Source organism: Amblyomma mixtum, chromosome 3, assembly GCF_055824585.1.
Source record: "Amblyomma mixtum isolate Tamu chromosome 3, ASM5582458v1, whole genome shotgun sequence".
In the NCBI taxonomy this organism is placed as follows: domain Eukaryota; kingdom Metazoa; phylum Arthropoda; class Arachnida; order Ixodida; family Ixodidae; genus Amblyomma; species Amblyomma mixtum.
The window spans coordinates 93633215-93776818 of NC_143014.1; the positions used below are offsets into that span (position 1 = coordinate 93633215).

General features: G+C 50.0%; 3 protein-coding genes across 11 annotated transcripts; 1 reads left to right on the plus strand and 2 right to left on the minus strand.

Moving 5' to 3' along the window:
• Positions 1–42382: 42382 nt before the first annotated feature.
• Positions 42383–48588, minus strand: LOC149350977 (uncharacterized). Its single transcript, XM_089575584.1, has 3 exons — positions 48540–48588; positions 42824–43389; positions 42383–42414 (listed from the first exon to the last, which is right to left on the minus strand). The coding sequence occupies exons 2-3, from the start codon at positions 43386–43388 to the stop codon at positions 42383–42385; spliced, it is 597 nt and encodes a 198-aa protein (XP_089431710.1). The 5' UTR covers position 43389; positions 48540–48588.
• A 24726-nt stretch (positions 48589–73314) lies between these two features.
• LOC149350978 (uncharacterized) lies at positions 73315–112491 on the plus strand. Of its 2 annotated transcripts, none has more exons than XM_089576956.1 (6): positions 73315–73658; positions 93077–93247; positions 94923–95018; positions 98072–98161; positions 108163–108319; positions 112280–112491. In XM_089576956.1, exons 1-6 carry the CDS (start codon positions 73563–73565, stop codon positions 112348–112350), a joined length of 681 nt encoding a protein of 226 aa, XP_089433082.1. In that variant the 5' UTR covers positions 73315–73562; the 3' UTR covers positions 112351–112491. The 2 variants fall into 2 exon arrangements, with proteins under 2 accessions (XP_089433082.1, XP_089433083.1); XM_089576957.1 differs by lacking the exon at positions 73315–73658 and adding an exon at positions 88978–89111.
• Positions 112492–120390: 7899 nt separating this feature from the next.
• LOC149350979 (ileal sodium/bile acid cotransporter-like) lies at positions 120391–130694 on the minus strand. Of its 8 annotated transcripts, none has more exons than XM_089580158.1 (5): positions 129984–130694; positions 125353–125524; positions 124491–125074; positions 122662–122712; positions 120391–122082 (listed from the first exon to the last, which is right to left on the minus strand). In XM_089580158.1, exons 1-4 carry the CDS (start codon positions 130494–130496, stop codon positions 122698–122700), a joined length of 1284 nt encoding a protein of 427 aa, XP_089436284.1. In that variant the 5' UTR covers positions 130497–130694; the 3' UTR covers positions 120391–122082; positions 122662–122697. The 8 variants fall into 8 exon arrangements, 7 of the variants coding, with proteins under 7 accessions (XP_089436284.1, XP_089436279.1, XP_089436282.1 ...); XM_089580153.1 differs by having other exon boundaries at positions 124382–125074; XR_016290479.1 differs by having other exon boundaries at positions 122662–125074.
• Between the last annotated feature and the right edge of the window lie 12910 nt (positions 130695–143604).

The following is a 143604-nucleotide window of genomic DNA, read 5'->3' on the forward strand; positions in this document are numbered from 1 at the left end:
GGCGGTATGCAGAGTAGCTCTCGACTGCTCTAAACTGCTGTAAACAACGGCAAAATCGTCGCGCTTGGATCGTTTTCAATGGTATGCAGTGCCGCATACCGACCGTAATTTCATATAGGTGGCTTTTGACTTCTGAATTGTTATTTGAAGGCAAGTACCGCGATTGTGGCGCGCTTGGAGTGTATTTCGTCTGTAGAGCGCACGGGATTTTGCATGACCTCTGTTGTCGAGTGCAAATACACGTCGGAAATTTGCTTTGGCCCCAAAACGACGAACACAATTCGCAAAGGAACCGAATGCCCAAGGTAAATGGAGCAACGGCTCTGCCTGGTTTGTTTTGAATGTTTAGGTTAAATGTTGACGGTTTGTTAGAGTGCCGCGGGCCTCTCGCATTTTTTTTATCTGTCTCCTTCGCCGAGGAAGACTGTGCCGTGTCTTTTCTGGCGCGGGACGAGCTCATAATGAGATTTTTCGTACGCACCCAAGCAACCACAGATATCCGTCGGACGTACGAGCTAGATCCGAACGTCCTTTGCCGAGATCGGACGTCCATCGGACGTACGAACACAATCCGATTTCGGATGTCCGTATTCGTACATACGCCGGACGTACGGACAGTGTCCACTTTTGTACATCCGCATGAGAGACGAGGTGTACGTCCGAAGGATGTAAGGCCGAGTATTTTCCCAGGCCATGAGTATGGACGTTTTTTATTTCACAGAAAATTCGCGTCTTTCGTGTATGTATACTGTTTTATTTGCATCAGTTGGAGGGCTTGACGCTAAGATGTTTGTAAATTGGTGCGATTCCACTCCTTCCTGCAGTGCAAGAGCCGCCAACGAGCTTTTATCGAAGAGAAGCAGGTGTTGCAGAATTTTGCAAGAACTCAATAACTAGTTTTATATTTATAAAACTTCTCCAAATTAGTGGAGTTGTGCGACATGTCCACCGTTTTGCTAGCAAAACTTGCCATTGAAACCACTCGTAAGTATCATCAAAACTCCCGTGCATTCTGCTATCACCATCATCATAGATGTCAGTTCGCGGTCAGTCCAATCCAATCCATCAGTACGGCTCCGTAGCGCTGTTTTGATTTGTCGCGTAGTGTTGTCGCGCAGAGCTTTATAGCTCTGTTATTATAATGTGTGGCTTTGTTCGGTCTGTGGACGAAAGTAGTATGTAACTAAGCAATTCGAAAGATACGGGAAGCTCCTGAAGCTCTTCTGGAACACCGGAATCCCGTACTGCGTCGACCTTGGTTTAAAGAAGGCTTAGTGCACATGTGATTGCCTACGAAGGTATGTATCCAGTACACTTCTTGGAACTTGCTTCTAGGACAATGCAGCATGCATGCTCATATGAAATTCGTTCACAGGACAGTGGGAGCAGTAAGCGCGAGGAGATGGCTTCCACAAGTGTGTGCTGTTCTCACACTTTCGGGAGCCCTCGACTCGCGCGGCTAATTCCCACTCCTCTTCAAAGTTGCGGGACGGAGTATTTTCGCATCTTGTTAATATTTAAGGCATCGCTAGGTTCTCTGTGCCTATATAAAGAGTGACAACGCGCGAAAGGCAGACCATAGGAAGCACGTGTAGTTCGCAGTGGTTCGCAACGGAAGCTTTGCGGCTTTCTGTGCGCAGTCGCGTACAGTGCTGCGCAGGTTAGTGCGCTAAGGCCCATAAGAATAAATAAAGAACATATACATTGTCAAATATGGTGTGGAAAGTGAGAGCAGTTATTGCCTTATACTTATTGAGAGAGAGAAAGAGGGAAAGGCAGGGATGCCTTTCCCTAAGTGCATTGTCTGTTATACTTGCAGCATTAAACACTTCTATTAATTGGTTCCAATGTTTTTACTTGGGCTGCTGCATTGTGCCATTTGTTTTACATGACTGATGTTTGCCGCGTTCTTTTTATTTCAGAAATACTGTGGGTGGGAAGATTATGGATGTGTGTCCCAAGCTTGCCACATTTGAAGAGTCACATTTACGAAATTTTCCGAATATAACCCATTGCTCTGCTGATGTATCATCAACCACAATAAAATATGCCTGCTATGCATCAAACTGTTTTTTGTTTTATTGCATCGCGCGGAGTGAAAAAAGCACGCATGCACCATATATGCGAATATTCGAGAAAGATCCGCCAATGGACGTACTCAACTGGACGTCCGTCGGCCGGCGAACCGTATACCTTTGGCCACCTTTCGGACGGCCGACGGACGTCTACCGGCTGTTTGCGGATGTTCAGCGGACGTACAGAACATCCGAAACAGACCTCTGTCGGCCGTCCGAAGGATATCGGTGGTTGCTTGGGCAGCAACGCTCAGAGCATCACGAACGAGTGAAACAAGGTGGAGGCAGAAATGCATGAAACGGCATGTACCGCTCGAGAAACCTCCGTTTCATGTCAAGCATTGTGCGCATTAAATTGTGGCTGCTTGGTTGGTTGTTGTGGTGGGTTTTTGTTCTTATTTGTGTTTGCGTTGTTTTTTTTTAGGTTTATGACTGCTCTGCTCCTTTGCTGATATATTTTTTATTCCACTGTTTGGTTTCAAAACCCATTTACGAGAAGCTAGTTCAGCAAGTACTTTATACGCACGGGATAAGAAGGGTCCTGCGATTACATGTATGCTGTCTTGTTTTCATGCCGATTTCCTGCCACTGACAGTGTTCAGAGCGATAATGCGCTGTTGCGCGGATGTTCATTTCAACAGTCTTACCTTTAATTACGGCATGCATTAGTTCTGAAAAACGTAATAAAAACGCATTTAAGCAAGAACACCTACATCCTTTATAAGTAGCACCAATTAGTACTCTGTTAAGCAGATTGAGGCAATGGCGTTAAGAAAGCCGAATGCCGTGAAAATGTAAACGGCAGCAAGTTTGGCTTGGTTTATTCGGGTTTAACGTCGCAAAGCGACTCAGGCTATGAGGGACGCCGTAGTGAAGAGCTCCGGAAATTTCGACCACCTGGGGTTCTTTAACGTGCACTGACAACGCACAGCACACGGGGCTCTAGAATTTCGGCTCCATCGAAATTCAGCCGCCGCGGCCGGGATCGAATCCGCGTCTTTCGGGTCAGCTGCCGAGGGCCGAACTACTGAGTCACCGCGACGGGGCTAAACGGTAGCAAGGTTAATTCGCTTGGTGTCATCCGCCTTTAAAGAGAGTTCCGAGAGCGAGAGATTTTCGTTCACACGCTTTGCAGTACACAGTTGTCGCGAACTGTGCATATGTACCACTTCCCACGTTTACTCACAAATGATGCAAAATGCCTCATCCTTTTGGAGCTTTGGCTTGCATCAACGCACGAAGGTTGCTTCGCGGTGCACGAGAGCGCGAGTGACTCTTTGTCGCATGCAGCTCCTTGCATTAAGTGTCTTGATCCCACAGCTCAAGCAATTTGAAATCAGATTCGAAAGCAGAAGTTCAAAACCGAAACTCCGAGAGCGTTCAGTCAGTTTACACGTGAATATGTTCACAATCGTCCAATATTAAAAGAAATGGCCACAATCAGTATGCTAAAGATTACAAAAAGTGTTTAAAACATTGAAAATACGTGTAAGAATGACATAGAGTTATTTTCTCTACAGCAGTTTTTCGAATTCAAGTTCAAACTTCACCCATCCTTGACTTTGCGAGAAAAAACTGTGCTGGCCACAATAACGTGTTGTAAGATGGCTTCCAAGATGGCGACTTACATGCGTGCATGGAGGAAGAAAAACTAGGAGGGAGCATGACGTCACAATCTTGAAGCCTAGTCATAAAAAATATAATGGAAAGCATCATGGGAAATAGGCCCTCACGTGACAAGACAGTGGTAGCTCTTAGCCGGAATTCGGTTTCGGTTTCGCTCTCTCGCTGTACGAGCAACTGCGCGACCATCTGCTGGCGTTCACTGACGGCTCCGTGGTGAGCGCAACTCGCTCGCCGCAGCGGCCACCATCCCCGAGCGACGCGTGCGCTGACTGCGGCGCAGTGGAGACATCGGAGCACATGCTCCTTCGTTGTGCCGCTTCTGGAGTGCCGCGTCGAGAGATTCTCGCGGCCTGCAGGGCGCTGGGAATCATCCCGGACACTCTCGAAGCGCTCCTGTGGCCGCGCGGCACTGCGCGCACCCGTGATATTCTAGCCTCTATACCCGTGACAGAACAGTGGTGAGCCTCTGTGCGTTCATCGAGCAGGCGGGCTTGACTTTCCGCTCGCTCTTCGCCAGGTAGTGTACGCGTGACACGAACGCTCCGTGGGTTCTACCTCGGACGGTATACGCGGCCGGGCGCCCCACCCCGGCCGCTAGTGCAGTGTGCCGCGCGCGCGATTAGTCCGAGACAGGACGCTACGAGCGCGCGGCTATGTATACATACATACAGTTTACTTCTTTTTGTAAGTGATTGTGCGCAGTGGCCGGGAGACCCCGCGCAGGGGCAGACGTAATGCCGCCAGCACTCTCTCTCGACAGCGAGAGAGAGATAAATACTTCACTGCTGCATTGAACCGCCTATGTGCGCGAGCGTATTCGGCACGACTTGTGCCTCGAGAATAGCGGAGAACGGCGGGCCCATGAGCGGGCCGAAGTCCGCCTGCCCGAGAAACAGAATCTTGCGCAGCGCGCCGGAGCGCTCGTTCAACACGTCCGTCCGCCGTGAGCGCTCTGGAAGCCGCTGCGCCCTTTTTTAGAGGCTCGTTTCTTCGCCTACTCTCGAGTTCTCCACTTATAGCATGCGCTGAAATAAACGCTCCGTATGTGCGTATAACGACGAAAGGAATTCCTCTCCATTCTCTTTATGAACCACAGTTGAACAGTGACGAGGTCGCGGCCGCACCCTTTGATGAAAAGTTTACCTGCAGTTTTCTACAGTGCACTCAAGAACTGAAGAGTGTAATCAACAGAAGTGTTGAGACGCGGACTCGAGCTCGGTACGCATTCCGCCAAAGCAACACAGGCGCTGCGCTTCTGCGCTACTTCGGAGCACGGACGTTCACTAAAAAGCACCGCTGGCTGGTAGTCTGGTAACTGTGGAGGAGGGCCTATTTCCCATGAGTCAGTGCGCAAAAGCATAGAGTTTCTTACTACTACCTAGAGGGAAAGCTGGCAGCCCGTCTATGGGAGTTTGCATGGCGACCCCTCGAGACCACTTCAGCCACCATGGGCGCTCTAAGCATCATGGGGCGGTGAGCTACTTGTTGCGGAACTGCAACTTTTGGCCAAAAAATAATAGAAAAATAAAAGCTGTTTGATAACTACAAACGTCCTAACATTCAATATCTTGTCTAATGATTGCAACAAGCGAGCAAAAAAGCATTTAAGTGCAAAGTTTGCCCAAAATAAGAGACGACTCGCTCTCCTATTGGCCAAGTAATGAACACTATAAAAACTAATATTTCGTAATTAACAGGCGCACATTTAAAAGTAAATATGTTTTAAAAAAAAATGTTGTTGCTTAGATACTTTAAGATGTTTTTTAATGGCATTTCAAAAGAGTAAAACCTTTTTTTTGGCGTCGTGTGTCGTCACGTTTTCACTACTATGGCTTTTGCACACTGCGGTCGCGCGAAAGTCGTCTGCGCACACACGAACAAGTTTTTGAAATGAAACGTCTTAGTAGTACCACTCTGTGTTGCCGAAAAACTACGACTGTCCTGCAACAAGTAGCTCACCGCCCCATGATGCTTTGAGCGTCCATGGTGGCTGAAGGGCAGCGCCGCCAGCTTTCCCTCTAGGTAATAGTAAGAAACTCTATGCGCAAAAGGGCCCTCGGCAGCGGCGTCAGAGGAGGATGGCTTGCAGAGGCTGAGCGCACTCTCTCCTAGTTTTTTTTACCTCCATGCATGCGTGGACCGCTTTGCTAGCTCAGCTTTACCCCCCTGCACTGATCTCCACTAGGTGGCTGGATGCCGCATTCCCGCTTTCCGAGACGAGCGCCAGTGAAGCCACCGGAAGTTGGACGGCTTGTCCCGGAAGTCGGGTGTCTGCTGTGTATTTCAATGCAAAAAGCCGCGTCTTTCGCCCTTTCGTTCTCAGTTTTTTGCGCCATTCTCGTGTAACATCTGCTGTTATATGAAAGTAACAAGCAAGCTGAACACGAGAAATATTACCTTTGTGTGCCGAACCCTGTGATTTCTGGGAAACAGAAGAAAACAGGCATGCAGGTCTCACCCTGCCGCGGCAAAGGAGTACGCGCATTAAACACTATATACTTGTCTGGTTCTTGTCTTCCGAGCGTAAAGGAGAAGTACTGGAATGACGATGAGGCTAGGTCATCTTAAAACCGAATTTTCGTTAAGCAAAGAAAAGGCACAGCGCGAGAGGAACGACTGACAAGAAAGACGAATGCTGCAGTGCGCGTGAGATGCGCTGTTATAGAAATCAACTACACCAAGCACCACGAATAAAAGCCCATTCAGGCTTAACTTGCTACAATACGAAACAGCACATGACACGCTCCGTCGAAATAGCAGTACAATACCTTTTGGAGGCGCTAATATGTGAACCAACCGAACACCGTCAACACCTCACCAGATGGTAGCCTAGCCCTCGCTCCGGTTCGGTCTAAACATAATTCGGTAAAATGGTCACTGAAAAGTCGGTTGCCTGGTGAAGGTTTCCACCTATTTTTTCTTAAATTTATCCCCATTGATAGCATAATTTGGGCTTGAGTGCGGGAACGTGCAACACAGTAAAGAGCAAAGTTGGCAAGAGACGACAGAGCTGAGCAGACGAGGCTTCATACTTGCTGTGTGTTGCGACGTCCTGTCGTCTGCTAGGGTCGTACCATTGCAATGCAATGGACCCTTACTTTTGAAACGTCTTTCACGAAAACTTGGCTGGTCTCCTCGCTCAGTTGACGGCGCAACAGGTAGGCACTGTCGTAGAAAAATACGAGAACGGCGAAAAGACGAAATGCTAAGTGGGAAAACAAAACTGAAACTGAAAACCGTGCTAAGCTCCGATTTCGTGCACTGCCAAAGGCTGACTTCCGGGACAAGGCCACTTACTTCTGGTGGCTTCACTTTCGGGCGCTCAATGCGCCATCCAGCCCCCTAGTGGAGATCAGTGGGAGACACAGGCGAAGCAGCTCTATGGGCGAAGCCATAGAGTTTCTTACTATTACCTAGAGGGAAAGCTGCACCCCGTCTATGGGAGTTTGCATGGAGCTCCCTCAAGACCGCTTCAGTATAGCTTCAGCCATCATGGGCTTGGGAGCTACCGACTACAACTTTTGGCCAAAAAATAACGACAAAAAAAACGCTGTTCGATAATAAAGAATGCCCTAACATTTAATATCCTGTCTACTGATTGCAACAAGTGAGCAGAAAAGCATGTAAATGCAAAGTTTGCCCAAAATAAGAGATGGCTAGCTCTCCTATTCATAGAGTTTCTTACTATTGAGGGAAAGCTGGCGGCGCTACAGTGAACTAGAATATTAAAATATTCTAGTTCACTGTAACGGCGCTGCACTTCAGCCACCATGGACGCTCGAAGCATCATGGGGCGGTGAGCTACTTGTTGCGAGACAGTAGTAGTTTTTTCAGGAACACGGAGTGAGTTACTTAGACGTTTCATTCCGAAAACGCTGTTCGTGTGTGCGCAGACAACTTTCGCGCGAACGCAGTGTGCAAAAGCGAAAACGCGACGACACATGACGCCAATGAAAGGTTTCACTTTTCCGAAATGCCATTAAAAACCTCTTAAAGTATCTAAGCAACAACATTTTTTTAAAACATATTTGCTTTTAAAAATGCGCCTGTTAATTACGAAATATTAGTTTTTGTAGTGTTCCTTACTTGGCCAATAGGAAAGCTAGCCATCTCTTATTTTCGGCAAACTTTGCATTTACATGCTTTTCTGCTCGTTTGTTGCAATTTATACTCCGTTTCATACATAGCTGTCAACGCTGCCAAAGGTACGAAAGTAGTCCGCTGCAAAAAACAAGCAAAATGTATCCGTCCGCCTCGCGTCGTGGCTGAGTGGTACGAAGCGCGCGCCTATGAGTTCATTTTACAAGATGCCAAGGTTCGACTCCCGGCTTGGCTGGTTTTTTTTTTCATTTCTTTTTTTATTTTTATTAAAATCATCATTAGGTAGAAAGTCGAAACTGTCAAACTCTAATACCTACCTTGAAAAACACAGCGCTCTTTACTTGCTTCGAAGGGAAAAGGCAGTGTAGTCTATTGGCGACGGACGTGATGGCGAAGTGCTTTTCTCGGGCAATGAGCGACTTTTTAGCATGCGGCACACAAGGTGATCTTATTCCAGTAGAGATACCTTCTTTCTTGAACCTCGCAACTGTCCGAGGGCTCACCCCGGTCACTTCGCCCACAGTTTCGAGAACTTCACGCGCAGTCTTCTCCGGGAAGCGCTTCCTTACGCTACAGTAAACGTTGACAATCACCTGCTTGCAGTCTCTCGAAATTTTCGGAGGCTTCAGCTTGGAGAATATGCGAGCAGGAGATGTCTTTAAAGCCGCAGTGGGCGAAGAAAACAAGCGAGTAGGAGATAGCGGTGCCATTTTCGCATACTCGGAAACCCAAAGACGAAAGCAGACGACATCGCCGGCCGGCCTAGCTGCGAAAACCTGATACAGGAGGAGCCGAAAAAAAACCCAGAAAACTAAGGCACTCTGTTTTGAAGAACATTAAAGAAAAAGCAATCTTTTTGCAAAATAAAACACCATTATCATTATACTGCAATATTAACCAACAATAACTTTAATATTGAGTTCATTACTCTTTTCACTTTCGACGCACTACATTACGATGCGGACGAGGAGCGCGAACAGGCGCCGTAGCCTTGGCTGCGTTCATAGAGTTTCTTACTATTACCTAGAGGGAAAGCTGGCAAGCCGTCTATGGGAGTTTGCATGGAGACCCCACGTGACCACCTCAGCCACCATGGGCGCTCAAATTAAGCATCATGGGGCGGTGAGTTACTTGTTGCGGAACTGCAACTTTTGGCCAAAAAATAATAGAAAAATAAAGCTGTTTGATAACTACAAACGTCCTAACATTCAATATCTTGTCTAATGATTACAACAACCGAGCAGAAAAGCATTTAAGTGCAAAGTTTGCCTAAAATAAGAGATGACTAGCTTTCCTATTGGCCAAGTGATGAACACAAAAAAAACTAATATTTCGTAATTAACAGGCGCACTTTTAAAAGTAAATATGTTTTAAAAAAAAATGTTGTTGTTTAGATACTTTAAGAGGTTTTTTTAATGGCATTTCGGATGAGTAAAACCTTTTATTGGCGTCGTGTGTCGTCGCGTTTTCACTACTATGGCTTTTGCACACTGCGTTCGCGCGAAAGTCGTCTGCGCACAGACGAACTACGTTTTCGGCATGAAACGCCGTAGTACTGCCACTATGTGTTCCCGAAAAACTACGACTGTGCCGCAACAAGTAGCTCACCGCCCCATGATGCTTTGAGCGTCCATGGTGGCTGAAGTGCAGCGCCGCCAGCTTTCCCTCTAGGTAGTAGTAAGAAACTCTATGGCTGCGTTGACAGCTATGTATGAAACGGAGTATACAGACAGGATATTGAATGTTAGGACATTCGTAGTTATCGAACAGGTTTATTTTTCTATTATTTTTTGGCCAAAAGTTGAAGTTCTGCAGTTGGTAGCTCACCGCCCCATGATGCTTTGAGCGCCCATGGTGGCTGAAGTGGTCTCGAGGGGCCTCCATGCAAACTCCCATAGACGGGTTGTCAGCTTTCCCTCTAGGTAATAGTAAGAAACTCTATGCTCCTATGGGTGAGGTGCGTTTCCGCAGTCAACGCAAAGAGTCATGGGAAAATCGTCTGCTAGCTACTTCCGCTTCCAAATTGTTCAACTGATTGCATGTTTCGCCCTATTCACCGCGTAAGTTGAAATCGTTTATGCGATAAATAACTCTTGGTACTAGTCACTGATTGCACTGAAGCATCGAAAGAGAAATTCATCTTCGCCTCATGCGCAGTCTGCAAGTTGATTCGCCTTGTAGCCTGCCGCAGTTGTGATTTTAGGGTGACGAAAGGAGCCTGGTACCTAACGCACTTTTCGCTCTAATATATGGTACGTTGCGCAGCGCAGGGCTAATCACACATGCGATTGAAGTAACTTGGTGACCTTGACCTCATGCAACGTATTTCCAACGGATCACTGAAAGCAGTAAGTACTCGATAAAATATTTCTGCTCCAGAACACGCGGGCAAGCCATTTCATTTTATTCACGCAGCTCCGTACAACACAGCGTGGCATATATAATCTAGCGCCTCTACTCTCCTTTGCGGCGTGTTCCTGCGTGTTCTCACATGAAATGCCACCTGCACTGCACCTGGAATAACAAAAAGGCGACAAGGCGATTTCTTACTGCACCATGCGATGTGCTGAGACGCGCGCCGCGCGCAGTGGCATATATGGGTCGTCTGCTAGCACACTGGCGGCTCTAAACGCTGTCAGGAAAATACGAGCATCGTCTAATCAGCTGCACAGATTGCAGTTTATCAGAGTGCGGCAAAAAACGGCTGTACACTGAATTATGCGCTAAACATGTCGAAACGCACACGAAATCATCTTCAGCGCATATGCACAACAGACATTGGCTATACGGCGGCCGGCATATATCAACCATGAAAAAATCCGCTTACCTCTCTAGATTGTCCATTTCAGTGTTCAGGTCATGCAGATACGTAGTACGGGCTTCTCTTTCGATGCTTCAGTGCAATCAGTGACTTGTACCAAGAGTTATTTATCGCATAAACGATGTCAACATATGCGGTGAACAGGGCGAAACATGCAATCAGTTGAGCAATTTGGAACCGAAAGTAGCTAGCAGACGATTTTCCCATGACTCTTTGCGTTGACTGCGAAAACACACCTCACCCATTGGCCAAGTATTGAACACTACAAAAACTAATATTTTGTGCTTAATAGGCGCACTTCTAAAAGGAAACATGTTTAAAAAAATGTTGTTGCTTAAACATCGTAAGAGATTTTTAATGGCATTCCCAAAAAAAGAAACCTTTTATTGGTGTCGTGTGCTGTTGCGGTTTCGCTACTATGGCTTTTGCACACTGTGCTCGCGACAAAGTCGTCTGCGCACACCATGGCGCACACGAACAACATGCGTTTGCGGATGGAAGATTCTTAGTGGTGCCACTCTATGCTGACGAAAAAATCCACCTGTTCTGCACACGCAGGAAGGAAAATTTAGAGGAGAGGCCATCAAGTGACATTTTTTGAAGCCGGAAACGAGCTCGGCGCCGTGTTGTCCGGGCGCGCTCTTGTTTACAAACATTTCTGCGCGCTCGTTTCAAACCCAGAGAAAGAGCTGGCCCAAAGAGACTCCAGTGCGAGTGGCGCTTGGTTTCTGACCGTTGTTCGTGTACATCGGAAATATTAGTACGAGACATTCGGCTGCTTACTCGAGACATTCGGCGGTTCGGAAACGGCGGTGAAATTGTCGACGCCGCCATCGCGTTGACGTTCGTATTGTATTTTATCAATAATAGCGCGAACTGCGCGCGGCGATTACAGCTGCGAAAAAAGTAATATGCTACAATTTAAAAATTATTAACTTACTTTTTGTGCCACAGCAAGCAGACTACTAAGTATAAAAAGAGACGATACAAACATGCGTCAGTTTCGCATACTCCGCATGAGGGTCAGCCATGGCGGCAGTGGTTGTGCGCACGGCGTGAGCGATTTCTCATCGTGTTCCGTGGGAACGTTGTGCTTGAAGAACCTCGACATAGAATTAATTATTCGCTTACTATTGCAGGCGAGATTGTTCAACAGTTCTTTCCTTGATGGAGCTGAAGGAAGACAGTTTGCTTGCTTTTACGGCGAAGTGGACCCGTCAGTACGAATTAGGACTACAAGTCGTTTTCACCGGCTTGAATCGTGACCTTTCCTGCTGCGTACTCAGTCTCAGTTTACTCATTGAGGTGTATTTTATGCTATTTTTGCGTTCGTAATGAAAAAATTCTAACGAATTTATCGGCACGTTATATTTTTACGCTCACTCGATTGGCTGTTTTGCGAAACTCGCTGTGTATTTAAACAACGGCTGGTGATGTATGCAACTGGCCTCTACTACCGAAATGTGGGCATGCGCTCGGATGGTGTGCCGAAGTGCGTGTGGAAGCACACTCCGCTCAGCACGACTGCATTTTAGTGCTCCAAGGGCAACCTTTGACGCTTCATAGACTTGCGTCGGTAAAAATGGCGTAATTTACTGGGCTTGTTTGTTGTGGTTGCTGTGCTATTCTCTTGTCACCTGTAAAAGTGAACAATTATGCTTTCTTTTGCAGCAACCCTGACTTATTGGGCTCGGCAGAAGAGTATTGATGTCACCGCAGCTGTAAACCTGACGATTATGCTCAACGAGAAGATTCAAGATTCAGTGAAAGCGCCGAGCGCAATAAAACACTGACGCACTCAGAAGTCATCTGCAGTGTTTTGGGCTCCCGTGCTGGCCATACACTCGCTTTCTCAACTGTATTTGAGCTAGTTGGAGTGCTTGGACGTCCCGACGACTCCACAGGGAAGTCTGTGGCTGGGATGCAGTAGGTCTCCGTTCCATCTAGAATTGTAACAGGTGTCAGCTGCTTCTCGTATTGCAACTGGTTCCAGTCGCAACTGGTTTAAGGAACCAATTTCCAGTTGCAACAACTGGAAATGTGTCCTTTAAAACAGTTAGAAATTTTCACCTGGGTATTGATCTATGTATATAGTCATATTCTCTTTATATAGACGTCTAAACTACGTAGACTGGGCGTACTTACATGTTCACAAATATCGGATATTTTCTTTATTTTATAATTTCCGCTAACTATGCTGTAATCATCTCTTGTATTATTGATTTATCGAGGGTCCCGGTACATTCTTGGACTTTGGGACCCTCGTCTGTACATTTATGATCTTGTGTATACTTTTTTGGATCAATAAACCATTATTACACCATTTCAAATGTCGAGCTTGATGTCTGCAGTACGTACTTATAACGTGGACTGGACCCCATTTTTCATGTTGTAGGTACGTAGATTTTTCGTAAACGGCACTAAAATGGATGTCTGGTGGAGGTGTCTATGTCCAGCGTAAATATCTCGCTGATGTCTATGTGAAGTTTTATGGTTTACTGGGTATGCTTGCATAAAAGTGTCCCACATACTGTCCACACTTAATCGCGCTCTTTGGTAGATAGCACAAACCTGTCAGTTTTATGCTGAATAAGTGCACGTGACTGCTTTCGGCTGAATCGTGAATCATGCTGCCGTGCATCCATGTTCTCGCCCCACCTTAGTGTTCAACCTGCCTTTTAATGCTGCTCTTGATGCTGAATGTTGCAATCTGCTTCCATTGCGTACGTTTGGGAAGCTGGCTGTGTCAACAGTGCCTTCTGCTGCAGCAGTGAGAATAAGAAAAATTATGCAGTATTTTGTTGTTGGTCTTAAATACTACACTAAGGTATTTGTTTGCGCTAGTCGGTACATTGTTAAAACTGAAGGCACATCGCACGAAAGACAGGACTAAGGTAGGGACAAACACAGCGCTGTGTTTGTCCCTACCTTAGTCCTGTCTTTCGTGCGCTGTGCCTTCAGTTTTAAATACTATACTTATCTTCATAGCAGCGCTGGATTAAGGGGAGGTCTAAGGGGGCTGCAGCCCAGGGCCTCCTCACCTCGGACAGCAAGAGAAGGGGCCCACTTATTCTAACTTGCTTAGTATATAGAACCGCGGGCAATGGAACTTTGAGCGACACGTATGAAGTGAGAAAACCAGAACGAGATTGGCCCCCATCTTATGTAACTTCGCTTAGCCTAATCAGTTGGCGAGAGCTTGTCGAGCTGCAAAAACAGGAATCCCCCCCCCCGACTCCGGAGGGGGGCCTCCTTTCTTACGAAGCGATATATGCGTTTGTGTACGGATTACGGAAGGGTTTTCGTGGTTTTCTGTCAATCCCCTCGTCCAGTGGCGTCTGAATGTGTAGTGTGTTTGAGAATCCTGGCGTAGGCATAAGAGGTGGGACTCCTGCCTCCCCACCAAGAATTCTGCTGAGACTGCTTTCGTAATCCGCTAAAAATTCACTAATTAATTTTTAAACCCACACATATATCCGATGTAAAAAATACTTGCTTTGCGTCCTCTGCATGGCTTACAAATATAAGGAAATGCAACGCCTTAGTATCACAAGTATGCAGGGTAAGCAAAAACGAAACTAGAATGTGCAGCGAAATTTGAAGGGGCGTCAACTTATGCGAGTATCATATACAGACTGTTGAGAAAATAAATGCGCTCAGTAGAATTCGTCTCTCAGCCACACGGGCGGATTGTTCGAGTTTATTTATTTCGTATTTTTCTTTTTTCTTGGGATTGGTTTTCTAGAGCCAGGTCAAATTTAATTTTTGAGGAAATAAAAGGCGCAGTAACAGCCTCACTTCTAGGTGGACACCTGAACTGTGTCTTGAGGGGAGGGAGGAAGGTGTGAATGAAATGAGAGAAATAGATGCCGTTGGTTTATTGGTTTATGGGGGTTTAATGTCCCAGAGCAACTCAGGCTATGAGAGACGCCTTAGCGAAGGGCTCCGGAAATTTCGACCACCTGGAGTTCTTTACCGTGCACTTACTTCGCACAGTACCCAGGCCTCGATTTCGCATCCATCGAAATTCGACCGCCGTGGCCGGGATTGAACCCGCATCTTTCGCATCAGCAGCCGAGCGCCATAACCACTGATCCATTGCGGCAGCAAAAAAAAGGTGCCGTTGTGGAGCACTCAGGAATAATTTAGACTATCTGGGGACCTTTATCGTGCTCTGAAATCGCAGAGCACACGGGCGCCCTTTTGCATTTCGCCTCCATCAAAACGCGGCCGCCGTGCGGCTGGGTTTGAATCCGGGTAGTCGGCTCAGCGCCGAGCACGTGCACTGATTCAGGACTTAAATTCTGCTATTAAGGCGGAAGCCTTTAATGCCTCGTCGTTGTAAGCAGGAGCTGTCGACAGAAATGTCACGCTTTTCAATTGGTCGAAACGGTCGTGACGTCACGGTGCGCGAATTTCAGACGGGGACAATTGTACTTTGGCTACTAACCATGCAACCAATTAAAGCGATCGTACAGTGATGCTCCAAGTAAGTTTGACTGAGTTTAGTTAATTGCTTACTTAGCCAATTACTCTAATTAACCTTTCTAGTCAGACCAGATAAATAAATAAAACCGAGTAAGAAATTGGCCGGGCTTGGGAATCGAACCCCGGTCTCCAGAGTGCGAGTCGAGCACGCTACCACTACACCATGCCAGCTCGATGGTTTGGAATGAAAAAAGGTGCGTTTTGTGAATACGGTGTCTTCGTTCACTCCCATCTTCCTCCCTTCCCTTACGGCGAGGTTTAGGTGTCCACCGAGATCTCTTTCTTCAAAGATCAATTTACCAACGAGCAAGGCGTATTTGTCCGCGTTTCAAATTGGTCCAAATTGTCGTGACGTCACGCGCGAATTTTGACGGGTGTCCACCGAAATATGTGAGACAGTTAATGCGTAATTTCCTTTCCTCAAATACAATTTTCATTTTCTTCATTACGGCCCCTCTTTCTTCTTTCACTCACACTTCCTCCCTTCCTGTACGGTGCGGCTCAGGTGTCCACCGAGATGACAGAGAATTACAGCCCCATTTCCTTTCCTCAAAAAGCGTTGCGTTCAAAGGGCAACGCATCGCGCCGAACGAATGGTGGCGTTCCTTGGAGTCCGTGGCAGCGCTACAACACGCTGTCGCGTTCCACTCCTAAAGGCGAAGCTTAAGCGTCATTAATTGGCAGTTAATTAATGCACCAACAAAATGTACAGTGAACAATCGCGTAGCAGAATGCAGCTCTCAAGCTTTCGCCTTTCACCACTTTAGCCGCTAAAGTTCTTCGTAATATTCAATTCTACCCTATGAGGGTAGTAGTAAACGTTCGTCGTGTAATCAGATTAATTTTAATAACTTTTAATAATACCCTCTCAGGGCACTAATTAATGTGTGTTTCTATTTCCTAGTCGCTGCTGGCAGTCGGAGCACCCAGCTTAACTGTTGGAAGCTAGCTCAGCCTGCTTTTCTTTAATGCGTTAGCATTGAAACAGTGCTACTAACAAAAACCCGTCTGTCGGGTTGTGTACGGTGTCATTGAAAGAGGAGAGTAGGCGGCGCGCGCAGCGCACTGCAATGCAGCCCCGCAAGTTGTCAGTAGGTTCACGTGGCTCTTCCGTGGCATTCGGCGCTCGGCCACAGGTGTACACGTGTCGCGCGTTCCAAGAGTCGCGTTCTGTTTTGTGCGCTGTAAATCTAATGCTACTGCATTACTGTTGCATGAATCCTATTGATCGCACTTCGTTCTTTTTAATTATGTGAAATTACAATGAAACATGGGATACATTCCAGTAATGTAGCAGGGGGCAGGAGGGTCAGTGGAGGGAAAGGGAGAGGGGGCCTACATTCGATTTAGCCCAGGGCCCCCATTTTCCTTAATCCGGCCCTGCTTCATAGCATGTTTTCATGTGGCTGGCCATGCAAGGAATGCTTTCTCATACAGCTGTGAGGATGGGCAAACATACTAAAAAGTTTGAGTTCTTGACCCTTAACGCAAAAGGTAGTAAGTATCATAACGTGTTTTAATGGTGGCCGTGCCAGCAATGACTTTTGATTCACAACTCCAAGAGCCACTCATAGAGGTGACAGAAACGGAGAGGGCCAAAGTGCATATATAGTAGACGGCAGGGGAGGATTTATTGGAGGGGGGGAGTGTCGCCCCCCTCCAAAAGACTGAAATTTCCCATAGTATAATCATTCTGAACACCTTTTTCTCAATGAAAAAAGTCCAGGAAATACATGTTTAAAATGTGACTGCCCCCTATCATAAATCCACCCTTTGTAGCATCGCAACATAGCATATTTCACATCTACAGATCTAGTATTATGCATAATATATATTACCGTAGCTTTTCAGACTTCTAGAAGTTTAGGAGTACCCAGTGGCTGCAGTATAAGTTTCACTGTGTTGTGCATCATTTCAATGCTGTGTTTCATATGTTTAATGTGCAGAGCTGCAGCTGTACGCACCGCTTTTCTCTACTTGGTGAAATACTAGCTTGTAATGTCACTGCATAGTAGCACACTTTACTTGTGATCGACAAAGCAGACAATAAAAGTCGATCTATTGTACGCAATGAATGCATCGAATTATTTTTCTTCAACATAACCACAGGCAGCAATGAATGTGAGCGCACATAAGGATCCTAATTTCACTAATCACCTTTTACCACAAATAACACTATCACAGGACGTGGGCACAATAAACACATGTGAGAAAAGGCCTCCAAATTCAGTTACAGCTTCGCCTTTTTTTGCACTTCTTGACCAAGACATTAGCTAGAAAAGCAGTTGCAGAACCTGCTACGGGAAACCGGTCTACTATTAGCGCGAAACCAAAAACACAGACTTGGCCACGATATGAACGAATACACTTGAGCCCGGCACGTCCCAGAGGCAAATAACTCGCCAGACGCTTCAAACGTTACACCCTTCAAACGGGCATGTAACAAAGTTTCTGTATACTAAGAGCAAAGCGAGCGCAGCTGCTTCCTTTACAATATCGCTCTCCGCCCATGTCATGCCCCCCCCCCCCCCCCCGCCGCTCACACAAGCGCAATCGCCGAAAAACGAAAGTGACAGTTATACCAAAACCAGTGACAATCGCTGGTGCGTTGCAAGAACACGCATAGGTAGCAGAGGTTTCACTGCCGATGGAAACGGGAACGCGAGTCTAAACGAACAGTGCGAATGCTCCTCAGTGAGCAGCGGCGGCAGTGCTGCCAACCCTAGAGATTTTTCCCCAAATCTAGAGAATTTGGACGTCATTCAGGGGAAAAAAGATTTTTTGTTTAATCAAGGAAAATTTCATTTGCTCGGAGAGTTCTTTTAAAGCGAAAAGCTTCACTGGGCTAGTCAACTCAGAGTCTCGCGTGTGCTCCGTCGTTAGAAAAAGCCACAGCTGCGCATGCGCAAACCATGTGACGTCACAGGAGAGGCGCAGGTGGTCGGAGCAACACCACGGTCGGAGCCGCCGCTTCCCCTCTCTCGTTCGGGGCCCGCCGCTGCCCTTCCCTCCTCCTACCCCGGAGCGACGACGATGGCGGAGAGGGGTGGGGGGGGGGGGGGTACCCCCGTTATCGCGTGTGCGGGCAGGCCTCTTTCCCGCCCCTCTCGGTTTTGTCGGCCGCGCAGGCCGCGCGCACGGGACACAGAGAGAACGGAGAGTGGAGACGAGACGTCGGAGACACTGGACGCGACACCAACGGCACCGTATTCACTACACGCGCGGCTCCTCCTCCGCCTCGCCTCAGCTTTTCGCTTCGAGATATCCAGGCTTAACCTTACCTAGGCCACAGCCAATTTTTTTTCTCTCTCAGATTTGGAAGACAGTACAAGCTTTTCGTTGTTTTTTCTCTACAACTGACGGAGGCCCGCACAACACCGCCGCGCCCTCGAGTAAAACCTGTTTCACATGGAAGTGAAAACTCTTTGTTGCTGCGGAGCAAAGGCGGCTCCAGCAGTCAGAGCGACGATGTACCAACAAGTTACAAGTTTTTCGCCGCGCTGCGCTGCTCAATTTTGCAGACGCTTGCATGCATGTGAACCAACCTTTACACGGACGCAGTCGGACGTGTATGGTCCCTGACGTGGCCAGTGGCACCCACTGCTGTGATCTGGCGCGTCACTCCCTTCCCTCAACACTCGCGCCCCTTCCTCACGCTGTATTTGGAGCTCGCTGCACGACGTGAAATTCCTATTTAGTAAGCATACCTGCATGTTCATTTTGATATCTAGAACAGAACAAGAGCGCCATTTTTTTTAGAGGAGCGCCGTGTTGGAAGTCTTAGCTAGTCTAACTAGGGGAACAATTCCCAGTTCACCCGCCGCGGTGGCTCAGTGGTTATGGCGCTCGGTTGCTGACCCGAAAGACGAGGCTTCGATCCCGGCCTCGGCGGTCGAATTTCGATGGAGACGAAATTCTAGAGGCCCAACTGCGCGATGTGAGTACACGTTAAAGAACCCCAGGTGGTCGAAATTTCCGGAGCCTTTCACTAGTTCATCCCTCATAGACTGGGTCGCTTTGGAACGTTAGACCCTTCAAAATCATAAACCATAATTCCCAGTTCCACGACGACGAACAAAGCGAGTTGAGGTCACATGGGGCATACAAAAGCTGTGACAATCACTGCTTCATTGTTTTAATTGACTCAAACTGTTACGTCAGCCACCCTCTAGAGCAATCGCAGCAAATGAACAAGCAGCTTTTATATCGCAGTTTCCGTGCACTTCTCAAGCGACCTCCAGGCATTTTGTACATGGTACCCTTCGGCTGAAGTTTAAACCGACACAACATGAGGGAAAAAAATTCAGTTAATTCCACATACCGACGCATGTTTACTAATATCTTGCGTACAGTGAAAAAAAAAAAACCCTACACGATATAGAGCGTTTAATTTGTAATTTCCAAAGAGCGCTACGTTTTACCTTGTAGCTTCATTTAGAAATTCTTCATTTCAGATCCTTCATTTCAAATTTCCAGTTAATTTGCTTACCAACGTCTGGTAATAGGGTAGCTGCATGATAAAACTTGCTACTGAACTACGCATAAATATACATTTTTTTGGTAATTGAACACTATTTTTTGTATCTAGGGAAATCTAGGGTGTTTTTGGTTGCAAATCGGGGGAGAAGCGGCTCTGGAGGTTGGCAGCACTGAGCGGCGGTGTCCCGACAGCTCCGAGCAGTGACACAGTAGACGAAATGCCCGTGCGATCGCGGTCGCCGAGCACGTTGAAATCCATGCACGCAACAACACTGAATTTCACTTTGAGATATGAGTGAACGGCGCCAACGTCAGCCTGTCAGCACGACCAAAAACAAACTCGAGAGGAAAGTACGCCGCACCGCAAATGCTACGCCATGGCCGTCTGCTGTCGCCCGCTTTGTAAAAATTCAGGGGGTCACTTTGTTGACCTAAAATGCGGTGAGGCGAAAGCCTTAAGCGCAGTGTTGCTGCTTGTGTCACTGATGTGTGGTTAAGACGTTAAGCTTCGCCTGTAAGAGTGGAACGCGACAGCGTCTTGCAACGCTGCCAGGGAGACCACAGAACGCCACCGCCCATTTGGCTCTACACCTTGCTCGACGGTAAATTGGTGTTTGAGGAAAGGAAATGTATCTGTTTCGCATATCTCGGTGGACACCTGAACCTCGCCGTAAGGGAAGGGAGGAAGATGGGGTGAACGAACACACCGTATTCACTAGACGCGCCTTTGTTCGTTCCAAACCATCGAGCTGGCATGGCGGAGTGGTTAGCGTGATCGTCTCGCATTCCGGAGACCCTGGTTCGATTCCCCAACTCGACCAATTTCCTACTCGGTTTTATTGATTTATCTGGTCCTACTAGAACAGTTAATTAGGCTAATTGGTTAATTAACTAATTAATTAAACTCAGTCCCGCTTACTTGGAGCATCACTATACCATCCCTTTAATTGGTCGCATGGTTACTAGCCAAAGCACAATTGGGCCCGTTTGGAATTCGCGCGCAGTGACGTCACGACCGTTTTGACAAATCCGAAACGCGGACACATTTGCTAACACGTCTTGGTCACGGCAGTATGAGGCATTAAAGGCTTTCGCCTTAATAACAACTGCGACGCCGTTGCTAAGCCGTCCGGACATGATGGCCTCCCGTTCGAGAAAAAACCACGTGACTTCCTCCACATTTTTCACCCAGGGTGTTGTGTGGAAAGGGCCTCTCCTGAGTTTTTTCCTTCATCAGAAATACGGCAGGCAGCGATACTGCATCATAACAATCTCGTTTCATACGTCCGCACACAAGTCAATTCCAAGAAGCACTACGCTCACGGATTGGGATAACTTTAGAAAACTTAGAGAAGATACCGCTCCCACCAACATCGAAAACTTAAGACAGTTGGGTAGAGCAGCTTAAATATGACGTGCGCAAGACGACCAAGGAGGTGGAAGCGACGGAAGATCAGCCGACGGCTGACTCCAAGCTTCTACATCTCTGGAAAGCGCACAAAAGCATCCTCAATAGATGACAAAAACAAAAACACAACAGGGCACTTAAGCTAAAGGCAGCCAAACTACAGAGGCAGATCGAAGCACATACATCCGACTTATCTAGGCAACAATGGGGCCAGATATGCGACAGCCTAAATGGTCAGTTAGGCAACAAAAGGGCCTGGCTCCTCTTAAGGCACCTCTTAGATCCCACTCAAACAAAATCTACTACCAGATCTCACATGAGTGAAATCATACACGGATTCCCCGGAACAGATGCAGAGCTTCTAGACGAACTTCGAAAGAGATACCTGAACACGTCTAAAAGCGACGCCCTTAACCGCTACACGGGTGCTCCCAACGAGGAGCTGGACAGAGACATAACGGACGCGGAGACATGGGCTGCAATCGGTCACCTTCGCACAACATCAGCCGCGGGACCGGACGGAGTCACGAATAAGATGCTGCGAAATCTAGATCGTAAATCTCTCTCGGCAGTTACCGATTTAATGAATGGATATTGGCGCAAAGGAGAACTTCCTCAGTCCTGGAAACACGCGATAGTAACGTTTATTCCTAAACCCAACAAGAAGCTCAGCATTGACAACCTCAGACCCATATCCCTTACATCGTGCTTAGCCAAACTCATGGAGCATGTGATCTTGAGCCGATTGCGAGGCTATGCTGAGGATAATGACTTATTACCCAGTACTATGGTAGGTTTCAGGAGCCACCTATCAACCCAAGACGTCATGCTCCAGTTGTATAACGACGTCATAGATCCTCCGGATAAAACCGGCACCAAAGCCGTTCTTAGACTTGACTTAGAAAAGGCCTTCGACTACGTGTCGCATAGAGCAATTCTAAGAGGCCTCTCGAGCATAAATTTAGGTGCCAGAACCTACAAGTATGTCAGTTCTTTCCTATCGGGAAGAACGGCAGAACTCTTAATCGGGGGAATCAGGTCGGATAGGATAGAACTGGGAGATAGAGGAACGCCGCAAGGCTCCGTCCTGTCACCCTTTCTCTTCAACATATCACTCATATCGCTGCCTAGCAAGTTAAACGCCATAGAGGACTTACGTCATACACTCTATGCGGACGACGTTACCCTATGGGTGGCGAATGGCTCCGATGCTCACATAGAAGAAACTCTTCAGAAAGCAGTACAAGTAGTCCAGGGGCATGCGGGTAGCATAGGACTCAAATGTTCTCAACCCAAGTCTGAACTCTTTCTAATCAGACATAAGAAACAGAGAAAACACCATAGAGGTGAACCTTCAAGGTCTGCCGATAAAGGAGGTCGAAACCATTCGAGTACTAGGTCTGTTCATTCAAAATAATCGCAAGAGCAACATTACAGTCACTCGTCTGGAAACAACGGTCAACCAGATAGCAGGCTCATTCGAAGAATCACTGCTAAGAAGAGAGGTATGAAGGAGGCCGACATCTGTCGCCTTATACATGCATTCGTCATTAGCAGATTCACCTACTCTCTACCATACCTCAAACTATTTAAGGTGGACATCGACAGATTAAACAGGTTACTCAGACAGGCATATAAAGCTGGTCTAGGGCTTCCTAGAACCACATCCACAGACAGATTTTTATCCTTGGGTATACACAACACTGCAGAAGAACTCATCACTGCACACAAGGCGATGCACACCCAAAGACTGGCCAACACTACAGCGGGAAGGGAGATTCTAGATCGGATAGGCGTAGACGCTGAACCCATGTCTAACCGACCGGGCCCTCTACTACGAGGAGTGCGCGACAAACTAGTCATCAAACCGCTCCCCAAAAATATGCTACCGGGCTTCCACGATGGCAGACGACGAGCCAGAGCGCGGGCTCTGCATAGAAAGTACCTCAATCATCCTGGAGCAGTATACACCGATGCAGCCGTTATAATTTCAGCCAAGGGGCCTTCGCTACCTGCGCATCCAAATTCATATCAGGAAGAAGCGAGTGCATCTCTGCGGCCTCAGTCACGGTCAAGTACGCGGATCAAGCAGAAGAAGCGGCCATAGCCTTGGCCATAGCAAATACTGATGCTGACATCACTCTCAGTGATTCAAAGACTGCCATACGCAACTTCTCGCGTGGTAGAATATCCCTAACTGCTCGAAACATCCTCACAAATATTACAGTGCAACGAAAAATAGAACTGGTATGGACTCCTGCCCATTCAGGGAACCCAGGGAACGAAGCAGCCCACCAACACGCTCGAGGTTTTGTCGGCCGAGCGGTGCGCTCTCGTCCAGGGGGATCCGAGATGGAGGCAGTGATTTCGTACCACAAAATCACCCAATTCTACAAACTCTCTAGAAGAATCTATCCTCCCCCGCACAAGTCACTCTCCAAACACCAAGAGGTGGCTTGGAGAAGACTTCAAGCCCATTCTTACCCGAACCCGTACATTTACGCCCACATCTAACCCGATCTCATAGACCCCACCTGCAAACACTGCGGTAGCACTGCCACCCTCGATCATATGCTTTGGGAGTGCCCGGAGGATCCTCCTCCGGAAGCTCTCATAGAAGCTCCCTCACTAGACGCCTGGGAAGAAGTGATGCGCAGCTCGGACCCCGCCGTCCAGGCAGGAGCCATCGAGCGCGCCGAAGAGGTCGCCGCCAGCTATCAGCTGACGGCCACCTGGCCCTTCGGCTAAGCGTACAGGAACCCTTCTTTTCCGACAATAAAGTTTTCTCTCTCTCTCTTTCCTCCATGCTGGCGGCGCGGCCCTTCAGCCACCTCCATGCCTTCAGCCATGCAATTAGCCACCTTGGACGCTCAAAGCATCATGGGTCGGCAGCTGTCAGGTATGGACGTGTCATTGAGCGCACTGTTCGTGACGCTGCTCACCGTGGCGCTGTATCATCGTGGAGCGCTGGTTTTAAAAGGAGCCACAGAGTGTGCGGCGTAGCGGCGATGGCATTGCGTCGAAAGGCTGTGGTGGCTTGGTGGAATCATGTCGGTCTTTTAGCTAAGCTACAACGCTGAAACATCAAGGGAGAGGCACTGAAACTGCTTGGAGAAAATATGAAATGAAATGTTAAACGTATTAAGCAATAGGTTATGCTATTTTGGCTTTAGATTCAATCATGTTCCGTAAGGAAAATGGGAGAATAAAATGAAGAAGGCATGGTAAATCTTCCCGAGAAGGCATTTTTCGAAACCACAAGATAGCAACAGCTTTCAAGCCGTAGCTGTACTTTTGTGAGGATAAGCTGTCATCGTTATGACAACTAGATAACGATTCTCTCTCCTTGGCAGCCTGCAGCTACGATTGTTTTGAGAAGCGAAAAATGATCTTCATTCGCAAATACACGGCGCAGCAGCTGTTTGCCAAAGCATATCGGAAGTTCTGCCTGGTCCTGACTACAACCAGGAGCTAATAAAACAATGCAAAACTAAAAAAAAAAGCGCGTGAAGAAAAGGACGCAGATAAAACGGAAATCAAGACCGCTTCAGCGCGTGTTCAGGGGCAGTCACCGTAAAGGCCGAACCACAAGGCAGCATTTCTTCGGCGCCGCGTCAGCGTCTCTTCTACCGGCGTTGTCGTTCTACGCCGCAAGAGAAGGCATCCAAACACATGAGGGCGTACGAGCTGGCGTCTCCATGTGTAGTAAGCTGTAATAAATGCTTTTCACCACCATTACCCCCCGAGCGTTAGGTGTGTTTTGTTTCATTTTTTGTTGAGCTCCGCTCGCGCACGAGATGCTTTGTCCTCCTCGCGCACACAAAAGTGGTTGCGCTACAATGCAAACTTCTTAAGAATGTAAATAGCTGCAAATACAAGCAAATAGACACCAATTATATAGCTGTAAATGGCTATAAATACTAAGAGTTGTAATGTATATAGCCTCAGATAGATGAAAATTGCTGTATATACTATTACTGTAAATTGCTGGAAATATCCCAGCAAACCATAAACCTCCAATAGATGTCCAGATTAAGTCTGAACGTCTATGCACCAAAGCAAAATCTCTCAGACGTCTTATTTACCAACCTTTTTTCGTGGAAAAGCTGGAGACGTACCCACTACACTACATCTACCTTAACCTAGATATTACTTGTAACGTCCTGGGAATGTAAGTGAGATATAAATTAAGAATTCCATATTTTTCAATCGTTCGATATTTCGTGTTGCCTTACTGCATTTAAAGTTGGAAATCGCTGTTGACTATAAATTGGATTCATGACCAGCGCTGCCTGTGTTTTTGTGTGTTTTCGTGCTCTCTTCACGGCAACATTATCCTACCTCGAAAGAAGAAAAATACGGGAAATAGTAAAGACAAATCTGAATGCACACCCATCAGGTTTCTGACTCAACTGTACGCAGTTGGTTTGAAATGCCAGTCGCTTTGGTCAGGATTCGCATTGTTATTTCATTACTATTCTTACATTCAATTTATACCTTGTGCTACAGCCTGCAAGCTATCTCAACCACACTGAAAAGTGAGGACACACTGAAAAACTTTTTTGTTATTCAGCAGCCAGGACTATAATAACCATTTTTTTCTGATTAAGCATGTTTTATTCAACTTATCCAACTTTTTAAAGTACAAAAATTGGTTCAGTTCAATTTTTGGGAGTTATTTTTCTCAAAAATGTGGTAAATCTGTTCATTGCGCTAGCAATGATAACTAACTATTGGAATGTTGAACTGAGGAAAGCTCAGGCATTTGTGTAGCTGAATGTGTGACCTCATATTTCTTGAGAATAAACTTCTTGAGTCCCGCTTTTTATCATCATGTCCACTGCAGGCCAAAAATTTCGCCAGTTAACCCTGTGCCAGCGGCGGCCCCCTTATCCCAGCAAACTTCCGAACCTCATCTGCCCACCAGCCCTGACCATCTCTGCTGTGCTTGCATTCTCTCTGAATCCAGCCCGTTACCCTAATGATAATTGGTCATCTTGCCTTCATGCTACATGCGCTGCCCATATGCCTGTTCTGTGCCGCGGTCAGGCGGCGGCGGAGAAAGCGCGGTGAATTGTCTACGCCGCCATCGCGTTGTAGTTCGTAGCAAACTGCGCATTGTGATTGCAGCTGTGAAAAAAAGTAATATGCTACAATTTAAAAATTATTAACTTATTTTTCGTGCCACAGCAAGCATACTACTAAGTATAAAAAAGAGACGATACAAAATATGCGTCAGTTTCGCACATACCACATGAGGCTAGGGTCAGCCATGGCGGCAGTGGTAGAGTGCACGGCGTGTGCGATTTCTCATCGTGTTCCGTGGGAACGTTGTGTTTGAAGAACCTCGACAAAGAATTAATTATTCCCTTATTATTGCTGGCGAGATTGTTCAACAGTTCTTTCCTTGATGGAGCTGAAGGAAGACAGTTTGCTTGCTTTTACTACTCGGCGAAGTGGACCCGTCAGTACGAATTAGGACTACAAGTCGTTTTCACCGGCTGGAATCGTGACCTTTCCTGGTGCGTACTCAGTCTCAGTTTACTCACTGAAGTGTATTTTATGCTATTTTTTGCGTTCGTAATGAAAAAATTCTAACGCATTTATCGGCACGTTAGATTTTTACGCTCACTCGTTTGGCTGTTTTGCCAAACTCGCTGTGTATTGAAACAAATGCTGGTGATGTATGCAACTGACCTCTACTACCGAAATCTGGGCATGCGTTCGGATGGTGTGCCGAAGTGCGTGTGGAAGCACACTCCGCTCAGCACGACTGCCTTTTAGTGCTGCAAGGGCAACCTTTGACGCTTCATAGACTTGCGTCGGTAAAAATGGCGTAAATTACTGGGCTTGTTTGTTGTGGTTGCGGTGCTATTCTCTTGTTACCTATAAAAGTGAACAATTATGCTTTCTTTTGCAGCAACCCTGACTTATTGGGCTCGGCAGAAGAGTATTGATGCCACCGCAGCTGTGAACCTGACGATTATGCTCAACGAGAAGATTCAAGATTCAGTGAAAGCGCCGAGCGCAATAAAACACTGACGCACTCGGAAGTCATCTGCAGTGTTTTGGGCTCCCGTGCTGGCCATGTACTCGCTTACTCAACTGTATTTGAGCTAGCTGGAGTGCTTGGACGTCCCGACGACTCCATAGGGAAGTCTGTGGCTGGGATGCAGTAGGTCTCCGTTCCATCTGGAATTAGGTTGTGTTTCCTGGCACATAGGCAGCTAAGGCCATCATGCGCCAAGCTCACCATCTGGAATTGTAACAGGAGTCAGTTGCATCTCGTATTGCAACTGGTTCCAGTCGCAACTGGTTTAAGGAACAAATTTCCAGTTGAAACAACTGGAAATGTGTCCCTTAAAATAGTTGGACTGGAACCAGTTAGAAATTTTCACCTGGGTATTGATGTATTTATAGTCATATTCTCTTTATACAGGCGTCTAGACTACGTAGACTGGGCATACTTACATGTTGACAAATATCTGATAAATGTCGAGCTTGATGTCTGCAGTACGTACTTATAACGTGGACTGGACCCCATTTTTCATGTTGTAGGTACGTAGATTTTCGTAAATGGTACTAAAATGGATGTCTAGGGGAGGTGTCTAATGTCCCGCGTAAATATCTCGCTGATGTCTGTGTGACGTTTTATGTTTACTGGGATATGTGAATAAGTGCACGCAAACGTCCCCTTCTTTTGTACCGTTTGTGCAGCGAAGTTCCTCAGCTTCACATCAATGAGCATAAAATCTCCCACACTTTACAAAAAACTGAAAGCAGCAGCCAACTGAACACAATTAACCAGTGCCATTTTGCTGCTGCTGCGAGGACACCTCGTCAGCGTCGCGGACAACACCATTTACCCGCGCAAAACAATTTTCGTTGACCATGGTGGCACGGAACGAACGAACCTTAAAACTTATTACACTCTACTCGTCTGGGAAGGAAGAGCAATAAGTTGCGCAAACACCTCAAGCAGCGAACGCCACAGCCCACCTCTGCAAACGGGGAGCAAAGCTGCCGCCCCCTCCAGCCGATGGTCGCTGGAAAAAGCGCCGTGCCGCGGTTGAAGCGAGAGCTACACAAGAAGGAGTAGGAAGCAAGAATCTGACGGACGCCGGGAGCAGGAGTGGGACAGCGCTATCCCCACCAACGTTGATCCCCACTGCGCGCCTATACGTAAGCACGACGTAAGCAGTGCTACAAAGGGGCTTTAGTGCCATGGAGGAAATAAAACTAGGAGGGAGCGTGGCGTCAGAATCTTGGAGCCTAGTCATAAAAAATATAATGGCAAGCATCATGGGAAAGCAGCGATGGAGTGGCGTGGAGCAAAGCAAAGTGGAGCAGCGATGGCGTAGAGGTAGAGCATCCGCCTCGCGTGCAAGAGTACTGGGGTTCGAATCCCGGTGCCACGCAATTCTCCATCGGATAAAAAAAAAACTCCGCGTGTAGATGGAATTGCATAACCAGGCTTGGTGTGCGGCCTGATTTCGGTGACCAGAACCGACAAAGCACTTCCCCATCAGAACAGGATTTGGTCACCCTGGTGTAGTACTTGGCCGCAACCTTCTATGAACAAACCGATTAACCCTCGGCCCTCAGTCCCCAGCGGCTGCGGAGCAACTGACCAAGGCGGCGGTCAGATCTGTGACGCAGCGGAGGGTGCTAAGAATCTCTGGCTCCGGACAGGCCGCCATTGGAAACTGAACCTGGCAACGTTTAACGCAAGAACCTTATCAAGTGAGGCTAGCTTAGCAGTGCTGCTGGAGGAATTAGCCGGTATTAAATGGGATGTCATAGGGCTTAGTGAGGTTAGGAGGACAGATGAGGCGTATACAGTACTAAAGGGCGGGCATGTACTGTGCTATAGTGGATTAGCAGATAGGCGAGAACTAGGTGTGAGATTTCTCATAAATCAGGATATAGCTGGCAACATCGAGGAGTTTTACAGTATTAACGAGAGAGTGGCAGCTATCGTAATTAGGCTTAATAAGAGGTACAAGCTGAAGGTGGTGTAGGCCTACGCGCCTACATCAAGCCATGATGACCAGATAGTTGAAAGCTTCTATGAGGATGTGGAATCGGCAATGACCAAAGTAAAATCACAGTGCACAGTACTAATGGGCGACTTTAATGCAAAGGTAGGTAAAAAGCAGGCTGGAGACAAGGCGGTAGGTGACTATGGCATAGGTCCTAGAACAGTAGGGGAGAGTTATTAGTAGAGTTCGCAGATAGAAATAATTTACGGATTATGAATACCTTCTTCCGCAAACGAGCAAACAGGAAGTGGACGTGGAAGAGCCCCAATGGTGAGACTAAAAATGAAATAGACTTCATACTATGTGCACACCCTGGCATCGTAGAGGATGTGGATGTCCTCGGTAAGGTACGTTGCAGCGACCACAGAATGGTAAGGTCTCGTATTAGCTTAGATTTGAAGAGGGAACGAAGGAAACTGGTGAAGCGAAAGGCTAGAGTTAGCATTAAGAGGGAAGGTAGAGGAATTCAGAATGTCGCTGCAAAACAGATTTTCCGCTTTAACTGAAGAAGACGACCGTAGTGTTGAAACAACGAATGATAATCTTACAGCTATCGTTACAGAGTGCGCCGCAGAAGTAGGTGGTAGGATGGTTCGACAGGACACCAGCAAGCTATCTCAGGAGACTAAAGATCTGATTAAGAAACGTCAAAGCATGAGGACGACTAACTCCACAGACAGGATAGAACTAGCAGAGCTATCTAAGTTAATAAATAAGCGCAAGGTAGCCGACATAAGAAAGTTTAACATGGAGAAAATCGAGCATGCTCTAAGGAACGGAGGTAGCCTAAAATCAGTGAGGAGAAAACTGGGCATAGGTAAAAACTAGATGTACGCGCTAAAAGACAAACAGGGCAATGTCATCAGCAATATGGATAAGATAGTTGAATTAGCCGAAGAGTTCTACACAAATCTATACAGTAGCGAATGTAATCATCAAGTTACTGAGGGAGGCAGTCGAGCACAGCAATGGGACATCCCGCCAGTAACGAAGGAGGAATTAAAGAAAGCCTTAGGAACAATGCAAAGAGGGAAAGCAGCTGGTGGGGATCAGGTAACAGCAGATTTGTTGAAGGACGGAGGAGAGATTGTGCTACAAAAACTAGCCACCCTGTATACGCAATGCCTTGTGACCTCGAGAGTACCAGAAGCTTGGAAGAACGCTAACATTATCTTAATTCATAAGAAAGGAGACGTCAAGGACTTGAAGAATTACAGACCGATCAGCTTATTGTCCGTTGCCTACAAGGTATTTACTAAGGTAATCGCTAATAGAGTCAGGACAACCTTGGACTTTAGTCAACCAAATGATCAGGCAGGCTTTCGTAAAGGATCCTCGACAATAGACCACATTCACACTGTAAGGAATCAGTAGGCTTTTGCCGATGCCAAGACGGCGTTTGCGACGATCGCCGGCACCCGGCGTATTGTGTGAAACCTAAATGGGGACGGAGGCAGTCTGCTTTCGTTTTGGGAGGCAATTACGAACGTCCGTTTTTTTTGGGAGGGGGGGGGGGGGGGTCCCGTCGCTGCCGGAGGCCCCAGCGGGCGGCAGCGGGTGACGCGCAAGGCAGACAGCAGCTAGCAGCAGCCAGGGAGGGAGCGGCCGGCGCACCCAATGCCTCCCATTGTCCCCTTTTTGGGGAAGGACGCGTGTTTCTGGCCGGGGCCGCTTGGTGCCAGTGCACAAAGAACCAAGAGCGTAAAAAGGTCAAGCCGCCGTTTCATCTTACGCCGACAGCGCGGCTTCACAGACACCACCGGACAGAACGAGCACAGCCACCTGCTTAATTGGGGACAGTGGCGGCCATCTCGACTTATGTCGCCGCCCCGACCCCGGAGGACAACTGGTGGCTTCGGCAGTCCATTGTGATCCGACTCTTATCGGAAAGTGGATCTGAGCTCCCGGGCGAGGTTTGCAACAGTCGCAGCTGGGTTGGGGCCGACAATTGTCCTAGTGCCGGGAAGCGTCAAGGTCACGGGGACTGGGGAGAGAAACGTACCCGTGGCAGTGTTTTGACATGTTGTTCTTATGTGTTTTGCTTTTTCTTTCCATAGGGGAGAGAGTTTGTTTACTACGGTGGAAGTGTGGGGCGGGGCACGTAACCCGGGGGGCCAATCCGTATGTGTGTGAATTCTCGGAATGTACTGTGTTTTAAGGGAAAATGCCCTTTTTACAATATGTACATTTGAGAGAGAGTTATGTGCCTTAAGGAAGTTGGAGGGCGGACCACGCGGCTAAAAACCAATCGTGTTAAGGGTTTGACACGATTGGATGCTGATGAATACGGGCCGGGCCCATGTGTCTTTAAAACTGGGTCCCGGAGCCCGGAAAAGAGGTTCTGGGCTACGGAGATAGATGTAACGCATCTTCGGCTATGCTGAGTAGGGGCCTCCCCTAAATGTTAGCCAGTTCCATGTTGTTGTTGTGCTCACTGCTCAACTTGTATATATATGTAAACTATTGTATATAAAGCCTCTAGTATATATCCCCTGAAAGTTTCTCAGTTGTTGCCGAGTATCGTCTCCTATAGACCTTCAGCCTTCAAGTCATTATAACAAGCCGTCTCCGACGGGGCACCCCTGGTGCAAAGGAAGAAAGAAGAGGAAAAGAACCTATTCGCTTTTGCTATCAGAAGAAAGCGAAACTTTACTGGCGCAGTCGACAGGATCCTGTTGCTGTCAGGAACGAAGCACAGGAAAAGGGGAAGGCAAGAAAGGAGAGACGTCCAGGCATCAACAAGCCGATCATCGGCGGTTTGGGAGGAGCAGGGGCGGGCGGAGAGAAGCTGCAGCGATCGAGGAGGCCAGGTCCAGTCATCGGAAGTCAACTGCCATCGGCTCCAGTGGAGCGGCGACAGTCGAGGACACCGAACGGCAGGTGGCAGCTGATCGCAGGAGGACAGCTTCAGAAGGAGCAAGAGCAAACAAGTGAGCGACAAGGACCACAGCAATGGCCCAAAGACGCGTGAGTGCTTCCGGTCCGGAAATCAGCGCGTCGAGGGGGAGACTCGACGATCACCTGCGGGTCAAAGCAAGGTGACGGCGGCGGGCACACAACCAGCGGCGTGCGACAGCTCATCGCAGCGGGCGGTGCAAGTGGCGGTGGACGTCGACCCCAAGGAGCTGGCAATGCGGATCGGCACATCGAAACGGTGAGTTTCCTTGGTCGCATTGTTCACGTCCCTGTTCATGTGTTCGAGCCGGTAGGAGAGCCGAGGGGTACGGAAGGTATGGAGGGCCATCTATGTCGACCCACACTTGATTGGAGGTACCAATTGGAATTAGAGAAGGCGCGCTTAGCGGACCTGCAGGCGCAGCTCGCACAAATCAATGGTGGGAAGGCGCTGATCTTCGAGGCAAAACCTCCGGATTTTAAGGTGGTGAGAGCAAAGAGCCAGCAGCTAGCGCTGGAGCTGGTTAAGCTCAAGGAGGCTAGAAGAGCTAGTGACCTAGCCAGGGAGAACTCCGAGTTCCGGGAGGTGAGGCCGCCTGCGCCGGAAGGCAAAGGCTTCTGCTCGTCGGGAACAGGTCAGGGAAAGAGCAGCCAGGACGCCGTAAGCAATCAGACGGTATGCGCGAACGCCTCTTCGTTCGGGAAGAGGGCAAAAAGCCCAGGGGGTGAGGGCGATATTCCTGAGGGGCGCGAGGGTGTCACAGATTTTCCGCCATCGCGGGCGGCTCGTAACGAAAGAGAGCAGCCAAATTCTGATGATCTGGGGGTAATCAAGACCAAATTGTCCGGTAACAAGCAGGACAGCGGTCAAATTCTTGTAGGCGAAACATTCGAGGGCGGGAGTTCGGGAGTAAAAACCCGGTCGCAAGCAAGCTGCGAAAAAGAGGAGTCCGTTCGGTATGAAACGGCCAGCAACGAAAGACGTAAGGTCGGGGAGCTGGCGCCAGGAGGAGAGCTAACTTTGCCGCAACGGCACACTGTGCCGAGCATAGGGCAGGAAGAGCCCTGTAACTTTACTGATGGAAAAAGCCTTTCACCCGAGGCAGAGAACGGAGGCGGGCCTGCTGGGCCGACTAGGCAAAGTACAGCGCAGTGGTCAAACGCACCCAATGGGTGTCCGATCAGGTCAGGTGAGGACAGGGAGATGCGTGGGGACTGGCCGAAAGGCAAATTCGGGTCAGGTGACTGCGAGGAAGCTCATGCCGCCTCAGACGGGGCCACGAAACCGGCAGGAGCAGATCAATCAGGGAGCGGCAATTTTAAGGTTTGCCCGTGCATTAAAGGTGCAGATGGCTCTAAGCGAGGCTTAGTAGCAGGAGGTAGGTGCGTGACTTTTGCTTTGAAAGCAGACGCGTGGAACAGTGTGTTCCGGGCTGCAGTACACCAGACCAAGTGTAGTAAAACCGGCCGCAGTGGTGTGGTTAGACTGAGCAGGGGTTATGCTCCGTACGCAGCGCGCAGTTCGTACTGGCGCGCAGGAGAAAGCGGGCCCTCAGGGGCATCGCATTGTCGGGGATCTGGACCCAGCGAGGACCAGGACGTTTTTGACCCTGGGGGAAACCAGAGTTCACGCCCCGTTGTGCCACTGGCCTAATGAGCCAAGCGACCGTTAGGCGGTAGTCGTGTTGATTAGTAACACGTGAGGGCTCGAATGCACACAGGGACACTCAGTGCGACTAAGGAGGCTCACGCCGCCACTTGCGGACCTCGTACGAGTGCTTCAGTGGGGAGTGTCTGTGTGTATGTGTGCTCATTCGCGAGCAGGACGAGAGTGTGCGTGCAGGGGTAACTGGTCGCATCGAAACAACTTGGACTTCGGTCAAGACGCTGTGTTTGAATGTGTGAAACGCGTACGCGCGTGTGTGGCACTGACTGTAAGCACAGCCAATGGACCTGGACACCCGTGATGCAAACACAGCATGCTTGAAACCTTTTTTCTTTTGGAATGTGGGGTGTGGTTTTATTGTTGGTATTAACAATGACGCCGTTTTGGAGTGTAGTGTACGCGTGTAGCAGTACATTGCCCTCAGAGTGATTTTGTAAGTTGGACTGATCCCTTGTTATAATTCTAAAAGTGACATTTAGGTCCTTTTTAGAATCTTGGGAGGGGCGTGTAAGGAATCAGTAGGCTTTTGCCGATGCCAAGACGGCGTTTGCGACGATCGCCGGCACCCGGCGTATTGTGTGAAACCTAAATGGGGACGGAGGCAGTCTGCTTTCGTTTTGGGAGGCAATTACGAACGTCCGTTTTTTTTGGGAGGGGGGGGGGGTCCCGTCGCTGCCGGAGGCCCCAGCGGGCGGCAGCGGGTGACGCGCAAGGCAGACAGCAGCTAGCAGCAGCCAGGGAGGGAGCGGCCGGCGCACCCAATGCCTCCCATTGTCCCCTTTTTGGGGAAGGACGCGTGTTTCTGGCCGGGGCCGCTTGGTGCCAGTGCACAAAGAACCAAGAGCGTAAAAAGGTCAAGCCGCCGTTTCATCTTACGCCGACAGCGCGGCTTCACAGACACCACCGGACAGAACGAGCACAGCCACCTGCTTAATTGGGGACAGTGGCGGCCATCTCGACTTATGTCGCCGCCCCGACCCCGGAGGACAACTGGTGGCTTCGGCAGTCCATTGTGATCCGACTCTTATCGGAAAGTGGATCTGAGCTCCCGGGCGAGGTTTGCAACAGTCGCAGCTGGGTTGGGGCCGACAATTGTCCTAGTGCCGGGAAGCGTCAAGGTCACGGGGACTGGGGAGAGAAACGTACCCGTGGCAGTGTTTTGACATGTTGTTCTTATGTGTTTTGCTTTTTCTTTCCATAGGGGAGAGAGTTTGTTTACTACGGTGGAAGTGTGGGGCGGGGCACGTAACCCGGGGGGCCAATCCGTATGTGTGTGAATTCTCGGAATGTACTGTGTTTTAAGGGAAAATGATGCCCTTTTTACAATATGTACATTTGAGAGAGAGTTATGTGCCTTAAGGAAGTTGGAGGGCGGACCACGCGGCTAAAAACCAATCGTGTTAAGGGTTTGACACGATTGGATGCTGATGAATACGGGCCGGGCCCATGTGTCTTTAAAACTGGGTCCCGGAGCCCGGAAAAGAGGTTCTGGGCTACGGAGATAGATGTAACGCATCTTCGGCTATGCCGAGTAGGGGCCTCCCCTAAATGTTAGCCAGTTCCATGTTGTTGTTGTGCTCACTGCTCAACTTGTATATATATGTAAACTATTGTATATAAAGCCTCCAGTATATATCCCCTGAAAGTTTCTCAGTTGTTGCCGAGTATCGTCTCCTATAGACCTTCAGCCTTCAAGTCATTATAACAAGCCGTCTCCGACGGGGCACCCCTGGTGCAAAGGAAGAAAGAAGAGGAAAAGAACCTATTCGCTTTTGCTATCAGAAGAAAGCGAAACTTTACTCACACTATCAATCAGGTGATAGAGAAATGCGCAGAATATAACCAACCCCTATATATAGCCTTCATTGATTACCAGAAAGCATTCGACTCAGTGGAAACCTCAGCTGTCATGCAGGCATTGCGGAATCAGGGTGTGGAAGAGTGCTATGTGAACATATTGGAAGAAATTTATAACGATTGCACAGCTACTATAGTTCTCCATAAAGTCAGCAATAAAATTCCAATACGGAAAGGTGTCAGGCAGGGAGACACGATCTCGCCAATGCTCTTCACTGCCTACTTACAGGAGGTATTCCGGGGACTGGAATGGGAAGAGTTGGGGATAGAGTTCATGGAGAATACCTGAATAATTTGCGATTCGCTGATGACATTGCCTTGCTGAGCCACTCAGGACAAGAACTGCAAAGCATGATCAATCAGCTAGACAGGCAGAGTAGAACGGTCGGGCTAAGAATTAACATGAAGAAAACCAAAGTAATGTTGAATAGCCTTGCAAGGGAACAGCAGTTCGCAATTGGTAGCGAGGTGCTGGAAGTAGTAAGAGAATATGTCTACTTAGGGCAGGTAGTGACCGCAGATTCGGATCATGAGGGGGAAATAACTAGAAGAATAAGAATGGGGTGGAGCGCGTATGGCAGGTTCTCTCAGGTCATGAATGGTAGCTTACCAATATCCCTGAAGAGAAAAGTATATAACAGCTGTATCCTACCGGTACTCACCTATGGGGCAGAAACGTGGAGGCTAACAAAGAGGGTTCAGCTGAAGTTAAGAACAACGCAGCGAGCTATGGAAAGGAAACTGATAGGTGTAACGTTAAGAGATCGGAAGAGGGCGGAGTGGGTGAGGGAACAAACGCGGGTTAATGACATCCTAGTTGAAATCAAGAGGAAGAAGTGGGCTTGGGCAGGGCATGTAATGCGAAGGCAAGATAACCGCTGGTCCTTAAGGGTAACGGATTCCCAGAGAAAGCAAACGTAGCAGGGGACGGCAGAAAGTTAGGTGGGCGGATGAGATTAAGAAGTTTGCGGGGATACAGTGGCGACAACTAGCAAAGGACAGGGTTAATTGGAGAGACATGGGAGAGGCCTTTGCCCTGCAGTGGGTGTAGTCACGCTAATGATGATGATGATCATGGGAAATAGGCCCTCACATGACAAGACAGTAGTAGCTCTTAGCCGGATTTCGGTTTCGGTTTCGCTCTCTCATTGTGTTGTGTCAGACGACACCCAACACGGCTGCGCTCGACATTTGAGAAGCACACACAGGCCATGGAGTTTGGAGATTTGTATGTGCCGAGAGGCCAGTGCCTCAGTGCGCCCGTGTGTTTCGCGAAGTGCGGCTGGGTCGTCTGAGCTGCGCAATGAAATGCTGTGTGCCGGGATGCAGGATCCGTACGGAAGAACGCCGTCCTGGGGGCCTCATCACAATCACAATCACAAACAGAAAACTCTTGCTACGTCACTAATGGCAGCGCCTGTCAGGTCGCAGTAACGAAAGCTGCATTATTCTATAGGACGGTATCTGCCGTCGTCTTCCGACAAGGGCAGCCACTTCTCGAGCAACGGCGTGAGCCCACAGCACCGCGTCAACTCCGAGCATCGGCTCCGAAACCGACAAACAAGCTAACGCCGAGGGCCGGGAGACCCCGCGCAGGGGCAGACGTAAAGCCGTCGGCACTCTCTCTCGACAGCGAGAGAGAGAAATAAATACTTTACTGCTGCATTTCACGCCGGAACCGTGTATGTGCGCGAGCGTATTCGGCGCGACTTGTGCATCGAGAATAGCGGATGACGGCGGGCCCATGGGCGGGCCGAAGTCCGCCAGCCCGAGAAATAGAATCGTGCGCAGCGCGCCGGAGCGCTCGTGAAACACGTCCGTCCGCCGTGAGCGCTTTGGAAGCCACTGCGCCCTTTTTCAGAGGCTCTTTTTCTTCGCCTATTCTCGAATTCTGCGCTTATAGCATACGCTGAAATAAACGGTCCGTATGTGTGTATAACGACGAAAGGAATTCCCTTCCATTCTCTGCATGAACCACAGTTGAACAGTGAGGAGGTCGTGGCCGCACGCCGCTGCGAAAAATTCTGATTCTAGCGACATTCAAAGCAGGCATGAGCAATTTGTACTTCTAGCAAGACCATGAAAACGCCTCTTCACGTCGGTACTGGAGTACCGTACCGTACACGTATGGCGTACAGTGACGTTAGTTCAAATGCGCAGTGCCCACCGACAAACCCTTTGATGAAAAGTTTATCTGCAGTTTTCTACAGCGTACCCAAAAACTCGAGTGTAATCGACAAAAGTGTTGAGACGCGGAGCACTTCAGACAACCTCGAGCTCGTATTTGCATTTTTATTCAATCGTTGTGGTCCGCGGGAGGCACAAAGTTCCGGAGGCCTGTAGTCGGTGCCGGTCTTCATTGCTGTGCACTTAGTTCATTCAGGATGACGTCTTGACGAAAGCGGTTGTTTTGGAAGCCCGCGACGGCTTTCTCTGAAAAGGCTTGGCGCTGCAGCTTCGCTATTCTTTTTCGGCTTTGTACGGTTGCGTCCCTCAACGCTGCTAGTCTTGTTCCAAGGGGAAATTGACAGTGCCGACGGCTCATAAAGCGATAAACGACGTTGACACGCTGGTTTATATGGTTACAGCAGCGCGGGAAGAAAAACGCCACTTGCGAGTCGGCGCTTGTTTTGTGTATGTATAGTGTTCTGCGTGTTCCTTCATTTTTGTGTCTTTTTCCCGCGCTGTTTTAACCACGAATAAATACAAACTCGTCCAGACCGTGTCCTTGTAAGTATACCCGTTACGTCTACATTCCCCTGTGCATGACGGTCACAATTGTTGGCGACCGATATGCGTGGGCCGCGGTGTGCTCACCGAAGCGTGCAGTGCCAAGAAAGCCGCGCCGCATCGGTATCCGTCAGCAAAGCGATACGCGAAGCAGTCTGAAGCGTACCATATCTGTTTACTGTACGCTGTGCGAGCGACATGTCAACTGCGTGCAAGTTTTCTCCGATATGGACCCAGTGGATCGACCGACCCGCGCGGCTGCCTCGATCGAGTGCTGTTGTGCGAGCGTAAGGACACATAGCCGGGTTTAGGAGGCGCAGTGTTAGGTTTAAAACATTTGCGCTTAAGGGTGGTGAAGTGTAAGGCCATGCCATTGTAAGATTGAGCGTACAGCCTTTGTCAAAAGTTTGGAGCCCAGGGGGTTTTCTTTTTAGCCACACTCTGTCGTTCTTAATTAATGGATATATCTAGCGCTCCAAATTTTTTGGACATAAGAAGATTTCTGCTACTGCCTCCTGCAATAGGTAGGACTTTCACGAATGCTCCTGGAGTCCCATTATAAAGTTTGGAAGTGAACCCCCTGGGCTCTAAACTTTTGACAAAGACTGTACCTCGCAACTTACCGTTTACCGAGATGCCGAGTCTACCTGCGACCACCTCGCCGAGTTGCAGTTTCTTGCATTCAGCTGATTAAACGCATTAGTGAAGTCCAAAATTTGTAGTTTATTGGAAAATCAAATTATGAGCCTTAAAAAGGTTTGATACAGCATAACACTTATTACAAAACATAGCTTACAACGTGAAGCAAGCAAAATCTTTTAACAAAAGTGATAACACTCGTGCATGGAAGTAGAACACATATAAAAAGGATTCAACAAAAATACTAGAAAGAAGAAGAAATGCACAACTGAATTACATCACTTTGCAACCATGAACTATTCGAACAGAGGGAGTAAAAACATATAGGAAGGCAGTAAATGAGGGCTTTGAGACAGAAAAATATTTGTGGACCGATCTTGCCAAACTGTGTGAAAGCTTTCATTTCTCGGTAGTTGTGTCTGCATCACAAAGTTGATAAAATTTAAGCAATGTAAATGCAAAGTAATTGGAGCACTGTGTGGAAGTGACTTGAAAAATTGGTAACAGTTGTCCCAGCTGGTGGAAAAAGTGAATCATTTCCCTCCCTTCTGCTTCATGTATTCCTTTCTGTAATATATGAGAAGAAAGAGAGTACCCTGCTGACACTATTTCTATTGTTGCATTGTTGTATTGAACTCTTATCTGCCTAGCCTGGAACAGTATAGAAATAGCATAGCTTTCTGTTCTGTTGTGTGCTATGTGATACTTGCGTGCACATGCTGTTTTATACTTGTCAAAACCACGAGCCAACCAACGTAGTCTGCACATAAGACTGGCATTTGAGCTGTGGACAACTAAGGCATGATGACAGCTAAAGAATGATTAATATAGTGTACAAATTGCAGCTGGTAGAATGATAAGGTTTTCCTCTGTATGCATATGTACCAAGTGCATGTGGAAAAGTGTTTTCATCATTTAATAACATGAATTTGTTGCAGGTTGCAAAACTTATATTTTTTATTTATTTACATATACTGCAGGCCAATGTTTTGGGCCAAGCAGGATGGGCATACAAATGTAGAATACAACAAGAAGAACATATACAATGCGAGGAAGACCACATGGGAAACAACACATTTCTTAAAAGAACAACTATATGATAAAACTAATATTGGGTAATAAATGGCAACAACACATCTCATGTATGATAAGAATGCAAAATGCATGACAAATAACTCTTCTGGAAGGAAAACAGGATATGTTAAGAATGCAAAATATGGCTTTCTAGTCCTTTCACAAAATCTTTGCTCTTAAAAATGTTGGGGGGTAAAGAATTTCCTTATATGCTAGTGCTTACTCTGTTGCTGCGTGCAGTGGGATGATCACCCCCTTTTGACACTACTAGTTTGAAAGGCCAAAATCACCTTCAGTTGTGCTGATTATCTAGAACTAAAATTGTAAGTATGGTACACTAATTACTCTCTTGATTATTCTGGCTTCTTCTATAGTATGAAAAACATGCACTCCATATTTTTACAAAATACGATACTTCAGTCACCCTGTACCCTAAAGGACAGTAGTGCAGACACGCTAAAGAAAGCTCTGGGAGACTGCTAACTGCAGCCCTTATTCTTGAACATCAGTGACCAATAGTACATGTCCATCTGTGAAGCTACAGCATATAGATTCATGAACAAGAACTATAGCATTTGCACTCTATACATGTACTGCTCATGTTACTTAACTGACTTCTTTTTGAAAATGTGCGTATCGTTCATTTACCACAAAAGACAAAAATCTGATTTTAGGAAGCAGGTAATTTCTGGTTGATTCAGTAGCAATCAAGCTAAATCAAAGCCCTGATATCTCTTGAAAAAACTGATAGTGACTGCCATCAAGCATGAGCCTAAGTCGGTGGTGTACATGACGCATTCACATTACAAAGCTATTCTTTTCAATACTCAGTATGACAGGTTATAATGTACTCTAAGTGTGAGCGGCCGTTTGAATAGAATTTTATTTTGACAAAGTCAGACATTTACCATATTTACTCGTGTAATTTGCGCCCGCATTTAGATTGTGCACCCCAAAAAGTTCAAAAATTTAACCGGATTAAAAAAAAATACTCGCACATTTTGCGCACTATGCTGAGCCAGACCACCAGCATGTATACGCGGGTGCGAACTCTGCGCCGTTTACCCGGCTTGATCGCGCTGGCGGTCGCTATCCCGGACGAACAGCTGCGCGCGCCCCAAATCAAAACTCTACCGTACCGTTTGCTATACGGTTTGCCGCTAGTCAGCCGGGCCAGACGCAAGGGCCCCGTTTTATTGCCCGTTATCTCCTCCCACTGCTGACTTCGCGATTGAATCTTTGCGCGTTTATTGCTTTGAGCTAAGCACGTGCCGTCATGCCACCCCGCGGGGAGCTACATAGCGTTTGTGGGGCGGACGAGTAAACCTTTTTGTTTGCCAGCGAGGGGTGCCAACCTTTTTTTTTTTTTAGGACGTGTTCGGATGACTCGCTTGCGTGTAAATTGCGCACCCTCTTTTTGGAGCCCTAATTAAAGAAAAAACGTGCGCAAATTACGCGAGCAAATACGTACGGTGCTCTATGCCTTATGGAACTTCTTTCTGATTTCTTTTGTAAACGAACTATAGTTTTAAGGAATCACAGTGCTCTCTTAGTTATAAAACAGTGACACTTCCCAGGCGCTATGGCCGAGATAACAACAAAAAAATGCACCGCCATACAGATTACTTCTAGGCGCAAACATTTGCACACTACAAGTAATAATATCAAATGGAAATGATGCCCCAAAGAAACTGTGGTGTGCTCGATGCTATAGATGACAAGTATCTCTTTTTATTTTCTTCTAATGAGGGAATGCGTAAGCTAATAAATAAATAATCATGTACAGTAAGCAGAATTTCATCAGAGCCATATATAAACCGCAGCCAGTTTAGCAGTAATGACACAATTATTTTTTATCAGTGCGGGAATACTGTAGCCGCGCTACTCGATCATAACGTCTAGCTAAAGCCATTTATTCGCAAATCATTCTATTTCTTGCATGAACACCTAAAACGTCATATTGAAAGCATGCAGTCAGGCTATAATAAGCACCTTCTCAATAAGAGCATTTCTTTCCAATCTCTTGAGAATGTATCGAGGTGGTTCCTCACCTGAAGGGGGACGGCATCCGCACGTATACCAACTACGAAAGGCGACATCCGATCGAAGTGCTCGGGCAGAAAATGTTTTGAACATATACGCAGGTCCATTTTGCTGGTTCCCAGTCGCTTTGGCCTGGTCTAACGGCCTCAGTCCACTGCCTCCTTCGCTCTGGATCTTTCGGAAACCTGTTTGAAAACAATACTATTCACTGCACTCTGACAAAGAGCCACGAATAAGGCCGAGGCGGGACGAATACCACGTTCACGTCGTGTTGTGCGTTATGTTCTGCGAGCGTGCATTTTACTCATTACGCAGTCGATTAAATACGAAAACAAAATGCAGTATACTTACGAGCGGAAAGTGACGCCCGGTTCTTGTCCTGGCGTGCGCGACCGACACCCAGGAACACAGCAGCTGGGCATCGCAGCGTCTTTGTTGTCAATCGGAGCAGAAGCCTGTGGGCAATTCCTCTGCGCGGGGGCGCACAGGCAGTCACTCGAGGCAGGACTTTGTACAAAGGGTTTATTCTCACATCAGGGGGGCCGGTCGTCGTCGTGGCAGCTGGGTCAGGTGGTCCTTTCGGCAGGACTGGTCCAAGAGCAAGAGGCCGCGAGCCTCTCCGGTCTCGCCTTATAAAGGCTTTCTCCCAGCCTCGCTCCCACCGCCCCCCCACTCGGGAAGAAGGGGTCCGAGACTACCCACGGTGAGCGGCGCGAGATTTGACTTGCCCGCGAGCAGACCCTACATCTCCCCCCCCTCAAACGTCCGTCCCGGGGTCCGCCAGTAGGCGTTCGACGACCTCCGGGTCCATAGAGTCGTCGCAGGGGGGAGGGGTGCTCGCCGGGGGGCCGCTCACCGCTGGCTGGACGGGCTCCTCACGAGCCGCCTGGGGGAGCGAGGCGCCGGGCTCCGCTGGGGGCCCTGCCGGCAGCGCCCTCCAAAGCTCCTCGGCACTAAACACGGCCGGGGACTCCTGGTCCCTCTCCTCCAGGGTCAGGCCGCGGAAAGGCAGCGCCACTTCCTGGAGGTCACCGCCGCGAAGGGGCTGCGCCTGGTCCCGCCACCTGGACCGCGCGCAGTAAGAGATGGCCGCTCCGTTGGCGACCGTGGTCCAGGTGGCCACGTGCCGCAGGACCCTGGGCCGCTTGGGTTGCGGCTGCTCGGCGGCCGAAGCGCCGGCTGGGTGCTGAGGGGGGCCCTGCGCCTGGTCGTCTCTGGCCCTCTTGCGTTGGCCTGCACCACTGGGAGGTGCTCTCCAGTGGTTAGGCATGTGGTTTGGCGGGCGGTGGGGGCCACCGCGGCCGTGGAACCTGCGCCACTCGCGCGGCTCCTGCCGCCAGCCGGGTGGCGCGCCTTGATGGCGGCCACCGTTCGACGGTGGTCTGCCTTGCCTTCTGGAGTCCGAGCCACGGGCGTCGGTCCGCTGGAGCTTCCTAGAAGACATACTGAGAGGGCGAGAGCACTGCGAGTGATAATTGATCGAGAGACACGGGTGCTACCTGGTCCTCAGGTTGTAGCGTGGGTTGCGAACCGCACCGCTACCTGCTCGTCCTCCCGGGGGTGAGATCGCCGCATCGCGCTGATTTTCCAACGCTTCGCAGCCATCGTCCTTGCGAAGGTGGAAAGCCTTCAAATCAGCGACATGCACCGGACCGGCGGTTTCGCCGTTTGTCAACAACCGCAACTGGTAGGTGAGCGGCGTAGTCCGTGCCGTAACTTCGTACGGCCCAGCCCACTTGTGCGCTAGCGACGCGGCGAAACCGCGCGCTGCGTTACTAAGTGGGTGCGTTCTCTTGAGTACTAGGTCGCCCGTGTTGAAAACGACGTGACGGCGACCTTTGTTGTACTGATCCGCCTGCTCCATGCGCGCCACATCGAGGTTTTCGCGGGCTGCTCGCTGCGCTGCCTCCAGGCGCTCCCGGAGCCTTGCCGCGTACTGCGAAAGCGGAGGGGGCGCAGGCTCCGCCGCGTCGAGTAGGGCATTCTCTAGCGGAAAAGCGATCTCTCTCCCAAAATTCAAGTAAGCGGGTGTAATACCCACTGACCTGTTCACGGTTGTCCTTGTAGCGAACGCCAGTTCGGACAGCCGCGCGTCCCAATCTCTGTGCTGCTCGGTCGTCGCGACCAGCATGCTCTTCAGATTTCGATTCACTCGCTCGGTTATGTTGCTCTGAGCGTGGTAGGGACTCGTTCTCCTGTGGCGGATTTGAAGCGCCCGACAGGAGTCTACAAAGACTTTGCTTGTGAAATACGAAGCATTGTCTGTAATCAGGTCGGAAGGGAAACCGAAACGAGTGAAAGTCTCCAACAGTTTTTCCCAAATTCGTTCCGACACAAGCTTCCTAAGGGGGAAAACCTCAACCCACTTGGAATAGTGGTCCGTTATTACCAGGATGAATTGGTTTCCGCGCGCGGACCGAGGGAGGGGTCCCATGATATCGCACGCGACCACTTGCCACGGGTAGTTGCTAACTACCGCCTTCATCATGCCAGCGGGCTTGCCCGCCCGAGGCTTGGCTACCTGGCATACCGGGCAGGTACGGGCGTATCCCAGCACATCCTTTCTCATGCCTGGCCAGGTCGCGACACGGCATAACTTGTCGTAAGTCTTACTGCCGCTGCCATGGCCTGCCAGCGCTGAGTCATGGAAGTACTGCAGGAACCGTTTCCGCAACCTTCTCGGGACCACGACTCGGAAAGGGGATGCTATCGCCGCTTCCTCGTCAAGTTGGGGAATGTAGCGGAGCAGCAAGCCATCATCGCCCAGCAGATACGCGTCGTACTTGCCCTCAGCGTTCCCGGTGCAAGCTGCGCTGCTCGCAAGCTCTTTCAGCACCCGCTGGCAAAGACCGTCTGCTTTCTGGGCCTCGATCAGCTCTTCTCTACTGACCGCTACTCCCCAAGACAGATTTCTTTCTGCCTCGCTCCTAGGCAGGCGAGCGGTCGCCGCCACGAGCTGCTGTGTTTCCCTTCTCTCACAGCACAGTGCGGGACCTTTGTCCGCCTCCTCCTTCGTCAAACCGGGCGCGACACTCCCGTCCGCCCTCTCCTCCTCTCCAACAGCGGTGACGCCGCTTTTTACAAAGCTGGGCTGCGCCTCTGAAGCGCTTCCGCCAGCATTCCATGGTGCGCGCGATAAAGCATCGGCCACCTTGTTCAAGCTGCCCCGGCGGTACTCGATGGCGTACGCGTAACGTTGCAACGTCAGCGCCCATCTCGCGAGTCTGCCTGCGGGGTTCTTGAGCCTCTTTAACCAAGACAATGCCTGATGATCTGTCTGCACGGTGAAGACCGCTCCGTCTAGGTACATGTCGAACTTCGACAATGCGAACATGATCGCCAGGCATTCTTTTTCGGTCACGGAGTAATTCCGCTCCGCCGATGTGAGCGTGCGACTAGCGAACGCGACAGGGCGCAGTTTGCCCTCGTGTTCCTGCAACAAAACAGCTCCAACACCGTAGTCACTAGCGTCTGTCTGCAAGACAAACTGCTTGTTCAGGTTGGGGGAGGCGCAGACTAGCGGTATTCGCTATCGCGCGAGCCAAGGCAACAAATGCGTCACTCTGTTCCTTGCCCCAGACCCACTTCGAGCCTTTACGCAACAGCAGGTTCAGCGGCCTTGCAAGCTCCGAACAGCGCGGGATGAATTGCCTGTAGAACGCAACCATCCCCAAAAACCTCTGCAAGCTTTTCACATCCATGGGGCAGGGGTAGTTCAGAATTGCCTGCAGTTTGTCATCATTCGGTCTCAGTGTGCCATCATCCACGACAAAGCCCAAGAGGTTCACTCTCTTCGATGCCAACTGCACTTTCTTTGGATTTATGGTTAGACCGGCACGTCTCATTCTATCGAGAACGGAATTCAGGTGAATGAGGTGCTCCTCGAACGACTGTGAGAATATCACAACGTCGTCGAGGTACGCCATGGCGTAGTTGAACCTTGCATCGCCCAGCACGATGTCCATCAGTCGCATGAACGTGCTCGGGGCGTTAGACAAACCAAACGGGAGTCGAGTAAATTCGAAGAGCCCGCGGTGGCAGGTGAATGCGGTTTTCTCAATGTCACCTTCGGCCACCTCAATCTGCAGGTACCCTCTGCTTGCATCTAGGACTGTGAAGAACCTCGCGTTCCCTAACGCGTACATCACAGCCTCGATCGACTGGAAAGAGTACGCAACCGTAGGCGTCAGTGAGTTGAGCTTACGATAATCAACACACAGCCTGACCGATCCATCTTTCTTCGGCGCTAGAACCACTGGTGACGCCCAGGGACTTTGTGAGGGTCTCACCGCACCGGTATCAATCATCTCGTCAAGGGCACAGTCGAGAAGCTGCCTCTTATGCGCACTTAACGGCCTCGGGTTACACCTGAAAGGGCGCGTATCACCCGTCTGAATCTCGTGCTGAAGCAGGTCGGTTCTGCCCGGTTTCTCCGTGAAGCAATCCGAAAACGGGAGTAAAGTTTCCGCGAGCCTTCGGCGCTGACTACTGGGTCCTGAGAAAGACGCAATAATCGCTTCTAACGGGCCACCGTCTCTCAGCGTCTCGAGGGAGCTCACCTGCCTTTCTGTCGCACAGGTGTGGACAACCACCTTTTGTGCAGGACAGCCGGGCAAGGATGCGCTTTCGAAGGGAATGGGGGGGTGAGCTGGCTGTAACGATAGCCATTCTCCCCCATGTCGAGCACAATGCCTTCGCTCGAGAGAAAATCCCTTCCCAGAATTACTGGTATTGACAAGCCAGGCAGATAGACGAAGCGATGTCTCCGCTTTCTGCCGTCAAAACGCATCGTAAGACGCACTGCTCCCTTTGCCCTTGCCGCCCCAGCTGCTAAGCTTAACGGGGTTTCGGCCGGTCTGACACGGATGTTACCTATCCGGCAGGCCTCGTACACCTCGTCACCGACCAGTGACAGCGTTGAGCCCGTGTCTACGAGTGCAGAGTAGCATCGACCCGCTAACTGCACTAGCATAAAAGGGCTTGAGCGCGGAACGACTCCCTGAGTTCTACAGGCGAGCGGGACAAAGGCCTCCCCGTCGCCGGCGCGGGAGTTCTTTTCCTGACTAGCGCCTTGACAACCATGAAATTCTCCCGCTGACGGTGAAAGGCCGCTGCCACCAGACATCACCGCCAGCGCCTGGCGTTTCCCTGCATACGCCTAGCTTGGCATTCGCGTGCCACGTGGCCGGGCTGGTTGCAATTCCAGCAAAGCCGGTCATTCACCCGCCGCGTAGACGGAGGACCCCTCGTTCCACGAAGTGGTTGGGGACGGCTCTCCCCTTTCTCCACGCATTCCCGACGCTCGCTCCGCGCGTGGCCTGTGAGACCGGCACGACGCCGCTGCTCGAATGCGTACGGGTCAAGCGCACGAGGGACAACAGGGGGTTCCGCCTGATTTTCCACGGTCATTACCTCGGCGCGCCGAGCCCTCATCGCGCATTCTCGGCCTCCATCCCATGCGCATCCCGGTTCCAGCGATTCGGCCGGCCTGGGGGGCGGCCGGTAGCGCAGTTCGGCGAGTAAATCCGCCTGCACGGTCTTGGCCTCCTGCGCTAGGGCCTCGAGGTTTGTAAAACTGCGGCCCCGCAGATACGGCTTGAAGCGTGGATGGCACTGCCTGATCACACGCGCAACCTGATCTCGGTCGGTTGCCATCGGATCTGCCCTCTTGTACAGCTCCTGCATTGCGCGTACGTATTCGAGGAGGCTTTCCTCTGGGTGTTGGGTGCGCAACGCGAGCTCATCCAGCATCCGGCGCTCATAATCAGGCGGCAAGAACTCGGCGCGGAAACGATCTTTGAAGTCCGCCATCGACTGGAAAGTCGGCTGGCAGCGCCTCCATCGCGCCGCGCTCTCGACGAGTGCTACAGGCAGGACCTGCCCTAGCACTACGTCATCTGGGGCGCCCAGAGCCGTCTGGTAGTCCTCGAGTTGTTGTAAAAACTCGTGGACTGATTTCGCGTCCGTGTACCCGGAAAAGGAGGGGACCTCCATATTTATCCGCGGGCGCGATGCTGTCGCCGATGCTACCGATGCTGCGGCCTGGTTGGCGCCAGCCACCGAACCGAGCTGACGGGCCAATGCGGCAAACATCTCAGTCACCTGCCCCATTACGGCCGCCGCGTCGGCCGTCTCACTACCGGCTGCCCCGCCATCCAAAGCCGTGGCTGAAACATCCTTTCTGGGAGGCATAGTTCGCGCTAACTGTCCGGCCGCACCGGCTAACTGCTCATGGCAACAAGAACATTCACATACACAACAATCTATCTACAAACACGCGGAAATACACAACAGAAAACGCCCGAAAACTACATAAATAACACAAAACCCCTAACAAATTTACAACACTACACAAGTCGCTACCCCGCGAGCATTCCGCCTGACCCGCTCCTTAACCCTATCGGTCCGGCGTGGCCCTGAACAAAGAGGGCCTGCCACGAGTCTGGCTGCACGTCCCAAAATCGGCAGAGAAATCGTCCACAAGGTGTTAATTAAAGCCGCACGCTGGGCGCCATTATTTGTGGGCAATTCCTCTGCGCGGGGGCGCACAGGCAGTCACTCGAGGCAGGACTTTGTACAAAGGGTTTATTCTCACATCAGGGGGGCCGGTCGTCGTCGTGGCAGCTGGGTCAGGTGGTCCTTTCGGCAGGACTGGTCCAAGAGCAAGAGGCCGCGAGCCTCTCCGGTCTCGCCTTATAAAGGCTTTCTCCCAGCCTCGCTCCCACCGCCCCCCCACTCGGGAAGAAGGGGTCCGAGACTACCCACGGTGAGCGGCGCGAGATTTGACTTGCCCGCGAGCAGACCCTACAAGCCTCACTTTCCGCCGTGTCTGACAGCTGCCGACAGCCAGGCGCGGCGCGAAATCGTCTGCTCGCGCCGCTCGCGTTGATCTTCGCGGCGCTAGCATGCCATTGGCTGAGACAGCGGCCAAGTGTCATGGCGGAGCCCTCGCTTCCGGCTTCAAAAAATGTGACGTAGCAGCCTCTCCTCTTTTCCTTCTTTCAAAAGGGCCCTCGGCAGCGGCGTCAGAGGAGGCTTCCAGACATGCTTCCAGAGGCTGAGCGCGTGACGTCATGCTCCCTCCTAGTTTTTTCCTTCCTCCATGTTTAGTGCTACCATCTGGCTATAGCGCCGCAGAGCGGCAACTAACTGAAGTGAAGCGTCCCGACGGCTCCCATTGCTGGCATTGTAAAAATAGAGGGAGCGCTGGCAGTGCAGTAACAGTTGCCGTAGTTGCCATTTTAGAGCGCAGCTCTTTGGCGTCCGTTCCTGGGTTTCGCGTCGTCGTCGGCGTTGTCGTTGGCCTCGTAACCAGCTCCGCCCCCCTTTCATCCCCCCAGCGCTATCGGCGTCAGCGGCATCAGTCAGTCGCTGCTATCTCTTCCCTCCTCCCTTTATCGTGTTGTCCGCTTGCTGCGCGCGCTTCTGCCCCCATCGTTTGCCGCTGGGTGTACACGCCGCCCCCCTCCCCCCTCTTCCTGCGAGTCTCCGGTTGTCAAAGCGCCGGCTCGAACTTAAAGGGGCCCAGAAACACAATCTTAGTTAACTGTTTTGCCTGTTGATTGCATACAGTGAGTTATAATGGTGCTATTAGCGTCGGTAATACCGCGTATATTCCGTTTTTTAATATTTTAATGTCCTCCCAAAAACAACTTCATGGCTCTGATGGTGTCGCCACACAGTGGCGGGTTTTTAGCAGCGGATATGACATCACCTGGCGCGAGCTTGATGATCAGACAAACAGTAAATATACTGGAAATTGTGTGAATAAATAGAGACACATTTTGTCACCTGTCTGCGTTTTATATTAGATAAAAAAAACAACTTGTTTGTCTTAGATAAAAGCCCTGCAAAGCAAGTAAAATAAAAATACACCACCAGGGGCGCTCTGGCATGGAAACGACGCTGCCAGTCTCAGCAAGAACGAGTTACAGAGAGCAGGCAACCATGGAGTACAAACTTCCGCGACGTGCTATGGCTGGCTGTTTTGATTGGTTGCGCCAGGTGCCGTCATTGGGAGAGCGAAATAGGAGTGGGAAGCCCCGCCAAAATCGAGTTGAGGGCAGCGTTTTGTTTGCTTGTATTTTCAAATTTCTTCACTGAATAACTCCCGTTCCTGTGCATCGATTCCTGTTTTTCTTTTTAAGTGAGCATCTGTGTGACACAAAGAACCCACCTGAAGTATAGCCGGTATCCCCCCAAGCAGTGTTTCGCAGCCCCTTTAAAGGGGTAGAGACACCAAATTTTTGTGTTGTATCTCTGGGTTGTAAATAATGCGTAGCGATTCAGTGAGCATGGAACACCATCTTAGAAGCATGAACTCGCATTATATAATTAATAATCGTATTATTTGTACCAAGCAGTTTCGGTTCGTAGTTGCCAGGTTTTGCCAGGCTCTTTCATGACGTCAAAAACCAGACAATGCGTTGTCACGTGGGTCCGGAAAGCCGTGACGTCGTGTAGGCATGTCGTCTGCTTGACATGCACGTGGAGCGCGTAAACACGGAGAGCCGGGCGGAGGGCAAGTCGTACAGCTCCGAGTCGGCAAGAAGATTTTTATTTCGGCGAAGACACCGATTATGAGGAATCGCGGGATGACGCAGACCAAGAAGAAGACGCCGCGGTTCGAACCCCGACAACCACTTCGTTTTGATCCGCTGGCCAGCGATTGCGAAGAGGAGGCAGGCGTCAGGCCCGACGCAGCTCAGATTGTGCCAGCGAACGCCGAGCGTGTAGGCAACGTCAAATGGTAAAGGCGCGTTCACACTACGCCGACGATCGGCCGATTTCAGTCTGGCGATGGTCGGCGGCAGCGATTTTCGTGCTGTCGGCGCGTCTGTCACACTGCGCAGACGCCGACCGAGCACCGGTCGTCGCCTGACGAGCGCATCGCCGTCGCGTCGCCGAGATAGTAGCCGTCGGCCGACCCGTGTGTCACACTCTGCCGACAACAGCGCCGACCTCACGCCGACGTTGTCCCATCCCGACAGCTCGACGCTGCTTCTTCGTGCGCGCTGCTCGTCTGCTAGCTCCGTCGATGAAGGCGTCGTGGAAATCGAACTTATCTTCTATTATGGGACGAGTTCGCACTAAAGCGATGTGAATAGTAGGCCTTTTATTATAGCACAGTCGACTTCCAAAGCGCCGTCAACTGCGGAAGCGAGACCACCTAGGCCTAGCGACGACTAGGGCAGCCTGGGACCAGCGCGCAGTTCAGGCGCGTTCACACTAGGCCGACGGGACCCCGAGGTCGACGCGACAGCGACGCCGACGGTCGCGTCGGACAACCTGGTCGTTCCCCGACTAGCCAGTCACACTGCACCGACGACGACGCCTCAACGACCAAGCGTCGTCCTAGTGTGACAACGCCGCCGACCAAAACGGGACCCGTTGGCCGACGTGCCTTGGGCATATCGGTGGCCGAGCGAAAACATTCGCCGACCAAAAACAAGTAGCGAGCTCAGAGCGCGACGTGCAATCATTATTTAGAAAAATAATGCACGCGCAGCAACATTCATCAAGCCCACTTGGCCGACGCGCCGCACTGATCGTCGCTTGCGAACTGCCGCCTCACTGCAAGCAGGGGCACGGAGCGGTGAGCATCGCTGCGCCGCTCTACCCAAGCTCCGCCCGCAACCGGTGTCGCACTTCGCCGCCGTACAGCAGTCCCTCAGAAAGACTGCTCGAGCAGCGACAAAGCATGCCCGCTTATGTTTCGAGCTTTCGGCAACGGCATCGCTCGCGGGCGCTCCGGGCGACGAGCTCTTCTGCTGCCTGGTTGCCGTGGTCGTCGCTAGGCCTATAGCCTCTTTCGCATCGAAGTCGCAGCGGCCGGCGCTTCGGAAGTCGCTTGCGCTATAATAAAAGGCCTACTCTACACATCGCTTTACTGTCAACAGCATCATCTCACAATAAAATAATAGTATGGTAAATCTCCACGACGTCTTCAGCAGCGAAGCGAGCGGGCGCCAGGCGAGCCGGACCGCAACGTCGGGCCAGCGGCAGCTGCGAGGCGGTTGTGGCAAAAAGTTTGCTCGTATCACAGTCGTTACCTTTGCCAGCAGCTCAGTATTCGTCAGCGATCCTCAAAAATGACATATTTTTCACATTTCTTATCCCAGGGTTTATTATTTACGTCAAGAACACACTTTAGCTCCTTTTTATGACGCCGCGGCAGACGAGATCCAGGCTGGCCGGCCGGCCGGCATGCTCGGCGTACTTCACGTTCGCACAAGAAAATACATAACATCCATGATACTAGAGAATGCTTCCTACATTAGAGCACGGGCAATATGCCTCTGCAAAAGTGGATCTTTCGGCAACGACATCGCCTGCGGCAACGCCGGGCGTAAAGCACCATCGCACTCGCGAGCGTGCAGAAAAAACTCGTGAGCACTCGTAACCAAGGTTGCTAGGCCGCGAAACCGCAAAACTTGGTCCCGTACGTCAGAAAACTGTGCAGTGACGTAGGAAATACTTGCTTGTGTTTTCTTCTCTGTTCCTACGTCACATTGATGCACTAGCGATGGCTCAGACTTCAAGAGTGGGCATTTTCACAAACTTTAAAATGAAATTAAAATATGTTCTAGACCTCCCTTAAATTTAATACTTCGCTCTTATGGTCCTCACATACAAAGGAAACGTATGGCAGTCTTTTGTACAACCTTGGAATTTGATGTCTCTACCCCTTTAATTCCTTTCTTCGCTCCTCCTCCAATGCAACCCCTGTGCGGTGGCAATCAGAGAGCCAGATCGGTGGCGGCGGATCTGTATATGTGCACCGCCCGAGCCGAAATTGCGAATACGTGTGAAAAATAACAAAAAATTCTGTGATAGCGCATACATGTGTTGCTCGATTTCTTTGCCTCAATCTATCGAAAAGGTGAAACAGCTTATTTGCTGCGCTCAAATTTCGCATTAGGAAGTAACGTAATCGTCGGTAATTTTTTACCGTACGGTGGGGCTAAAACTCTGTTGTCCCATGGTGGTGACGGCAGAGTGCAGTAAGGAAGACAGCGAAAAGAGTTTTCAAATGAAACTGTTCATTGGGCTGTCCTCCGCCCACAAAGAACTAAATGACTCGGCGGCGGGCGGCGGCGATGGCAACAAGCGGGCTCGGAGGTCGTCGAACAGAAGCCCGCCGCTCTCGGCTGGGCTCGGTTTAAAGCTGACAACGAACTTTCGATATAGGGCGTGCAAAGTAAGCACAACAGTCTGGAACAACGCAGATGCGATCAATCGAGATAAATCTGGTCGCGTCTTGCGTCACAAACAAGGCGATAAAGCCGCGTGCTGGCAGCTTTGAAGAATGTGCCATTACAAATATTTGCGTATTACCCCTATCTTAAAGAAGCATCGACCCGATGCATTACAACGGGAAAAAAAATGTGGGCAAAAAAAGCAGAGTCCATTAATGCGCGCATAGAGCACATGTGCAGTCGCGTACAGAAGAATATATGGACCAAGGGCGCTTCGGCGGCCAAATTTTTCTGACGCATTGCCTAGCGAAGAGTGATGAATGTTTAATCTAAATGACAGTAAAATTTACTTTTGCCCTTGCACGTAAAGACAGCCAACTTTTATACATATTTCCGTCAACCAATGCGACAGAAGAGTTCGCGTGGGGAAACACGTGGTCCATATTATTCTGTCCGCGGCTCTACAACTTCTTGGCGTGCGCGGTGCCGCTGAGACGCCGTCGCTCTGTCGGGGGCTACTTCGTAGTCAAGCTGTTCAAGTCGACGAACGATCCTGTACCGGCCCAAATAGCGGTGCAGAAGCTTTTCACTCAGTTCGCGGAGGCGAATGGGGGCTTGTATTCCGCATGACATCGACGTATATTTCGGGCGCCCGTGCGCTGTTGGTCCAGGCGTCGTGCTTCTTCCGTGCGCTGTAGGTAGGCGGCGACGTCGATTATCTTCTTCGGAAACGTTGGCAGCATGACATCGAGCATAGTCATGGCCTCCCTGTCATGGACGAGACTAAAAGGCATCTTCTGGGTGGTCTCCTGCACTGCGGTGTTGTAGGCGAAGATGACGCCAGGAAGGATGACGTCGTGGTAGATAGTCGTGGCCAGTAAATATTGCCTTTTAATGCGGCAGAGGATGCGAGAAAACCCGAGATGCCCAGCTGTCGGCTCTTTGTGTGAACTCGAAGGCTTACGGGCGAGGTAAGTGGTTGCATTCGGTGCGAAGTTTTTCTCCGCGAGGACATCATTTTGTACGCAGAATGAGGAGAATCACCGCTTGAACGAGGCCGGGGGTGAAGAAGTCTCGCCATGGAGGTCGGGGTCCAAACGTTGCTGCTATGCAAAAGTGCTGAAGCTAAAAGGTCCAAGGAAGGCGTCGTCATCGTCGCCCTGAGGCGGAGGGGCTTGTGGCAGGCTGTCGGCGTCAGGGTGCTGGCGTCCGGACTTGTAAACGACGGTGACGTCCTCGGAGGGATTATATGCCCTTTCTGGGAAAGGGGTTGGACGGTCGCGGTGGGGAAGGGAGAGACGGGTTGTCAGGCAGGGTCAGTGAGTGTGAGTGTGTTGTGAGTGTGTGCTGTGCTGTGTGGTGGACTTGCCGTGGTCGATGATGGAATGGGCCGCCTTTTCTCATCCATGTAAATAAATGGTGGTTGTTGTGTTGTAGAAAAAGAATGTGTGTGGTGGCGAGTGATTAAAACGCCTAACGGATCACTTCGTTGCTACACTAATTTCTGGTGCCGAAACCCGGGAGAACGATTCTGCAACATCAACGGACCACCAACATCGACTCCTCGACAGACATGGAGATCTCGAAGAGAAAGAGGAAGGCCCTGCGAACTCAAGCAACGCGTCTGGTTGGGGAGGCAGAAGCACTGCTGAAGTCTACCGCACCGAACGCCGAGGATCTTGAGGTTATTATCGAGCGTCTGCAATTGACTCAACGTCAACTGAACGAGGTAGACGCCGCCATCGAGCCTCTGATCAGCGAACAGGAAGCCGACGCAGCGTTTGCCACCGTCATCGAATACGGCGACAAGATCGTGACTTCTCTAGCCAGGCTGAAGTCTGCAGCGAAACGCACAGAAGGAACGAACATGGGCAGCACTAAATCAAACGAAGATCGAAGCCCAACCAGAGGAACGACTGTCAAGACAAGACTCCCCAAATTGGAACTCCTGAAATTTAACGGCGAAAGAAGGAATTGTCAGCCATTTTGGGAGCTATTTGAAACATTGATCCACAAGAATTCGGACCTATCACCAGCAGAGAAATTTCAGTATTTGCGATCTGTACTGACAGGAGACGGAGCATCTGCCATCGAGGGGTTGCAGCTGACGGCGGAGTGCTACAGCCACGCCATTGACATCCTGAAGCAGCGATTCGCTAATCAAGCCATCCTCATCCAGGACCAGATGGAGAGCCTCATGGCTGCCGCACAGGTGTCATCGACCGGCAGTGCCCACACTCTCCGGCGCTGGTATGACAGCCTTCAGGCTCACATGCGAGGCCTTAAGGCGTTGGGTGTGGGCGAAGAATCTTACTACGCAATGCTCTACCCTCTTGTGCTCCGGGCGCTTCCGACCGACCTGAGCCTGCTGTACAACAGGATGATGGCCTCGAAGGACGCAGAGGGCTCCAACAACGGCAGCGCCTCAACCACCGACACCAGCTCCGAGACAGGAACAGAGTCGGTGCATAAGAAAGAGCTGCGCGCACTTCTGGAATTCCTTCGGATCGAAGTTGAGTGCCGAGAAAGGGCGGGCAGGGAGCAACGCAACGACACAACTGGTAAGCCCATGTCCCGTAATCCGGCGCATGAACTGAAGAGTGCAGCTTATTCTGGCAAGCCTCGACACTCGTCGGCGGCCGCTTTGCATGGCACAATGAAGGACGTGGAATGCTTCCTGTGCAAGTCAAAACAGCATGCAACGGAGTATTGCACCACCGCAAGGGAGCTGTCGGAGAAGAAGCGCATGCTACGGGAGCACGGCCGATGTTTCCGATGTACGAGGCCAAAACATACGGCAAGAAGGTGCAAGCGCATGCTATCTTGCAGCAAGTGTCGCGGCAGGCATGCCTCAACGATGTGTGACCCTAACTTCATTCCCGACCGGCGAGACACTCAATCGCATGAGACACAGAAGGACGTAAACGGAAGCTCTAGTCCAGTCAGCCTACAAGCAACGCAGTGTGGCGCGACACCGGCGGTCCTGCTCCAAACTGTGACAGCATGGGCCGAGAGCCAGAAGAAGAGAAAACTGGCTAGAATTATGTTTGACACTGGTAGCCAGCGCTCCTTTATTACCGAGCAGCTATCAAAGGAGCTCAACTGCAAGCTGCTCGGTACCGAAATCTTAACAGTCGGTGTGTTTGGAGGCGGTAAACAAGAGCGTACCTTTCGAAGGGTTCAGCTGACTTTACGAAGCCGGCAAAATAACAGAAGGAACGAGATCGACGCTCTCGAAACACCAACTATCTGTCAACAGGATCTCCCAAGCCCAGACGAAAGTGTCATACAAGAATTGCACAACCTTGGCTGCAGTTTAGGCGATGACCTGAACGAGCTATAACACCGCTCAATTGATATTCTGATCGGATCGGACCATGGGGAGCGGTGACAGGCCAAATTCGTCGTCTAAAAGGCAGCCTGACCGCGTTGGAGACGATGTTCGGATGGGCGGTGCACGGAAAGAGCAGTTCGTCTTTCCCAGTACTGAGTAGCGCCCAGGCGATCGTTCTGCGAGCCACATTAGAGAAAAACGACACACCGGCAGAAAACCCAAGCGAGAACGAAGTGGTACGAAAGTTTGAGAACGGCATCACTGCACACAATGACAGGTGTGAAGTTGGCCTACCATGGAAGCCACGAAAAGAGCCGCATCGTCCTGCTGAAGGACCATCGGTATTCCGCTGTCCTGTCAATCGACGGAAACCGCAAAATGCTGAACGCCGGGGCAAGGGACACACTCGTGCAACTCCGCGAGAGGTACTGGGCCCTCCGCGGCAGAGATCTCGTGAAAATGGTGGTGCGCGCTTGTGTCGCTTGTCAACGGTTCAGTTCTCCACCGCAAAGTGCTCCGACGGGACCGTTACCAAACGTGCAGACCTTCAAGCGAGCAGCAAACGAACTGAACGAACTGTGGAATACGCTGCGCCACCCAGATGTCGTGGACCATTTTGCATGTGCAGAAGTTGAGGGGCACTTTATTGTTGAACGGGCGATTGTTGGGGTTGTTTTTACGAAAGGATGGTGTGCTCAGTAAAGATGGCATTAAGAAAAGTGATCGGAAAGAAATGCCTAGAAACTGAAAACTTAGCCACCATCCTTTGCGAAGTTGAAGCCGTTGTAAATTATATGCCCTTTATGGGAAAGGGGTTGGACGGTCGCGGTGGGGACGGGAGAGACGGGTTGTCAGGCAGGGTCAGTGAGTGCGAGTGTGTTGTGAGTGTGTGGTGTGCTGTGTGGTGGACTTGCCGTGGTCGATGATGGAATGGGCCGCCTTTTCTCATCCATGTAAATAAATGGTGGTTGTTGTGTTGTAGAAAAATAATGTGTGTGGTGGCGAGTGATTAAAACGCCTAACGGACCACTCCGTTGCTACAGGCATAGTCAACCTCTGCCTTTGATAAAGAGCGGCTGACGTATACGCTATTGCTCTCTCGCTGCCTTGCTACTACTGGAAGAGAACGGCGCCTAGCCCCACATCACTTGCGTCGGTATGAATTTCGGGTTTAGGGGGTTAGGTTTATGGGGCGTTTAACGTCCCAAAGCAACTCAGGCTGTGAGGGACGCCGTAGTGAAGGGCTCCGGAAATTTCGACCACCTGGGGTTCTTTAACGTGCACTGACATCGCACAGTACACGGGCCTCTAGAATTGCGCCTTCCTTGAAATTCGACCGCTGCGGCCGGGATCGAACCCGCGTCTCTCAAGACAGCAGCCGAGTGCCATAACCATTAAGCCACCGTGGCGGCTCGATCATCAAAAGTCAAGGAGAAGACTGCTACGTCATCTGTGTTGTGTCCCCTTGAAGAAGTATTCAGTGTACTACGTGGCGCAAGAGTCTTCAGCACATTGGACCTCACCCAGGCGTATCAGCAGCTGAAGGTGAGCGAGTCAACTGCTGAATTAACACACTGAAAGGCTTGTACAAAGTCAAGCGACTGCCTTTTGGCGTAGCTGCAGCCCCGGCCATATTTCAAAAATTCATGGAGACAGTGCTTCAGGGCATCCCAGGAGTTTGTGTCTACCTTGACGATGTCATCATCAGTGGCACTTCCACTGAAGAGCATGCAGTGCGCCTAGAGCTCGTTCTCGAAAGGCTAGCAAACGCTAATTTGTGCATAAGCAAATCGAAGTGCTGTTTTGCGGTGCCAGAGGTGCAATTTCTGGGACACCGAATTGATGCGGAAGGCATTCACCCTACCGAGGACAAAGTGCGAGCGATCACAGAAGCACGAGCTCCAACAAACAAGCAGGAGCTACAGGCTTTTCTCGGACTCTTGACGTTCTACGACCGGTTCTTGGAACAAAGAGCTACCGTGGCCAACGACTTATACCAACTCCTTCGGAAAGATGTGACATGGACATGGTCGCCACGCCATCAGCAGTCATTCGATGCCCTGAAAGACCTGATTCGAAGATGTACAGTCCTCCGCCACTACGACGAAAGGAAGCCTCTGCTTTTGGCTTGCGACGCATCACCGTACGGAGTCGGCGCGGTTCTATCGCAAACTGACGAGCAAGGAAGGGAAGCTCCCATCGCCTTCGCCTCACGTACGTTGTCGCAAGCAGAACGCAACTACGCGCAACTTGACAAAGAAGGGCTAGCCATCGTCTACGCGGCGACACATTTTCACCAGTACATTGCCGGCCGGAAGGTGACCTTTATAACCGATCACCGACCGCTATTGGGCATTCTGGGACCACAAAGGCCTATGCCACCAACTTTGTCTCCGCGAATGACACGTTGGTGCATCAAACTCTCAGCGTACGACTACGCTCTGGTCTACCGCAATGGGAGTAAACATCAAAACGCCGATGCGCTAAGCCGTCTGCCACTAGACGCAACTGTTGACGAACCATTTCCACCAGGAGACGTTCTGATGTTCGAAGCACTGCCAGAACCTCCGCTTACAGCAGGCACAGTTGCAGCATCTACGCAGAAGTGCGCAGCTCTCCGGCTAGTTTACACAGCTGTTCAACAAGGCAACGTGCATAAACTCAAAGGGGACAACTTCGACGCTTACCGCAGGCGAGCTACAGAGTTGAGCACCCATCGCGGCTGCATCATATTTGGGTCCCGAGTTGTGATGCCGAGAGAACTACGCGCACAAGCTATGTCTCTCATCCACGCCGGACATCGGGGCATCGTTGCAATGAAAAAGTGTGCCAGAAGCTACATGTGGTGGCCTGGCATTGACAACGACATCGAAACAGTGGTGCGAGAATGCAAGCCTTGCCAGAGCAGCCGGAGCGCCCCGCCGAAAGCTCCTGTCCCAGAATGGGAAAAGCCAGACACACCATGGCACACACTGCACATTGATTTTGCAGGACCAATTGAGGGCTGCACTTTCCTTGTGGTCGTAGATGCCTACACAAAGTGGCTTGAGATAAGGCAAATAGGACAGACGACTTCGGCAGCAGTCATTGACAACCTCCGATCACTATTTGCAACGTTCGGCCTGCCGCGCAAGGTAGTGTCGGACAACGGAACACCGTTTGTGTCTGCGGAGATCCTCAAGTTTTATCGCGACAACGGGATCTCATCAGTTACATCGGCCCCCTACCACCCAGCGACAAACGGACAAGCCGAGCGCTACGTAGCCGAGCTAAAACGCGCCCTTGAAAGAGATCAGACAGGCTCGCTGCAGCGCCGCCTTGCGCGCTTTCTCTTCAAGCAGCACACGACGGTTCAGAGCACAACAGGCGAGACCCCCTCGAAAATGATGTTCGAGCGTGAAATGCGAACCCAGCTCACAGCCATCCTCCCCGAGCCAAAGGCAGAGACGTTCCGGGAAGAAAAAGCAATTCCGCGCTGCGGCACGCTTAATGAGGGGCAGCGCGTCCTCGCCCGACAGTTTCTGAAAAAGCCACGCTGGGAGGAAGCTACAATTGTCAGACGCATAGGCCTGCGCTCTTGGCTCGTCAACATACATGGCACAGTAGCACGCCGACATCTCAACCAGCTGCGTAGATTTACGACGCCGTCTGAGAGCTGTCCGCCAGCGGAGAGAACACGTGCACCATCTTCCCACATAGCCTGGCACCTCTTCCCGGAAGAAGAGACTTCGCCCAGGACAGACCTAGGAGACACAGCGAACAACAGCCAGCCTACAAGTGTTTCTCCCCCGAGCGCACAAAGCCAGCGCGCCTCCACGCGTGAGCGCCGACCCCCTGCACGATACCAGGCAACTTTCTAAGGGGGAAGGAAGTGTTGTGTCCCCTTATTGCTTTTGTGTGTGTGCGCCCCCGCATCCTCCTCCTAACGACCACTCGCATCCTCCTCCTAACGACCACTCGCATCCTCCTCCTAACGACCACTTGCCCCTCGTCGCACGCTGTCGCCAGATGCCCCCCCCACGGTGCGCCCCCGCACCCTCCTCCTGTTCTGGGAAGCCACTCCCTCCCGTGGACGCTTCTCCGCTCCCTCCTTTCTTCGGGCGGCCAGTTCGGCTCCTGCCTCGGTCGACGCTGGTCGCACCCTCATCGGCTTTAAATAAACGAAGTCTTAAAGTACCGTGTGCGTCTTTCGCTGCATTCAACACAGCGACCGGACACGACACTAAGTATACGTGAAAAATTTTACACTTGAGGCCCACCAATACTGCGTCCATTATACGCTGGAACTTTGCTGGTGCATAACAAAGTCCAAATGGCATTACCTTGAACTCGTACAGTACGTCGGGCGCAATAAAGGCGGTCTTCTCAACGTCCATTTCATCGAACTCGATTTGCCAATACCCGCTCTTAAATTAAGTAAATGGACAAGAACAATGTTGGTCTAAGGTATCGTCTATGCGGGGTTAGGTAATCGACATCTTTCTTCGTTACGTTGTTCAATTGGAGATAATTGACGCAGAACCGGATATTACCGTCCTTCTTCACGAGAATGACCGGGGCTGCCCGGGGCTCATCGATGACTGGATGACATCATCACGAAGCATTTCTTCCACTTGGTCCCGGATGGCTTGACGTTCTCGTGGCGAAACATGGTAGGGGCTTTGGCGGAGAGGTCGGGCGTGCTGGTCGGTTACATTGTGATGTTTGGCAATCGGCGTTTGTCGGACCTTCGGCGATGCGAGAAGCACTGGCTGTAGCTTCGAAGCAGACAGCTGATATGGTCTTGTCTGTTCCGGGGCAGGGCTAAGTTTATGTCGAAGACGGGCGTGTGATCTTCCTTAGGTGTATCTTCTGGGATTCGATCGGAAAAAGCAAAGGCGTCGCGGACGTCGGATAGTTCGCCTAAGAAAGCAATCTTCGTTCCTCTGTTGACGTGCCGGTATTCTTTGCTTAAGTTCGTCAGCAGCACTTCAGCTTGGCCATTGCACAAATGGGCGATGCTTCTTGTGAGACTGATTCCTCGGTATAGAAGCAACTCAATGTTCCCAGGTACCTCTATGACGACTTTCATGTTACTGGCTTCTGTGGCAACTACTGTGACCATGACGCTTGAGCGGGGTGGGATGCTCACGTGTTCATCCCGGACGCTAAGGGCAACATGATGCTCCACGGTTCTCATCGAAGGGATGGCTTCATGCTCCGAAGGGCTTCATGCGCTAGGTGGCAAGGCAAATGGCGCAAAATGGTGTTTTTTTTTCCATTGGGGACTTGGGCGCATTGAGACCAAGACACTCCATTTAAAGATGGGAGTTATAGTGAGGAGAATCCTCCTTTATGCCCCATTATTAAGTACAGGGAGTAAAATAGGTCACATGCACATGCGCAGTAAACAAGCCCTGCTGTTCTTTCCGCGCGCGAGCCCGGTGCCGCCCATTTCCGCCGGCTCTTGGCGGCAGCGCTTCGCGACGCGCGGAGGACACGCTGCCGCATGTTCCCTTTAACAGTGGATCATACTGTACAAGGAAGTGCTCAGATGGCAAAAAAGAGGGCATCTTTGGATCTGAATTCTCCTGCGTACGGCAGAAAGCAGCATAAAACCAGCCTTGCGCCTTATTTTTGTTCGATCAGATCAGAAATTTCAAGAAAAAAAGGCCAATATGGTTTGAAGATACGACTCGCCGCTGTGCACCCGTCTAAAGAGCTTGTGAGCATGTGCGGAGTGAAGCCCTTTTGTAACTACCGAACAGAAAGACGCTTTCATCTTACATAGGTATACAGGACTGTGAAAGAGGATTCATCAAACTGATTGATACTCAGAATAAAGGGGCTCTGAAACACCTCCTGATGAAGGTACATAAATTTGCTCAATTACTATAATCTCTCGACCGTCATGAACACCTAAGCCAAACAATACACTTCTATACGCACAGTAAAGAACCCACAATCGCGCGCGAAAGCTGGCCAGTCCTTGTGGGGTTTTAATTGGGGGAGATAAATACGTTCTCCCTGCTTAAGCGCGGCTGACCCAGTTCAACACCGCCGGACCCCACCCCGTAATCGCGTACGCTACCGAGCGCACGCCGACCACGGCGGGCCTTGTTCTGAGGGAAAAAAGGAACGACACACTGGCTGACACAAACAAGGCATTTATTGCTACAACAACAATAACGCCAGCCAGCAACAAAATACGCTCAGGAATCGAGGACGTCCGACTCACCAGCACGGTTACGAGCGAATGTTCGTCCACGCTAGGGCAAGGGATACTCCGCGGCGGGACAGGACGAGCTGCGGGGGAACGTTCCTCCCCACGAGGCTTCGCACCAGCCGGCGAAGAGCGGAGCCTCGCGCCGAACGTCAGCGCGCTTCTCAGGTCCCCAACCAAAGAGGGCTCCCTCCCTCGCGCGCGCAGCAATCGCGCCATCCGTGGCGCTAGGAGCCCGCGACCTCTCTTGTTAGTTAAGGTAACTAACCACGCTATCAGGTAACTAACCAACGTGCATCGCAGGCAAGCTAACTAAAGGAGATGAGCTGAGGGTGCACTACGGAGAAGCGAACCACAGGGGACGAGTAAAGCGCGTCCCCACATCCCCCCAACCTTAAATAGACCCACGCGCCTGCAAGTACATGCAATGGAGGAGTCTCTTGGTCTTCATGTCCTTGAGGCAGGTCTTGCAGCGGAGGTCATGCCGACAGCGTCCACGCAGTCGTCCGCGGTATTCCGAAGGCGGCGTGAAGGTCTCCGCTGGGACGATTCGCATGGCCCGTGGACTACGGGTCCGCAGCCCGCGAAGAGCAGGCTGGTTGAAAACTGCAGGCCAGGATTCTGCAGCAGTCGCCAGGGTAACAGCAGTCGGAGGTGACTGCTGGCTATTCTCGCCACGGCTGCCCCGGATGGATGCGTCAAACAGGATGCAGGCAGCTCCGTCGCGGTAGGCGGCAGCGAGACGATGTGCACAGGACAGCAAGCCTGGGTGGCTCCACTGGATCTGCAAGATTTCCGAAACACATTCCGCATGCCTTTAACGTAGGTCACGGGCGGGGAAACGGCGTCCGCAAGGGCCTCGTGGCTCAATGCTCAACTCGCTAGCAAAACGTGCCGGGCGGCTGTGCAAACGCAATGTTCAAGCGAACAAAGCCCTTTCTTGAGTTGAACGAGACTGCTCAGTTCATGCGAGGTTACAAAACGGGTGGGCAGCAAAGTGCGCCCCCTCTCAGCACCATGGTCCGGTGGCCGTGTCTCTTCTAACATGGTGCAGGCAGCTCTGAAAAGCCTTAGGGCCTCACTACCACTGTGACAACAACCCTCAAGAAAAGAAAAACCCGAAACGGGTTACGTGCTCGCAGCCGCGAGGAAACATCAGCTCTGTGGGGTGGTCCTACCACGCCCACTGCGCGAAGCAGCGGTCGGCACCCACCGTACCGGACGGTGTCGGAGCACGCGGCGCCGAGCTGTAATACCAGCGAGCTCGTAGCGGCACCCGTGGCCCTAGGCCACCCGGCTCCGGGAGCCGCAACTCCCAGGGTCGAAACAGAGACAGCGAGAAAATATATGCAGAAAACTCGGACCACACACGCGGCTTCCGTACTCACTCGCTTCGGGGTCGGCAACTCCGCGGGCGCTAGGCCTCGCACTCCCTCGATGCGGACCAAGTGGTTCTCGTGCTAAAGATACTCTAGAAAAGAAAAACTTGAAGCAAAAACGTGCTGAGCATGTCGAAAAGTTCAAACATGCTGCAGCGCAATACACCTCGCACTCAAGAAAACATGCCGCAGGTCCTAGCGGTCAAAATTCACGCTAGGCCTAGCACTTGTCAAGTACGGACAAAGAGCGTTCCTCAAACCGGACGCTACCGAGCGCACGCCGACCACGGCGGGCCTTGCTCTGCGGGAACAAAGGAACGACACTCTGGCTGACACAAACAAGGCATTTATGGCTACAACAACAATAACGCCAGCTAGCAAAAAAATACGTTGAGGAATCGAGGACGTCCGACTGATCAGCACGGTTACGAGCGAATGTTCGTCCACGCTAGGGCAAGGGATACTCCGCGGCGGGACAGGACGAGATGCGGGGGAACGTTCCTCCCCACGAGGCTTCGCACCAGCCGGCGAAGAGCGAAACCTCGCGCCGAACGTCAGAGCGCTTCTCAGGTCCCCAACCAAAGAGGGCTCTCTCACTCGCGCGCGCAGCAATCGCGCCATCCGTTTCGCTAGGGTGCCCGCGACCTCCCTTGTTAGTTAAGGTAACTAACCACGCTAAGGTGGGTGCATCGCGGGGAAGCTAACTAAAGAGGACGAGTTGAGGGTGCACTGCGGAGAAGCGAACCATAGGGGACGAGTAAAGCGCGTCCCCATATCTTTTACATCGACTTTTTCATCCTCGCGTCTTCCTCGTTCGCACGGTGCTGCGTAATTCCATTGAGAGACGCCTGTTGGTTAGATTCTTTCACGCGTCACACAGCTACCGTCGCCGTGGCCCGTCAGCAGCGTCGCCCCGGCGGGTCAGAAAGCTCTCCTCCCCCCCCCCCCCCCCCCCCCGAGGAATTCCCACGGACCTTTGACCGCGCAAGAAAATGACGAGGAGAATGAAAGGCACCAAGGCGCTGAAATTAAAATTTTGACTGCAGATAACTCAGATTCTATGAAACGCATTAAAATTCTTGCTGGAGGATATTCGTGAAGCGGCGTCCTTTAAGATGCCAGGATTACCGCACCTTTATTGAGAGCCCCTTTAAGGCAGAAGCTGAAAATTTTACCGCGCCACAGTCAAATGTGTCTTCTCTCATTGTCAGTGAGATGCGCAACAAAGAAAAGCTGCAGTACCACAATCAGCCGGGGTGCTTTGTTAGGCACTCTGAAGAATTGGCACAGGCGATGAAAAACTTGTTTTAACCAACTCCTCGCTTTGCTTTGTTATTAATCGTAAGGTACTGGTATAAAAATACTGAAGGTAGTGGTCCATTCTTCCGATATGTAGCAAATTCTTTCTATTATAGTGTTTCTATCGCTCGCATCGAGCAGTTAAGACTGTCATATGAACCAACGGGGAACGCTCTTGACGATAGCAAAACCTTAATAGCAAAAAAAAAAAATTTGCTGCTGTTGAACCCAGCTGGACCTAGCAAGACGAGCGAAAGCTCTGTTTAGCATAGTTGTCCCATTTGACGCCTTTCAATATCGTAAAGATCATGAGATTCCGCTCGACGATTCCAGCGTGCCAAAACCACATGCAGCCTTCTCTACACGCCGCCCCTCACAGTAGAGCCCTGCACAAGGCTGAGTCTGCAAATGTGCTGTTTCGCTTGGTCATGCCCGGGCTTAAAGTCTCGGGCGTGGGCCGTGCTCGGGCTGTAAGTTGCGGGCCTTGGCCAAACTCGGGCCCGTACATATAGACGGGTTGTATACGGCTTTTGGTTCATTATTGCAGGGTGTACACTTGAGGCGTTCTAGCAACGATATAAATGAAATAGGGCAATGGCGTTGGCTCAGAAAAAAATTACTTAGTGCTTATTTTCTTATTTTTGGTGTCTACTATATTCCATTATCGTCACGCGAAAAAAATTGCGAATACTGTTTTTTTTTTTACTGGCGTCCGGCGCTAAAATCTTTCGAGTGGTTTAATAATAAACTGCTACTACTACCTTTTTGTTGACGCGGATTGACAGAAGCTCTTTTGTAGACTGAGTTAAATCACCGCCACTAGCAGTGTAGTGCCCTTGGTAACTTCTGGCGCGCACGCCTGGCCGCTTTGAAGGATGCAAGAGAAGAAAATAAAAAGAAGGTGCAAAATCTAGCCACAATCACTATCTCTGCTCTGTTTTGCGTTTCCGCTCGCGATTAGACATTTGAAGGCTCATAAGAACAGCTAGTGAAGGACCTTCATTAGATTGCCCGACGGGCAGCCGTCTAGACGTTCCATGATCACCCAGTCTTTTAACGTCTGCCTTCGCCTCCCTAAAAAACGTATCTCTACTCTACGAGAAACAGAATTGGAGAAGAGCTTATCGGTTTAGATGCTTCGGGTCTTCAAGCACATGCGCAATAAACACGCGCTTGCAGGCAGCGATCAATGGGCAGCGCCTTTTCCTCCACAGGGCAGTGGAAAGACGGAGCATTGGAGGGATAGCGCAGTGGGTTAAATGCCATATATACGCAGGATGTGATTTTCTGCTTTACATTCATAGGTCCCTGGAAGTCCTCATACCCCTCCAGATGCAGTGGTTAAGCGATGCGCCACCGCCCTGCGATGGCAGGTGCTCCCAACGGTGAGCCTTGTGCGGCCCAGATTTATCCTCCCGAGCAACCAATGACTAACTTAACTGCCAGCTGCCACGGTGGGCAGTTTGCTCTCTATCCGGTGGGAAAGGTTGTGATGACGCCGCAAGGTAATACTGTCACGATGGTAATCAGCGGCCGATAGTCAACAGCGGCGTAGCCCAGACGTGCGCTTCCTGATCACTTTCACACACACACACACTTCCTCTTCTTGAAAGGCGCTTTCGTCTGCACGAGCGCTGGCGTCTGCACGAGCGCTGACGATGACGTCGTCTAGGTAGACCAGACAAGTTTGCCACTTCAGATCCGTAAGAGCCTTTGGAAAGTCGCGGGTGCCGAACAAAGACCAAATTGCATTACCTGAAACTCGTTCAACCCGTCTGGAGTGATGAATGCCGTCTTTTCGCGGTCTTTTTCGTAGTACCTCAATTTGCCAATATCCAGACTTCAAGTCCATGGAGGAAAAATATCTGGTGTTGAATAAGCGATCCAAGCCGTTGTCAATTCTGGGCAGCGGATACACATCCTTTTTAGTGATGTTTAACCGAGGGTAGTCAGCGCAGAATCGTAAGGTGCCGTCCTTCTTCTTCACAAGCACTACAGGTGCTGCCCACGGACTCCAAGAAGGGTGAATAACGTCGTTTGCGAGCATTTCTTTCACCTGTGTGCTAATAGCCTCACGTTATTTGGTAGACACTTCATAGAAGAAGAAGAAGTTTCTTTATTTTTCTTGAGCAAAAAAAGGTGACTGTCGGAGTGGCGGAACATTTTCATCTGTAATAATGCGATGTTTCGCAAGATGCTGAAGTGCTTAGGGCAGCAGCATCCCACCGCAGCCACCAGTTGATGTGCTCGGGGATCGGGACCGTGGGCTTCACCACATGAGGACGAAGCAGGCAGACTACGGAGGGAGGCCTTTAGGAGGAGAAGTAAACTTGAAGGTTTATTTACATTATTTACAGAGTAGTAAGGAGACCAAAGTCAGAAAAGGGAAGAAGCTCTTGACAAGAGGTCAGGGAGAAGCTCTGTGACACAGCACAGATTGCGGCTTAAGTACAGTTCACATTCCCCAGGCCCCTAGCTAGGGAATCCGAACTCTGGTCGAGGGTCCAATGGGCCTTGAGCCTCTTCTTAAGCTCCGCCCTCCCCACGTGACCGCGCACACCGCACACACACACTGGCAAGGAGGAACTTGGGGCCTGGCCGTCGCGAACTGTTTGGTTTGCCGCGGGCCGACCAGACCCAAAGGTCGTTCGCTGCTGAGTGACGATCCTGGTCGTGGGAGACGCGAGTGCTGACGGCTCCCACCGGTGACCTCTTCAGGTCGGTGGAAGGGACAAATCAGCCGTCACCACCCCCGCTTTGTCGGCTGCTCAGGGCGCACGCGGGCAATGGGTTGGCGCCGCCGTCGCCCTCGCCTCCGCCGTCGCCGTCTCCTCTGCTAGTCCACAGCAGAGCGCAGTTCGGCACCAGTGCCGCATTCAGCATCGCCGGCGAAGGGGATTGGAGCATTTGTCCACGCCGACGCCGTCGCCAGAAGCCGCCCCCCCGCCAGCGTTTCCTTTCGTCTTCTCTTAAAAACAGCGCCTTTGATCAGCGTAGCCCGATGGCGCCAGCCCGGCTCGCCGTTCTCCGCTGGCTGGGCCTCCGATCACAACAATGCGTCCGCCCGGCGCGCGGCGAGGACGCGAAGGCGGCGAGGACGCGAAGGCGCCGCGGTAGCGATTGAGCAGTTCCCGCACTTTGTCTCGCAGCTCGAGCCGCAGGGTTGGGTTAATGTCGTAAGCAACACCAGCAAGTCCGTCGGGCTCAGTTGTTGAAGCAGTTGTTAAACTGTGCACACACCTATTTTCACTAAGAGCGTGAATATACGCCACAGTCGACCCCTTGTTAAGGTGTTGGTGTTCGTTGCTGAAGTTGGTGAGAAGAACGTTGACCTTGCTATCTTCAAGGAAGACAACCGCCCTGGCGACGGCAATTCCTCTGTCCATGTCCAGTAGCAACAGCTGCTTGCTTTCGACGACACCCTCAATTTGCCGTATGTGCTAGGAGCCGACGGTTACCATCACACTGGAACGTGGAGGCACGGTCACGTGTTCGTCCAGAATGTGCAGCGCCGCTGGGAGAACACTATATACACGGATATTGCCTTCTCGGTCGAGAACTTGACGGACTGCGATTGCAGATCAATAACTGCACCGTTTTCGGTCAGAAAGTCCATACCGAGTATGACGTCCCGGGAGCACTCGGCTAACACTACGAACGTTGCCAAGAATGTTTGGCCTTGAACGGTTACCCTCGATGTGCACGTTTCCGTAGGTGTAATCAAATATCCCCCTGCAGTCCGCATCTGTGGGCCGTACGTCCCAAGCGGTTGTGACCTTTTTTTAGTGCCGCGGCGAATTGTCCACTAAGTACTGAATAATCGGCGCCAGTATCCACCAGCGCGGTTACATCGGCGCCGTCAACCGAAATCTCCAGGTCGGCAGTTGGTGGTGTCTTACTTTGGGGATGTCGAGGCATTCTGTCTCGGCTACAGTGCGTCGAAGGAGTTCGGCATCGAGGAAAGGCGTCGTGGCCATGGAGGGTTGCGTCAGGACATCGGCTAGTTTTGAGGTACGTGGCCTCAAGAATCGTCGGTACGGCTACGGAATTCGGCGTTGGTTGAGAACTGTCTTGTGGTGATGGAGGATCTTGTATACTTTTTCGTTGAGCAGCCGCACCTCCAGAGGCTGCTACATCTAGTTTCCCCTACGGGGACTCTGAGACTGGCCTCGTCCTGGGGAACTGTAGCGACGCGGTGATGGAGATCGAGAGAAACGGTGCTGTACGGAGTCCGCTTGCGAGATGTAGTCCGCGATCTCCTGCGGTCGTTCTACATACATCGGACGAGGACAACCGACGGGGAATCCTCGAAGGCACATCTCCTTGTATGGGCAGCGGCGCCAAACATGTCCAGCCTCACCGCAATGGTAGCACAGCGGCTGATTGTCTGGCGCTCTCCAGACATCCGTTCTGCGGCGTCCTAGCAGCTGTGGAGAATTCGGCTGGGGAGGTGGAGTTCGTGTAGCGGCGGAGGCAGGTGTGTCGTAACGTCGGTTCGGCTAGGATGGAATAAAACGGCGTGTGACGGCGGCGTAACTGAGATTCGGAGGCTGAGGCTGCACAGGGCCGGGAACAGGTAGCGGTGTACAAGTACCTACAGCTTGCTGCACCTCCTCACGGACAACGTCAGCAAGTGTGCTAACCTGAGGCTGTTCCTTGTCCGGAAAGAGCTTCGCCAGTTCCTCCCTCACGATGCATCGAATAATCTCACGTAGAGAGTCTGCCGAATTCACCGTGGCGCCCTCCACAGTGGCCGCGAGCATGGATGCTGTTGTACGGTCGTACTGCCGGGCCCTCATGTAAAGAGACTTTTCTATGGTGCTCGCCTCCTTTAGGAAGTCAGCTACAGTGACTGGAGGACTTCGAACCAGGCCGGCGAACAGCTTCTCCTTGACACCTTTCATCAGGAAGCTCACCTTCCTCTCCTCCGACATGCTTGGGTCCGCACGTCGGAAGTCTCTTCATTTCCTCAACATACACCGTCACACTCTCGCTGGGGACTTGCTGTCCTTGAAGACTTGGAGGAACTCTGTTTTGAACGTATCCCACGTTTCAAGGCCAGATTCATTGTTTAGAAACCAGGTCCTCGCGAAGTCTTCAAGGGCGAAATAAACATGCCGCATCTTGCGGTCAGCGCCCCAATCATTGTAGATTGCCACCCGGTCCTACTGATCCAGCCAGTTTTCGGTGTCCTCGTGCGGTTGACTGTGGAAATAGGGTGGCTCTCGCTGGCGGTGGAGCAGGACCAGCGGGACTGTAGCTGGAGGACTCATTGTTGTAGCACCTGCCCTGCGTGAACAATGGTAAACAGAAAGCAGTCCAAATTCGGGAGGTAAGCCCTGCAATCGGCGACTGCCCCGGTGGACTGGCGTGTCTACCTTCGGTATTTGTCCGGGGCTTGAAATGCGGCTTGAAGGGGGCGTACGGTGCATTAACGACGTACCCAACACCTCCACCAGATGTCACGTTGGTAATCAGCGGCCGAGGGTCAACAGCGGCGTAGCCCAGACGTGCGCTTTCAGATCACTGTCACACACACACACACTTCCTCTTCTTCTTGAAAAGCGCTTTCGTATGCACGAGCGCTGGCGTGAATACGACCTGTAGTGGCCCACCTGATTCCTAGGTTGCTCTCTGGGCACCACCTGCCAGAGTCATGTTCGTGATTTTCGCTCACAACGCCGACGACAGAGTTTCGGGACCACAGGGCCTTTAACGCCAACTAGTAAGCACTCTCTTTCTCTCCTCACCTCTTGCTCCCTTTCCTCACCGCTCGCCTTCCTGTGCTCTTCGTTTCTCTGCAGACGCCGACAGGGCTATGACTCGATCTTGGGAAACGAGGCATTAACAGCTGCCGCTGTAAAAGAAATGGACACCTTTGTTCAGATCATGAGGTACTTGGCTGGAAACAATGTTGGTTGGAAAGGCATATGCAAGGTGTCCAGCTGAAGATTCGTGTATACCTGTATTAAGTTCAGTGCACCAACTCCCTCGGGAGTTTTACGACTCTGCCCTTAACAATCTGGCTCGCGAAATAAGGATTTGCTTCCGCTTCTCATGCCCATCGGGTTCAATTTATGAGACCTGCGCTGCCCCAGTGAGAGTTTACTTTCACCCGGTACCACTTCGAGTGCAAGTGTAACTGGTGACGAGGAGCTGCATTGTACAACCCTCTCGCTAAAGTACGCGGTGAGAGTTGAGATTAATCCTTCTCGAACAAAAGCCATTACGATTCAGCTCCCAATAATCCTAACGGACTCGACGCCATATGATGTTGCAGAGGTGCCATTGTTGGTCACTCCAAAGCCACTCCTACGTTGTTCCATTCCGGGAATAGCCAAAAAATTAACAGTTGATTTCGCCGTCGAGAGTAGAATTAAGCACGAAATGCATTGCAGGAAAGGCGTACCGTGTTCCAGGGCGTCTCATCGATTATGGTAGCTGCCCTCGAGTCTTGAGGATCGAGCCATCAGCTGGTTTTCTTAGTTGAACGCCGCGCTTACTACGCTCGTCCTCCTTCGCCCCGTTTTGGTGCAGTAATACCGAACTGTACAGGATCTTCGCCTCGGCCGGGCACCGCCTCCTCTTCTTCGGCACATGTTCCTCTCTTATCTGATGGCGCGGTTGAGGTGTCCGCCGAGAAGTGAGTTAGCTACACACTGCGCCTTTCTTTTAAGTTGCAGCACAAAGTATTTTTGTGTGAAGTTCTTGCGAACATTCAAGCTGTACACTCTACGGATATGAGTAATCACTGTTTCGAGAGGTTCCTAACAAGTGTGCTTTTATTGGACTACAGCGCCCGCCTGTAGGCCAGGCACCGCGTAAGTACAGACACGGTCCGCATCACATCTATAGCTCGAGGTAAACACACATTGGACCGCCCGGCGCCAATTATATTGGGGCACTTCCGGCAATGAGGAAATGTACTGCTCGCCGCACTTTCCATAGCCCCGTCAGAAAGAGCCATGCACACTCGACTAAGGGCCGCACTCGTGTTTAAAAAAAAAAAAAAAGAAAACAACAATCTCAAAAGGCTACTGCGTTTCAGGTGCGTGTGTAATATATAAGTTTCCTTGCGTGGCACCCTCCCTCTGAAGCTGCCAGATGAAGACAGCTGCCTGCTGCTATCACGTCTTATTATTACCATTATTAACTACCTTCCAGCATGCACCGCCGTTCAGCTGTGCGCCATTTAAATCAGAAATCTTATTCCTGCACTCAGTGTGGATGGCAACGGCCGACCATGAAGTGACGCCGACAGGACGGCTAAGAGAAGATCAATTCAGCTCGTCTGCTCGTGGATTTTTGACAGACGTTAAAACTTTCAAAGTTACAGGAATTTCGAATGAAATGAATGGAATAGAAGATGACTTCATTTACGAAGGTGTTGAGGAGCCGGGCTCAAGCAGCGGGTGACAGCGATAACGATGAAGAACTGTACCTGCGAGTAAGTAGTCGCCAGATGTTGTGTCAGAGTGTTGGTATAGATGCAAACCGATCCGCTTCGGGAAACGACGGCAGTGCTATGCGCGTTCGTCGCAGAAAATGGGAGGCACCGGAAGTTGCAGGTGATCGCCGAGAGCGCACCGCTGTTCAACGGACGCAGCTATTACAAGATGAGCATGGGAACTTCGCAGCCAATTCTTCCGCGGAGCCCATGGATGCCTAAAGGCTGTTTCCCATGCAAGAGCACCTTTAGGAAAAGAATGCGCTACGCAATAGCGCGATTTCATCCGCAAAAACAAAACGCGCAGCGTTGCACGAATGAGACTGCCGCATCCGGCCGCGTGCGTCGGGACAAGCTCAGCAGCGTGGGACACGGATTTCAGCGCACTTATTCTTGCGACACTGAAAACTCGGCGCACGCGTTCTGTTGTGCCGCGAAGTGTTTTCGGAAGTGGCAGCTTGCGAGGTGCGTGCAGCGGCGGCGATGGGCTTCCTCGGGGAGCTGTGGTGCGCCGCGTGTCCACGCGAGGCGAAGCCGGACATTCGCCGTTGTGGGCCACAAAGGCGCCGAGGCGCGCCGCGGTGAGGGAAGGCACAAAATGGGGCTTTCCTCGGGTCGCGCTCTCGCGGGCGGCGTTCAACCTGGTTGGCTGGCTGCGAGTGCACTGTCCTACTTCGGACGGCGTCACGGGGCCTCGCCGCTTGGCCGGCTCCAGTCGGCTCGCTGCAGGTGCTCCCGCTAAACACGCCCGCTGCTGCCATGGACAAGGCCCAGGAAGCCGCCGCCGCCGCCGCTGGCATGGACTACCCGGCCAGTGAGCTGGGCTCCATCGGCAGGGACCTCCTGCCTCCTCCGGTGAGTCCCTCCTTTCCGACCCTCGGAGATGACGTGACTGTCAGCACATCACCAGGTTGAATGGAAATGGATGGACAGATTGGCTTTATAATTCCCACTACACTTCTCATGCAAAGACTGATCTGGCAACGGAACAGGCAATGTGTCTTTCTGTTGCCTTTACAAGGCGAGTGCCGACGTCGAACGTTTTGTCGGAGCTACAGAGTGGCCCCCTTCTTGAAACGCGGTTTCCTCGTTACCGAGGCAGTGTCCACTAACCTGGCGCTGTATCCTTGCTCAGCATAATTACGAGGGGAAGAGTGCGTCAACAGGCGAATACCATGATCTCGTCACCCACAACCCTAGTATGCCCCGCGAGGCGACGTACTAAGGGTACGTGGCGCCGCAGAAGGACAAGGGCTCGCTGACCGGCCCGGTTCTTCGTTCGTGCAGAGCTCTTCGGAGAACAGCACTGCAGACGGCGGACGAGAGTGCACCATGCGCCGGCATGGAGCAGATTCTCTGCGATTTCAAATTTTAGTGGGCTATCTGGAATTGTCGCCTGTGTCGTCGGACTGCATTCAAAATATACGTAACGAATTCTTTTCGGGGAAAAGAGTTTTGTTCTTGCTTTGTTAATGCGCAGTACACGTAAATATATGACAAAAACGAACTTCGGCTGATAAATTAGTATGTGCGGTGCTAGTCCTCTTTGTCATATCAGTGACCCTCAGTACAATGAACGGCACATCGAAGGGTAAGATTCGCTTTATTTATCCATGGCGCGCACCCCAAAAATGAATTATCCGTGCTACGCAAGTGCAGACATGACCAGTAATTTCTCGATCAGTGCTTGTGTTCTTTGTTTTTGGTGTGAGCTGTCCAATGTAGCATACCCACCTACTCTTTCAGGATATCCCCCCTTGTGCTCCATCTTGTTGGTCATATCTTGCTTCTACAAAGGTAATGACGATAACATAAGGCGTGAAATTGCCGCAACATTGCAAATGTCTCTTGCTAAATCCTGCACTGGCCAAATGCCCACTATTCGCTGCTACAACGCGAGAAAGGTCAGGTTATTGCCGTTGCTTTTTCTGTTCTCACTTGAAAGATGGCCAATACGCCCACTGCGGGATTGTCCCAGACACGGGCGTGGCCACTGTACACGCTTCTCCTTCCTTATTTTCTCTGTATTGGGCACCGTTGAAAGATGCTGCTCTTGTGCCGTTATTCCTCCCTCAATATTCTCTTCAGCTCCAGTCGTCAGCTGCAGCGCCCAGCGATTTTTCATTCAGAATCAGATAGGCTTCAGCATCAGCCCGTGGTTCAAAAAGCCGGCTCTTCCATTCACAATCGGTTCTACAAGCAAGTTCCAAGATCAACGCGTTTCTCTGCGCTGCCCAGCATGCGCCCTCATCCTTCCCGAGGCGCACAATGGCGCATCGAATGCTCGTTTTTTCTGTGTTTTTTTTTAAGGGCGGGGGGGGGGGGGGGGTTCATTAAGTAAAGATGCGTGCACGGACGGAATGCCAGAACACCGTAGATATTTTAGTTTCCCGCGCACATGAAGGCCACGTGATTAAAATATTATTTGCCGTCAGCCGTTAAGTAGTCTTGGCACATATGCATTCGTATGGCTGCAAATATATGGGTGAATTTGTTTTACCTGGGGCCTCAATAAACACGTTGGCTGGAGGAAAGAAAACCACCCCCCGCAAGTGAATGGGCTTGTCCAGATCGACGAAGATCGATCTCTGGCTTGTTGATGGACCACGCATGCCGGGGTGCAGGGCTGCGCATCAAAGGTGCACGCCATAGGCAGTCGCGCAGCGCATGCTTTTGCAACGTGGTGTTGCCTCTCAGCGCGAGATCAAATTTCGCTCCGCTCGCACACGAGAGTCGCGGATGGTCTCGCAGCTGCTGATAGAGACGTCCTGGGTTCGCTGCGTTTCACAGAGATGTCGCTGGCCCCCTCACGTGCAGGAAACGCAGTGTATGCACGTATGTGGCGCACGCCGTATACGAGGCCTGTTAGAAAAGTATCCGACTTTATTTTTTTTTACGAACACCTGATGGATTTGAAACAAGCACGCTTGCACCAGCCTACCTTGAACCTTCGTGCGCATGGACAAATTTTTTCTCGCCTGCCGATAGCGTCAGTCACTGGCACGCAGCGTTTGAGTGAGGCAGTGCGCAGTGCTCTCGTCGGTTTTTTATTGCAAGGAAAATGGCGGAGCGACAGGAGCAGCGCTATTGCATCAAATTTTGCCAGAAACTAGGCGACAGCCAAGTGGAAACCATTCGGAATATTCAGACGGCTTTCGGTGACAATGCTATGAGCAGCACACAGAATAAGCAGTGGTACAATTGGTTTAAAGACGGCCGCACATCGGTGCAGAGAGAGCCACGCTCCGGTCGGCCATCAACATGCCGAAATGACCAGGTCATTGCCGAAGTGAACGCTGTGGTGACGCGGGACCGTCGTGTGACTATCCGAGAAATTGTGGAAGAGGTGGACATCACCAATTTTTTTGCACATTCCATTATCAACGAAAATTTAGCCATGGAGAAAGATGAGGCGAAATTCGCGCCGAAGCTGCGCACGGTGGAGCAAAAGCAGCTTCGTGTTGAAGTCTCACAGGATATGCTGGATTCCACAATCAGTGACCCCGACTTCATCAACACCATAATCGCTGGTGACGAGTCTTGGGTGTACAGGTACGACCTGGGAACCAAATCCCAGTCGTCACAATGGCAGCATTCCACGTCAACAAGACCAAAGAAGGCCCGCCAAGTGCGCAGCTGTGTCAGAGTGATGCTAACTGCTTTCTTTGACTCCCTCTGTGTGGCACACCCCGCGTACGCACCCCACAAAGTAAACATTGACCAAAAGAATACTACAGGGATGTCCTCCGTCGCCTGCGTGGTGCTGTGCGGCGCAAGAGGCCGAAATTGAGGTCAACAGGAAATTGGCGCATCCATCATGACAATGCTCCTGCACATTCCTCGCACTAAATTCACACTTTTTTTGCGAAAAACCAGACTGCTGTAGTTTAACAGACTCCTTACTCTCCTGATATGGCCTCCTGTGACTTCTGGCTGTTTTCCAAAATCAAGAGGCCATTGAAAGGAGCGCGATTTCAGGCAAGAGAGGACATTATGGCTGCAACGACAGCTGAGCTGAACTCCATTCCGAAAGGGGCCTTTTCGGAATACTTCCAACAATGGCAGCACCACTGGGAGAAGTATGTGGAGTCCCAAGGAGACTACTTTGAAGGTGATTAGGTTTCCAACGCTCCAGTTATGCCAGTTTTTTTTCTTCGGCAAAAGGTCGGATACTTTTCTAACAGACCTCGTATGTCCTCGAACGCGATTCGGCGAGAGCGGCGCCGATTGTATCCTGATCAGTGTTAATAATACGACAAAGTGAGCAAAGTATTTCCCTACTACAAAACTGTTTGAGCCACGCTGCAGGCTTCCTCTTTCCGAAGCTGAATTCCTGCTCCATACGACCGCTGCGCAACACTCAGCTTTCTGGCACACCTCAGGCCATGATCTACAAAGCAATCCATTGCCAGCTCCATCAAAGCAGTGTGAGCCTTGTTTGTGGCATGAGAAAACACATGTCCTTTCTTTGTCAATCGAACATTTCATTCCAGAAGGAACAGCAGTTAACAATTGGGAATAATCGATAAATAATGATCTGCACATGTGGGCGAAGCAAGGTACATTAGGGTTCGGTTGTCATTACTTTAATTATGCATGTGCCTCATCTTTCATCTCGCGTTGGAATAAAGAAGGACGATGCGTCGCGCGCGGGAGCAAGTTATTGTTTGCTTTGAGGTGTGCCTGCGGCTGACCTGGCTTTATCGCGATTCATCCTCCGAGCAGTTCGACAATGTGCATTTCTTTTTCTTTGCTCGGCATTATTTGAAATCATTCAACATTATTCCACGTTATATAGATATTTTTTCTCTTTACAACTTGACTCAGCCATCTGCAATCTGGACCGTTCCGGTAGCCTCCGGTAAGAAGCCTCTATGAAACCCGCCAGTCGGAACGCTACTGCCACAGCACAGTACAAATATGACTGCGTCCACATAGGGTAAATCTGAAACCAAGGAAAAAAGATGGTGCGTCATTTTCATGTCATTTGAAATCGTTTAGAGTTACCGCAGACGCACAAATAAGCAGCAGTGTTACTGTTGAACAGGATTTTAGAAAACCGTCAGTGTAGAAATCGTAATCCGAAGGAATCAGGGAGCACGAGCGAATTATTTCTTTTTTGCCTTCCTATAGAGCTCCTCGAAGGCACAAAACGGAGGAGTGACTGAAAGGGACATCCTCCTCCCTCTTCACAGTTTCCCTCTTCGACAGGAACCGAGAAGCCCCTCTTACGCCATTGCCTCCTCTGTACGACGGGACGGGCTGAAAAGTTGTTGTTGCCTTGCATCGCTGAGGCCTCGTGTTATTGCAGTTGCGGTTGCGTCAGCCTACGAAGCGGCCGTCAATATTCCAACACCCAGTGAGAAAACAGTGTAAGGAATAGAGCCAGCCCTGGCTGGAGCATTGTTCTCAGTGGCGCGCTCCGTCGCTTGAGAGCAAGCATCGCGTGATGGGGTCGATTCACGCCATGTCGCGCACTTTGCCTTCCCCGACGGGCGGATTTGCAGCGGCCTGTCCGCTTGGCCTCCAGAGCGTATAGGGGTCGCTTAGCGCGCGAGCTCGCCCGTGGGCGTCGCCCCGCGCTGGGGCATCCGCAGGTGCTCGCAGGTGATGGTCGCCTCCGCTCTCGCTGCGCCCGTCTGCCGATTCGGTTCCTTTACCCTGCTTCGAAGAGGCGCCGGCCTCGGTTCGCTGCCGTCAATCTCGTGGGGAAACATACACGCACCCAGACACAAAGGCCTGTGCGGAGCACGGACCAGGCACGCAGTGCACGAACGACTAGCTTCTGCTGCGTGCATTTATGCGTAGATTGAGGCCTTGCCCTGGAAAGGCTCCTGTCGATTCTCGACGGCCGAGCGAGTTGAGACTGAATGAACTCTATGGCTCCCTAACTTTGTCAATGCACGGGGACTACACCTGACCATATACGGGGCCGGAAACAGTTTTTATGACACAGTGTCAGTGTCTTCTGTGTGAGTTGCGGCCAAATAAAAGGATGTGTTATTTTAGAGCGCGAGTGAAGGTTACGAACGCAACGATCATAGCAGGCTCACTCTGCCCACTGGGCGCAACGCCCAGAATGTGCGGTGGCGCCGCAACACGCTCAGCGAGATCCAAGAACGCTTCCAGCTTTAAAATCTCAGCGGGCACTGTGCCTGGCATGGTACAAGTCAGCACCAGTGACAAGCCCGCTGCGTAATACATTGTTTTCTTCTTTGTCAAGACGGTCCCTCGGACATAGAACGCTGCCTTAACCCTTTCTTACTACGTGCTGCCACTTTTTTTTTCTCGGCGACGCTGCGATTTCATTACATCGTCTGAATGTTCTAATACGCCCCTCGTTTGTCGAACAGCAGCGGCTTGGCAAACGACAGAAGGGGTCCGGGAGCACGCCCCGCCACCTCTATATACTCAGCCACGCTCTGTATATCGGTGTATCATTTCCGACCGCCTGCACGACAGAGCCGCATTTCCCGGGAAAACCAGAGAGCGCAGCGAGAAGGGTGCGGTGGTGCGCCAGAAAGGGAAACTGCCGGGGCGTCTGTTCCAGTGCGCTAGAACCTAAGCCCGCGCTCAGATTTCGCCGATATTTGTCTGAAGCCTGCTGGACCTTGAAGCAACCTATGTGGGCCAACTAGGTCACGTGGCTTTGTGACGTCATCACAACTTGCCCACCGGATTGTGAGCGAACTGCCCATCGTGGCAGGTGGCAGTTCAGTTCAGGTGGTCGCGGGTCTCGCAAGCCCCACCGCTGGTTGTGCTTGAAACAGCCACCTGCTGGGGCAGTGGTGCGTTACCACTGCGCCAGGAGTGGTACGGGCACTCCCAGCGATCTATGAAAGCAGAGAATGACCAATTCCGCATATATGGGCACTAACCCGTTAACGCTATCGCGTCATATCCTTAGGGCGGAGCTTGAGTGCGATTTCGCCGATCTGTGTCTGAAGCCTGCTTGGCCTCGAAAACCGAGACGCGAAACCGAAACCGAAGTGAAAACCGAAGTGCTAGCGTAGCAAATTCGCATTTGGCCTAACCACGCTAAATTGTCCGTAATTTTTTTGTTCAGTTTTCCTCTCTCGAAGCATTCTGGCTTACTCGCGCTGGCATATCGAGCATAATCGAGCAAAAAAACAAAAAAGTTTATATATATCGCGTTTGACTGCTTGATCGCGGCAAACAACTTCATATATAGCACCACGAGGCGGAAATGGTGTAGCTGCTAAAGAATTTGCAACAGTCGGAGCAATGTCTCACTGAATAATAGCCATGATGGATGGGACTTAGTACCGTGCTATGACATAGAGAATAAGTTTTAGCGTGGTGCATTCGGCTCAGATGTGTGCAGTTTTGTGTGCAGGACAGAGCAGCAATGAAGCAGGAACAGGTAAAAAAAAAACTCAAGCGGACACCTAAGCTCCGGCTTAATGACATAACACCATAGCGTTAATGGGTCCCTTCAGCGGCCTGGGGTCCTCTTTGCGTATCCCTTCGCAGACGCGAACACTGTTCTTTATTTCGCCATCACATAACGCTTAACTTAAGAATACAATGCGATAGCACTGGAGATCCCTCCCGCGCAAGTACTCCTTCTATGTCGTCTTTCTGCCGACATGCCCATATATGCGGAATTGGTCACGCTTAAATACTCCACATTCATAGACTGCTCGGAGTCATCATGCCACTCCTGGCGCAGTGGTGCAGCGGTTATGCCATGCGTCACTACCCCGGCAGGTGGCTGTTTCGAACACAGCAACCTCTCGCGACCAATCATTAATTTAACTGCCACGATGGGCAGTTTGCACACTCCGGTGGGCAGGTTGCCCACGGGGGCTGTGATGGCGCCGTAAGGTCACGTGACCTAGGTGGCATGTAGCCACCTGCCTTTGTCGACACGCCGGCGACGCCGGGGTTGCCGCTAACGGAAGCCTTAATAGAGAGTTTTAGTATAGCGTTAGCGTGATAGCGGACCTAAGGGAGATTACGTTAGCGCGCCGCAAGCAACTTATCCCCACAGAGAGTTTTAGTATAGCGTTTTGAAAACGTTAAACGCCATCTGCTTGACGTGCATGTGAACGGTCCTTCTAAAATGGTCGACACTGCCGCTAACTTGCCAAAGTATAATATTTTCGAGTTTTTTAAACGAATTATTAGTGCAGCGTTAATTTTCGTCTGCAAAATGACCCAGAAATTGAAATAAAATGAAATAAAAACGCAAAACAGTGGCGCCATCTAGTAAAGGCAATGTTAACTACAAGCCGTTGGAGCAAGAATATTTGCCGTCACATGACGTCTAATGTTCAAAAAACTTTTGTAAATTGAATATAAACTCTCTTTACATAATTTAAGTCCATAAAAAACCGCGAAAAACCTCCAAATCTATTTTTGTCTCGTTCCAGACGTTTTTGCTAGGTTTCTGCTGCGTTTCGGGCCGTTGCAGACGGTAGCAGTGCAGCTTGAGGTTCCATTAGGCTTGCGCGCTCCAGAATCAAGAGCGTATCTCAAAAACTGGGCTGAATTGCAGCTTAAACTTTATCGTAGAAGCAAGGTAAGTCATAGCGAAAAGCAAAAACACCAGTAGTTGCCGGTAAGCACGCCTACCGGAATCGCAAGAGCTGCTGAATCGGCTGAAGCGGGCGGCTCTCGCTTGAAAGGACGCCGCCATGTTTTCACGCTAAGGGCGCAAAATCCGCAACTGCCGTAACGCTAACTTCTGAAAATTGCGTTCGTACGCTAACGCTATTTCCCCGTTAGCGTTCTGCGCATGCGCACTCGGGACCCGCTATTCCGCTATGCACGCAATTACGCAAAGCCCGCAATACTAAATCTCTCTAATATTATCGCGTTAACATGCCCCTTCTCTCCTGTAAGACGCCAGTGGGCGAAGTTTCCGCGTGCAATGCCCGACCTGTTGCGCGTGGTTGCACTGGACGGGAAGAAGGAAGCACAGGTGCCTCAGGCACCGCCAGCGCCTCCGAGAAGCACCGGTACCGCAGCAGCCCCGCTTGAGGCATACATCGCGCGACAGAAAAAAAATGACGGTCGATTTGCCTAGTTAGGCCAAATGCGAATTAGGTGCGCTACAGCACTGTGTGGCCATTGCCTTGCATTGTTTTTCGTGGTTATGCTTCGTTATTCATAATATTGCTTTGTCATCAAAGTGATATGTCAAGTGTATTATGTGTGTTGCGTGTGGCTGCATGGATGACGCACAGTATATGCAAGACATAATTTTTTATTACAATCGTTCGATGCATGCAGATCAGTCACGGGTCCCGTTCTGCAGAAAATTCGACGTCGGCGGCGGCGTTGTAAGCAGAAAAGCAGCTGGCTCACCTGCCGCCTCGGTCACGTGGCCTCGTGTCGTCATCATGACCTGCCCATAGTGGCCAACCCCTGCTAACTGCGTAGTAACAAGATGCAAATTGCACATGGCAACCTATATATATGTATGTATGTATATATATATATATATATATATATATATATATATATATATATATATATATATATATATATATATATATATATATATATATATATATATATATATATATATGCACCTGGTAAGGTTGCCCCCGATCAATTCAAGCAAGGGTGAGCTTATTATTACCGCAATAAAAACACCACAGGGTACAAGCTGATGGGGTACGCAGGCGGAAATGATAGGAAGCAGGATTGCGGAGGTAGAGATTGGCGCGTGGTGATGTGCACGCGGAAGATTGTGTCCAGGAAGCCGGGAGCTACGAAACCGTGGGCTTCCCTGTCTCCGCATGTGTCGAAATGGGTCTCGTGGCCCAACCTTCCGACCCAGGCAGCCTGAAGTGTGGTTATCATTTTTGACCGTTTTCGGCGAAACGAAATGGTCGTCGAGACGCGAGCGCTCCTCAGCAAAGGTTCTTATGACGGCGAAGCTAAAATACACGAAGTGTTCTGCGTAACCCGAACCAGCTTGAGAGATTTTTCAGTAAGAGGTTTGTGAAGTCCGTGGGAGATTTTTAAACCTCTCACAGACTTCATGGTAAGGTAAGTCCGAGTTCGTCTGGTCCTATTTCTCTCCATCAATAACAAATTAAGCTTGAGACCCGTGAGCCTTTGTCATGAACCACAAATATAAATATGACTTAGTTTGGCGATGGCGCGCATTTGAAGGCTTCTTTCTTAATTTCCTTTTTTCTTTTTCGCACCTGTAATAACTGCGATTCCAGGGCTATAGCAAGCGCTGGCGGTTGTTCACATCCACATTTTTGTGCGCGACATTTCAAGGCCTCCCGTTTGAACGCCGTCGTCATGATCACGTAATTAAGCTGCATTATTAAATTCCGTTATTAAAGCTGGAAAATATTTTTATATTGTAAAAACTAGGAACTAAAATTACTTACATCTTTACCACGGTGCTCTTCACTTGCAGCCTTCGGGCCCCTTGACTGAATCATTCCCATTGACTTGAAGACAGACCATGGAAGCGAGGTGGCTAGCTCGTGAAACAATGCCTTTTCTGAATTTGCCTTGTCTACTTGAGTTGACGGCTAAGAGAACCGTGCAGAATAAAACTAATAGCGAAATCATCCAAGACTAAACACTTTTCTCGAGCCATGAGACGAAAAAAATTACACCACTAAATTCTTCGTTTATTACTCTGTTTTTCTCCCTTTGCTTCTATTTTTTTTTCTTTGTGCACATCCACGAAAACTGTGGTCGCTTTTCACACCACTCTCTCCTTCCAAACTGGTATCTTTCTTTCTCCCTTCCAGTAGGCGAGGCGAATCAAAAGCTGACCCAAATTACGCACAAGATATTGCCGCATGGATGCTTGAAGGACAACTCACGGCGGCAGATGTTCGTCGTCGCCGAATAACGCGTGCCTTTTTCTGCAGGACTGAATCTGAGCCTGTCAGCCTCTATGCGCCGAGAACGTTTTGTGGCCAGGGCGCGAGTAGCGTCATGCGATATTACTTCCGCCCGTGGTTAAGGCGTTCCCCGGATTTAAAAAAAAATCATTTTGCTCGCAGACGCTGTGCACGCTTGCGCCCGGTGATGTTTATACTGATAGCCCTCGTACAAAAGCAATTCTGCGGCCCGCTTCACCAGAGCGCAGCTTCAGCGACTATGTATTAACGTGACTTGGCCGACGTGCGGCACGAAGGCTGATGCGCTCTGCGCGTTTCAGGTGCGCTCTGGAAGTACTGGTGCAAAGCATTTGGGTTGTGTTGGACCTTGGTTGGATCGCATAGGATCCCTTAAGCACCGCATTCAGCTTGGAGCAATGAAAGTTTTCACAGCAATAACTTCTCATGACGGACTTCCGCAACCGGACTGCGGGCGATATCTCAAAAGATTTGCGTGAAGGAGAAAGGGAGTCTGCATATTTCTCTCTGTGCCTCATGGCGTGAGCTTATGCGCTGTATACGTTGCAGGCTGGCTACGACGACTGCACTTGGTGCGAAATTACAGACCTAGTACGAGCGCATAGACCCAGACTTTGTGGTGCCCTATCCGAGACCCAATAACTCTGATCGCTTAGTACGGTGTATCCTCCAGTTCTGGTGCCCGTCGTATAAACGGGTGCACTGAAGCCCATTTATACGACGCCCATGATGCCCATGTATATGGTGCAATTCTGGCACAGTGGAAGTGCTGATGCAAAGGCCATTATTTCGTGTCCACCACACAGACTGCGACTGCCTTGTTGAATGAGAATGTCTCTATCAGCTCCGACTTCACTACAGCCCTTCGCGCTATAGAATGGGTTCTTCTCCTTCGTGTTATTGTTGCTGTTGTAGTCAGTTTAGCTCTAGTGTTTGATAAACAGGCTTTGTGAGTAAGCTGGTTGAAACGGACGAAGAGCCGTAAGAAAGGGTCGCAGAGAGGCCGACACAGCGCAGCGGCGGGCTCTCTGCAAAACGCGGAAAAGAACTGCAGAGAACCGGGAGAAAAGAAAAGCGTGGCATATTGTGCAGACGCTCCACTTTCAAGAATCCCGGGCGGACCTACTTTGGCCCGCTCGGCGCTGCGGCCCGGCTAACCAGTTCTGCCGTGGCGTACGCTGCTTCCGCTTCGATAAGTTTTACTGGCGCCGCGATCGCTGCGCGGGAAGGCGCCGGCGTCGTCGAGCTTAGGGTGTACAGCGGCGCGCTGCATCGAGGCACCCTAGTCTGGCTGCGCGTGCTGCCCCGTCTAGACAGGGGAAGAAAAAAAAAGTGCGATAAAAGAGCAGGCCTTCCCTTCCTACAACGGCTCTGTCCCGCAGCTCGCATGGCAGTTCTGAGCGACGAACCAGCCGGCAACAGGCACTGCGCAGGCTTTCCCGCTGTAGAGCACACGCAGATAAGACGTGCTTCTTTTGTTGGCGCAGCGCCGTACCGGCTTCTGTGCAGGAAGAGTTTCACCGGATTCTCCCGTCTTGCTGCACGCTCTGTTGCGTTTGCTGGTTCTCGAGAAAAATCCGGCCCAGGTCACAGCGTGTGAATAATCGTAAACTATCGTGAGTCGCGTGGTCGATTGCACGATTTCTGACCCGCAACATTTGCCAACAGAGGAAAAATTATGCGTGGGAAGTGGACGCACGATGCTCAACGTTCGCTCAGAGAAAAACTGGCGTCAGGCCTATGACACATAATCCGATCTCGGTTCAGTGCGCATGGGTATATACCTCTTCGCCTCTCAACAGCAGCACCGTTGGAGGCTAGTCCTCACATAGTTTGCAGCCATGTTTGGTTCTTAAACACAGCCATGTTGCGTGTGTTGGACCGCTCGTGTTTTACAGGGCTCACTGTATGGGAGTCCTTCTCCTTGGTAAACCCAAGGGTCGGGAGTAGGTCGGTGTTCGCGCACTGAGGCGTGCTCGGTGTGATCAGCATGAGTTGCCCGTACCTGCCGCCTCCACTTTTGTGTAGAGCAAGCTATTCCCGAAGCTATCCGCACGGCGGAACGGACCGTGCGTGGTCAGATCTGCGCCCTCGACACTCTCAGCGATGCGATAGCTAAGGCGCCTGGTCATGAAAGACCATTCTAATAAATGAACAGAGCGGAGGATCAGCTTCTTATTTGCTGAAACCACCTATATATATGTTCCGCGCAACATTTCTGAATTACAGTCAGAACGAGTACAAGTGCGCAGATTCTTATCATTAAACATTACTGTTCGAGAGAACGTGAACTTAACACTGTCAGGAACACAAAGCAACATGTCCTTTTCCAGCCCAGATATAATATAGTGTCAGTAATCGTTTAGCCTCTAACTCCCCTAATTTCTTCGCAGACGAGTACATTTCGCGATACTCTCGAGTACCTCGTTAGAGTTGAGATTTTCGGAACAAGCAAGGTAGAGCGGCACCAAACCGGGTCAGCGAGCCGCCACACGCGTATCCCGCTCGGGCAGGATCCGTCACACTGGCTTCGCACGAACAAAGAACCCTGCGGGTTGAACGACCGCAGCGCAGCTAGAAAGCGCGGTTCCCTGGCGGTAATTAAACGAGCACAACAAAAACAGCCGCACGACCATCATGTCAAGAGTGCCTCCGCGCACGTTTCAATGAGGGCAACCGCATGCAGAAGCAACGATCGTATTCTTTGCGGTGTCTGGGACTGAGAGTGAAAATGCGTGTGGTATACCCGCCCATGTGTTCCCTTGTCATCTAGATTAGTCCCGCACATGCTTTTACCAATACGATCGGCGCGCAAAACTTCGCACCTTCCTAGGCCGATTTCGGCCTAATGAGGCTTTTATCACAATACCCCGATGCAGGGCATGAGTAGAGAATGAATAAAAAACAATTTCTCATTCGTTTTCATGTCGGGCGCAATGGCTGTACTCAGGGCGGAAATTTGGGCAAGTCGGTACTGATCCATAACATAAGAGTAGCGCAAAATCAGGACGACGGACAAGGCGCTGTGTGTGTGTGTGTTCGCTCCCCCTTTTGTCCGTCGTCCTGCGCTACTCTTGCTATGGCTGTACTCAGTAATGCATGTTTAGCGGTGCAGGTCGACGTATACTAGCGGCGCGAAGTGCAATAGGAGCGCGCTGTTGCTTAGACAAGCGATGTACATGCGCGGCCATAAGTGAACGGAGCACGCTATTGCGTTCGAAGCGAAATCACGCTTTCTCCATTGGTAATGAAGAAGCGTTGCTTGTCTACAAGAAAGCCCACCAACCACTTCTACCAGCATACGCGCACCACTGCTGGAAATTTCAATTAGGTGACGCGTGAAAAATATTCGAAGACAGTTGCGTGCTCCGTTTACTTTTGTCCGCGCCTGTACAAATCAGAAGACTCGGTGACCTCAACGCAACAGTATATAGCAGGACGGAGATACATGCAACCGCCGGCACACATTCAAGGGAGGCGTGAGGGGGCCCGGGCCACACTCGAAATTAGACTCAATCACCCCCCCCCCCCCCCCCCCCATCACCCTCAATTGGGCATGCACCTTCCACAACGGTCTTCTTTATCGAGACAAGTAATTATCTCTGGCCCCTCCCTAAAAAAGGTCCTGTCACCGTGCATGTACGTACAATCATGTGTAGGGATTTTTTCCCGTTGGGCCGCCCGTGAATGCAACTAGAATGTAGCAGCGTTCCCGCGTGTTCCGCTCACTTGTCGTATCGGCTGTACAGTGTCAGCGGCGATGAAATGCCAGCTAGCGGTTCAAAATGTAGTGAATTTTGACGCTGAATTCGGTTTACCCCCTCGTAGTCAACTCGCATAACTGCGGAATCGCTGCAGTCAGTGGGTCCCCTTCGAAAGCGCCGGTCCTCCAGTCGCATAGTCGCTTCTGCTGCTGCGTATCGCGCTGTCCCATCCAGCGCCGCCAGGCGTATTGTCAAGGCGCTTTTGGTACACCGCTCTCGCGACAACCACGCGGCGTGCTCGGCACGGGACACCGCACCTATGCTCTGCAGGGAACTCGTAGCCAGAAGACAGTGCAGGCCCCACTGGATTGCCCATCAGATAAAGAACTAAAGCTACTGCTGATGGTGTCCATGTCCGACGTCACGATCGCATTAAAATAACGGCCGAAGGCGAGAGTTAGTATATACGTGACTGCGATTGAACCGAACTATAAACGCGAAGCAACTGGATGCATATCTGAACTGCGCGCAAGCTGTGAGGCTATCAAGGGGACGCATTCGTGTCACGTACGCGCAGCGGCATCGCGAAAGGCCGACGTTGGCAGTTGCGTATGGCGTATTTACGCTCCGTATGCCACCACGTCGTGCATCCACCCAGCGGTAGTGACAGCGACGAACGAGCGTCCAGAGGCCTGCGGAGCACGTGTGGCGCCGCTGTATACGGTGTTGGCCAACTTCCGCAAAGCGTCGCGCGACGACGCAACCGTCGATTCGCGGCCGCTCGCTCGAGCCGATGGCGCCGCTGCTGTGGGAGCACCGCTGTCCCAGGGCGGGCGGCGTCCGACGACTCCGCGTACCGCGGCCCACACAAAGGGAACAGTTCCGACCTCGAAGACTAGCGCTGCCCCCGCGACGTTCCGGCCCGGTGGCCTGTCGGGGTCTAAATATAGCGAGTCCACCAAAGTGGCCGCCGCAAGGAAAGAGTGCCAATGGGCGATGCGTGCCCTGTCCGGCCGACGAGAAAGGGTTCTCGCTGTCCGCCCCGCGACGCCCGGCAGCGCGGGCGGCCTTGGGGTCTTCGGTCCAGCGGCCTGCCGAGAAAGCCCACGCCTGGCCTCCAGACGTCTCTTTCTCCATCATTTCTTTTACTCCCCTTATTTCGTTAAGCAGAAAGGAGGCAGTACCTAGCCCTTTGCGGCTGGAGAAACATCTAGACCAGCAGGAAACGGGCCGAAATGGACGAACGCGATGGCCGTCGGCGTAATCTCGCACGCGAGTGGGAGGCTCGCTATATTTCTCTCCCTCTACCCCCGCAGTATTCGAGGGCAGAATATATATATATATATATATATATATATATATATATATATATATATATATATATATATATATATATATATATATATATATATATATATATATATATATATATATATATATATATATATATATATATATATATATAATAGGCGCGTGCGCAAAGCACTACGTCGCCGCAAAAATATAGGAAGTGGCGGCCCTGGTTGGGGCTGATTGTTCTCTGCCAGTTTGGGGGCCCATTGTTTGCGCTGTCGGCGGCAGCCGGGCGTGGTGACGAGGGTTATTTCTGCGAGAAGGGGGTCAGCCGGCCATCAAAGCGGCGAGTTGCGCGCGCGGAGACGATGGGGCCGCGTGTCTCGATAGCCGGCGGTCGTGCAGTGCCGCAGTCTCGGGCCCGGGGTTCGCGACGCCGTCATACAGTAAGTAGCCGGCGCAATTCCCACGCGCCGTGCTCGACTGGACGGCGTTAAAAGGCCCTTTATGAAGGTAGACGTATATGAGCTACTCGGTGCCGCCTTCGTCGTGCGTCGTCGACAGGATATGAAGAGCCCATTTTTCTCCCTCCGTGTACGTCCTGCATCGACAGCGACACCTTACTCCGCTTTACTGTCGCTAACAGCGCGTAATTAAAGCTGTAGACAGAGTGCGCGTCTTCCTGGAGCCGGCCTCGTGGCAGAGCTCGCTCGTCTCGTTGATTGCAGTGGCGCGCTGGGAAGTGCAGGCACCGTCCGCGCAGTGGTGATTTCGCGCCCACGGCGCGACGACCTTCTACAAAGCACGGAGGTCTGAGATGTTTCCCCACGTCCGGTCGCTCGCTGGGCTGGCCGATTTGGCTCGCTTCTCAGCGATCCTTGGGTGGCGTGTGTCGGCGCTGAGGGCGGCTTCCATGGTCAGCATCCAAGGATGAAATTCCAGGCGACCTTACACAAGCGCTTACGGAATCGCTCCACGCCTTGTGGAAAATGACTTTCTGCTGAGGTTTCGCTCACTGAGTACTTGCTGCGGCACCGCCCGTCTCTCACGGTAGGGTAGGGAGAGAGGCGAACAGTAATAAAGCAGGGTATCCATCGGACTGAACGAAATTGTGCCCCTTCACTCGTTCCATTCTTGTGACGTCATGTATTTCCTCATAAAAGTATACCCCATCGCTGTCTCTAGCCGGCTGATTCGTGTCTCAGAAGGCGTGACATCGCTTTGCTTCGAAAATCAAGCGCTGCGTTACAGTGCGATGTGAAGGACCATTGGGCGACTAGTTGATGCGCCGTATACGTTCACTTCTATTGGAACTGAAGTTCCGAGCCTCCAAAACATGTTCGCTCTCTTTTATACGCTCGTTTAAACGCACCTCCGTTTCTTGTTTCCTCAGTTCTTTTATTTTGCAAGGAAGCGCCTCCAGCCAAGCCTTCTAGTGCCAATTATAAAAGAAATCTGACGAGCCGCTATTTAAAGCAATGTACTCAACAAAAGATTAACAAAGTTTCATGCGCTTGAAAACTTCGTCACACCAATTAACCTATTTCTTAAGAGGAAACCACTTCCCTCGATGCGCTCCTGACTAGCAAATCGTGCCACATTCTGACTATCCCTTCTCCCATTTACATCGCGCACGCTAGCGCCCGTTTGATGCGGTGTGAACGCAGTGCATGAAATCAGTAGCGCGCTTAGCGTGTTCTGCTGCGTGCGGCTCTCTGAGATGTGAGAGCCGTAGCGCTCTACCTCTGCACTACCGTTATTTCGCCAAGGGCTTCCCTAGCTCATCATCAACGCAGTGCGGCGCAAAACGTGCCACCGAGGAACACAGCTCGCAACCCGCATTCCTGGGCGCGCCTGATCACAGCAGCAGCCGGCAACAGCTGCACGCATCCGCTGGTAGTGTTTACACTATAGCAGTTCCTCAAAAAAGAAAAAAAGAAGAAAAAAAAGAAAACCTGCGGGAGGCTATGCGGCCCGCAAAGGTCGGAGTCATCGATTGAATAGCACACCTGTAAAAAAAAAGCAAATAATATTTTGAGCTAGTTGGTCTCGACCAGGTCATTTGTCCGCTTTAGTGCGGAGTTGTGCCGCTTTCCTTCTTTGGCGTTGTGCACAACAGAATGGAATGTTCCGCCGCGGTGGTGGTTCTTCGCACCAAAACGCTTGTTTCGACGCATGTAATGGGAGGTTTATCACAGAGATTTACACCCGCTGACCTGTGCGTGGAGGAATGGCGGCCGAGCGCATGCATGCTGCGATGCGGGTCGTTCTGGTGACGAGACGCCAGCGCACGACGTCCCGGGCGCTGTTGCGTGCCGGCCCCCTCGTGTGGACGCATGACTGGTCGCCGGCAATCAAAGCCGCGGCCGCATGCAGCTTTGAGGGCAGTAGCCCGGTGTCTCAATCACTGCTGCTGCAGTGCGCCCGGATGCAGGGGCGTCTTTCTTTCTTTCTTTCTTTCTTTCTTTCTTTCTTTCTTTCTTTCTTTCTTTCTTCCTTTCTTTTTCTTTCTTTCCATCTTTCTTTCCTTATTTATTTATTTATTTATTCGCCCTCCTTTAAGCTTTCCAGCAGTGCTAAATAAAAGTTCCGTGTTTGCTACTGCTGCTGTACAAGAGTATAGTGTTTTGTGTTGTTTGGCCAACGTAAGCTTGATGGTCAACAAACCATGATATACAGGGTGTTTCAGTTAAGCTTTTACATAGTTTTTAAGAATAGGCTTTTTGAGTTAGAATGTGGCGTTTTTTTCGGCATAGCATTTCCAGCAGAGTTGTACATAAGAATACAGCTAAGAAGTTCCAACTTGCAGGTTGGTTAACTTATTTTGAATTGTTAACTGTTCAACTATTACTGTAGGGTTCCTTAATTACTGAGAGGCGTGTATCCCACCCAAAGTAATATCCATATATCAGTTTTTAGAATTTCGAAGAAGCGGTTGCCCTCGGCGTTGTGGCGCAACAAAAGTTTGGCTGCATCGCGTCAAAATACATGCGCTTTCGAGAAGCATGCAGGCAAAGCAACCTCTCCAATGCACGTAACTCATAAAAGCAGCCAAAATTTGTTGGACCACAGTCCCGAGGGTAACCGCATTTCCGAAATTCTGAAAACTGAACTTGCGGTGGGTTTCACGCTTCTATATATTTAAGGAGCCCAACAGTGATAGTTAAAAATTATTCAATATTAGTTGACCAGCCTGCTAGTTAGCACGTATTACCTGCATTTTGGTGCACTACATCACTGATAATGCAATGTCGAAAAAAGCGCTTTTCGAATTCGAGAAGCCTATTTTAAAAAATTGTGTAAAGTCCTAGGTGAAACACCCTGTATATCTCCGGCTACATCTGGTGGAAGCTGGCAGCCAGAGGTACTCGATCCCTCCCTGCGACTAGTCGTCAGCAATAGCAGCGTTAACGTTGGCGGAAGCGGGGTTGCCTGAATTCGACTCAGCTGACATCAAGTGACCGAAATCGCACGCATCCTTCTGAAATAGCATGGCGTGCGCAGTCGTTATGCATTTCCTTGGCCCAAGCTCCGCTCTCCTCGTTGCTTGAGGTGCGCTTCCTTCGAGGAGGCACTGAAGATCCAAACATTCACAAAAGCCCTTCAGAAACTATAGGTACCCCCCTTGCTAACAGCAGCTGATGACGGATAATAGTGGACACAGCTGGAGTGGGCGAACATATATCTCCGTGCCTGTACAACGACTCTGTGAAGCCAGGCAGGAAAGGAAATGTACGGAAATTTCTGTCCGCAGCTTCTCGAATCACACGAGGCGCTGAAACGCTCCATATAGTTGTAAGAAATCCTGGGAAATGATTATTACGGATCTTTCTTTCGAAAGAATTGGTAAGAACACAGAATGTGAACGCGGATAGAGCTGGAGTGCATTTTCGAGTGAGTGAGTGAGTGAGTGAGTGAGTGAGTGAGTGAGTGAGTGAGTGAGTGAGTGAGTGAGTGAGTGAGTGAGTGAGTGAGTGAGTGAGTGAGTGAGTGAGTGAGTGAGTGAGTGAGTTCATTCATTCATTCATTCATTCATTCATTCATTCATTCATTCATTCATTCATAGCCTCGCCTGTTTGGAACTGGGTAGGATTATTATGGTCACAAAATCTTGAGGAACTAGGCGCACAAGTCACTCTGTGTTTAAGAAAACAAAAAAAAATCCCCTTCAATCATCATGCTGGCGAGGTCGCTGCTCCATTGCTACACTCAATAGAGGTTGCGGCTTCTATCCCCAGCCACTGCGGTTGGGTTGAAGACCTCAAAGAATCCCATCTCTGACGTGAAATGATGCGTACTTGTGCAACCCAGCATCGCCTCTACAGCTGCCTTTCTTTTGCAATTCCTCGCTGCCGGCAGCGTATGTACGCGTGTGTGAGCGCCTGATCCCCTGACGCGGTCGGTTACGCAGGCCTACCAACGGCCGGGCTCGGAGCGGCTCAAGGTGAGCGTGGTGGTCGCCAGCGCCCTGGTCGCCATCAGCGTCGTCGTCGGAGTCGTGGTCGTCCTCGTGGTGCACCTGCGCGCACAGCAGCATCTGCACTGCGCCTGCGCACCTCCGCCCCAGGCCGCTGCACTCAAGGTACGCACGCCGCCAGGCTTCGTGCGTCGCTTTTTTCAAAATCTGGGCAACCGCTTCGCCACTGGCAAAATTACCGTATCACGCACGTCAAGGAGCAGGCATCGTGCAAAGGCCTCCGTCTAAAAACTGCATCCCAGAAATGAAGGGATGGGCTATTTCTTTTTTTTTTTTTTTGCGCGACATGCCCGAATATCAACGCATTCTTCTTTCTTCGCTTACGTCCGTCCGAGATCGGTGCGGGCAGACAAAGCGCCCAGTGGCCCCACCATGCGGGCCGCCTCCGCGTGGACGCAGACAGTGCAGTCTCGCGCGACCTCGCAGTGTGGCCTCCTCTCAGCCGCGCTGTGCACTGCAACCGGCGGCCGGTTTCTGCAGTGCGCGTGCGTGCGTGCCCGAGAGGGGGCCACCGCGATGCAGAGGCCACTCGGCCGTGGCGCGTGAATAACGCGTGTGCCCCGTCTTCTGTACGGCCCCCGTAAATAGCCCCGGCGCCGCCACGGGTCCGATCGAAAGTAGGGCCCTGCTCTGCAGTGCTCGTCTATGGCGGCCACCTGGAACCGGGCCTATTTGCTGGATGATTCCCTGCTGGCGACTGACTGCGCAGCTTGTGCGTAACGTCACGTTGCAATATTCGGCGGCCAAGTGGCGCCTCGTTCTCAGGACGGCGTAGTAAAGTACATCTCGCGCTGCCACACGTGCCGCACTATCCTTGCGCATACACGGTCTAGTTCCCGTACTGGGCGGTGAACGCCGAACAGTTAAAAAAAAATAAATGCCTTGTGCGCATACTATTCTGTTACGACCAGAACAGCGTGGCACCACGGCGAGTTAATGATTCCTTCTTGCAACTATTTTATAGCACCGGCCGCCCGCCACGGTGGAAAGAACTGCGCAGAGCCATTACCTCACACAAAATGCCCACCAGTGAGGACGCGTAATATGGCGCGCGCGCGCGCGTGCACGCACGCACGCACACGGTGTGTTTCCCCGAAGACTTTACACAATTTTTATAAATAGACTTTTTAGAAGAGCAGTTTTTTTCGGCACAGCATTGTCAGCGGTGCAGCACATCAGAATACAGCTAAGGCATGCTAAGTAGCAGAATGGTTAACTAATATTGAATAGTTATCTTTTAACTATTACAGCTAGGCTCCTTAATTTCTGAGAGGCGCGTAGCCCAGCGTAATGTACAGAGGGCAAAACGCATGTCTAGAACACGCTCTGAGCGTGTTTCGGGCGTAACACGCCATAACTATCGACAAGATTTGGTTAAAAATGATCTGGATGTAAACATGTGCAGTTAAACTCACAGAATTTCATCGTCATTTTTTGCCATCTTGGCCGCAGCGGTTTTGGGAGTTCCGGAACACACAGTTTGGTTGTTCTAGGCATGTGTTTTGCCCTCTGTACATACCAGTTCTTAGAATATCGAAAACGCGTTTACACTCGGCGCCGTGACCCAATCACAATTTTGGCTGCATCGCATATATATATATATATATATATATATATATATATATATATATATATATATATATATATATATATATATATATATATATATATATATATATATATATGTGCAATTCGTTTTCTTGGGCTGCGACGATGCCATCCTAGGCTTCCACGTCATGTACAGCCGCGGCTGCCCTGTGCTCACTGCGCGCTCTCGCAGGGGCGTGCCGGCGGGGAGCTGTCGTCGGCGGCCAGCGGCAGCGTCATCTCCAAGCTGCCCATGCCCCTCAAGCTGCAGCTGGACCCTCTCGCCGGGGTGAGTGCAGCACGGGGCGAGGACCCTGCCGGTGCACGACCCTCACAGGGGCCGCAGAGAAGATTTGCCATTGGTGTCCGTGTTGCAGAAATCGTGACGGTGCGGCTAAACAGCCACTGTCTTTTAATTGCCATTTCGAAAATCGTGACTGATTTAATTGCCCCATTCAACTGTGTGCGTACATGTGCATTACCTTGATTTGATCTCTCCATATAATTCCCGCTGGATTTCTCTAGTAGAATCCTGACAGTTATAGCGCAAGTCGGCTGTAGCGATGCAGTCTGAAGCCGCCGGGTCCATAAAGCTTCTCGTAAGTCTCCGTTCGATTATTGCTTCACGGCTGGCCGCATCCGCCTCGTGCGCTGGTAGCAAAACGAGCCGGCAGGGAGAGTCAACAAGATAATGGCTATAGTGCTTCGGCCAATCACGAATTATTCTTACGTTTGACAATGAAGAAACTCTGGCCTCTTTATCTGCTGCAAAAAAAAAAAATGGAAAGGTGAAGTACTGAACCTAATAACGTTACTGCTCTGTGCCACTTGGTCCAGCATTTGTAGAAACACACTGGGCACTGATATCCGCGTTATTACGATATTTCCTCCAAAAAGCGATTAAGCGCCGAGGTCGCAACGTATTCTCCGCCGCGGCGGCTATAATCGCTTTTCGCGCCGTTGCCAACGTCCAATTATCCACAAATGCAGTCTAACAGGCCAGGACAAGTGCCGTTGCCGAACGGGGTGCTACAAAACTTGTGCAATATATCACGTTGCGCGGCCATATCTGAGCTGAAATGAGCCAGCGGTTCTAACGTGTACACGCCTATTCTCTAACGGGACTCCGGCAATCATGCGGAGCCTTCGAGTGCGCGCTATACAGTCGATCCCTAGCAGCGAGCAGCTCGCTTTTGGGTATCGGCGGAGCAGCCGACATTTGCCTGCGACGTAGTACCACGCCTCCCAGATCGAAAGTGTCCGTTCCGAGGGCCGACGTGTCGGACAGGTTGAAGGAGCCTCGCGAAAGCACCTGCTGCTTCCCCGTGGAAACAGATCGAAGTGTAAGGTGGCTGCGAACTGATGCAAAAGCCCGCTAGCAACGCAGAGGCGGACAGTCTAGACTACGTTACGCACGCGAACAACCGCTTTTTTTTTTTTTTGTCTGCGAGATTGTTGTTTTTTCTTTTGCATTTATTCGGTCACTTTGTTCTTATGCCCTTCCTCTTCTCTTTTTTTTTTCTAGCGCAAGGAAAGCAGGTTAAACGATGTAGGCTGGAGATTAGGGCCAGTCATTTGGACGGGGAATTGTTTTCCCTACGTGATACGGCTGGACAGAGCCTGCGATCGCGAAGCTGCGGTTTGCGCGAAAAGTATAAAATCTCTAGCGGGGCATCGCGCGTCATTAGGCGTCCCCCTCGCTTGCAAGCTTGTGAAATGGCGGTGCAAAAGTTGCGTTTGCGCACGTGTAAAAATGCGATGATCGCGTCTTATCCTGTTTTTAATGAGCTTACTGCCTCATTTTGCTGAGCTTAATAATGCTCGTTGCAGCTTAAACACGGGGTTTAATTCACGCAGTCATTCCCAGCCAGCCAATATGGTGATGGTATAGTGGTGGTGGCTGTGGAAGCGTCTGTCAGAAAACGAAAAAAAAAAAGGCTCCGAGCCCACACCTATAGGACAAGGCTCTGTCTGCTACGGTCACGTTGCAGGCTGCATGCCCAGACGTATCATCATGTCGAAGCGGCAAAACGAAACCGACGGAAGAAAGGTTTGAGGCTCTGCCTCCATGTCTGGTCACTACACTCTAAACACGAATTAGCCTATGTAAAAGGGGAGTGAGCTGTCCTCCAGCGCTCTCCCGTTTAGGAGCGGGGCGTGGCTGCCGTAGCCCTCCATGCAGGGTAGATTTCAGTCACTAAAAATACTGCTTAGTGTGGTTGGTGCTCAGCATATGTTTACGGTGGGAAGAATGACGAAAAACAAAAAGCACGAGCAATGTTTCGAACGCAGGGAGCAATAACTAATAACTGCGCGTGCCGCTAACTGTGTTGCAATATTACGAGCGCGAAGGACCAGCGAAGACACGATCAGTACAGCGCCTCAAAAAACGCACGATGGAATTTCAAACGTGGCCTCGGTATAGCCTCGGTAATCTCTTAAAAACTACGGGCATTTCTTCCGCGCATGTGAAGACTTTCGCTGTGCTTTTCGTAGTGAAAAAGCGAGAGAAAAACATCGGAACTAGTTCCTTGAAAATGCCAGGGTCTTGTGGAAACGGCCGTCGCAAATCGCAGACCGCTGTTCCAGAGCGATTTCAATAACAGCAGGGATGAAAGAAAATAATAAGCCTCGTACGGTGCGCCAATGCAAGGCTCGCATGCGTCTGGCAATTCGAGAGGGGCGGAGACCCGTGCACGACGATTTGCGTTGCACCATCCCGCCTGCACGGGCCGCACGAGGAAGTGGCGCCCCGTCTGTCTGGAGGGTAATAGGCCGGCTCGTCATTATGTACCCGTTTTCGAGCAGACACGGCGCCCACCTTGTGACGCGCGCATGGAAGACACTGCATGCGGCCCTTTTATTGCGCGTCGAGACCCCTGGTGCGCTCGTTCCGCCACAAGCATCAGCCCGGTGCACGACTGTGGCGACAATGCTCTTCTCTAACTGGAGTGTAGTCGCGTGCACTGCAAGAAAGCATACCCACGCATTCTGTTGCACACGCTTTGTTCCTTTTCCAAAAACACAGGACCCCAACACGCCGCGAGTCCGCATCCTACACCCGTAAGCTTCCTAAGCGTGGTATTCTGTTTTGAATTTTAAAAAATCAGAAATAAAGAAATGTGAGACCATTACGGGGATGAGTTTCCAGTCTAGGCGTGTAAGCGAGAAGTGGCGAAGTCGAAAATGCAGGCTAGTCCTCTACCTAAACGGCTGCGGACAGTTGGCTGGAGGCGTTGTCAAATGCTACTATCGCTTTCCACGAAGCAGTGCATCTTCGCGTGCACCAAGTTGGGGCGTGCTGTGTGCTGACCAGTCTCTCTCCGCCCTTGGCTACCGCAGCAACTGCTGAAGAAGAACCAGCGGGCCCAGGTGAGCTGCGTGGTGGAGAAGAAGAAGGCCAGCGAGGTGATCGCCCACGAGCCCCGCACGGTGCGTATAACGACGCCGCGGTGACCCCCTTCCTCGCCGCCGCAGGCGACGATGCGTGCCCTCTCTTCCGGCAGCGCGTCGCCCGATTTCACTCGCGTCGGGCGATCCGTCCGTTCCCCTGTGGCGGATGGCTGCAGCGTGCTCCCTTTGTATGGCTCATTTTGGCGTTTGCTGGTCGGGAAGTTTCTCTGCTTTCGCGAAATGCATTCGCAACAGCGATTTTCCGTGGGAGCAAGCCACAACACTGACGCGACCTGTCCACGAATGGAACACGTATACACGTCGTCATTTCCGCGTCGGCTGCTGACGTGGTTCTTCGCCTTCTTTCCTTTTAGTATAATTCCTCGACTGCGAAGTATTTATGGGGCCAACCTAAGCGCTTTTCCAATGCCCGGTGCAGCCATGAGTAAATACATGCATTCTTATAAAAGTTGGCCCGAAAGATGAAGATATACAGCCTCGATAGTATACATGGAGTTTTTATGAGAGCTGCCATTGTAGATGCGTCCTTGTATAGTATGCTTCGAATACTTAGCTTGCGTACAGTGTCTATCCTGCAGCTTTCCGTATAACTTCAAGGAACCGTACGATTGGTGTGCACTTGGGATGCTTGCAAGACACGCCAAAAAGGCATGCCAACTTTTTTTTTGTGTGTGTTTAGGTATATGTCATAAAAACGTGCATTTTACTCATTCGTCCAACGTGCTCGAGTGAGTCGCGAGCCAGGCGTTTCATCTAGCATCAAAAGTTCTAAAACCTACGCGGACATAGCTCTAGGAGCTTTCCTCTTCTTCTTTCCGTTGCTCACCACCACTTTTCTTTTGATCGGCGAGACCGGGCAATCGGCGTCGGAAAAGCATCGTTTTATCAAAGAAAAAGTATTTTGTTTTTCAGCAAGACAGAATGAGTCAGATCACTGTCGAATGTGTTTTTGTTTGTTTTTTGAGTGCTTGTTACGAATGCACGTGGCGCGACAATGACGCCAAGAGACGGAAGGACGGTACAAGCCCAACAGCAAGTGTCACTAAGCAATGCAGTGCGAATCCGACACAGGTCACGTCGACGTTCTGCTTTCTGATGCGTCCGATCACGAACTGAGGTTCGAGATACCTGTCTGATTAAGTCTTTTTTTTTTCTCGAGTGTTTGAACGAGACCAGCATCTTGCATAAAGCGGTAATGGTACCAAGATCCTACAGGCACACAACAATTTCTATTCTTCTCTTCGTGACGTCTCCGCGAAAGGGCCGGTCATCCCAAGCGGCGCATCCTACTCAGCATGCCACGTCTCGGGGGTTAGGGTGATAACGTATACAGGCCAGGCTTGTCACGACCAACTGAAGTGGTCGCAATCGCTAATGGTTAATTGAAAATCGCCGCCGCCTTTGACGTGCGCGGACTTCTCCAGAGGAATTCTTGGCCTCCGCTCATTGCCTGTTCGCGAGCAGCCGACGAGATCGGAAAACTCTGCGCGCGGATTTTCATTTCTTCTTTTATCTGCCGACGGCGCCTTGGCAACGCTCGACATTTGCTCCATTTCCAGCTATTTTTATCCTCGACTCTTAGTATTCATCATTTCGCTTGTACTTTGGAGGAGCGATAACGATGTAGCGATGTAGCGCTCGTGAACGTCTTATGTGTCCCCTCTTCTGTCCTTCGTCCGTTTTTTTTTTTTTTTGCGCTAACTTCTTCTCACAATGCATCACAAACTAGCCCGGCTGCTTGCTCTCCTGTAGAGCTAACATTGTGGAGCAATTTCATATCCGGAGAAAGAGCCTCACTGTGTATAAAGAGCCGCACATAGTAGTGGCGCAAGTGGATGGAGCACGCACATGTCCTTATACTTGCAGGCGATTGGAGTCCGTGATTGCACCGAAATGATATTTTTCCCGCCCACCCGCATCCCGTAAACTGTACATAATGCCGCACACAAACGAAAATGGCTTTCTGCAAAAAATATATTATTGGCGTCACGCTTCTCGTTCAGCACCTTCATTATATCACAAGTGTTTTCTGGTCGTTCGGATGCGAACCCAGTATGCGTGTGCGAGCCATTAAAATTCGGGGGACACTTAAGCCTATTTATAATTGCACACACTCATTAGCATACGTAAGTAAGCATACTTGACCACGTGATGCGCCCAGGACACCCAACGTCCCCCTCCAACCAAGTCGAACGAACGTGCCGCAGTGGCCTGTGCAGGCCAAGAAGGAAGCTGCGCGAAACTGATGAAGTTATCAGTTTGATGGAGCTGTTGTGTTTCTTGCAGCCCAGGAGCCATGGGTTCGATTCTCAGCTGATTACCGGGCTCAATTTTTTTTTTCAGCGTAATTAATTTACTTCGCATCCTCATACATGATAATGACATTTCAGTCACGCTAAGACATCCTAGACACGATTTAACTCGAGTTTAAATAATTTTCACTCCACAGCTCAACCTTTGGCGTCGCGACCCGCAGGACCAATCCTGAGTGTGACGACGCGCACAGCTTTTTCTCCGAACGACCATCCTAACACTGCCTCGTTAATAAATTTAGCTCCTAGCAGCGCTGTGATGAACCGGCTTCTGGACCTGGGTCCACACCGGGCATGGGGGAGACGGAAGCAGACTCGAGCACGAATCGTCACAGCGCTTGTCCCGCCCCCTTTTCTTGTGTTCCCGCTACGTTTATAACCCCCACGTTGTTCCGAAACAAGCAAGAAAAATAAACAAAGAGGCAAAGCATAGCGAAAGGTGCGCCGCTTTGCGCGGAAAAAGACCGTCGACGCTGAGATCGGCACCGTCGCAAAGGATCGCACGCGACGCGGAAGCAACGTTTTGGCTGCGACGAACCCGCTTGGCGGAGCGAGGGACGAGGTTGGCCGCACGGGTTCACAGACCGGCCGCTCCAATCGCGTCTCCCAGCTCGAGGGGTTTGAACGAAACTATACATAGCGCACACACGCGCTCACTATCAGAGTATTTGTCCGCGTACGCACCGTCGGCTTTACTACGCGTAGCAGAATTATCGATACCCGAACGAGTGTGGCACTTTGTTGATACGGAAAAGGAGCAAAGCCTTTCGTTTCACTGTGTCAAGTCGCGCTTGTCGTGATACAAAGAAATGCGAACAGCGCGGCGCCTGCGCGTTCCGGTGTTTTTGTTTATTTTCTTCGCGCTTGTACCTGAGTGGTAAGAAAAAAAGACACTGAAGTCGTCCATAATGCAATGATTGAAGACTCTAGCTCATTTTTCTTGCCAGCAAGGAACAAGCGCGAAGAAAATGAATGCAAACAGCGGAGCGCGTAGGCGCCGCGCATTTCTTTGTATCGCGACAGTACGGCTTTGTGTGCTCTTCCTCTATGTCTATTTCAGAGCGTGAAGCCATAGCGCGCATAGCAACAGGAGTAATTTTATGAGGAGAAAAGTACTCATCCCACGCGCTCAGTTTCTGCACCAGTTTTTTTTCGTCATCAATTGGCGTCACGGTGCACGTGGTCGATAAGACCTTCCGCACAAGTACGCGGCCTCTGCATCGGTGCTGCCGTACCCATTGTGGCCACGAGCACTGGGTTTCGGAGGAGCCTCTTTAAAAGCGGCGACTAATTGGCGATAAGGAGGCACTTACGAGAACCTGCCGCGTTATCGCCACCTTCGTACTTCGGACCCACGCAGGGCGGCCGAGGCGCCCTGCATGTTGCACAACTGATGTTTCGTGGGAGCGGCAGAGCGGGTGCCCGCCTGAGGAAACAGAGGGAGCGCAGGATTTTCCGGAGCAGAGAGTAGCCTATACGGCGTCGGTAGTTTTACGAATTACCCGTTTCTACGCGGGTCCACGCATGATTGCGTTCCGTTGCATCATTTTCATACCGCATGTGGCCCCTTTGTACAGGTACAACAATGCAGTTGATCAAACGTGCTCATAATCCGAATAAGTGGGAACTGTGTTAAACGCTCACAAGCACCACGGTAAGCAGGAGACAGGAAGATGGGAATGCTGACTACAAAAATCAAAATGAATAAGGTCCCAGCGGAAACCCAATCAGCTATCCAGCGGACTGAGGCTCCCCTTCGACCCTTGTTCATTCCGTACAACATAGAGAGATGCATGCCTCCCCCGTAGATTGGCAATCTGTCTGGGTTTTTTGCACAGATGAGATGGACGTGTCCTCGGACACTGCTTTCATTTGGTTATGCAAGGAAGCGCAAAAAAAAAGGCAACTACAACAACTGTCTCGCACTTTGCTGGCACTGGAATGGAAGATATACAAGCGGGAAGATACAGGTGGGACCAGAAAATGATGGGGTGGATGGGGGGGGAGCGAATTCTCAAAACACCGCGCACGTATGAGCAGTTCAAATCAGGCTCGTGTGAGCCCATTCGGCAATTCTGAAAGCCCGAAACAGGATAGCAGAGGTGCTGGCCATTCGCGCACCGTTCCAACGAGCGAGCAGCCTTGAGAATTCGATCCATGGTTTCCGAACGCTGATTAACCTTCCGTTCAGTGGCAACTGTGCGGTCGTAAGCGCACGCCGACAACGACGCTCGGCTGTAAGAGGCCGCGGGGTCCTAAATTTTTCTTCTTTAGAGTGAAACGGAAGGTCGAGCTAGTTGGTGTGTCACACTTGTAGAAAACAGTGCGAAAGACACAGGCAAGCAAGTAGACGAGACGAGCGCTGGTGAAAATATGCGGCACACCCTGCGGCTATGCCCTTTTGACGGTATCAGTCGTCTACCGACAAACTTGCTTGCCCGTGTCTTTCGCGTTGTTTTACACCGATATTCCCATTTCATCTTACTGCTCATAAGTGGCGAACAAACACGCCTTAAAATGAGGAAATGATAATAATTAAGGCCGCGTAAGAGTTGCAATTCCTATATGGCGCTTGGTCAGAGGTGCAGTCAGTTGAGCAATTAATGTGCGTCACGGAGTTAGTGACTGAGCGAAAAGAAAATAAAAAGAGGAGAAATCCCGCTCCTCTGGACGGTGGGGAGAATCATTCTCATCACTCTTTCAGTGCTTTGAAGTGTCAAAGTTGCATGCCTGCGCTTCACAGCTCACCAGCCTGGCAAACGTCTGAAAGAGATGATGCACACGTGCACAAGCGCACGTGCTTTGGGCAAGGACTGCAGGTTCCGCCCCCCCCCCCCCCCCCCCCCTACCTCATTTCGTCGCAGTACAAAAAAAAATGTATGCAGCTTCTCGTCCGGGCTTATGAACATTTCGATCAGCACTGGGCGATTAGGTGATTGTGTTGTTGCCGGAAAATGCAGGAGGACAGGGCTATAGTCAATGCACTTCGTAGAGATGCAGGCCGAGTGCCCAGGCGGCACCGACCAAGAAAGGAACACACTCCAGGATTGTTGCGAAGTGATTCCAAGTAGCAGAGCCCGCCCATAACTGCTCTTTCCGTGCGCGTGCGAAAGCAGGCCTCTCGGGGCTTCCGCTCGTACGAAAGGGGTCTTATCTGCGAGACGCTACAAAGGCGCGCCTCTCCCTCGTTTGGCACGCCGACCGCGTCGGCCCTCGACAGCTGCCGTTTCTCCAAGATAAGGCGTGCAGCTGGCGCCCTTTGTTCGGCAGCGAGCGCGGGTAGGGCCTTTTCGCACGCCGGCCGTGGAATGCCGCAACCGCTCGTCAGGCAGCGCATGACCCGAGGCCGGGCTCTTCGGCGGCCGCTCGACGAGAAAAAGAGCCGACGGATCCACTGCAGCCGCAAGGCGCGTGCCGGTACGGCCCCGGTCACGGCTGGCGGCAATCGTGCAGTCTGTTCTCACGTTGCGGTGTAGCGGTCAGAGAGATGCCGAACGAGGGCGCCTGGCTGTTACTTTGGAAACGGCAACGCCGCACTGCAAGCAAAAACGACTGCGGTTTATACGAGACATCCCGGTCGCCGCGGTACCATCTGTCATATCGCGTTCGTAGCGACGTGCATCATAGGGCGGGCCAGAATTTAGTGGGTGCTCGGCGTGAACGATTGCATAGGTCCACAAAATCACGAGAAAGTATAGTACTTTGATTTGGGGTAGTTGGTTCATAACTCAAATTGACACTAAGGACGGCGCGAACGAGACAGGGACAAAGAAGGCATATGAGAGCAACGGGACCGGTGCCACTTACAGCTGAGGTTTATTCAACCAAACTCTTGCATTTTTCTGATACTTCCCAGCCACATCACAGAAGTCTTTCGCCAAAACATAAAAACCACCAATCAGAATGCACATTCCTGGCGTCACTGCTGACGGGCTAAAACAATCCCGCACGAAAGCACCCCACTCGAGACGGGAAAAAGTAGATCATCGGACGGAGTCCCAACGCTATTCAAGTGCACCAAAACAAAAATCAACAGCACCAGGAACGCGAAGTCAGCCACACACGCGAACTTCTCCGAAGCAAACAAGACGTTAAAAAATTCCAACACTCCTACGTGAGATAAAATAGTATGACCGCACAGCTTCCGTGCCAAGTAGCTTTGTGATGTCAGCTGCCGAGAGCTACCCTCATTGCCAAGACATTCAGGTTGTACCCTAAAATGGTAGGGTTTGGGCGAATAAACCTCAGTTGTAAGTGGCGCCGGTTCCGTTGCTCTCATGTGCCTTTTTTGTCCTTGTCTCTTTTGGGCCGTCCTTGCAGTCAGTTTCAATGATGAATAAGTCTAAACCACAGCTCAGCTGCTGCGTGCAATTATGTGGCTGCTCACGAAATCCCGGCTTCGATTCCCGACCACGGCCGCAACATTTACGTGGAGCCGAAATGAACAAGCGCTCGTGACCGGAGCCCTCCAGTGAGGCGTCCTTCATAGTCTCGATGTTACTACGGCTTTCGTCAAAATTAATTTATTTATTAGGTGCGCACGGTGCATTTCAGCGCACATATGTATAGTATATAGAGGCGGGCGCTTCATTACACCGCATCACAGCTCGCATTGTGATACTGTGACTAACTGCACAGTTTCCGTATCAAGTAGCCTTGCGGTGTCAGCTGCCGCCTCCTGTATGCGCAAGTGCAAGTGCTCTTGACGTGGACAAGCTACTTACAACGACGAGCCTTTGTGCCCGCGGAGACGATAAACACTGGGCACGAGGCCGTTGAACGAGCTATACAAGGAAAACCGGCGAGCACATACATAACAGTTCGAATAGGAGGTTCTATACAAGGAAAACCGGCGAGCGCAAACACAACAGTTCGAATGGGGGTTCCGGTTGCGCCTCTCTTGACGTTGTTGCCGCTTGCAGAAACGGTGCAAAAGAGCGACTACGGTCACCAATGGTTGATGAAGCCTTCTCTATTCTGCGCGCGAAGCTCGTGTACGCGGATCTAGAGGCACGATTAAAACAGACCACACTTTCCGTGGCTACGTTGTGTCAAACGCGTCAAAAAAAAAAAAAAAGCTTTCATTATTTCTGCAATACATCTTCCCCTTGCCACCGTGCCCTTGCCGTTCCAAAAAATTGCGCAGCCGGCAGCACGTGCAACGTGGCCATTGCATGCACACGTGGCGCTATCGCGCCTGTTCACGTCTAAAATTTTTGTTACACAAAAAGTCTCTGCATGTGTTCCGGTTTTGAATACAGCAGCTACGCAAATGCAGCCAACGGGATCAATAACATTGTGCGCTGTGAGGCTCTTCGGTGTTTGCATTTAAACAGGTGCAGCAGGCAGCGCTTATTCAAGCATCCGCCGTCACTGACACGTTATTTTATTTCACAACCGTGAGTTAAGGTAGACCGTTCTTCACGATCCTGAGGTTGACATTTTTTTTCTGCGTGTGTGTACAAACTGTACTTAGTTCCACCAGCGGTTTTAAGTTTCAAATCAGTAAACGTCCTATTCACGACGGCACGTGCCTGCGCGCAGCCAGCACTCACTCACTCACTCACTCACTCACTCACTCACTCACTCACTCACTCACTCACTCACTCACTCACTCACTCACTCACTCACTCACTCACTCACTCACAGGTCCCGGTAGGGATAAATTGAATGGCCCACCAGCTGTGTTGAAACTGTGCTGTGGCTGCAAGGAAAAGGCTGTTCTTTTTATTCATTTTCTTTCCTACAATCCTACAAACCACTCGCTCACTGCCGTCCGGACTTCGGAAGAGAGGCAATATTTCACGGACCTGTTCTCTCCTACCCTTATGCAAGACATGTTTGCTTGCGTAAGAATCAATTATCGAATTTAAGCAAAGAATAGACTATTTTAAAAGAATGGAAGACGGGGGCGCCCGACAGACCAGGCTCTCCGGTCAAAATTTAGATCATTTACGTTCTTTGTTCATTTTATTGGTATAATAGCCATGCACTAACGCCGGAGCCTACGCTGCACTGGGGAAGCATACAGAGAAGCTTTCGCGGCCGGCAGAAGGGCCGCGATCTCGCACTTAGCAACAGAACAGAGCGGCATTGAACGGCGCTGTAGATAACGACCTTGCAAAGAGGGCGTGCCGTGCACACCCGTCCGCCGTCCACATAGTTCTTGGCATGGCGCAGTCAGCACTCGACAGCTGCAGCCAAAGCAGAGGCCATTTTCACGAAGAAAAAATCTACAGAAAAAACTGCTCCGAGGACAGTAAGGGACGCCTCAAGTGCCACGCGCGAGACCTCCGGCACTGCGACAGTGTGTGGCAACCGTAGTGTAAGGGGGTAGGGTGGGGATTCTTGGGACTCTTGGCTTGTTACCTGACGAGCAAACACATTCCTCACTTTTTGTCTGACGAATTATGAGGCCAAGTTCGTCCCCTGAATTCTTCCTTTCGGCCCAAATCTCTCTCTCCTTTCTTATTCTTGGAATAAACTTTTATCTGCGATCATTTGCCTTTAGATGATGGCCCCACGAGATAGATCAACGAACGTAATTGAAACTAATCTTGTGACATCGCGTTTTTGTTGAACAAATACTAAATGTTCGGTTTTGGAACTGCGCCATCTCCAACAAGCGCTTTGTGCCAGCTGTCCTCGTCCGGTGCAGAAGAGTGCAGGAGGATGCATTGTTCAGTAGTGCGACAACGAAAAAATGAATCAATGATCTAAAACTGCGCGCTAGAGGAAATGACGCACACAAGCTCCGGTTCGAAAAAAAAGAAAACGAAGATTATGAGAGGACAATGAATAGTAACAGGAAGCGAGGAAAACAAGAGGAGAGGGAAAGTGTTGTCACTGCACAAAGGCGCCAGAAGGGGCGTCCAAAAGGCTTTTTCATGGTTTGTTGCGGTGTTTGAAAATATATGAGAGATAATTTGCTCCGCTTTGGTGTACCCACAGCGACGAGCCGGCCTCCAAAGCGTTGCGCGTAGTGTCACTCCTTTCTTGCAAATGTAGACGGCGTCACTTTAATATACTGACGGCTCTACGAAGTAGTACTCAGCCACACATATACACCACGGGCATACTAATGATTTAATGATGGTATTCTGCCACCCCGAGTGGCTGTAAAGGATGAGACTTGGTGAAACTGTTCGCTCTAGAGCGAATCGTGCAATGCATGACCCATATCGAAAACTGCATCGTATCCTTCGGCGTAAGTCGCGTGGATGACATTCTGAGCGTCGGCAGCCTCTAGTGTTGGCGCCGAATAGTCGGCCTGACTGACACCACGGAGAAAAGCCCGCCCACCACAGACACAGCCTTGTTGAAAAGGTTTCGGGCCACAGAGGGGTTTGCTTTTCAGTGGAACCCGGCCCTGAAGATCGAGGAATTAGGAAGGGCGGGGACGAGTGCCCCCCTCCCTTCCGGTGATTTGTAACTTCTCGTGACATGGCCCAAACGGAACCCCTGTGGCCCGAAAACTTTTCACCAAGGCTGTACGCGCTTATATGCATACCTATTTGTCGAGTACTGAAATGCTATAACACCCTCTTCTCCCGATTCCGACCTCGGCAATAGCAGAAGAGGGCGTTCAAGAAGGTGCCCGAAAGACTCAGCAGCCTGCATGCTTGTGGCGACTTCAACGGTGGCAGTGTGGCATTAGAGGTGTCATGTCGCTAAGCCTTAACACGCGCTGTGCGTTTCTCCGCGCAGCTGATGACACCGTTCGGCAACATGACCACCGAGCCGCGCATGGTGCACCTGACGGGCGAGCGGATGATCTTCTCCTGCCTGACCGGCACACGCGACGAGCCACGCGGGGGCAGCACCACGCCGCGTGGCCCGGCGGGCGCCACCGCTCCGGGGCAAGGTACGTGCACGTGTTGCTGCAACGACACTGTAAGCAACGTTGACTGTAAGTACGTGTCGCAGTGCGCAGACCAAGTGCCACGCTCTGTCATGCCGGGTGTAAATTGCGCATCTGTGCTTGTACCGCGAAGTATAAACACAGCATAGGCGCAATCCGGTGGCATGCATTAATGAATGCGCTTGTGATTGTGTCGGGCATTGTCCAAAGCCAGCTCAGCGCTCTACGGTATGCGCTGCAAGCATGCGGGCCCTGAAGCTGTGGTGGCGGATTACAGTCCGACAGTCCGGCTCGTTCCTTTACCCTGTGGGCGATTCCTCTGCGCGGGGACGCACAGGCAGTCACTCGAGGCAGGACTTTGTACAAACGGTTTATTCTCACATCAGGGGGGCCGGTCGTCGTCGTGGCAGCTGGGTCAGGTGGTCCTTTGGCAGGGCTGGTCCAAGAGCGAGAGAGCGCGAGCCTTCCCGGTCTCGCCTTATAAAGGCTTTCTCCTAGCCTCTCTCCCCCCGCCCCACCACTCGGGAAAAAGGGGTCCGAGGCTACCCGCGGTGAGCGGCGCGAGATTTGACCTGCCCGCGAGCAGACCCTACAACCCATACTACGAGTCTCAGGGCGAACTGAAATATGCAAAAATGCCTTATGACGTACGTTTAAAGCCTTTCTTTTTCGGGTAAAACCCGGTTTCAACCGATTCTTGCACCCCAAGGAGATTTTTGAAAAATCGGGCTGAACCCGATTCCTATACCCAAGAGTGAACCATGAGCACAAAGCAGAAGGCACCGCACAGGAACTAGCGAATGCCTTTTACTAATTGTAGAGTAGACTACTCATTTAACGCTTAAATCAATGTCATATGGCATGGCTTAATTTGAAGATAATTTGAGAAAGTACATTTTAGAAGAGAGAGGTCAGAAAACGGGTGTGACACACACACACACACACACACACACACACACACACACACACACACACACACACACACACTCTCTCTCTCTCTCTCTCTCTGTTGGGCGTCTTACTAGCACTATTGTATGAGCACTACCTATGCTAACGACGTCCTTCTACGAGGCGTTGAAAGAGAGGAAGTGCGAAGGCAGAGGTTCTCCCAAGCTGCTGTCCGTTTAAAATGGCCGCTTCGTTGTTCAATGAATGCTGGCCGTGTCCAAGCAGACAGACCGGCCTAGCACACACACGGAGATGCTGCTGAAGGGTATAGGTAATAACTGCCGTAAATAAGAAAAAAAAATTGTGCGATGTGGTAAATATATTTTCTTAATGAAACCGTTAATTTTTATATCCCTCTTGAAAATCCTGGCAAGAAAAAAAAACACTATTTCAATTAGCCTGCGTAAATGCGTGCAATAGTCAATTATTCCTGCTAGAAAAAATAACCACAAAAACCCGAATAATGAAGCTCTTTGCTGAATAACCCGATTTGTACCCGAATTCGAGCTCGAAACATGGCGCCCAATTATCACCCCGCCCCCGCGAATTAAAAAATAAATAAATAAAACCTGAAAACGGAGGGCCCTACATACACGTATGAAATGCGTATTTCAAATCAAAATTACAAATAATCTCATGGTGAAGTACGAGAAGCTCGGACTGTTTGGCAGAGAGCTGACTGAGACAGAGCAACGAAAATGGAAGGCTGCTCAGAGCGCCCCTATTGTTACACTGTTTTTGAAAAGGCGACAGTTAAAATGTCCCCTCTTACGACTGCGCCAGTTGAAATCCTCTCTTAAGATCTCGTAGAGGGGAATTGCTGTTGGAGATGATTGTTGTAGGATTATTGACGTCTTGCAGATTCGAATTGCTCAATCACATTGCAAGAGGACACTTCTGGAGAGGTTAACTTTTTATAACAATTAAAAGCACAAAGGAAGATACAAGCAAGGAGAAAACATATTTACACTTGACTGGCTCGTAATTCTACGTGACGAAACCAGCCCTCGGTCCTGCCGAAGCAGCGGGTTTTAAATCCTATGACCCCGCCCTCGGTGGGAGGAATAACCAATCAGGTACTGTACAAACATCCACCCAATAACTTATTGGGGAAAGGAAAACACAACCAATCAATGATTGGGGAAAAAAGGTAGCTCATCGCGACTCCATATACATATGTACTCTTTCCACCATCACGATTTGAGAATTACGCTTTCCTGCTGCGAGCTTCGCGAACACTCGCTTTCCCAACGTCCGGTTGCCCCGATTTCAAGGAAAGCCACTTCAATCCATCTGTTTCTCATCGTCGCTCCTCATGCCTGCAGCTAGCGTGACAATAGGTCAAAGCACGCCGCTGCAGACATGGCACAAAGCCACGCACTGGGACGCGGGTTTGCCTCGCCGTAAACACGTGCACCCAGGATGCGCCCTAACGACTCCGTCCATGAGGGGAGTTTGACGACTCCCGTAATCCCCCGCCATTCGGCGCCCCCTCTTTCTCCCGCTGGGTTGCTGACCCCTTTCTGTGCGGTTGTGCGGAGGGCCCAAGAAAAAGGACGTAATGGGCATTCCACTCACGCGACCGGATGCGGCAAACAAAATACAGCACCGCGAACTTCACTGCGACTACGTGGGAGCACATACTCCTCGACTTCCCGTATTTTTAAGCTGCAGAAGCGATGAGTGTTTGCTTTTTAACACCGTAAAATACGAATTTCGAGACGACGCCGATGTTGCTTTTGTGCAAGCCTGGTAACGGAGGTGATCCCGCTGATTTCAGCCCGATCGGCCGCCCCGCACTGACGCGTATATCAGCTCCTTCGCATTTACTGGTGCAACGTCCTACTCTAAATGAAAGCTCGTCACAGGCTCGAGGCTTTTTCACGCTCTTGAAGAAGCACCCTGTTCAGACCGACCAAACGTACACGATGAGCCCGTCGCTTCCGTTTGTGAGCGTTCGCCACCGAAGGCGGGCACAGCTCTCGGCAGCAAGCGTTCGCAAAAAGGCCATTCTCCTCGTGCAAGCAGCCGGCAAACGGCCTGTTCCGCGAAGTGAAGCCACGTGCGCACCGCTGGTCCCAGCGCGCCTTCGTGGAAAACATCTGCTTCACCCTGCGACACACGGAAACAAACACGCCGCCGAGCCTATTTGTCAATGCGACTAGCGAGCGCGTTGCTTCCCGAAACGACGGAGCCGCTTTGGTGATGTATGCGCCACTCTCGTTTGCCCTTTTTTATGTCTTTTTATGGCCGGGGTACTCCAACGGCTAGCCGCTGGCAACCGCTATGTTTGGCTGAGCCCAGCGAGGACGCCACTGTCACTCGTTGATCTCAACTGCTGCGTGTACTATTGAACAAGGAACGCAAAGTGTACATTTATTCTTTGGTGTTCTACAGAGCAGCCTGAGGAAGGGCAGCCTATCTAACCTGAATGAGCATAACGCGCCGTAAAATCAACCTTTATGCTATTTGGAAACGCATGTAGCGCTCAGATACGACAAAAGACAGCGGATATACGGGACCATCAGCTGTCTTTTGCCATCTCTGCCGCGCTACACGCATTCCCAAATAGCTGTCAACTGGCTGTTTGCCAGAAACAAGGCTATCAAATAAGCTGCTGTTTCATTACAGTTTGTCAGAAATATACAGCGCACCGGGTTTGTTTCCGGCCCATTCGGAGCGGCTAAGTTTGTGCCTTCCAAGCCTCTCGAAGGGGAGGGGAGCTCCTGCCCTCACTGCATCGAGGCTGAGTCCTTCCAAGGCTTCCCCAAGAGCCCTACTACACTGTGGTCATCCCTTGTCACGCTAACATTAGAGGGGATTAACCGCGGCGTCATGATCATCGGTCGACGCCATTGGTTGGAGGGCCCCCTTAGAGGGGCGCATCCACCGTAGTCAAATAAACTTAGGATGTGTCTGTGGATATCCAATTTCCCGTCTAGCATGCTTAACACACACTCTGTGCGACGAGAGCGAAAGGCAGCCTGAATGCCCACCCCAACGCTTTCTTCGCAGGAAACAGCCCCAGCCGCATGAAGCGAGGCATCGCCGAAGAGAAGGACTGCGCCTGCAACTGCTCCTGCTGAAGAGCAGGGACATCCAGGCGTTCTCCACGCGCACCGCTGCGGAAGCAACCGGACCACGGCTTCTCGCATGGTCAATATCCTATCGCGAAAAAAAGGAAAGGACGGATGACGCCAGGCCCAAAGAGACCAGAACAAATGAGAATATCAGCACTAGATCAGTGTGCACCTATATACGACCAGATACCCTTGGCAATAAAACATAAGATCTGGCTAAATACTGCCCTCCTGCCTGCTAAATACTGCTGGTGTAGAAGTCACGCCTTTCTTTGAGATGCGCTCCTGCTTCACTAACAAGAACTTGGTGCCCATTTCTTCCTGAACCGGTAGACTCAATGACACCCGGTATGAGTGCTCCACCAAGACGCTTCAGCGTCTTAGTTGCAGGTTTATAAACCTGCGGAAGGGACGCCATGAAAGGAAATGCGGGCTGGAATCACTGTTCTTTGAATACATGTGTTCAGATAAGAGCGGAGACAATTTTTTTTTTGTTTTCAATTGAATTTTTGCATGCGATGGGCAAATGTGTCGACACGAAGAAATGGTGTTTAGTTTTGCAAGAAACGCTGTGGTTTTTGTGGGAAAAAAGCGTACATCGCAACAAGTGGAAAACGTCGCTTTTGCTATTTCGCAAAGTCGCTAGTTCGGACCCCTCAGAAAGAAAAATAAAAACTTGTGGAACCTGGATATTTCTTCAGTAATCGTACGCAAATTTTGTGTTGGCAGCAGTGCAAAAGCTTTTTTTAGCTCCTATATTTCGTATCTAAGAAAATCGCAAACTTTGTTTACAAAGTAACGCATTACCATAAATAAGCTGAAATTCTTTTTCGTAGTAATATCCCAGTATTTTCTCCGTATTAATTTTTTTACTACTTTTGGGCAAAATTAGTACTTCTGGACCGGTCTGATGATTTCTGATTAGGCGTTGAAATCATCTGGAATTCGAAAAATTAAAAAAAAGGCGAACTTTGACGTATATAATTTTTTAAAAAAACTAACCTCTCCGATTTTCTTTAAAATTTCCCTGAAAGACCTTCAGTACCTAGTAATTCTAAATCAAGAAAAAGTATTGCATTATATTGTTTAAAACTATAAAATTAAAGGCTTAATGAAGACCATATTTCATTCGTAACCATTACTGGATATTGTTCGTTAAAAAGAGTAACGGTGATGAATTTGACTTCGAACTGAGTGCTGCGGTTTCTTCTTAGTTATCAAAAAGGTAAAATCTCAGAAAATACCTTGGAAGCCTGTTTTGCCTATCACCCTTTTCTAATAAGTCAAAACAAGAATACGTTTGTTTTTTCGCGTGGCTTCTATACGTCTCACTAATGGGAATAAGAATTTTGCCGAATAAGAATTTTTCGCAAAAGCGGCGTTTTCCACCTCTTGTGATTTACGATTTTTTTAAAAAAAGAAAGCTACAAACTAAGTTCCATTCCTCTATGCCGACACATTTGCCCATCACATATAAAAATATCATTTAAAAAATGGTAATGGGACCTCGATTACCGTTGTACATGAAACGACACGACGTACAATTAGGAGACTCAGCACAGGATTGCTGCAGAAGGGTATATATAACCCGTTCAAACGTGCTGTATACATGAAACCGCAGCTTTCACATCTTCTAAATAGCACCATTTCGTAACAATCCCCTGCGGCGTTCATTGCTGCGTACTTGCTTGGATGAACGCAACACTGTTTTCCTTTCTTTTTATTCCTGAATCATAGAGCATGAAGACATTCTGTTTCTGTCCCGCTTCACTCTGTGAAACCAACTTGCTTGTTTTCTTTCAAAAGGCCAAATCCCATGAACGGACGTCATCCGAGGTTTGCGAGCATCAGCTGCACACCGGCAGCTATCATTACACAGCGAAGAGCTGACGGCTAAATGTGCACGAAGTGGTACTTTCCAAACAGCGCCGTGTATTACATTCATTAGACCTTCGCACACCAGACACTTTCGACCGCATTTTGTCGCGAGATTGACAGCTTACATAATCAAAGCCCTATATCGTGCCCCTTTCATCATCTTACAGAGAATTATCAACTTCGCTATCTTCAATAACCCCCGTCCTGTCATCAGCGAGCCGCGTAAGCATTTTTCGCAACAAAGAAAGCCGGGCAACGAGGAAGAAAAAAAAAAGTGCTGAATGCGGTAAGCCGATAGCGCACGGAAACGTTCGCACCACGCAGCCTACATTGTGCAAGCTTCCTGCATGGTGACACGAGCAAGGTCGGAGAGCTGCAGGAACCCGAGGACAGGATGAACGCGCACTGCCTTTCACTGGCGAAGATTACCTTCGAAGGACGGAACACCATATCTGCGGTCTCCATGTGCACCTCAGGTTTCTAAGGGGCGTCGACTGACGATAACAACGGCGAAACTCCGTCCGGGCCACTACCGGCTCCGTAAAGCCGGTCGTGCTCCGCACAGCGTCACGAGGAAGATAAATTGGAGAAAATCAATCCGGCACCTCTGAAGTCAGATGCCGCTGAAATGCTCCAGTGAACTGAATGAATTAATGATACAGGAAGCGACATCACTCGTCCTAAAATGAAGAATGTGTACGCAGTACGACGGTACGAGATAATTTTAGTCTCCAGATCGATGTCCCTTCAAAACATTTTCGCAGTACATAAAAAAGTATCGTTCTACGTACCGACCAGTAAAATTCGCAACTCAGGACAAAAAAGAAAAATCCTAGAATGGATTCGGCTTCACGCCTTTGGTTCGGTGCTCGGCCATGTCCACTGCGTTCTTTGGAGGAGGCGACATACTCCCGTCAGAGTGAGTTCAAAATATCGGCGGTCTTTTTACGAGAGCCTGCTCAGCATTTCTGTGATTTAGAAGGGAAAGGAGTAGGTCACTTTCTCGGCGAAAACGGCCCGCCGGCTGGCCTCAACATGCCCAGAAACCAGTCCTTTTCGGTTTTAACCGATTGCATATCTTCTACCGGCGGACGTTTATCGTCATTTTTCGTTTAAAAGCGAAAACTACACAGCCTGGTTACTGACACAAGTACCCGTTCCTATATTTTTCGAGCGCACGGGATTCGCCCACGTGTCAACGGGCGCCTCTGATGATGTTCAGCTGACCTTACGAATGTGTTAGCATGCAGCGACTTCCGAGGCGCAGGTCAACAGTCGCCGACAGCTGCGCGCACTTGTTCCTATATTTAGTTACTATGCAGCAGGAGCAGCCTCGTTAATCAGCGCTATTTTCTCAACGCCGAATTTCTACAGCAGGCGCTGTTCCGTAGGAGGGCAACGTTCAGGGCACGAAGACGCATGTGCGCGCTTGTATATTTGTTCTCTCGCGATTCTAGGAAATGAGCAATGGCACCCTGCACCGTGCGCAGCAGCTTTTCGTCAGTCAGACGGCCGGCCGCGGCAGCAGTATAATAGAATTCACGTTGCCTACCGTCTTTGCCAGAAGTAACCAGGCAATGGGATTTGCTTCCCAGCCCTTGCGGCATCCCTGAAGACCAAAATGTCTCGATGGGCGAGAACAAGGGTAGTGCTTACCTTACACAGACTTACGGGGTGCCATTACTGTTCCGCTACACGGCTTAGAAAAAAAAAAACCTTAGCCTGTTTACGCTTTGCAAGGACGACACGTTTGCATTTTACGCCAGGGCGACTTTACGACTGAATGAAAGCGAAAGAAGCGGTCTGAGAGACGTGTTCCCCACCACCAGGTTTCCGCGAAGTTACTGCACGAACTGAGCTCGCCTTTGAATCCGAAATTTTGGTGTTTTTCTTCCCTGCAGGACCATGACCACTAAGATACAGTGGCAACCTGCCACGCAGAACAATCATTCCTGTTCACGAGTACCACCACCGACGAGCGTACTGACTGTAATTTAGCAGTGCGACAATTTACCTCACGGACAATTGTCAAAAAGCGCCGGTTCACGCCGAGTAATCTGTCGTGCCCAACTTTTATTTGACCGCTGGGTTAGTATTTGACGTCATGTCACGAAGAAGAAGAGGACAGAGAAGGAGCTCGCAGCACCCCACCAGCGAGTGGCCAAAAGACAAAAATGTCTACTAACACTTTACTTGCTTCATTTTAATCGGAAATAAAAAACAGCTTATTTTGGTTATTTATCGAGTGCATCCGAAGATGCGGTTGCCTGGTTGACACACCCGACGCATGCACCTATAATAAATGACAAAAATGGCGCAGACCAATATATCGGCCGAAGCTAAAAGTACTTCTTACTAGAACAGCTTTTTTGTATACCGGATGGGCTCAAAAACAAGAATCATGTTACATCTGTAAAGCGAAGCGCACTAACACGCTTACTGCCGGGCTTCCCCGGATCACATTTGGCGCGGAAATGTGGAGCGGCCTTTCCCTATGGTTGATATGCCAATAAAAAGTGTGGCGAGCATCAGCTCCTCACAGGGTATGTTTGACTAATGACATCCACTGGTCGCTCACGTCTAGACGGCCGCTCGTTGGCCCACAACGGACAGTTGAGGAGCTCATTTTGTAGCGGCAGCTGTTAGAGTGACGTCTCACGAATACGCAGCGGCGGAGCCGTTCGAGGAGAAGAATGGTAACTCTCCAGATCATTTGCGCTAAGTACCAATGCCATCACTTCTGCACGTGTGGATATGTCACCCATACTCCATTCAGTTCACATAACAGTCGACCCCGGATATATCGAACCCGTATATTCCGCATTATTGGCTGTATCGAACGCACGGATGATCCCCTTCAAAATCCTGTGTAAACGTATAGGATAGTCGTGCAGTATATCGAACTCCAATTTCGCCACTCGTTCAATATATCGAACAGCGCGCCGTGCCCCTGCAAGTGGCGCTTGTCGATCACTTCTAGCGCGCAGAAACAGGTCGGACAGCGTTAGCGCTGTGAACTGTGTGACGAGGTGAACGTGCTGGGTGTGCTTGAGGGTGGCTTTCGGTCGCTTGTACTCATTTTCCACGCCACATCACTGTAATCCGGTGAAGCCAACACAGCCTAGAGGAAGATGTTGCCCGACGTGCTCCGCTCGCTTTTCTGCGGAAGGCGTTGCGGAATTTGACTGTGCCCCAAGTTAAATGAGCGATTATTCTATTTACAGTGCCCTGGTAACAACATCCGACATCTTATGATAGGCAGTGGCTTGTTCCAAACAACCTTCCACTGCGGCTTCAATGCGAAGTAGGTTAGGTTAGGCCTACCAACGCCTAGCGAGCGGTGCACAGCAAGCGAGTCACCAAGCGTGGATGCATTGTATTCTTGCTTCTCAGTTACAGATAAGCTTACCTACTGCCATTTTTTATACATCTAATTATCGATAAATCAAACTACTTGGCGATCCCCTTTGAGTTCGATATATCCACTGTTCGACTGTATACCTGTATGAGGCAAAATCGCCTACGATACCTAACACGCTTTGCTTTGCACACATGATCGATTATATGCTTCCCCAAGCTACACACCTTCCTCTCCAGAATTTCGTCGGGAGACCGGCGCGTTCCTGGCCACGTACTCGCCTGCGGTCCAGGTGCACGGTACCCCCTAGTTTTACTCGCCATGAGAAGACTTTTGGTTTGGTTGGTTTTGGTTTATGGGGTTTAACGTCGCAAAGCGACTCAGGCCATGAGAGACGCCGTCCCGGCGTTACTAAGCACCTTCGATATGCAAATATAGATCCTTGAAATGCAACTTAATGCTAGCCTGTCCGGTATGCCGCACTGGCATCGCTGCATACGCTGTTGTAATTAGACCGAAGTACCTTGTTTACTCGAATGTAACGAGTTTTTTTTTCACCGAAAATAGAAGTGAAAAGTCATCTCTCGCGTTATAATTTAATATTCGCGTTAAAATCAAATGCGCATTGAGAGAAGCACACTATGCCGTATTTATTTGCGTATTGGTTGATGCGTCGTGCAGGGGAGCGTAAAAACAAAAAAAAAATGCCACATTCGACTAGCGGAAGATTCGAGCTACAAATACTGATCAACACACATCGCAGCAGCGGCCAAGTAGTCAGAAACTCCTCGACGGCGCAGATGCGTACCGAGCGAGGATTCGAAGCACCCCCTCTCACAAACTTTAATACATGTCAAGGCAGAGTATGGAAGTGACGCCATGCACGAGAATGGGCTCCTGTTGCAGGCACTGTTTTGCACGCTCTGTTCAAACGTTTTTTTTTAAATCCAAAAGCATTACTAGCCCCATAACAATAAAAAACCGGCGGTGTGCGTTAGTTTGTTAGTGTGTGTGTGTACTTGCAGATGGTACAGAAAATCACAGCGATGGCAAAGAAAATAGGGCGACGTCATCAAGCAGCCGCATGACGCACACAGCAAGCCGAGCACAAACACTTCAGACAATCCTATGTATGTCATTCGTCTATATATATACGCTCCACTGGCCGACCTCCATGTTGCATATACCTCACATGTGCTATTCAAGCTGAAGGCTAGCTTGCGACAGGGATTTGAACCGACGACATACGCACCTTCAATTGTATGCTTTCCCAGACTCTTTAACCCCTCCCTTTAGGTGCAAATGAGGTGTCCACCGAGATGAGAGACAGTGACTGCGCCATTTACGTATCAAAATTGTGACGAAACAGTTTGTCACACAGCGTTCCGGGTGGTGTCGTGTTAAGTGCGTCATTTTTTTAAATACAGCTTTCTCGTAATTCGTGCCATTGTTCTTGGGCGTTTGTGGTTCAAGAACCTGCATGCAGAATATGAGGGAGAGCTCAGGGGATAAATTCCGACCAAATGGAGTTCCCCACTGTACACAGCACACATTGCACGAGCGGGCGTGCAGCCGGGATTCGATCCCGCGACCTTGGGTTCAGCGGCCAAAATTCAAAGTCGCTGAGCCCCTCTAATACTGCGACGTTACAGAAGAGGCTGGCGCGCCTGCGTTCTTGCGACGCTGTACACCTTTGCAACAACCTTCTCATATATGACAACAGCAATTCAAAAGCTGACTTGTCAACTTTAACTACTGCGCAAGATTAACGCGGAGCAAAGAAATACTCCGGACAATTTCATGCCCGCATCGTATAGCACGTTTTTCTTATTTAATCCCTCGCTTAGCTGACCTCACATTCTCCCAGTTGAGTCTTCGGAAGCTGTCATGAAGGTGAACCCAGTGTGTGCACAAAAGATGTCGCTGATGCATAAGTAAACAAAGCATGGTGCTACCATTTCAGTTTCAGTATCTCGCCATGCCTCCACTGGCCATGTCACCCATCCAACACAGTGCAGTGGGGATCAAAATGTGTCCAGAAACACAAATTCTAGTTTAAATGCAGAGCTTGTCCCCCATGACAGTTCACTAAAACGGGCATTGTGAGGAGACTACCAAAGATGATAGTGAGGAAGCATGCAGATATGCTTTTTCCTATGCGCACCCCCACTGCTTTCTAATTGAGCATTATATCAACCAAGCTCACAAGGCCAGGCCACCGTACTTATCAGCACACACTTTTTGCTCAAATTTCATGTGTAGTCACACCAAACATCCTCACAATCCCCATCCACTTGTGTGGAGTCATTAACGGCTCTTTTACTTTCACTTTGTGTGTAATCTTTTAGCAAATGAAAATGCAAAGAACTAAAGCACAAATCTGGCACTGGCCAGAATCGCATAATGAAACAATAATGCTGACCAGCACATCAAGAGAACTAAAGCACGTTAGTTTGGCTTCCTCTGGAGCCCACAGTTGTCCACAACTGCAAAACCTTTCGTATCAGGCCAGTACGTTAGGGTTTCCATGGAAAAGAAAAAAAAAGCACAGTAACTGCTCATTAATATTTAGGGCTGCAGCGACACGCCATTAAAAGGAATAATGTCAGTAAATGCTTGTGGTTTAGTGCTTTGCATTATCTACAAATCCTGATTCGATTCATGCACGTTTGAACAAACCACCCATGCAAGCAAGTGCCATGGTTAAATTCTGCATACTCTGTTTCAGCTATGTTTTTCAGTAGTTAAAAGGTAGCTTTGCCAGCCTCCTTCAGCCATGTATTGTGGTGGAAAGCAATAGAAATCATGGATATGCACAAGCTATTTTATTGATTTCATAACAGGAAGCTATCGAGCTTAAAATATATATTTGAACCTTGGGCTACAGTGACACACCAAAAACAATTTCCTAGTCATCTTGAAACAAAAAATACCCTCTTATATGCTTCTCAACATGTTGCCTCACTAATGAATGACTTCTGAAGTAATGTCAGTCAAATATGTAAGTACCAAACACACTTTTGCAAGCCCTGTCAAAAGCTGTTGTTTTGCCTCAAGAAAGCATACCACAACCAAAAATGTTTACTCTCCAGGCTGCAAAGTGCAAGGCTAAACATCAGCCAAATAAATAACATTTAAAAGCTTTCTTTTTTCATCACATAGCCAACCACTAACTAGCCAATGCACATTACCTACTGCCATTTGCCTACCACAAGTGCCACTCCTGTGGAGTACCAGCATATCATAGTAAAGAATGATCAATTATAAAAATAGAGCATATCACAATGCAGAAGTGCTTTACAACTGCTCATAATGATTACTTTAGCTAGTCGCCAAGGCTTAGACAAATGGGAGGGTAACACTTCTAACAAACGGCAATCGGAAGTGTTAAGAGTGTTCCAAAACACGTGTGAAGTACTCAAGACAAGCCAAGGTCTACAAACCCAGCATTTGTTCAAAGCACAGCACAGCATAAAGCACTCCACTATTTCTTTTTCCCACCACAACTGAATGCATAATGTGAAGGAGAAACAAACTGTGTAAAATGCGCAGCTACTAAGTACGCACAGAGGAGAAAGGCGTTGAAGATATACTACAAAGGGCTACAAGCGAATTGGTCAGGCCAACTGCCGAACATGACTTCCAGAAGCCGGGCAGCTCAGTCCAGTTCCTTGCAGTGAAGGGTGCCGAAGGGCTAGCCATTCAAGGACCGGCAGCTAGCTCCACTGCCAGAACATGCAGTGAGGCCAAGTCACGAGATGGTCCCTAGGACAGCCACCAAAAAGGACAGGGCCACACACAAAAACAAAACAGACAAAGAGAAAAGACAACCCCGTTAGTAAGGCAATCACTAAGGTTAAGGTTTCTCACACACAAAGTAGTGCCAGTGAACATTTTCTTTGCTAACCTGTTGAATTCTGTAGAAGCAGGTAATGGCAAGACAGACTGCTTTTTATAACAAAACAGAAAAATAAATGCAAATAAAGGTGATCCAAAATAAAAAGCAACTGTCTCCAACCTGGCTGCTAGGTGGAAAAGTCTACCACTGAAGGTATTATGCAAAAGCATAGCATTAAGAAGCTGCTTGTTAGTGATACACTGAGCATACATGAGGTAACATGTGAAATTAAAGGTGCACAAAGGTGAAGACATTGTAGGTAGGGCTCCAGGCCAAGGAAGCAGCACTGAGTAAAAGTCAACAGATGCTACAAACACAAGTTTGCACAAGTATGCAAATAGCACTAGTGCAAAATTATGAGTGGCATTTGAAGGCTTCCTTGCCAATATTACTATACAATACAACACATAACAAAACATGACAGCAACTTTACAACACCAATACAAGGACAAACAGATAGAAAGGGAAATAAGAAATAGTCAGCAGCACCACGACACTACGCTAGGCTGCAGCAATGCAAGACAAAACATTCAGCTCGCATGTGGTTCCCTGCTCCATGAAATCACTCCGACAGTAGCGGACTATCCAACTTGTTGTACTGCACCTGAAGATAAAAAAAAATAAGGGAAGGTTGGTAGAAAAAAGCTTCATTATGGCTACCATTACCTTGTCAAACTTCTTTCCTAAAATGGATTATCCATTTCAGTTTTCCAAAGAAATTTTCAGCTGTAAGCAAATTACTGCGTGATCTATGCCACTGCATGAGGAACAACATTTGTAAAGAATGCAGGAGCCAAGGCACTCATCATCTGAACATTCCAAATGCTGTGGTATGGTTGTTAGAGAAGGCAGCTGCCAACAATGGCAGTTATAAAATAGAAGACATCCTTAGTCTCAGCTGAAGGTCATCAATGATTGCTCTATTGTAGTGTGATATGCTGAATGTTCAGGAAACTACCACTCTGTCGATTACAGTAAAAAAATAATATTAAGGTTAAATGCATTTAGAGTTTTCACAAAACAGTTCTTTTTTTTTTTTCGAAAGGACCCAATGCTAACATCAGCTATATAGGCCATAGTACTTCTCCAATAACCTGGTACTGTAAAAATGACCTCACATTCATGAGAAAACAGTAAACACTTCCCTTGCATTCTATGAACCAACAACAATCATGATACTGACCGCACTGTGTAAAATGTGCCTGCTGACAAATCTGTTCTAGGCCCGCATGACCTGCAAATCAAAAGTATGCTACAACACAAAACTTTCACCTATGATGAATAGTAGTCTAATAACAAGTGCTGAAAACTTTCACAACATACTGGTTTCCAACGCCCACAATGGTAAAAACAAACCACACAAGGAAGGGCAGACAGGCGCACTGCAAGCAACAGTTGTTAGGCAATATTAGTTCCGGCAATGCAAGATGTGCAAGCAAGCAAATGCAGCCATGTTGCAGTATTTCCCCACTTGCTTCTTTAAAGGCCTGTTTCAGCAAACGAGCTTACTGTGTGTTTTGAAGTGTGCCATCAATATTAAGTACCATGGTTGCAAATTGAATCATGTCTTTACAATCTCAAAAACTTGCACACCATGATAGGAAAAACGAGAACCTTAAAACAAATAAGCACACTAGAGGCTATCACAGAACACTACGAGATTTCAATACCAGGGAACCTGTTCACCTTTTGCAAAACCTGTTCACCTTTCCAAGAAATAGGAGATTCTACAGAAGTACTGGCAATACTTAAAAAACTAGCATTTTAAAAAATATCTCTCCTTATGCTTTTAACACAAATATGCATGGTCGCTACATAGTAGTTACAAAGACAGCAGTAAACATCAAATGCTTTTCTAGAAGCTCACAGACCTTAGAATGGCTTGACCCTAAGTTCCAAGAACCAATGAAGCAGTGAATCTACTACACATTAACATTCTACAGACCAACCAATCAGATCACTCTGAACAGAAAAGTCCAAAAAGGCAGAACGCACGGAGGTGACAAACAGGCGTTGTCACTTCAGTGCTCTGTCCTCTTGCAGAGTTTCTTCAAACATGCTCCAACTGGCTCAGCTTTCGATCATGCTGAAGATTATTCCTCCCTTTTTATCTTAAATGTTTTGCACACATGATGAGAAGCACCCAGTGGGTACATCAACATAACCTACCTCCAGTATTGTGATTAACATGCTCAAAACAAGCCTTTCATTTAAGAATACTATATGCAAGAATGCCATGCATTCAAATGAAACAAATGAATGCATCAATCCCATCTGCAGCCAGGTGACGAAAAAACAGAGGCCAGAACATATTCCATGCAAAAGTATGCAATGCTTTCTCTTCCAAGTGCAGATGGGGAATTCGCATTCACAAAGGGAAAGTTTAGAAAATAAAACATAGAAATGATTGTGTTTTATCCCTTTTAGAGTGTGACTCATGTCAAGGCCATCCTTCTTTACCACTGAGCCCAATAGGCATTTATATCTCTATGTTTGGCATAGTACGCATATGAGGTCTAACCAAAATGCAGCATAATGTATGAGAATAACCCAGAGGGCAAATGAAGACCAAACACAATAGTTGAGAATAAAATAAGATGTGCAAGTACTTCTTGATTATGATCAAAATTTACTCAAAGGAAGACTACTAGAAAAAAAAAAATAAAAGCATCTTTGATGATGTATTGCCTCACTTAAGAGGGATGCTGAATTCCATAGAGTTAATGCACAGGCCAGCAGTGTCAGTAAATGCTGCTTTTCCCACTGTCCAAAAGCGCATGCTCAGAGGGAAAGGAAGGAAAGACAAGCCCATCCCCAGAAACAAAGCCACAGTGAGTGCACAGAGAACAGGAGCAAACGACACCATGTCACGCCAAAACATCACAGCCTCTCTGGCTCGTCACCGTAGCTTGCTTCAGCAGCTTTCCCGCCACCGAGCGTCCCGTTGGCCAAGGCTCCATTGGAGACTGTCAGTGCCCTCTTCTCCTCCTCTGCATCTCCTGCAGCGCCTACCTCAGCAAAGGCCGCCACGCCTTTTCTGTCGGCCACTGTGTCTGCCCGGCGACAGCAGCGGCTGTACACCTTCTGCACCAGCAGCAGCAGCAGCAGTGGTATAGGAGTCACAATGGAGGCTGCTACGGGCACCACTGATGCGATGTCAGCCTCTGGCTGTGGTAGGGAAAATCCCAGCAACACAATGGCAATGCCCGTGTTCTGGACACCAGTCTCTATGGAAACGGCCAGCACATCAACCCACGGGAGGCCTGCACATCGGGTGGCCAGAGCCCCTACGGCAAAGCCCACCCAGACGTTGGCTGCTGCGGCCACCATCACTTGCCAGCTCATCAGCTGGAACATGTAGAGGTTGGCATATGTGCCAAACACCACAATGTAAACTATCATGGCCACAGACACTGGGGCCAGCAGCCTCTTACACACGTCAGCAACCTTGGGTCGCCAGCGCTGAAGGGCCAAGCCAACACCGAGAGGCAATGTCATCGACACCAGTGTGGTGAAGATGTTGCGGAAGGGAATACGCAACGAGGCCTCTTGAAACAGGCTGCGTCCAAGGGTGAACAGCCACAAGGGCATGGTGCCTGCAGCAAAGGATATACCAGTCTGAGAAACAACACTCTGCTACACGAGCAGTACACATACTTGGGCTCTTCAACAACTACCTCAGACATATGGAGACAAGCATTACTGCCACTTGCAAATAAGAGCAAAATAAGCACAGCCAACAAAACAACAATAACAATAATGCACGATGTGCTATAGTTTAAAAAGTAGTAACATTACAACATGAATGAATTTGCCTAATTTTATCTGTTTGTTTGGAATAGATCTGGAGGCTATAAAGAAATACAATGCTTACCCAATGAAGCAATGGTGCTGATGAATGTCATAGCAATGCTCAAGTTCAGGTTGCCACCCAGGAGGACAGTCCACATGTTGCTAGCTCCTCCACCAGGAGAACAACCAAAAGTGAAAAGCCCCAGCTGAAGGTAAGCCTCCTCAAAAAGCCACTGTGCCATTCCATATGCCACCTGCAATAACGAAAACACAGCACGTGCATGCTCAAAGTTGAGAGAAGCGAACACATACATCCTTTAAAAAAAGAAGTAGTGAAGTGTGCAGGCACACATGCATATGAAAGACCAAGTGGACACTGTAGGTACCCCCTTTCTCAAAAGCACAGAGGCCACAACACACGACAAGAGGTAATTCTAGGATGTGAAACGAGTTTACACTGTGCCCAGAGCATGCCAAAGCTCTGAAGAGTGAGGGGAGCTCTCAACCTCATCCTATGGCATTTTTGAGCACCATGAGAGCCACAGAGACCCCACAACATATCCCAGAGTAAACTTTAGTTAAGAAGTGGATATAAAGTGATGATATATCCCATTTTCCTGCTTGTTAACAGCATTTACATCTGTAAATATACAGAATATCATACTGCAGATACTTAAAGGTGCACTGAAGAGGAATCTGAACATGTCTTTTTGCCGCGGGAACTCGATCCACACGTTCCTAGCATTCTTAGAAACAGTGACTTATTGCCTTGTGTGGCCGATTTCCCCAATTAAAACGAATTAACGTCCGGCTCCCACCTTTTTTTTTTTAAATTTTGCCTCGTACGGTGGGCGGAGTCGACCAACGCGTGGAGCGCCTTTCACCCAGTCCCGTGGAGGCTTTGCTTTCGCTTTATTTTGTTTTTAAGGTTTCCATGAATACATACTTTCATTCGCAGATAATATAGCCGCAAAATAAGCCTGAAGAAATAAAAATACGCGCGGACTATTTGCTACTACGGACTACTACGTATTACTCCGCCGATGGCAGAGCGGCAAGCCGCCACGGGACTGGGTGAAAGGCGCTCCACGCGTTGGTCGACTCCGCCCACCGTACGAGGCAGAATTAAAAAAAAAGGCGGGAGCCGGACGTTAATTCGATTTAATTGGGGAAATCGGCCACACAGCGCAGTAAATCGCAGTTTCTAAGAAAGCTCGGAACGTGAAGATCGAGTTCCCGCGGCAAAAAGACAAGTTCAGATTCCTCTTCAGTGCACCTTTAAGCTCAAATTCAAGGCAAACAAACTCTTGCACAATGTGAAAAAAAAAAAGAGGAGGGGGGCAGAAAGAAAAGCAAAATAATGTGAATTTGTTCCTAACACTGTCAGGTCACAAGCAAATCATACCTAGTAAAAATGTACGCTTTGACAGAAAGAGCCAACTTTCAAAAAAAAAAAAGTAACAAATCTGATATTCTCTTAATGCTTCTCAGCCTGTCTGGAAACCACTGACAAACCTGAAGGCAGCTCGGGGGTTTTTCGAGGTTACCATACACTAATGAAACTTATACAGTAGTTTTCTCTCTTGTTCCGTATTTCAGAATCAGAATTTTTTATTAGTCAATCATTTGAACAATGTACAATGATATGCAGAAGGAGGTCCCAACAAGTTTGGTAGTCACATGACAATTCATTCTGGCACAAATAGATTGGAAAATATGCTATTTCAGTGGCCTCAGTTTAGATGATTTCTATGGGCACCATCAAATTTTTTTAAGTCTCAACCATTCCTCGTACCCTCCGCTTCAGTAACAAAATTTCGAAGGTTGCATTAGGTCAGCTAGGGCATTTTATGTAAAGGCCCATCGTTTTCAGCCCCAATTAAAGCCATTTAAAGCATGCACGAGCATATTTCCAGTAATGTTTGTGGCATCATTGCTTTGTCACACAAAGCATTTTCCCCAGTCACGGACTGAGTGGTAGTTTGTTGTTTTCACCTTTTTTAAAAAGGGTCTGTTCGGTATCTTGAGAAACTGTGTTGCAGCGAAGAGAGAGGACTATAAGGAATGTGATGTGACTATCAACTCAAAATGTTTGAACAACTCCTGCAGTGGCACTTTAAAAGGCAGAAGGAAGTTGGAGCACTGTATTCAACATTTGTAGTCACTTGATTAGGTGACCAATCAGAAAAAAAATCAAGATGTAATCTTCAAACAAAAATGAAAAACAAAAACACTTGGGCAGCCAAACTGAACTACTAGACTGCCAATAATACAGCGAAACCATAATGTAGACCTAAAATGATGTCTAAAAGAAAGACTCAAAAGCATGATTTATGTGTGCAGCCTTTCACAAAATTGTTCCTATACATAGCCTGCACCTGAAATCATGGGTGCCATGATGGTGAACCACGCATAGCTTCGACAATGCAGGGCAGAACAGTTTTTGATAAGTGGATTGTAGAAACACACACCTTCTCGCAGTGCTCCTATTTTTCCAACATGGCGGGTGCTCCAACGCCAGTGCAAGCTTTAGGTTTCTTTTCATAGCAAAAGGATGCACTTACTCCAAAAGTATACCAGGATAGTAAGACCTCCTTGGGAAGGTTGTTGCAAGTTTACGCTCATCTGTGTCTTTTCTCCCTTTTGTCCCATTTTGTTTGCACAAAGTTTTTCTTGAAATATTTCGCCAACTGGCCCAACAATCTGCACTACTCAAGACATCTTTTTTATTAACATATATAATTTTGATGGAAATATATGACTAATACTTCACTTCATAACGATCAATAGGTCTTGAAAGAAGAACTAATGTGAAGGCAATCTTGTCTCAACTGCTCCTACCAATGTAAGCGGTTGTCACATTTCCTGTAGAACCCATGCCATCTAGGAGAGAGCACAATAAACAAAGCACACAACACAAAACAGTGCTGTATGAAATCATACTGCTGGAGATCACTGTCCTAAATAACAACCAGTCAAAAATCTCGTTAGATGAGCAGGACTGATGTTGAACACAATCCAAATCATTTAAGAGAGAAGAGCCCAAGATTAGCTCAACAAGTATGGAAGCTCAGGCTAGTCAGTAGAGTGTACTAGAAAAAGCTTGCCGTGCAAAATGACAAGGACAAGAATAAAGTGCAACCTCTGCACAGACCAACTAAATCAGCATTTTGGTTGTGTTTCTACTCTCTTCCTTGTCTTTTTGCACTGCAAGCTAGGCACAGCTTGTGCAGAGGTAATTGCTATGCCTAAAGGTTGTGAAAAGTAAACTTTACTTGCATGCTAACCACTTGCATGACCAGAGCCCCTTCATGATTTCAAATGTGTGCCCTTGGAATTACAAATACCAAGGCAAGGCCACCCCAACATGACATCATGCATATGCAGCTACCCCTTCCCAAAATAAAGAGGTGCACGCCATGTTGCCGAGCACCTCTCGTAAGCTCACTCAACTTTATGAAAAGGAACCACCTCCACCCCACCCTGCCAGTGAGTCGCAATACTTATGCACCACAACCCCTTTCATCAGCGAAACAAAGGACCTGAAAAATAGTCATGCTAAAAATATCTTCCCCAAGGGGGACTGCTTGGCACAGTGCCCAAATAGGCAAGAAATATGTGACCGGTACGCCACAGCAAATTCATTCACTGCTGCAATGTTGAGCTATGCTAAGTCATAATTTAAACTGAGCCAAATTTAAAATTCAACTTCCTTTGCTCGCTGCAATCAAAGAATAGCAGCCCTCGACTGTAACACATATATACCCAATGTTATTTCTTCCAAAATGTATGCATCAAACTGCATGTTTTTCTCACATGAACATACAGACTAGAAGATAAATGACTTGCTTAATTAGCCAGCTAGGCTGCCTGTACCAGTAAAACGGATCTTGCAATGCAGTACTACAATGACCGCAAAAGAGATTGGCAGGGCGCACAATTATCGTGCAAGCTTAACTCTTAAAGGCAAAATGGAATAAGGACACCGAAATGGTTTGTGTACTAACACGTACATCACATACTTCTTCCGTATTTTTCTTTTATTATTTTTGTCTGCTCCCAAATTCCTGCAGAACCGCTTCGCGGGGCAGCTGAAATGTAGTACGTGCAGGTCCGTTGAATTTAATATTAAAGCATAGTTGTTTCATTGATTAGAGAGCAACATTCATTCATTTAGTGATCGCAAGCTTCTGTGACAAACGCCTGAAGGGCAATGCCTTCTCCCTAAAAAGGTAGAGCTGCGCCAAACAAAGCATGAGCTCTCCAAGATTTAAGGAGTTTGTTCCTCGCCGGTACTTGCAACCTCGACGACCATATTCGATCAGTAAACTGACAACAGCCACCTAGCATATCCGCTAACAAAAACACCACGAACCCAGCGACTGCCGACATCCGCTGCAAGATTTCTTGCAACTGGTTTCCTAGAAGAATGGGGTGGCGTCAAGGTCCGGCGCCAGTCAAGGCCTCGGGCGTTCACTCTCGCGAGCCACCGGCGCACGGACTTCGCGAAAGGCACGCGAGGGTCGACCACTTTCGGCCAATACGAACGCACAAAAAGCCAATAACGTCGTCCGTTCATAGGTCTGACGGCGCACACAGTAGACGACAGCTGCCCGTTTTAAATAGCACACATGGCGAGCATTCTTGCGCAAGAAATGCCTTGGGCTAGAGCGCTAGAGTAAAAGTGCGACCATCTATGGAAGCAACACTTACCAGGGGCATGGCGAGGTACTGGCTGAAGAACCCGACCACTGGGCCTATGGGTCTCCGTAGCACGTCCTTCACCACTTCCATGTCTAAAGCACAGCCCATGTTGATATAGTTGAGTGAAACTAGCACAGCCACGGACACGGTAAAAATTAGGGAGAGTTTGCTCTGCTTCCGCACGACGCTCACGGGCAGAAACTCAGTTGACTCAGTCCCATTGGCCACAACACGCACCTTGGCATGACCCAGAAAGTTTGCTTTCACAGTAAACGTCCCATTGACAAAACTGCCCGTTTCAGTAAAGTTTAGATCAGCCACAGATGCTACATACGGATTGTCCGAAGCAACGCTGAAGAACCGTGGCTCCAGAGGGGGTGCGGAAAACGACACTCGAGCAAAGCTCCCTTGTTTCAACTTGTCCACGCGCGCTGGGTTGAAGGCCACGGACAGAGCGGCCACAACCTCGAGTAATAGCAACAAAAGGCTCAATAAGAGCGCTAGCAGAACCACGGGGCACATGGTTCACGCGTGCTCGAGGCCCAGGCAACAACTCGATGAAGAAATTACTGCTGTTCCAAAAGCCGGCGCCACTAGAAAAACCAGTCCCTCAAATGAGGCCACGCGTCGAAGCGATGCTGCCCTAACTGACCGCCTGCCGAAGCAAGGACGCTGGAGTGGAGTGCGTCGCGGACGCCGCCAAACACGAACCAAATGCTGGTCTGACGTCACGCGTCGACGACTAACGTGGTCGCTGTAGGAGGGAAGCGAAGGCGAAGCGCGCGCACCTGGTGGTCGCGGTGGGAACTAAAATATATCCGTGCCGGCGCCGCCGTCTCCGCTTTCGCCTGTGGCACTTACCCTGTCGCGAAAAGTGGGCGCTTTCTCCAGGAAATACATTCCAAGTGGACGTCAGTCTTACGCAGCTTCCGTACGACTCATGTGTCACGTCGATTAAACTGACCTGCACTTTGTTGCCTTACATGCAACTGGAGGACGCGGAGCGAGTTCGGCAGCTGGCAAGATCGCTTCCGACGGCTTCCAACGATATTTACATACACGTAGATAAATGCAGTTGCAATGCATATACTAGTGCATTCTGCAGGCAGCACAGATGACAGGATGTAATGCTAGCGCCTTGTATCCAGCAAAGGTGAATGAATATTCCAATATATGCTGCTATATAGTGATAACGGCACTAATTAGCAGGCAGGATTAGCCTTACATGGTACGTTGGCGACTGCTCCACCTGTGTCTATTAATAAAAGATTTTTTTTTTTCCTACCACTAGGCCACGAGCAGTGCCCAGCTCTGACAACTTCGAGAGTAGTCCTGTAATTACCAAAACATGCTTTTTGTATGGTTGGTAAAAACATGGCTTCTGTGTCTGAAGGCACGTACTTGTGTTTTGTTGTTTCCTTTCGAAAAAATAATTTCACTGGCCGTTCTTCCCGTTACAGACATATTTTGCGCACTTTATTATTTCTTTCGCGAAGTTCGTGTCATTAAAGCCACGCTCTCTTACGTTACATGTTCATCGTATTCAGTGCAGTGACAGAAAAAGAAAACATGTCTCTCATATCACTGGTGGTTTAACGGTCCATATCTTTTGCTTACGTCTCGATCCCTGAATGGGGGCTTGCGAGATGGATCTAGCGTTTTTGGCCGTTTTCATTGGAAATTCCAGTTGCCTTTCGTTTTTTGATTTTTATTTGTAAACTATTCTTTGGTAAATTTTCTCATAATGGCTTGCAGAAATTTGGGCCGAACTTTTTTTTTTTGCCACTAACGACGTGTGTTTCTTGCAGGGGCGGGTTTATGGGATTTACGTAAAAAACTACGCTGAACCACATTTTTTGACAACAAAAATCGAATAAATACATGGCTCAAATGAGACTCCCGCCCCCTCACCGCCTCCTCGATCTGTGCCCCATAAATCCACCCCTGATGTTTGCTGCTTGCAAGACCGAAAATCGAAGTTGCTGAGCCTTCCTTGTCTTGATTTGCTGCTAATCTCTCATGATTTCGTTGCAAGCTCAAATAGGCATTTTCCTTTTATGCATTGTTTTAAAGGCGTTGTTTGTGTTGTCATTTAAGCAATGTACTTTGCTCTCGCTTTGTTTTGTTGCCTGCTTTTATCTACTGATATGTTGTACTTCCACCCCGCTCAAATCGCTTTTGTGAATTGTAGTATCTGTAAATAAATAATAAAAGCAATTTTGTATCCTTTATTACTGCGATTAGAACACTGCGGCCGAATTACAAAAAAAAAAGTCACAGTCTCAAAACAGTCACAAAGCGGCCCAGCTCCCATTGGTCGGCAAGTGCTAGCGGACATATATTGACCTGACCACAGTGGACTAAAACTCTGATTTCCACTTGGGCAAAATTTAATAGATTAAAGGCTGTGGCTGAATTGGGAGCATCACGTGGACAACTACCGCGATCACGCGGGCTTGCTCGGCCCGTGACTTCACTGTCATCCAGGTCGTAGTGCGTGCCTCGCCGGGCTCTTGCGGCGATTCGCCGAGGTCACTCGCCTACGGGACGAAGACCTCAGCCGAAAATGTGCCCTCCCCATTCCCTTTTATTCCCCGCTTTCTTTTTACCCTTTACATTTGCCGCTGTCAAATTCGCGATGAAAAGCAGCTTCATTTCGCCGAGACTTGTTAAATTGCTCCGCGCTTCCCTTGACGGCTGCATCGGCAATTATTGTTTGAAACCCAACCGCGCCCCTTCAAAAGAAAGCAAAAGAGAGCAATTAGTAATTTTCTTTACTCAAAAACCAATTTACCAATTTATCTTCCACGCTGGCACTTTGATTAGATTGAATTGAAGTCACGCGCGGGGCGTCATATGCAATCTTGTTTCATTTACTGTTCACACGCTTCCGAGTACAAAATAGCACAAGATTTTTTTTTTTCTTTCGTTTAAATGTCCTCATTTGTCTATCCTACTTTAAAGGTTTCGCTTAGCTGCCCTTCTCGCCGGTGTCAGTGACTTTTGCTTTGCTTCAGACCCTCATACGTTTTAAGGAACGCTGACTGAGGGAGAATTTCGTGCTTCAGTATATGAAAAAAAAAAGTTTGCAAGGCGAGATGAGAATACGGCACAAGGAAATAACCCAGACGAGAACAACTAGGTAACAAATGCATAAGGGCAGCACATGTTGCGTACCACCAGTTTTTTTCATTGTGGCCTTCGTTCTCATGTTCTCAGACATTGAAATATCTGTCGCATCGTGCAAAGAGTTCACTGCCACAAAATTGTTTCAATTAAAACTCTAATCTGGGCGAGTTGGTTCAGAGCTTGAAAGGGGTACGTACTTGCGCAAAAGACGGGACGAAAACGAGGAAACACAAACGACATGTACAATGCGACATGTACAGTGCAATGCGCAAAAATTGTTTCATGACTCTAACTCAAGCAATTTCGCCACACATCCTGTCACTCGCAAGCCCTCTCCACGCTGTTCCTCTCTCACGAATAGCCCACGTAAGCCACATTCATCTTTGTCTTCGCCTCTAGTGGACGGGCAAAAACTCGGCAAACCTCATACTCCATGCTTACGTCGTGTCATACGTGGGCTTTCACCTGTCGCCGGTGTGCGAATCTGGCTATGCTAAAACATGATTATCACAGAAGAAGAGCTAAAGAGCCCGGCAATGCGCCTGCAGCACGTTTCAGTTGGTCCTTGTATACTTGCAGTCACCGTCGATAAGGTAGGCCAGCGAGCGCGCAATAAAACTGCGCCGCCTACAGAAACGAACCAACGAAATGAAAGAACGGCGCAGTGTGCACGGCTCACAGAAACGCTGACGGGCAGTGCACAGGTGACCAGTGACCGGAGGAGCATGTGTCACGTCATGGACCAATGAGATGCTTGGGGCGCGCCGCGTTGGCGAGTGGGCCCGTTGCATAACCGGGAAAGAAGACATCGACGAGGAGAATGACTATGCCGAGATGGGGTGCGAGCGAGTTCTACTTTTCACCGCATTTCGCGGCTTCTCAAAGATGACTGCAGATTTGCGCACTGCACTCATATATTGGAAGTGGCCAAACATGGTCATTTTTAGGAGCAACCAATAGGAAGCCTGGTTCTAATGGTCATCCAATCGCTTCCAGCCGCAACAGTTCTGTCACGATTTGAATCAGTATCCACGCTCTATGTCAGGGCTGCCTTCTGCTCGCGTGAAACTGACAGCCGTGGTGTCAGAGCAGCAACTACCAATGCTGGCGCTTGCAGAGTTCAGATATCTATGAGCGGAGGGCACAGCACCTCTGCAGAGCCATTCCTCTGGGTGACAAACCTTCCTTCTATATGCTTTCTGTCTCAACTACAGTACCGTGGGTTACGAAGGCATGGTTGCGTATAAACTCCAGCCATGTCTCGGGCTATTCAGCTTGAATCGGATTTTCTGTCATCATCCACGAGGGTGTCGATTCCGATGTTCGTCATCGCCTGTCACAATGCAGCGTGCGGCAAGGTTCTGCAACTTCCATCAGATGCTCAGCGGCGGTGGTTTAAACGTATTTATTCAGTACTGGTCTCTGGGCCTCTGTCGATGGCCTCCATTTGCTACATGGGGTATCCAGGCCGCAATACACGATGTAAGAGGACAGAATCATGATACGGGCAGTGCCATGTACCATATAGCTGAAATCCGTGCGGGTGACCATCAATGCTGAAGCTGGCATCACTTGCTTCTTATTATAAACTAAAACAAAGAGTCCACTGACAGGACGACAAGTATTTGCAGTGCTTGACAAAAAGAAGGTTTTTTTTTTTCTCTGTGCGTGCTTGCGTGCAATAACGCTGCGTGCTTGGCGAGTTCGGAGGTTTTTATGGTGGTAGCCAGCCAAAAGGACGATGAGCAAAGAAACACGACACACGCTGGCTCCTGGCAGGACACAAGGAGCCAGCGTGTTTTCACTGTTCCTTGTCCTTTTGGCCGGCTTCCGCCATGCTTGCGTCCGTGTGCCTGCAACACAGTCAACAAGGAGGGGTAGAAAGAGAGCAGCCGCTCAACTACTGCCTCCCCACCTCTATGCTGACTAGCACAAGTGACACCACCGGAGTGGCGCAATCGCACCGCGCGACTGGCACGGCGCCGCGGTTTGCGAACGCGTCTGGCACTCCTGTTATCAGCGTGTTCGTAACTGCAGCGCCTAGTGTTGTCATCTGCCGCTCCGGTGGCACGTTACTTGTGCTAAACTTATTTGCTCACGCATGTATACATGTGAAGCGCGCCAGTGCCGACAGCGGTTACCTCCTCTCCATTTGTTTCCTTCGACCCATTGGCGGATACGGGAGAGAGCAGATATAAATGGCATAAGGTATGTAAATAAGTTTTATTCCTCTACAGCCGACATTTCTGACGGAAAGAAAAAAAAAAGAACAACAGAGATGGAGAGAAAGCCCTGACGACGCGCCATCGCCGCGTCCTCGTCGGTGCTGGCTGCCAGCAAAGGTCATAGGTCTGCAACCTCCGCAGCGCGTGCGCGGACGGAAAGAGGCATCATCCGCCGGATGGCCGGGGTGCGGCGCACCCTTCCCAGGGTCGGCGGTGGATGACGCCCCCAAGGACTACGTGAGACACCTGTCGTTCACTGTGCCGCTCCCTCCGGCGGCTGGCTCCTCTGGACGTACGCCCTTATGCCAGCTGCCATACTTGAGACATAGAAGGAATGGACAAAGGGAATAGCTAGACAGACATGCGGCAGACAGTGGGCCTTATGTCAACTGAGGTGCGCAGCAGGCATACTGTAATCCGGTACTGCTGTGCTGAAACTGTTTAATGTCAATCACAAACGAGTCGGAGACATGAAGATTAAGCGAAAACTGATTTATTTTGTCGGCGCTCTTTCATTAGTTCTGTCACGTACAGGGTCGGTCAAAAGTTCCCAGGCCACAGGGTCTGCTGTCAAGCGGCGTATACTGCCACTTACGATAGCATTAAAGACATCAAGGTTCTCAGAGGTGAGAATGGTACTTCTACTTTCCTCTACAGAGATTTTTGGCTCCAGGGGTGTCGTAGCTGCCCAACTAAAGCGCGCTCTAAAGCAGACCCTGTGGCCTGGGAACTTTTGAACGACCCTGTACTTGCTGCCAGGGCTTTGTCACGGCGGTTTCGGGTGGTCTCAAACCCCCAGCAGTATATGACAAAGGATCTGAGACCCCTCCCCGGGCTAGAAAGTCGAGACTGCATATGAATCCGAAGCAGGCAACTATTTTCTTGCCAGTGGAGGTCGGAACATACCTAGTCTATCATTTCAAAAATTTCACTGCTATTTTAGTAAGAATCTTTAACATGTTTTCTGAAACCGAAGACAGAGAAAAATAAAAATACGGCAGCACTACACAACGACTGAAAGAAAAAGGGAAACTCGTGCCCTCCACTCGAGTCAGTCTAGAGCTGGCCGCTTAGCTCCAAGGCTACGCAACAATAACACTCAACAATAACGTGCACACCGGTAGAGAATGAGGATCGCTGGTCCCAGGTTTGTGTCATAAATTGAGCAAACAAACACCTTTAAAAGTTATTTCTCCCCTTTGTGTAAAACGGTGCATAAAACCGGCTGCCTGCCGCTTTCTCTCTCTCCTTTTTTTCCCACTTCACCTACATGTGCTCGAATCGCTCGAGAGCCCCCTTCGATGGAGCCAGACTTTAAGCACTGCCTGAAGCTCGTGTCTATCCCCAGCCTTCAAGGCTGGTAAAACAGCGAGCAATTTCCCTCCACGCTACCATGGGAGCGGACAATGTGCCACATGCTACAGGACTCCGGCGAATGAAATGGACAAAAACAAACAAGCAAAAAGAGGACTGATGCGCCACAAACAGCTCGAGCCAACCTGCGCAAGTTCAGCTGGCGCCAGTGCACGTCCGCTATGTGTACGCTCACTTCTGTAGTCAGCGCGAATGATGCGATCTAATTCAGCTTTTTTACGCCTCTTTACCTCGTTCCTTCCTTGCTTCGCTTCTCTTGTAAACCGCAGAATTTGCGATGCGAACGCCCCGTCCTTTCACAAACCGGTGGTGCGTATACGGTAGGGCATGCTACGCTATCGGAATGGAGAGCGGGCCCATTTCCACCGACCGAGAAAAGGTGTACGGCAGTACGTCTAGCGTCTGGGCGGAGTGGTCGCAGCAACATTTTACTTTCTAGCCTCGCGCGTGACCCAGCTCTGCAGCGGTCTGGGCGCCCGTTCGAAAGGAGGGAATGCGATAACGAAGGGAACTCCGCCCCACTTGCGTTACTACACTGCTGCGTCGTCTTGAGCTGTCTCGGGCTACGCGGTTCAGGCACGGTTTAGTGCGTGCGCCGTTTGCGCCGCAGAAACGATCGCCGACAGAACGGGAAGTGGCGGACGTCCAAATTTAACGGGGCGTCAGGTAAACACGGCGTATAACTTGTGTTTCCGTGAAAAGATGCATGATGAGCGAAACTGGGCGGCACCCTCAAAACTGGCTGCGGTAATTGAAGCGGAATTAAATGTGCGTCAGATAGTTAGAGAGATGTTGTTAAGAAGGAAATGAAAACAAGTACATTTAAAAAATGTAAATGCTCATTACTCTCTACAAACAATATATAGTCAACCAGCATGTCTGCGATCTTGGCGATACTCCTGGTTGTGAGTTCATGCAAGGTTATGCAAATAATGATTGGTAACCGGCACACATACAGAAACACTATGCTGTCACTCACAAGAACAAATCAAATCTAGCGCTACAGGAGCTCGAGCGACGGTGCTTGCGTAGTAGCTGTTTGTTATATGTTACACTCCCACACGAAGACGGAGACAGTAATTCCAGGTGGAGCTAGCTAGAAGTGAAAATGTCCAGCTGTAGCAAAAAAAATTCCACCTGGACACGATTCCGGTGGCATGCTCCAGCTGGAAATGGCATTTTCCAGCTGAAAGCATAAGATGCGGGATTAAATGATTTCCAGCTGCAAGGACACGATTTCGGGTTCATGATCTAGTTATGTTTTTCTGAGTGACTTCCTCGTTGCTCATGCTGAAGAAGAACAGCGCGAAAAAGACAAGGACTAAAGGAAGATACACACAGACAGGCGCTGCTGATACACACAGCGCCTGTCTGTGTGTATCTTCCTTTAGTCCTTGTCTTTTTCGGCGTCAGTCCTAATGAGTTCCTCATTGCATGTACCGTCTTCGCCAAAACGAAGTTTGTTTTTGTGGCGTATTCCAAATCGGCGATCCGCGGAGCCTGTTTTCTTGCTCCGCGAACCGAAGAACGGGCTTCAAGGAGCGATTTGGATTTGAACCCCCAGTTCCTATTGACCGAGACGGATTTCGTGCTCGTTCGCGAATTCAGGGCTCTGCTCTGGATCGCCGATTGGAATATGCCATCAGCCTTGCGGAGCACTTATATGGCACCCCTTAAGCTCTGAAGGTAAGGAGGACCCATGCATTTAGCGGTGCCGCAGGGGAGCCACTGTACGGCTGAGAAGCAAACCCCGTTGCCTGGTTACTTTTGGCAAAGCTGATATCATCGGGCCGGTATGCAACGCAAACACGATACCGCGTAGCTATTGACCCACTCCAAGACGTCTATTGAGCCTGCGACAAGCTAGCTGCTGACGTGTGCACTTGGTTCGTAGCTTCGTCTCTAACCGCCCTATGCGCCACGTCATTCGACAACTAAACTAAAGTATCAGTTTTACGATCTCCGCTAGGGGGATTTCGAGAACACGGGAAAGGTCAAATCCATCCAGGAGCTGATACGTCGGGTCACATCCCATTGTGCACGTTCTTGCGGCGAGGCAGGCGCACGCGGGCGGCGACGAACAATCGTAATCCGCGTCGCGTCACGTTGCTTTTGTCCCATGCCTGCGGCGCCGCTGCTCAATATATGGCGGCGCTCGTTGATGGCCTAAAGGCTGGTTCACATGTTGAGCGGCGCGTCGCAGCGAAAAATTTTCAACTTGCTGGAGCCACCGCGACGACTCAAAAATGGCTCGGCAACAGCTGTGGCCAGTCACGTGGTATAACGTCAGGCGTGTGAAGCCTGGCTCAAAGTCAAAATGAAACCTTGTTGACCTTGAAAGCTGCAGCTCGGAGAGTGGAGCTTTCGCTCCAAAACAGGTTTTTCCGCAGCAACGATTCGCCAGCATTTTCGCTTGTGTGTGAAACCACACTTTGAGGCTATAAAAAACTTATGGGTTTTCTCTGTAGGTTAGGCCACCTATGACCAAGTATTAGACGGAACAAACGCTTAAAATATATTTTAGTGCATCTGCGAAGAGTCTCTAAATGCCCTTTATAACGATCGAGACCCATTGCTAGCGCTATAGTTGGTGACGTACAGCCCTGGGAACGGTATAAGTAATAGTGATATCACAGGACAGTAGCGTGACGTGACGTACTATTAACGGCGGCGCGCGACATCGGCCAGGCGCCGCGTCGGCGACCCAGCGATCGGTGTGCTGATCGGCAAATATGACGCACCCGCGAGCACCAGCATCGGCGGCCGAGCGAAATCTTCACTTCGATGAGGCGAGCGGTCCGTGGTGTGTCACTACTTTTGGGGTCCACGTGACAAGGGTTGCTGCTCTTCCTTGAAAGTGACGTCATAACACACGTGCGACACGTGCACCCAGACGCTCAGAAACCGATATCGCACAGTATAAATTATTTACCGCGCATATATGAAACGCGGAGCACGTATCACGCGTCCTGGAGCAATGCGCAATGTTTGAAACAAATAAGAGGCAAACCAAAAACCAAGCTGCGGACATGAAGAGCGACCGCTCGTTAGCACGTGTAGACCTCAGCTCACATGCACACGGAAGGGACACGCGAGATACGCGCTTTGTACGAGAGTTAAAAAAAAAAAGGTCGGATATGGCCGGTTGGTGTGATCGTATGCTGCATGGGCACTTCACGTCTTCGTCCACTCGTCCGGCGACACGTTACCGGTTGGGACAGCAACTCCAAACTTCTTGACCACAAAACTAGTTTATTGAAGACGGGACCGAATACAAGCACTTGGAGAAAAAGGCGGGCTAAAAAAGGGCTTTTAAAAAGAAGGGCTGTAAGAAAGCGGCCGAGACTGGGACTCGGCGCGCTCCCCCTCTCTTTGTTTGCAGCGGTTTTTATCCCCTCGATAATTGGGCGGAGCTTTATTAAATCTGCTCTCGCCCAATTCCAACCAATCCCGCTGCAATGGCACCGTAGGTACGTGGAGCCCAGTGCTCGCCAGAGCCCAGTGCTCGCCAGACTCTAGAGGCGCCAGTACTGCTTCGGGGGTTTCAAAAGTCGCCGACCTTACTGTCCCCCACCCCCACTTGACAGGCCATATCTCTTCAATGGGAGACGGTCGCCGACCCCTTGGTCCCCGACAAGGCGGTCGCGGTCTTTCCCGCAGCCTTGGACAGCGTCCGAAGCGCGCGACACGCTGTCACCATTCCCAACCCCTCCAGACGGACACGGTAGGGGGAAATTAGCTACTGGCGCCGTCCATCAACTGTGCATGAAGACAGTTGTGAGTGACGACGCCGAATAGATGGGCCTTGAAGACTGCCTTTCTTCGAAACTGGGTTTACCAAAGGTTGAAACAACCCGCACCCGTAAGAAAGCGGGAGTGTTCGCGAAGCTCGTGGGAGGAAAGTAGAATCCTCTGAAACCTCGATGGTGAAGAGTGTACTTATTTTACAGCATTGGCCGAGATGACTTATCTTTCCCCAATCACTGAGTGGCTGGGTTTTCTTTTCCCCAATATTTGATTGGTTAAGTTTTTATTCCCCTAATGATTCATGGGGTGGATGTTTTTGAATTCACCTTGTTGGTTTAGTTTAGTTTAGTTTAGTTTAGTTTATGGGGTTTTTTCTGTTGGTTGGTTTCTGGGGTTTAAAGTCCCAAAGCGACTAAGGCTATGAGAGACGCCGTAGTGGAGGGCTCCGGAAATTTCGACCACCTGAAGTTCTTTAACGTGCACTGACATCGCACAGCACACGGGCCTCTAGAATTTCTCCTCCAAAGAAATTCTAGCCGCCGCGGCCGGGATTGAACCCGCGTCTTTCGGGTCAGCAGCCGAGCACCATAACCACTCAGCCACCGCGGCGGCTTACCTTGTTGGAGATTGCGCTTCAATCCCACCTCTGCCACCAGTGTTGGAGACGGAGGGGGCCTGGAGTTGACTGAATTGTTCAGCCCCGCAGGTCCCGGCTCCGAAGGACGGTGTCGAACTCCGCTATGGAGGAAACTGTACGGCAGGTTTATTTGTACATATTTGCAGTCGAGATGGGAGTGCTTCGGTCACAAAACAACATCCCGTTAAATACGCTTCGTATTCCCTAGATCCCTGACTGGGGAATAAAGTTAGGAAAACGATGTCCAATCGCAGATGTGGACACTGGTGGTACCATCCACGGCAGGGGGTGGTCCTGGGCTCTCTCGCTTTCTCGCAGCTTGGTCAATGAGAAGGGGCAGAGGCTGAGTCATCAAACACTGTTGTGTCAATTTGACCACTGCGACACTGTCTTCTGTTGCCACCGTGGGAAAGGAATTTCCCGCAGTCTCCCAACAGGTGAATGAACGTCCTCGTACTCCCCCACAGGATGTCCAAAACACGAGACCTCTATCGAAGACACAGCCATCTTTCAATTAACAGCAACAGCTTGACCTTGCGCAGCATCACTCCGTCGTCCGGCGACCCGAGGGTATAGACACGGTCATTTGACGCCGCCTCTGTTGCCGTCGCCGCTGCTTCCGCCGCTGCTGCCGCCGTCGCCAGCCCTCGCTGCATCTTTTCTTCATGATGACTGACGTCTGGTACTAATTCTTCCCAGGCCCGTGGTCTCCGATCTTAACAACCTAATTGGTCCCCACCTATAGGGCAGGGACATAGGGTATAAAACCAGCTGTTTCGGCGGGACCGAGTGCTGGTTTCGTCAGGTAACACTGATATTCTCGGTGATCGGGACCGAGGTCTTCACCGCATGAGGATGAAGTGGGCAAAATGTGGAGGGAAGCCTTCAGGAGTCGCAGCAAACTTGGAGGGGTTTATTTACATTATTTACAATATAAACAGAGAGACCAAAGGTCAGGAAAGAAGCTCTCTACTAACAACAGTTTGCGGCTTAAATACCGTTGTAATTCCCCAGGCACCTAGCTAGGGAGTCCGATATCTGGTCGAGTGTCCAATGCGCCGTGAGCCTCTTCATAGGCTCCGCCCTCCACCACGTGACCACGCACGCACCACAGAAACCCGTGCCGGCAAGGAGGAATCCCGGCTCCTTGCAGTCGCGGACTGCGTGGTTTCTCGCGGGCCGACCAGGCCCAAGGGTCGTTGGCTGCTAGGCGGCGATCCTGCCACAGGAAACACGCGATCGGTTGGCTCGAACCGGTGAACTCTTCACGAGGGAAGGACAATCAGCCGTGACCCCCCCTGATTTGTCGGCTGCTCAGGGCGCACGCGGGCAATGGGTTGGAGTCGCCGTCGCCTCCGCCGTCGCCGCCACTGGGTGTCGAGTCCGTCGGTCCGCGGAAATGCGCAGTTCGGGAGGCCGCATTCAGCCTCACGGACGAAGGGGATTATACACCTTTGTTCACGGTGACGCCGTCGCCAGTAGCCACCCCCACGCCGGCGTTTCTTGCGTCTTCCCCGAACCACGGAGCTTTTGGTCACGGTAGCTCGATGGCGCCTGTCTGGCTCGCCTGTTTCCGGTGGCTGGGACCCCGATCACAACAACACTGAAAATCAGAGAAATTTAAATGACTTTTCTTCTTGCTTGTATATCTTTCTTTGCTACATTAATTGTTAATAAAAAGTTAACCTCCTCAGAAGTGTCCTCCAGCAACGTGATCGAGCAATATGGAATCTGCAAGACGATGAGCGTCCTTTAACCATCACTATCAACCCTATTTTCCGATATAAGATCGAGAGGGAAAATCAACTGGCGCGGTCGCGACAGGATTGCAACATCTTTCTGCTCAAGGCATCTGACGGAGAGCGGGAAGATCAAGTCAGTCGACAAGCTGAACAGCGGTGCGTCCTAGAGGAGGAAATGTGAGCCGGAGTCTGCTGGTCGAGATCAACGGGACGTAGGAGGCTCAAGTCAGTGAAGAGCTGAAGGATCCAGGCGACCGACGAGACGTGGAGGTGCCAAGTGCGTGAGCAACGGAAGGAACCAGGCGTCCGCGTTGAGGTCAAGACAAGAACCAGACAATAACTAGCAAATCAAAAGAGGCTGAAGGCAGCGAGCTGCTGAAGGAACCGGGCTGGAGCATCCAGAAAGTTCAAGCCAGAGAGCTGCTGGAAGAACACGGCGGCATCATCGGGGAGGTTCTAGTCAGCGAGCTGCTGAGAGAGCCAGGATGACACTGAGGATGATGAGATGTCGTGGCAGAGGAGAGCAACTATCGAGGTCCTTTCTGCTTTCTCCGAATTCACCGTGTCGGTGAAACGGTTACGTGCTAGAAACGATTGCACGGAAAACGGATATGGCTGCCGTACGGTATGATCGGGAGGGCATGATGCGGTGTGTGGAGGCAGAAACGCTGCTTGAAATTGTGAATTTGAAACTCCTAATTGAGGTGGAAAAGACAAAGCTTGCACAGATGCGACCGAAATGAAACCAGGAAACGAAAGCTGATAGCGCGATCCAA

Excerpts from the sequence above, each read along its gene's own strand:
- LOC149350978 (XM_089576956.1), top strand. The coding sequence starts at position 73,563 with ATGGACAAGGCCCAGGAAGCCGCCGCCGCCGCCGCTGGCATGGACTAC. Across the intron at positions 98,162-108,162 it reads TCGCCCACGAGCCCCGCACG|CTGATGACACCGTTCGGCAA; the intron begins GTGCGTATAACG and ends TTCTCCGCGCAG. Across the intron at positions 108,320-112,279 it reads CGCCACCGCTCCGGGGCAAG|GAAACAGCCCCAGCCGCATG; the intron begins GTACGTGCACGT and ends CTTTCTTCGCAG.
- LOC149350977 (XM_089575584.1), bottom strand. The coding sequence starts at position 43,388 with ATGTCTTCTAGGAAGCTCCAGCGGACCGACGCCCGTGGCTCGGACTCC. Across the intron at positions 42,415-42,823 it reads CTCGCTCCCCCAGGCGGCTC|AGGAATTGCCCACAGGCTTC; the intron begins GTGAGGAGCCCG and ends GCCCCCGCGCAG.
- LOC149350979 (XM_089580152.1), bottom strand. The coding sequence starts at position 130,496 with ATGTGCCCCGTGGTTCTGCTAGCGCTCTTATTGAGCCTTTTGTTGCTA. Across the intron at positions 125,525-129,983 it reads AGTACCTCGCCATGCCCCTG|GTGGCATATGGAATGGCACA; the intron begins GTAAGTGTTGCT and ends TCGTTATTGCAG. Across the intron at positions 125,075-125,352 it reads CAGCACCATTGCTTCATTGG|GCACCATGCCCTTGTGGCTG; the intron begins GTAAGCATTGTA and ends CCTTTGCTGCAG.